This window comes from Lactuca sativa, chromosome 5 (assembly GCF_002870075.4).
Source record: "Lactuca sativa cultivar Salinas chromosome 5, Lsat_Salinas_v11, whole genome shotgun sequence".
NCBI lineage: Eukaryota > Viridiplantae > Streptophyta > Magnoliopsida > Asterales > Asteraceae > Lactuca > Lactuca sativa.
The window spans coordinates 213,854,014-213,998,192 of NC_056627.2; the positions used below are offsets into that span (position 1 = coordinate 213,854,014).

Here is a 144,179-nt window from a genome sequence, read left to right on the forward strand (position 1 = left end):
TCCACATCCTCCGTTCCTCACTCTTGGAAGACACCCTGCTTATTTGGTCAGTTAGGTTAGAATTGGTGACTCGTGTTTCAGTTAAACTGCTATCTAGATTTGCGATTCTCGAATTTAAGCTTTTTAATTCTTTTTCATACGAATTTTGTGGGACTTTGAATGAAACAAAAACGGATTGTACCTTCTTGATCAATTCATCAAGCTCATTGATCTGCACACTGAGAGGTTTTGCTGTGAAGCATAGGTCCTCTTGCTCCTTGGTGTCTTCATTCCCACCATCCGTATTGTATCCCCTCATTTGAGATACATCTGTCACCATCAAACACTTTCTTCACCTCTTGCAACGTATGCCTTTCCATGAGATGGCTTCCTGACCTCATCATCCTCTGAGTCGGTTGACCAGACCTGCACGCCACCGAACTCATCATCCGCTGCCGAACCCTGCACAATTAAAGCATTCATTGAAGGGTTAGCAGTAGCTTTCTTTCTCTTGATGTCTTCCAGCTTTTTCATCAACACAGCCTCTTCATCTTTTTCCTCATCCTTCTCTGCCATTTTCTTTAGAACACAGTCTTTGGCATAGTGGTTCTTTCTTCCACAGTAGTAGCAGTTCACACCTGAATCTCCTTCAACTTTCGCCTCTTTCTTTGGTTCCTCTGTCTTCGGTTCCTCCCAAACGTTTTCAGAACTATAGCTTCCTTGCCAATTTCGGTTCTTATTGGTAGGGAACCTTTTCTTAATGAACCTCTTTGGATTCGACACCATCATTGCATAGTCTTCAGAAGTAAGATCATAGTCTTCTAAGTTGAGATCTTCATCTTCTACCACACTTTGGATTCGACACCATCATTGCATAGTCTTCACAAACGAAACCTCTCTCTATCGAATTCACTCTATCTCTCCCAAATCTCTCTCCGAATGTGAAATCTCTCTAAGTATGTCAAATCTCTCCCAAATCTCTCCAAGAATGTGGAATCTCTCCCAAATCTCTCTAAAATCACTCGAGGCATCCCTACCCTTAATTTCGTCGAAAACCGCTCGAAAATGGAAGTCTACGCGAAAAACAGCCTTAAGGAGCTGAAACCCCTCTTAAGGAGCCGAAACCCTCTTAGAGCCGAACCTCCTGAGAACCAAGACCCTCTCAACCGAAATGACCGAGCCCTCTCTCTATTTCGGTCCCCTGATCATACGAACCGAGACCTGACTTTCGGTCCGAGACTGGAGCTTCTGTCTGAGGAGCGAGCCTGCGCAGCCGAGACCGAGCCTCGCCTTCTGTTCTTCTCCTCGCGCTCTCGGTTCCTCTTCCCCTCCTCTCGGTCCCTTCCCCACTTTCGGTTCTCAACTCCTTAAGAGCCGAGGCCTCGCGACTTCGACCAGGAACTTCGGATTTTGACAGTTTTCACCCAGTTTTTAATATATTTAGTGTTTGAGCCCGTTTTTCGTGATTTTAACGCGGTATTTTCTCCAAAAATCATATTTTTACATATAAGACCATAAATAATCATAATTTAAACATATTTTTATGGAAATATTTATTTAAGAATAAAATCTAGTGGGTGAGGTACAAAGGTTGAGTGTTGACTTTTCTTTGTATTATGACACAAGCAACCACTATCCCCACACTCCTCCCCACCATCCCTATTCACTTCCTTGTACCTTTCCATCAATCAGCAGTCCCTCCCACATTCTAAGAGTTGGGCTCCATTCACGGACTATTTTGGACAACTTAAACATTTTTGTTTTCAAAACTGTTTTAGGTGCATGTAGTTCAAGTTTCTAGCTTTAAAAAGACTACTGGCACATCTTCATACAATTTTTCTAAAATTTATGGTGATTTTTACAAAACTGTTTATCATTTCAAACATCAATCCAGACCAGTCTGTGATTATGGACTTGTCCACACAAGTTAGAGGTCACTAAAAATTATGGAAACATTTATGAACAAACTAGACTCATTTTCCAAACTCTTAGAAGTTACAGAACTTGATTTGGACATTTTATGATTTTTCTACAAATTTTCCAATAACAGTTATAGAAAATGTTATTAACAGAAAAACACTATAAATTTCATTTCACCTTGTAACATGTTGAGCAAGGTATATATCATTATGTGATTATGTGTTGTTGAAATATATGATATTTTTGTATTACTATCTAGATATACACCAATTAACAAATGGATTTTTACTAGATAATGCATAGAAATAACAAAGTGTTATAATTAAAGTACACCCATTACATATAAATGTTGTATTAAACTATGTTAAGTATAGTTTACGTACTTTACTATTTCTACCCTTCTTTTGATAAACTATAATAGGTATAGTTTATGATACATTACAAAATACATATATCTCATAAGGGTACATTTATACAAAAGGGAACTTTCATTACGTTAAGTGTAAATTCGTTAATGACTTTGTGAGACATCCCCTTCGCATTAATCATAAGTCCTGTATTGTAACCAGAGTCTCCTGGAGAAAGAGCGTGATAGTTGTATATAGATCTATATTGGGCATGACAAACCCACACCTGAGTTGCATGCAACAGCTAAACCGGCAGGTCTGAGGTGACAAATGTCATAACAGTTCCGACGCCTGAAGAACGTCGTTTTCAGGCCGTCTAGGTCATAGCATGGTTATAATAGCTCACAGAAAGCATTAACAAACATAAGAATTTACGGGAATTTCATTGACATTATACGCGTTATGTTGAATTAAACTCATATTATTTTCTGTAAATAAGGAAGATTACTTATACGTTGCGGTCTTTGTATATATATAAGACTACAGTACACATTTTTAAGGAAAATTATCGGAATTTTCTGGAACAACCATACATTTACGAGACAAGGTTTTCATAAATTGCATACAAAAGCTTATGAACTCACCAACCATTGTGTGGACACCTTTTCAAACATCTTGTATTCTCAGGAAATCACTAAACAGGAAACCAAGTGCATTTTGAGGATGGGACGTTAAGGCGTCAAACATTTCATATTTTTGTCAACATATTGTAATTGATTTTGAAACATGTAACGCTTACAATGATGTAACTCTTTCAATCATATATATATATATATATATATATATATATATATATATATATATATATATATATATATATATATATGTTGGTTGTGTTTACTTTCATCACTATTGCCATTATTGTTATGATACTATACATGAAGTCCTCCACCCCCGGACGTTTCCGCCATCCTTGGTTTGGGGGTGTGACAGATTGGTATCAGAGCACGGTTTATAGTGAATTAAGTATATAAAACAACATAGGATATACAAACTATAAACACATTTGGGACTAAGAGTCTCTGATTTTAAAACAATCTAACGGGTTATACTTTTAGAAAATGAATAGTTTCTTGTAAAAAAAAAGTATACCTACATGCATTACATACTCGCGTAGTGTCATAACTAGAAGAACATAAACTAAAAGAAGAGTTGAACGCTACGAGTATGCCTTGGTATGAGTAATTAGTTCTAGGAAGGATAAAGCCCGATCAACTATATTTGTCCAAGAAGTGACTTACTCATATTGGGGGATAGTCGTAGGGGGGCAACAAATCTAATAACCTAACTTCACCCTACAAAGAATGCTCTAAGAACCAAATCTAAACATTTAAAATACTATAGGAGTATTTGTATGTTGCTATATCACAATATTATTATTATTAACCGCTATCTGCTTCTTACACCCCTATTCTCGCGCAGACGACATGGCAGGATTCCATTTACCAGGAGACCCATACTTTCCCAATCAGGGAAATGCTGGCTGGATTGAAGAGGATCCCGAAGAGGATCCCGAAGAAGAAGAAGAGGAGGTAGACGAAGAAGAAGAAGAAGAGGAAGACGACGAGGTGGACATGGATGAGGACGTAGGTGAAGAAGAGCCAGAGGAGGAAGTCTTCAACCCTCCTTACATCGCGAGGGTACCCGCAAACCGCTGGGGGCACAACGGGCCTAAACCCCGTTGAGCAACAACAATCGAAAGGTGGAGCTGACAACAGCGCCAGTGGTCACCATATGTCGACCAACGAGGTTACTATGACCTCAGTCACGGGGGACCGGCTGACAGAGCCCTCCTCGTTATGGTCCAACACATCACGAACTTGGGGAACCAGAGTAGGGAAATGGTAGACCGGGTTCGAAATCTCAACGCTATTATGGCAGCCACCGATGCACGCACCCGAGATCTGGAGAGGGACTTCTATCCAGTGGACCAACTCATCGAGGACCTTACCACTGCTCGAGCGGAGGTAAGAGAGTACCAGGAGAGGCACGCAGCTCTCGAGGAGAGAGTGATCACGGCCGAACGCAGGATTGCGGAGCTTTGGGGAGCCTCGACCTCATCTCAGGGCCACCATGGACCAGATACCACCTGTTGCGAGTAGTGTTCGCACTGCTCATGTTTTGTTATAAATCTAGGATTTCGAGTATGCGTTGGTGCTACTCTTTATTGCGAATAGGTTGACCCCGCGACTAAGTGATCACACTAGTCAAAGGGGCTTTTGTACTGCCAAAACTTTATCTTTTATTATGATGTAATGTAGACCCTTGTGAGGTCAAACTATCTCAAAACAATATGTACTAACAAGTTATCAATGAATTTGGCATGTATTTTGCTTTCTAGAATGTTGACATGAACAAACACATGACTTTGCTTGGGTCAACACTATTTAATTCATAAGTTTAATTGCATAAACTTTTCAATGAATTGCCTTCTAAAGTAATAAACTCGGGATAAAGTACAATTGAGATGAAACCAGTAGCACTCGACTCGTTATTAATATTGGAGTCTTACCGACTTGTCATTTTAAACTTATGACAGAACTATGCCACCAAGGAAAAGACCAAGACCTTCCGGTAGCACAGCACCACCTCCTCCGCCACCACCTCCGGAGTTTGATTCTGTGATGTTTCAGGCTGCAGTAACAGCAGCCGTGGCGGCAGCAATGTCGCAAATGGGTACAAATGGTTCCGGATCCGGGAATACTAACTCGAATCAGGGGGACAGCACGGGGCGTACTAAGGAGTGTTCTTACAAAGACTTCACGAATGGCAAACCCGATCCTTTCGACGGAAGTGGGGGCGTCATCGCACTGATGCAATGGTTCGAAAGGACCGAAGCAGTCTTCGAAATCTGTGCTTGTCCCGAAGCAAGCAAGGTCAAGTATGCGGCATTCACTTTCACAAGAAAAGCTCTTACTTGGTGGAACGGCAAAGTTAAGTCGCTTACTCCTGCATTGCCTAACTCTATAAGCTGGGTGGATTTAAAAGCTTTGATGCTAAAGGAATATTGCCCAAGAGGCGAAGTGCAGAAACTGGAAGAGGAACTCTGGAACCTCAAGATGTCAGGGACGGATCTCGAAGCTTATATCGCCCGATTCAATGACCTAGCACTCCTCTGTCCCGCAATGGTCACTCCGGAGGAGAAAAAGGTAGAACGATACCTTTGGGGGCTATCATCCCAGATTCATGATAGTGTACTGGCCTCGAAACCTACTACCTTTGAGAGTGCCAAGGAATTGGCACAACAACTTATCAATCACAGGGCCAGCCGAGGTACCGTGATCACCACCACCGACCAAGCAAAGGGAGGAAACACAAGAGGAAGTTCTGGAACCATAAAAAGAAGCAACTGGCACTGGACCCCGCAAAGAAGCAACAGACCGTTGTTGTCCGTGCTGCCACTACTGCTACCACTCCAGCACCACCGAAGCAATATGCTGGAAATCTCCCCAAGTGCAACAAGTGGAACTACCACCACAATGGTGCTTGTCGGGAAATGCACTGCAAAAACTGCGACAAGAAAGGTCATACTGCTCGTTTCTGTAAAGCGCCAGCACGACCGAACAACCAAGTTGCCAATGCGGGGCAAGCCAAACCTGTTATGGATGCGGTGAAGCAGGACACTTCAGGAGAAACTGCCCCAAGGCACAAGCTCCTAATGTTGGTGGTGTAGGGAGACTCCTGACGATGGGACACGGAGAAGCAGTCAAGGACCCCTCGGTGGTTACCGGTACGTTCCTCCTCAATAACTCTTATGCATGCGTACTTTTTGATAGTGGGGCAGAAAGAAGTTTCGTAAGTCACCAATTCAAACATTTACTTAAGCAAAATTCCCAATCATTAAAAGATTCATTCGTCGTAGAAATGGAAAACGGAAAGGTTGAGTGCGCTAATGATATTTACATGGGGTGTACCCTCACTCTAGACAACCATTCGTTCAAAATCGATCTAATGTCGGTCACAATAAAAAGTTTCGACGTCATCATTAGTATGGATTGGTTGGGTCCTAATCGTGCCGACATTTTATGTTACGAAAGGGCCGTCCGCCTCAATCTGCCGAATGGCAACATCCTCGCCGTTTATGGCGACAAACCTAGTGCGAACCTACAAATCATCTCTTGTGTCAAAACCCGAAAGTATCTCCGAAAGGAATACCATGTCTTCTTAGCCCACGTCGTAGATAAGAATCAAGGGGTAAAGGACATCAAAAACATTCCGGAAGTGTGCAACTTCCCCGATGTATTCCCCGAAGACCTTCCAGGTGTACCTCTCGCACGGCAAGTCGAATTCCGGATCGACATAATTCCAGGAGCTACCCCCGTCGCCAAAGCTCCATACCGCTTAGCACCGGCAGAGATGCAAGAACTGTCCAGCCAGTTGAATGAACTGTTGAGCAAAGGATTCATCAGGCCAAGCTTCTCACCCTGGGGAGCACCGGTCCTATTTGTAAAGAAGAAGGACGGATCTTTTCGCATGTGCATAGACTATCGAGAGCTAAACAGACTCACTATCAAGAACCGATATCCCCTACCCCAAATCGATGACCTATTCGACCAACTCCAAGGAGCAAGCTACTTCTCAAAAATCGACCTGAGATCGGTTTATCATCAACTACGAGTACAAGAAGAGGATATTCCCAAGACTGCGTTCAGAACTCGCTACGGGCACTACGAGTTTGTGGTAATGCCCTTCGGATTAACGAACGCACCAGCGGTATTCATGGACCTGATGAATCGAGTGTGTCGACCCTACTTAGACAAATTTGTGATTGTATTCATCGATGATATCTTAATCTACTCCCGAAGCGAGGAAGAGCACCGTCAACATCTCCGACTAATCTTGGAAACACTGAGGGAGGAGAAGCTTTACGCCAAATTCTCTAAGTGCGAATTCTTAATCAGAGAAGTGAATTTTCTTGGCCATGTGGTCAGCGAGAAGGGGATACACGTGGATCCCTCTAAAATCAAAGCTATCGAAAACTGGTCAGCACCTACAACGCCGACAGACATTCGACAATTTTTAGGGCTCGCCGGCTACTACCGAAGATTCATACAAAACTTCTCCAAGATCGCCAAACCATTCACCACCTTGACTCAGAAAGGTGTGGTATTTAAGTGGGAAGATAAACAAGAAGCCGCTTTTCCAGACGTTAAAACAAGCCCTATGCAGCACACCAGTTTTGTCTCTTCCGGAAGGAACTGATGACTTTGTGGTATATTGCGATGCTTCAAATCAAGGCCTCGGATGCGTGCTCATGCAGAGAGGGAAAGTCATCACCTACGCATCAAGACAACTTAAGACACATGAAGTTAATTACACTACCCATGACCTCGAACTGGGAGCAGTAGTGTTCGCCTTAAAGATCTGGAGGCACTACCTCTACGGCACAAAATGTACCATCTTCACCGATCACAAAAGTCTTCAGCATATCCTCAATCAAAAAGAGCTCAACATGCGGCAACGAAGATGGGTTGAACTGCTGAACGACTACGAGTGTGAAATTCGCTACCACCCGGGCAAGCGCAATGTAGTGGCTGATGCCCTAAGCAGGAAGGAATATTCGGGCCGTCGAGTAAGATCCTTAACCATGACCATCCATTCCCACCTGGCCACGCAAATCAAGGAAGCCCAACTAGAAGCCTTGAAACCATAGAATGTGGCAGGTGAGGCATTAATGGGAATGGATAAAAACTTAGAAGTCAAGGATGATGGAACTCGTTATCTCATGAACCGAATCTGGACCCCGAAGTTTAGTGGGTTCCGAGACGTGGTCATGAATGAAGCACACAAGACTCGATACTCCATCCATCCAGGGTCAGATAAGATGTATCTAGACCTCAAAAAGTTATACTGGTGGCCTAACATGAAAGCCGAGATTGCTACTTATGTGGGCAAGGGTCTGACTTGCGCCAAGGTCAAGGTGGAATACTAGAAACCCTCAGGACTACTACAACAGCCTAATATACCGGAATGGAAGTGGGAGCGGATAACCATGGACTTCATAACCAAGCTGCCTAAGACTTCATGCGGGTTTGACACAATATGGGTAATCGTAGACAGATTGACCAAGTCTGCGCACTTCCTGCCAATAAAGGAAACCGACAAGATGGAGAAGTTAACCAGGACATACATCAAGGAGATTAGTGTACCAATATCCATTATCTCCAATCGAGATAGTAGATTCACTTCGCGATTATGGCAGTCCCTTCAGAAATCCTTGGGAACTAGGCTAGACATAAGTACGGCCTACCATCCACAAACCGACGGGCAAAGCGAGCGCACTATACAAACATTAGAAGACATGTTGAGAGCCTGTGTGATAGACTTTGGTAAGGCATGGGATACCCATTTACCGCTGATTGAATTCTCCTACAATAACAGCTATCACACTAGCATTAAAGTCGCTCCATTCGAAGCTCTTTACGGTCGCAAGTGCAGATCACCCCTGTGTTGGGCTGAAGTGGGGGATACCCAGCTAGCTAGGGGACAAGTCCCTAATAGCGCCCTTACTGGTCCTAGAATCATAAGGGAGACCACAGAAAAGATTGTTCAAATTCGGGAAAGACTTAAGGCGTCTCGCGATCGACAAAAGAGTTACGCAGACAAGCGACGCAAACCCTTAGAATTCCAGGTCGGAGACCGGGTATTACTAAAAGTTTCCCCTTGGAAAGGAATGATACGTTTCGGTAAACGTGGGAAACTAAACCCGAGGTACATCAGACCGTTCGAAATTCTTTCCAGGATTGGTCCTGTGGCGTACAAACTCCGATTACCACAAGAACTTAATAACGTACACCCTACCTTCCACGTATCCAACTTAAAAAAGTGCCTATCTGACAGGACGCTCGTGATACCCCTCGACGAAATTGAAGTGAATGAGAGTCTCCATTTCGTGGAAGAACCAATTGAGATTATGGATCGGGAGGTCAAAAGAACGAAACAAAGTCGTATTCCCATAGTGAAGGTTTGTTGGAACGCGAAACGAGGACCTGAGTTCACCTAGGAACGCGAAGATCAAATGAAACAAAAATACCCGCGTCTCTTCCCACACTCTTGAAGTCCCAGTTAGAATGTAAATTTCGGGACGAAATTCCCTTTAACGGGGGGATCATGTGACAAGAGTCAAATTCGGGTCAAGTCAAAGTCAACGAGTCAAACTGGTCGACTCAATTAAACCTTGTATATTAGGGTTTACGTTATGTAATTACTGTATAGCTCGCTATTTTAATGAGAAAACATCATTTGGAAAATTCGTGTGTTTAATTTTCCTTAGCCTTAGTGCTAAACAATGAACCAAACCGATAAAACAATGTTGCATACTCATCTGGAGTGTGTAAGATCCTAAAAACATGGCTTAATGGGGTTTACGGACCTTGCATTGCGAAGCCGGACACTCAAAAATGTCACAAACGAAACCTCTCTCTATCGAATTCACTCTATCTCTCCCAAATCTCTCTCCGTATGTGAAATTTCTCTAAGTATGTCAAATCTCTCCCAAATCTCTCCAAGAATGTGGAATCTCTCCCAAATCTCTCTAAAATCACTCGGGGCATCCCGACCCTTAATTTGGTCGAAAACCGCTCGAAAATGGAAGTCTACGCGAAAAATAGCCTTAAGGAGCTGAAACCCCTCTTAAGGAGCCGAAACCCTCTTAGAGCCGAACCTCCTGAGAACCGAGACCCTCTCAACCGAAATGGACCAAGCCCTCTCTCTATTTCGGTCCCCTGATCATACGAACCGAGACCTGACTTTCGGTCCGAGACTGGAGCTTCTGTCTGAAGAGCGAGCCTGCGCAGCCGAGACCGAGCCTCGCCTTCTGTTCTTCTCCTCACGCTCTTGGTTCCTCTTCCCCTCCTCTCGGTCCCTTCCCCACTTTCGGTTCTCAACTCCTTAAGAGCCGAGGCCTCGCGACTTCGGCCAGGAACTTCGGATTTTGACAGTTTTCACCCGGTTTTTAATATATTAAGTGTTTGAGCCTATTTTTCGTGATTTTAACGCAGGATTTTCTCCAATAATCATATTTTTACATATAAGACCATAAATAATCATAATTTAAACATATTGTTTTGGAAATCTTTATTTAAGAATAAAATCTAGTGGGTGAAGTACAAAGGTTGAGTGTTGACTTTTCTTTGTATTATGACACAAGCAACCACCATACCCACTCCATGACTAACCCACACTCCTCCCCACCATCCCTATTCACTTCCTTGTACCTTTCCATCAATCATCAGTCCCTCCCACATTCTAAGAGCTGGAACAAATCAACCTCTCTCCTCATTTTCACTCACTTGCTCTCCTTTCACCAAAAATCAAACACAACTTTTCTCTCAAACTTTTTCTCTCTATTTCGAGACTACAAGGCAGATCATCAATCTTTATTATACTCTTGGTAAGTAAAATTCATCCTCCTTGTGATTATTACACTTCATTCTACTCCATTTATCGATTGCTTACACAAACTCCATCACTTTGATGTTAGATTCTCGAAAATCTTCAAGCCATCTTCAAGTGTTCTTGAGTTGAACACTTCCCTTCTCCAACATTCATCTACTGAAATCACATAAGGTGAGTTCATACCCCTACATTTTCATGTTTTCTCAAGTTTTTAGGGGGTGAATACAAGTTAAAACACCAAGAACATAACTAAACTTTTCTAACAGCTTTCATCAGAAAAGTGTGGCTCCATTCACGGACTATTTTGGACAACTTAAACATTTTTGTTTTCAAAACTGTTTTAGTTGCATGTAGTTCAAGTTTTTAGCTTTAAAATGACTACTGGCACATCTCCATACGATTTTTCTACAATTTATGGTGATTTTTACAAAACTGTTTATCATTTCAAACATCAATCCAGACCAGTATGTGATTATAGACGTGTCCACACAAGTTAGAGGTCACTAAAAATTATGGAAACATTTATGAACAAACTAGACTCATTTTCCAAACTCTTAGAAGTTACAGAACTTGATTTGGACATTTTATGATTTTTCTACAAATTTTCCAATAACAGTTACAGAAAATGTTATTAACAGAAAAACATTATAAATTTCATTTCACCTTGTAACATGTTGAGCAAGGTATATATCATTATGTGATTATGTGTTGTTGCAATATATGATATTTTTGTATTACTATCTAGATATACACCAGTTAACAAATGGATTTTTACTAGATAATGCATAGAAATAGCAAAGTGTTATAATTAAAGTACACCCATTACATATAAATGTTGTATTAAACTATGTTAAGTATAGTTTACGTACTTTACTATTTCTACCCTTCTTTTGATAAACTATAATAGGTATAGTTTATGATACATTACAAAATACATATATCTCAGAAGGGTACATTTATACAAAAGGGAACTTTCATTACGTTAAGTGTAAATTCGTTAATGACTTTGTGAGACATCCCCTTCGCATTAATCATAAGTCCTGTATTGTAACCAGAGTCTCCTGGAGAAAGAGCGTGATAGTTGTATATAGATCTATATTGGGCATGACAAACCCACACCTGAGTTGCATGCAACAGCTAAACCGGCAGGTCTGAGGTGACAAATGTCATAACAGTTCTGACGCCTGAAAAACGTCGTTTTCAGGCCGTCTAGGTCATAGCATGGTTATAATAGCTCACAGAAAGCATTAACAAACATAAGAATTTACGGGAATTTCATTGACATCATACGCGTTATGTTGAATTAAACTCATATTATTTTCTGTAAATAAGGAAGATTACTTATACGTTGCGGTCTTTGTATATATATAAGACTACAGTACACATTTTTAAGGAAAATTATCGGAATTTTCTGGAACAACCATACATTTACGAGACAAGGTTTTCATAAATTGCATACAAAAGCTTATGAACTCACCAACCATTGTGTTGACACCTTTTCAAACATCTTGTATTCTCAGGAAATCACTAAACAGGAAACCAAGTGCATTTTGAGGATGGGACGTTAAGGCGTCAAACATTTCATATTTTTGTCAACATATTGTAATTGATTTTGAAACATGTAACGGTTACAATGATGTAACTCTTTCAATTATATATATGTTGGTTGTGTTTACTTTCATCACTATTGCCATTATTGTTATGATACTATACATGAAGTCCTCCACCCCCAGACGTTTCCGCCATCCTTGGTTTGGGGGTGTGACACATGGGAAGCACCAAAGTGGTGCTCCAGATGATAGAGAAGATTCAACAGGTCCGGAGCAGGCTTCATACTGCTCAGAGTCGGCAGAAAAGTTATGCCGACAAGCGTCGTTCAGACTTGGAATTCCAAGTTGGGGATATGGTTCTTCTGAAGGTGTCGCCATGGAAAGGCGTCGTCCGATTCAGAAAGCGAGGAAAGTTAGGCCCAAGATACATGGGGCCATTCAGGGTTGTAGCCCGGGTGGGCAAGGTGGTGTATAGGTTGGACCTGCCAGCCAAACTCAGCCAGATCCACAACACTTTCCACGTCTCTCAGTTGTGGAAGTGTTTGGTGGACGACTCGGCAGTGGTGCCTTTGTAGGATATTCAGGTCGATGATAGCCTGAATTACATCGAGCGGCCTGTGGCAATTCTCGGCAGGAAGTCGAAGGATCTGAGGAACAAAAGGGTGGAACTCGTGAAGGTGCAATGGCAGCACCGGAAGGGATCGGAGTGGAATTGGGAGCCGATGGAAGAGATGATCTGTTTTAGGATCGAGCAACAGACTTCAAGGGCGAAGTCTAAGATAAGTGGGGGAGATTTGTAGCACCTGGTTCCCGGTACGTACTCCTTGTAATTAACATTTTTAAAATAATGCATTTTTTCCTTGGACTCGGCGAGTTGATGGACCAACTCGCCGAGTAGGAGCGGGATAAGACGCGGGGACTAAACTTTGGACTCGGCGAGTCGGTTCTCGGACTCGGCGAGTAGACCCTGTTTGGGCAAAAACCCTAATCCGGGTGTTTGCACCCTATTTAAACGCACTAACTTGGCCTCCTTTGTCCCTAACACTTCCAGAGAGCTGAAGAGCGAAACCCTAGCCCCCATTTTGTTCTTGAGAGTGATTTTGGCTTTGTGAAGAAGGTTTGGAGCTTAGAAGAAGAAGAAAGAGGTTGTGGTGTGCAAGGAGGGGAGGTAGATCCGGAATCTACACTACAAGAGGCTTCCATTCATGTAGAAAAGCCCCTACCTTGATCACTAGTTCTTTAGATACCCTTTTGTCCCTAAAATGGTGGTTTTCAAGCCCTAAAACACCATACTCCTTTTGTTTGTTCTTAATGATCCGAAAGGACTTCAGATCTAGACATTATGGATGTATTAGAAGTATAAAGCTTCTGTGGTTGGAGTTATTGAGGTCCCCATTGAGTGTATGACCTCATAAAAAGCTTGGATTTGCCTTTTGGAGCTTGTATGGCCATGCATGCACGTAAAGTTTACAACTTTACGTGATAAGCATGCCCTAAGAACATAGATCTATGGTTTTGAAGCGTTGCATGTCTCAGATTTGGTCTATATGGGAAATGGGTCAAGGGACTCGGCGAGTCCCAAAGTGGAACTCGGCGAATTCTATGAAGATGGCCTTAGACTCGGCGAGTTGGATGAACAACTCGGCGAGTTGGATGAACAACTCGGCGAGTCCTATGAAGATTTCCTGGTACTCGACGAGTTGTTCTTCAAACTCGGCGAGTCAGATGAACTATTACAGAGTGAGAGGGGTTAAAGTGTTGGAGGTCCAACCCTTCGTATCTGCACACGGAATTAGCAATTTAGTGTGTAGCGATAGTCCTAGAAACCCAAATCCTCAAAAAAGATGCTCTGGTGAGGATTTGGAAGCAAGCAGGAGATCTACTCGTGGGGACTCGACGAGTTGTTTTGGACTCGGCGAGTCGGGTCGCGAGTCAGTTCAATCGTCCCAAGTAGTGAGTTAAGGGTGACTCAGTGAGTGGGAAGAAGGACTTGTCGAGTAGGACCGGGTTAGTAGGAGAAGGACTCGGCGAGTCTATGCCATGAATCGCGCGTTTAGTCAACTGGAAGTTGACTTTGACCAAGGAGTTGACCTTGGACCAGGGGAGGGTCAGTCATTTGACCTAAGGGTATTTATGAGTGTCTAATCTATGTTCATGATTTATAGCCGTAGAATTACCGGTTCCGCAGTCAGGCGCTCAGCAAGCAGATTTTCAGCAACTACTTTCGAGGTGAGTTACCTTCCAGTAGCAGTGGGTCTACGCCCACAATGCCGACCCACCAGTAGGAGTTGTATGATTAGATGATTGTCTCTGTGATATTCATCTAGGGTTGCTACTACCTGTGTTATGTTTATGTGCTAGTATGATATGATGCTATGTGCTAGTGACAGTAGGGGAGATAGTCCCCGATTTACCGGTCGGTAGGGCCGAAGGGGAAGTCATGCCCAGCCATGCTAGATAGATTATGTGATATGTGTTATATGGTGGTTGTAGGGGTGAAATAGTCCCCAGTATCCGGTCGAGAGGACTGAAGGGGAGACCAGCACCCAGATATGCTAGTTAGTATCCGGTCGAGAGGACCGAAGGGGAGGCCAGCACCTAGATATGCTAGCTAATATCCGGTCGAGAGGACCGAAGGGGTAGGTCGGGCACCCAGATATGCCTGACAATATATGTATTATATGTGGTTATATGGTATGTGGTATAGTGGGGGAACTCACTAAGCTTCGTGCTTACGGTTTTTAGTTGTTGTTTCAAGTACCTCTTCAGCCAAGGGGAAGGAGCTGGCGCGGTAGCAGCATATCACACACACACTCTTGTTTTTCCGCACTATGAGACATTCTGGGATTTGTACTCTGATATTATTATGATTTACATTTTGGTTTACAAACACGAGACATGTTTTATTAAATGATATGGTCGAATGATATTTTGTTACAAACGTTTTGCAAATCACTTAATTAAAAATGAAATTTTTGGCCCGTATTTTGGGGCGTTACACAACCACACCATTCAACTACGGTATCCTGGGTGGCGTCAATTCTGAAGCAATTCTGCATTCCTTGAGGTAGTCATGGAATTCAATACTAAGGTACTCACCTCCTCGATCGGATCGGATCATCTTAATTTTCCTGCCTAGCTTATTCTCCACTTCTTGCTTAAACTCTTTGAACTTTTCAAAGGTTTCTGACTTGTTCTTGATTAAGTAGATATACCCATATCTGCTATAATCATCAGTAAAAGTCACATAGAAGCGGTTTGCATCCCTTGTGGTGGAATCTAAAGGGTCCACATACATCCGCATGTATGAGATCCAATAAACCTTCACCCCTTTCACAAGTACCAGTGAAGGGTGACTTGGTCATCTTTCCAACCAAACAAGATTCGCACGTATCATCTGACTTGAGGTTGAATGACACCAACACTCCACGCTTTTGGATTTGGGCTATGCGTTTCTTGTTGACATGTCCAATACGACAATGCCACAAGCATGCTTTGTCCAAACCATTGGAATAATCAATGTGTAACATATTATTTCCTAAGTTATCTACAACATTCACAGTTTCATATACTCCATTACAAGGAAATGCTTCAAAATAGAAAGTACCATTCAATAAAGCATTAATAGAAACAATTTCATTATTAAACGAAAATCTGAAACCTTGTCTGTACAAACCATGAAAAGAAATAATGTTTCTCGCCATTTCTGATGAGTAGCAACATTCATTTAAATCTAAACCTAACCCACTACTAAGAACTAAAGAGTAAACTCCAAACTTGGTGACAGACGACGCTTTCCTATTCCCCGTGATCAGGTTCATCTTCTCATGCTCCACATCCCTACTTCTTCTTAGACCCTGCAAATCAGAACAAATGTGAAAACCACATCCTGTATCAAGGACCCAAGAAATAGCATGTGATGAGTTGTTAGATTGAATAGTATAAATACATGTGAAAGATGGCTTTATCTTCCCATCCTTGATGTCATGCAGATACTTCGGGCAGCTTCATTTTCAATGCCCTTTGTCGTAAAAATAGAAGCACTCTGCTTCTTTTGGGTTGGAAGAGGGGGTAGCAGAACAGCTTTGGTCCCACTAGAAGAGGATCCATCATGGGGTTTACCCTTGTGGATCTTAGAAGGAGCCTTCCTCTTCTTTCCTTTCCCTTGCCCAATAGCCAAGACAGGTGCAACAATAGTAGGAGTAGATGCAGTAGATTTGCCTTTTAGACTACTCTCAGAAGTCCTTAGTAGGCCTTGAAGCTTTCTCAGAGTGACCTCCTCCTTGTTCATATGATAAGTCATACGAAACTGGTCATAACAAGAAGGCAATGAGTGAAGAATGATATCTATGGCCAGCTCCTCATCAAAGTTGACATTCAGCTTCAGCAAGCGGTCCACGAATCTCTTCATTTTCTGCAAGTGGGCCGTGATGGACTCTCCATCCTTCATTTTGGTAGTGATCATCGAGGCGATGATATCATACCTCTCCTGCCTGGCACTTTGATGGCACCGTTCCATTAAATCCTGGTGCATCTCGTAGGGATAGTAGTCCTCGTAGGATTTTTGGAGTTCAGCAGTCATTGTTGCAATCATGATGCAATGAACCTTTGTAGCATCTCGCTTGTGAGTTTCGTAGGCAGCAATTTATTCAGGAGTAGCAGTGTTGACATTGACCTCTTTCAGCTCCTTGTCGAGAACATACTCTTTTTCCTCGTAGCGGGTAACCATGTGAATGTTGCGGATCCAATCATTAAAGTTGGTCCCATCGAATATCACCCTCCCATACAAGTTCATGAATGAGAATGAGCCAGAAGGGTTCGAGCCAGAAGCGTTGTTGTTGTTTTGAGTAGACATCTGAAATAGAAAAGGAACAAAGTTTAGATTAGATAATTATCCCCAATTAAACACCCAAATGAGAAATTAGGGCTAGGACCCAACATGATTATTTACAATTCAGAAGAGGGATGTCGTAATCTAATTGCAAATAATATGAAGGTATGTAAATAATGATTTACCAATTTCCACCATGAAAAATGAAAAACGACTTTAAGTTTTAAATGAATTTAAATTCCTAGATTCTTTTGGGATTCATAGAACTTTTCAATGGCATGTTTAAATCTCGATTATGCCCTTCAAGTTTGTGATTGGGATACCCAGGATCACAAACAAGGTGTGAATAACCATGCAAATGTACTTGGTACTCTCGATGTCATTTACCACCTAATCAATGTGTCGGTTAACCACACACGCTCCATTGATCTATGATAAACATCAAGTTACCCTTTTCCACCATTTCTAGTCCAAATTAGTGTGTCGGTTAACCACACACGCTCCACTAACGACTTGGCAAGGTGCAAAGTGTAATTTCATGGAATAGCATACATTTTCACATTTTTCCTAAAGTAACTTAGATTGGTAACTTTATAAAAACATTTAGTTACTTCATTATAATCATTATACTTATTAATGAGGAATTGGTTGCCCTATCCTACCCGTTCAGCTAACGACCCTCCACCAATCAAGGAAGCGGTGGGTGAGAGTGGACACCCATTAAACTGCTATTTTATGGGCAGCAAACTTATACCCCCCTTATAGATCGGCTTTGTGAATGAGGCCTACTAACGGTAAGACTAGCTTTATCTTTTATATATATATATATATATATATATATATATATATATATATATATATATATATATATATTAATATTATAATAGTATAAGGGTTGAATTTTAACTTTTAAAACTCTAGGGTTTAGAATTTAAATATTTCAAAATTAAAATTATTAATTAAAAATTTAAATTCCAAAATTTGAGGGAAAGTTTTGAAGCTTTTCAAAACATCTTTTAGATCAAATTTGAAAAATAATTAATTAATCATATTGTTAATATTTATCACATAATTTGACCTAATCTATTTTCTTGACTAGATAATTCAAATAAAAAAATACAACTAATCAATTTTATCTTATAAAACAAGTAATTATCTTATTTATGACAATTATCTTTCAATTGAATTAGGATAATCAATACCATATTGAAAAAATCGAGTTTTATCGGTCAAAAACGTTTTTGGTAATTATCCCAATTCAATTTTAGTCAAAATCCTGAAAAATTAGCCACCAGACGAGCCGACTTGCCGAGTCACAGAACTAGACTCATCGAGTAGCCCTACCTCGTCGAGTTCATCTGGTGACTCAACAAGTCCATCAGTCAGAGGCATGATTTTTCGACTTTTGAGCTTCAACAAATTAGTTATCCATCAAATACAAAAGAGAAACAATCTAGGCTCTGATACTACTATTGGGCTATGAGCAAAACAACATTCCTATGGTGTTTATACAAACCCTAATGCTTGGATCTAGTTTTTCTATTTGTACTCGCAACAATTGACCAAGACTTGCAAACCCTAATCTAGCATACAACAAAACAAAATTAACATAAAATAAACAAGTTAGAAAGTTACATTTGATTGTTGCTTGAAGATCTTGAGCTTTTGAGAAACCTAGCACCTCAAATGCGATGCCTCTAATGAATCAAAAACACCAAAAACAATTTGGATGATCTTGGAGAGAGGGGAAGGCTAAAATCAACTCTTGGAATCCTTCTAGGGTTTCTGGTAGTCGAATTCTAGTTCCCTAGGGTCCTTTATATAGTTGCAGAGTTAGGGTTTCAGTCAAAAACCTAATCTGGTTGCTTAGGCCTTAAGCAACACACAAGATCCTTCTAGAATCCCTAGCTTGGATGATTTCTATATGGGCTCCCATATAAAATCGTCCATCCCTTTCCTAAGGGATCCACAGCCCATATTGCAACTATCTTATAATTACAATATCAGTCCCCCGAGTTTAATTAATATCTTTTGACAACAAAATTAATTCTAAATTAATTCTTGACCAATATCAATTAAACAAATATGATTTCTCCTTTAATATATTATTCATATAATATATTAATAAATCATAATAACCTATTTCTCCAATATTCATTCAGTCAAGTTGCTTTGGTGAAGGCAACCCAAAACGACCATGCTACAACCGAGTCAACTATATACCAAATGTAGTTATGGCTTACACACCTAATCCAACACACGTCACTACGCCGATCTTGCCATTATTCCATCATCATCTTGGAGACTCACGACCAGCACCACAGGGTCCTAAAGATACTAAACCATGAATTCACTGACTAGAAGGAACCCTATCAACATCCCCCTAAATTCTAACTGAACAGAACACGGGCCATACCCTATTATTACACCCATTTTCTTTCACAGTACAGGCTGTTACCAAGACAAAATTAGATGAAAACATGGTCGCACACAACCATAGAATAAGATAGGTGATCGTACTCTTGTTCAAATTCAAAAGCTAAGAACCAACTAAGAACCATGACAATAATCTGAATCAAGTGCTCTCATGCCATCACAATCAGTCCACACACACTACCGCATGAACATAATCGAGGCACTACCACAATGGACACCCCAAGGGGAGACACATAACCAACCTTGGATCTACTGCATTCCTTCTTCGACACAACCTTACCCGAAGGGTGAGGTAATAATAGATCTAATGAAAAGACAAACCTCAACTGTTAGCAGAAACATCCTCATGAATGAGCGATACAAGATCCCATACCTCGATTGAAACTGAACAGATCCCACTAATAAGTAACTTGCTCGATAAAACTTCCAAAATTATCCAGATTTGTTGTCAAAACCCTGGTCGGGTCAATCCAAATACCAACCCTGACATGCCCAAAATTGGATTCGACACAGATCTAAAGTTACGCCTGAAAAACTAACAACATTGCCCCGAAATCCAAACCCATACGCATAAACCAAAAGTCACAATGTACCAATTCCGACGATAGGTTCACGTATCCATTGAACTTCAACTGTTAAAGCTCGAAACTCTCGAAGAATCTTCGCTGTTAATGATGAATGAAGAGACCAACTATCGAGAATGAATTGACAACTAATCCAACGACCCAATACACCATTGAACCAAAACTCACGTGGAGCTAAACATACCCAACTCTGAAGTTGATTTACTAATCAACAACTGCCCAACCACTTCCTGCTCTATAAATAGCAATCTATACAACGAACTGACAAATCCCACAACAATCGATACTCAACCTGAGTGACCCTAGTGTCTCCTGATCTATTCATCGACATCCCAAATGGAATCAATGGCTACAACAAGTTCCTCTACCAACCACTTCCTGCTGCGAGACGACTCGTGTATTTCCTAAGCACATACATCAAATAGCAACTTGCTCTACACCCTCGACTTGACCAACACTTGAACCAAAGCCTCGCATACCCGAACTACATATCCCTATGAATCATTCTTCTGACACCATAAACTCGAGAGCATTGATAATCCTCCAAGTAGAGTACTTACTTCTCCGCTACTTTGGGTTCGAACTACCAACAACTAGAATTACAACAATACCAAATCTCAAAACAGACCAACCAAATACATAACATCCCATACCTTTGGAATGTATAATACAACACAAGATGATCTCTTAGATAAAGACCAAGCAAACTCAAAGAGATTCCAAATCTCAAATGGGGACCTCATAAACCTCCCAATCATAACCACATCAAACATCAAGAATCCCATGCAGATGCACAAACAATAATTTTGACAGTCCATTAATAACACCAACTTCCTATCAAGAAAAAAATAGACTATCACACTCCCCGTCTGCAAATCCCCAACCATCAATTCATCGTGAGGATCATTTATAAATACAAGGGGCAACGTTCTCATAGTCGGGATACATAAAAGACAACAAAAGTTGTCACTCTCAATTCACCTTCCTTGATTACCCAATCAACTAGCACCAAATTTAACCAAATTCAAATGAACCAAACCCTTGATCTCGTCTCAAGGCAACCATACCACGAGAATCCTCTTGTGCATTCCCACACTGCTATACTTGCCGCTAACAAACCACAACCATCTAGCCCCATGCTGGGTCAACATCCCAACTATGAAAATATCATGTCTGCTCTCTCTTTCCTCCGAATACTGAAAGTTGGAAGAATATACTCCTATCGAAGATAGGGACATCCAAATCTGTCTACCAATCACTCAGCCTTTGGCTACAATCCTCGAGCCGATCATCACAATCGCTTCCTTCTTGAGTCCTACGACTCACCTGACACTACCTCGAGCAAGGCCTTTGAGACCTCAAAATCAACTAACTCACCTAGGTCTAAACCATTCAATCCCAAAATGACAATGCCACTAAGGACCAACCAAACACAAGGCCCATCCTCAAGTTGAACAACCATAACCGATAAACCGAATAAGATAGAAACACACTGTAATGAACCATGATTCTAAACCATAAAATCTACCCTCAATCAACTCCTTAGAATCCCAGAAATATTTCCTTGATTTGAGTATGGATCCTGTTCTTTCAGTAATATGGTCCCAATACTACCTTCCACACCTATTCGTACTTTCCTTAAGAATCGTTTCGGATCGTCTAAGTGACTATTCATGACCACCATCGTCTGATCCAATCACATATCCCCGCTTTCAAACGAATACACAGTGCTAAACAGCGCACCAACTTCTCTAAGGCACTTCCTAGGCTCTCCTAGGATTCCCACCTCACCCTACCACTAGTTGTTGAAGAACCCCTACTAATATCAGCTAGCTACTTCATGAATACAATTACATGCAACAAAACTTAAATAATCCTTACAATAAAAGACCCAACTCTACAACGTTTAGACTCAAACGAGAGTTGCGCAATAGAGCCAAATCAATCATCCTAGAATTATTTAACCTTTGCAGCATGTAACTTAACATATTCATTTAATAGTTAGCTCACATCAATATGGGTTCCACAAAGCACAAAGCAAGCAACATTCGAACAGTAACACTTTATAGGCCACAAAACATAAAAATGCATCATCTGACTAACTTGCTTCTGCGATGCTAGGAACTTCTACCAACACTTCCAGTTTCCTTATGCATGCAAATTATACACCAAACGGGATCACATAGACTGTCGAATAAATATTCTACCCTAAGCCCACAACTAGACGAGGAACATGAAATAATGCCAAATCAGTCCTTCTATGGCTATATGATCCTAATCGTGTACAATTTTTAAAGCATACACTTAGCAATCAATTCCATTAACATAGTTTCAAAATCTGACATAGGATCCAATTCCACCTATGCTACAAAGTATCACAAATCAAACCATTCTATCCAACATCTAAAATCCATAATAGCATGCAGTTCCAAAAGCTCAATCAATAAGCATATACAAGCATATCTCCTAGCATTCTATCATGCAAATCCTAAGTAGATCCTTAGCCCTAATCTAGCATGCAATTCTCATAAACTCATACCAAAACAATAAGCATAACACAAGTATGGGTATTTTGGGAAATACTTACTTGATCTAGGTTGATTGCATGCATCACACCCTTTTTTCTTAAAAACCTTTTTGTAAAACTCCTCAGTTTGAGTTTAGACACACCCGTGAGTATGCCCGAATCCCTCAAACCAAGGCTCTGATACCAACTTGTAACATCCCAAAAATATCGAGTAAAATTTTCATTTAAATAAGTCAAAATCATTCATACATTATCTCAAAAGACGATTAGAGTACAAGTATTCTCAAAACATCAGAGTAAATTCATAAATAATCACTACAGAATAAATCTATAGGGATGCAGTGCGATCAAGTCGGACTCTTCTTTTTAAAACTAGAAGTACCTAAAAATGTTTCAACCACCAAAACGTAAGCATAAAGCTTGGTGAGTTCCCCAAAATACCACATACAACATATACAAATATAACAACATGTGGCTGTGTCGGTTTCGTATCCACACTGAGTTCATAATGACTCTATGTAATAGCTTGTAGTTGTGTCGGGTCCCTATCAACCCTTGGGTCCGTATCAACCCCGAGTCCATAATGACTCTATACAACAACTTGTAGTACTGTTGGGTTCGTATCAACCTCCGAGTCCGTTTCACCCTACATACATAAGCATACAAACATGTAAGCATGAGTCACAAAGACAACAAGCACATACATGCATATCAACAAATGTCACAAAGACAACCACCATCCTACAAACATAAATCCAGTGGGCCAACATTGGTGCCTTCGACCCATGAGTACAATGAAGAGACTCACCTATTGAGCGATGATCAAATGAAACTCCTACTACTGCTGTGAACACAGATACTACCAACCTCCTATACAGTCATATAAAGTACACCCTTAGCTTCTCATCCAAGACTAGGGGTTTGACCAAGGTCAACATAATTCAAAAGTCAAAGTCAACAGCCAATGTTGACTTGCCACGTCGTGGTGGTCCTTCACCACTTCATGGTCCCTTGAGGACAAAACAGACGATCTGACCCCTAGTCGCCTAGACGTAGTGACCTGACACCACGTCGTGGAAATGGGGTTCCAAACAACTTAATTTATTATGTTGTTTTCTTTAACCTCTCGAGCTACAAATCTCAGATCTCACTTAAAACATGATCTAGAGGGATAAAGTTTCTAGCTTTACCCCTAACTACCATCCAAAAGGTCCAAAACTTAAACCCTAGGTCCAAATAAAGCCAAAACCACAATGTCTTAACCAATAAGTCCTCAATCTAAAAAGTCCTTAACCCAACGACTCCAGAAGAGTTTTATAATACTAAGTCAATCATAAAGGTGGAAGCTTTAACTCATGGAACTATACAATACAAAAAGAATATCATGATTTGGTTAAGTGATGACCGAGTTATGGTCGTTCAAAGTTGAACAAAGTAATCTGGCAGATTGCATGTTTGCTTTGAGTGCCTTCTTAGGATATTTTGACAAGAACATCATGCATGCCTTTGTTAAGGTCCGATTTCTAGCACATGCATGGAGTGAATGAGCATCCAAGATATACTATAAATGGTTTAAATGCTTTTGATCATGTAAGAACACAAAAGAAATGGAGAAGAAGATGTAATACTTGGTTTTGAAGTCACATGAACATATGTGCATCATTTTCACTCCTTGCATGGGTTTGATCCCGGATTTTCACCATTTCAAACACATGCATTGTGTTATGGTGAGAATCTACAAACCACAAGGGAAAATAAGGATTTCTAGCCATGGAAAGGCATAGAATCCAAAAAGAAGAGAAAACTAAGAAGAAGAGGAAGTAGAATCATGAAACTATGGGAGAAGATGTTGTTGTTTACCTTGGTTTTGATCTTGAGGGAAGTAAGAACACTTCAAGGTCTTCTAAATCTCGAAATTTGGCAGAGGAATGGGGGGAATTTCGTGAGTTAGAGAGAGAGAGGAAGAGAGTTTGTGTGTTAGGAGGGTGGAGTGTGAGAGAGTGAAGAGAGAAGAGGTAGTGTGAGGGAGAAGTTCTAATGATTGAGTTTTGGGAAGAGGGAGCATGGGGAGAGGGGAGATGGCTGGTTTTTGAGTGGAATAATAGCCCTCTCTCTCCAAAAATTCAAATTTATAAATTCCCTCTTCATTTTTATAAAACCCAATAATTTTTATAAAAATTCTTCTTTATGTAGTTCTTGATTTATTTAAAAATCCTTGTTTTTAACTTAAAAAAAATTATGATTATTGCATGATAATTTAATTTCTATTTCATTGATTAAAATCCATAATTTGATTAATAAAAATTTGATATTAGAAAGTTTATAGCCAAATTTTATAAGGTTTTTAAGCTTTATGATTTATAAATTTGGATTTTTGGCTCTTTTAGGGTTTTTGGAATATTGTTTGATATTCATCATCATAATGAAGTATAATTAGAATATTTTAATTTATTTTTAGGGTTTTATACCCTTTTTCAATTATAACAAAGCTTGAAAGTTTCATTCAAATTATCGCATTGGCATTTCCTATTGTAGTTAAGCAACTTACTAGAATCGTAAGTGTCAAGTATATTAGTCCTAGATCTTAGTTGGATCCTAGTTTATGCATGATTTTGACCTAATCTATACTACTAGGCCATGGCATGTTGTGCATGAATGGTTGTTCGAGTCAAAGAGTGACCCAAATATGGATAGTCACTATAGCTTAGTAGATGTAGAATTCACATATCAATGTGAAATCTAAGTACACTATCCATTGATTCTAATTGTTTCCAGGTTTCTGGTAGGTTATAACTTAGCTTCCAGTTACTAAGTCTAGTGTGTGTAGTGCCTATATGTGCAACTAAGTCTAGTCAAATCTAGAACCGACTCGAATTTTGACGGTTGTCATAGTCTCCCCCGGTTGAAAGAATTTCGTCCCGAAATTCAATTCGTGACACATTCTATTAGAACTCAGTCGGACAAAATTGTCTAATTTGAGAGGTGGTGACTTGAAGAGCTCTTTGATTATTTTGGGTTAATTCCTCAAGGGAAGAGCCCAAATCTTTAGCTATAATCAAATTAATGTTTCCTTAATTCGAGTTCTACAGTCTAGATTGCAAGAAATTTTGATCATGGAAATCATGATCCGACCATGGCGACCTAGTTGAAAAGATTATCTAGTTAGATATTATCTGAATTAAGAGAGCGGTATAAGTTTCGATGATGCACCAACTGTACTGAACGTTAAATCCGCATTGATCTTTAAGTTGCATTCTAAATTAGCACTAAGTGTAAATTCGCCATCTAATAAAGAAAGGATTAGGAACAATTTGGTCACTTTCGGGTTGGCTATTATATCTGGAAAAGATATATTCCGAAATAAGAAGGGGTATCACGATTGAAAGGGAAGTGATCGAGGTTAAGTTCCTAAAAATACGTTCTAAGGGTAGGCAACGAAGTTTTAGTACATCTCAAATGTAAAGGCTATTTAAGTGTCGTCTACAAAATAAATTACGAAATGATTGAGGATCTCCGAGGCTGTAATTACTACTACGGTTACTCTTACAATAATAGAACTATATTCGAAGAGTATATATAATTAGAGAGTCGTTGTTTCTAATGAAGGCAGTGAAATTTTATGATAAATTAAATCACATTGTGTATATAGCATTTTAAGTGCTTAGAAGTGATAAAAATCTCACTATTATCAAAATGTGTTTTTAGAAATGATAATTAATCTCACTATTATCAAAATATGTAATAATTCTAAGATAATGAAGATACATGTGTGGCGATCCAACAAAGTAGTGAAATAATATAAAGATTAATTAAGGTTAAAGGTTTAAGTCATCAATGAGGGAATTTATATCGAAATATTCATATTAAACTTTTGAGAAATTATCCAATTGTCTAAGTCAGGACAAATTCAAGTTTATGAGGAGTACGAATACTTATGAAAACAAGTTTGAGAGTTTAGGAACTCACTGAAAATTGCAAAGTAAAATGCTATTTTAAGAAATGTGTAAAAATGTTGATCTTTGGAAATAGTGCATTCTTAGTTTAGTGGTTCTACGAAAACAATCATTTAGAGAATAGATAATTGTAAAATTCAAAACTTTTGATGTATTGAAAGAAAAGAAAAACATAAGGAAACATATCCTTCACATATAATTTCCGAATATAGAAAAATGATAAGCATCAGAGTATTCATCTTGTGTATTAATTATAATGAAAAATTCAATGAAAATTGCATTTTAAATCAAGTTTCCGACTTTAAAACGAAAGAGCAAATGTAAATAAGGATTACTTGTTTAAGAGTAGATTTCAAAATATAAATAAAAAGTATATGATAAATGACGTATTTGAATATGTCAAAGCTGACTAAATCAAAGGTATGCCTCATGAATATACACGTATTAATCGCTCAAAATGAAAGGGTAGACTTCTAGTCTTTATATATACGAATATGATACCAGGAGAAGCAAAATAGACAGAAACAAAGTTAGACAATGTATTATGTTAACATTATGGCGTGCGAGATCTAAAATCAGAAGGAGAGCGAGAAATAAAGTTCGGGGGAAAGAAAAGGAAGATTACAGCAATTATTGCTATTGTTAAAATTCAAAGAACAATACCTATATGTAGATTTAAAAACAGGTTGAGATATATTTCAAACTTCAATATTTGATGTATATTGATGGTTAAATGAACATATGCGAGTTTTAAAGTGTTTGCTAAGGATTGCTAAAAATTCACAAGTTATCTATTAAGTTAAACTCCGTTTGTAAAAAGAATAAGCACTACAACTGGTAATTGAAAATCTGACAGTCTTGACCCTTTTAGGCTTGAGTCCAACAATGGTTAAAATAGATGAGGTAAAACTCGGTATATTTAAAACAATAATTTCGCATTGTCGAAAGTGCATCACTGGGAATTTAAAAGTGAACACTTAGTTTTCAAATGCTATAATTTTTTAGGGAGAATTTCGTATATACCCTTATTAAACGTTAAAATATCATATTTGCCCAACCGAATATCTAAATATCATATTTAACCTTTTTAAACTTTAAAATATCATATTTGCCCAAAACCATTTATTAAATATATTAAAATTATTAAAATCGAAAATAATAATTAAATGTACCTCATTACCCCCTAACTTCTAAATCATATAAACTTCATAAACAACTAACTTGAAGTTTACCATCGGAAACAATAAGTGTTACACTGTGTTCATTCTTTAAAATAAAAACTCATGAAACACAAAGAGTCAAATTTTGACCTGTACACACACAAAATATATTATAATACACTCAATTTCTTTATCCATTGTAGCACACACAACCACATATAACAAAAATTGCAATTGGTAACAATCGGCTTATCAATCGGCGATAGCTATTTAAACTTTTTCTTTTTTCACTTTTGAAGAAATACAAAATCAAACAGGAACTCATAGTTTAATCCCCTTTCCTATTGTTAAAGAAGCAAAAATTCAAAATAAAAGAGCAACTAGCAATTGACATTACGCCACCAGAAGTTAACAACATATCTAGAAGATGAACTTCCTGCAATTTAGAAGTTAGGGGTAATATGGTCTATTTGGTTTTTATTTTTTCAATTTTAATGATCTTAATATATAAAAAGAGATTTTAAAATATTAAAAATATATATTTGGGCAAATATGATATTTTATAAGATTAAGGAGGAGAAATATGATATTTAGATATTAGGTTGGATAAATATGATATTTTGACGTTTAATAAGGGTATATATGAAATTCTCCCAATTTTTTAAAAACTTCATAGATTATAAAACTATATTGAAGCAAAGTACACAAATAATGTGTGTTTTGAAATACAAGCATTAGAGATGTCTTATAAATATGTTTGAAGTAGAAATTTGCATAAACATCATGTTGGGTTTCGAGAAACACATTAAAGTAAATTACAATGTCTAAATGAGAAAACTGTTAAAAATGTCAAACAAAAGTGTTTTGAAGATTCAATGAAGCTTTTACACATAAAATGAACTTCAATGTCATAGGTCTATGTTTTGTAGCAAAGATTTTAAACACGATTATAAAAGAAAATGTTTCTAGATTTTCGAAAACGAGTCAAAATGGTAAGCAATGTTTAAAATGGTTTATGTGACCTCAAAAGCACATCTATTCATTGAAATTGATTTGAAATGAGATTGTAATAGCATGATTAAAAACAATATTGGTTAAATTGAGTTTTGAATAAAAGTTTTAAGTTAAAGCAAGTTGTCAAAAGATTTTTAGCGAGAATATGGATTACATTGTTAGGAAAAAACTAATAAGTTGAATGAAGTGGTTATAAAATATTTTATCGATGATAAATAAAACTGATGAAGCGAAATAACTTTTCGATGGAAGATTAAGAAATAAGGAATAAGTATGTTAGTGTAGCCGATCGTACCTAAATACTAAGATGAGTACAAGGTGAGTGCCGATGTCTTTTCCCCGAGGTAAAGGACAAGAAAAATTGTTAGTAAAATGTTTTATGGTGTCAATGCAGTTTATGACCTTTTGTAGAGGTCAAAGGGATATCCTTTGTTAAGTTTTAAGCTCAAGGTGGAAACAACATAGAGTTTAATCGTAGCGTAGTAATAAGGTCTCACGTATGGGTTAAACCTCCGTGTCTCCTCGTGAGTCGAATTTGGAATGTCCACCAATGGTATACAAGTGATTACTTAGTGGCGACTCATCTACCTCCTTACGCGATGCTCCAATTATCATTTGTGTCGATATCGAAACGCTTTTTCCTAGTTGTAACTCTAGTACGAAGACGATGAAGAGGTATTGATGAATAATTGGTATAGGTTTTGACTTATGATTATTACTAGTGTATATCTAGCTACTAACCTTACATCTAAAGTCAATGGCTACCAAGGAATACCCATTCTCAACACTAAGTGTATTGCTCCTAGAGTGGCTAGTGATATAACCTAAGTGGTTAACCTAGCACTTGATAAGGGATAGGAATATTTCTAAATAAAGGCATTATGGTAAAAGCGCACTTAGTTTCTAAGTGTACCTAGATGAATGCCTATAATATGCAATGCCTGTACGCACACCGAAAAATTTTGTTTTTCAAAGTTCAAGCTGAAAATCGTTTTGAACATAATTCTACTATAACCGTTTCAAGCCTCACATTAAGTTTCCTTAATTAAGCATAGTTGGCCAGGCTATACTTAATTAAAGTCCAATAATGCGTACTCAAATTAGTCATACTAGTAGTATGTTCAGTATTTTAAAAACGTTTAGAAAATATTTGGCTATAGTTGTGGTTTTCCAAAGGAAAACCGGTATTCTCTATAACCTTCGGCTCTGATACCATTTCCTGTCACACCCCGCTAAAGCGGAAACACGAGGCGTGGCAGTATAAAGGGTTTCATAGCAAAAGTTAAAAGACAACACCAACCATAGTATTAAAAATCATTACAAATTTACAATGGGTTTGAACAATTTTTACAAGAAATTACAATGAAGATAGAAATACAACACATGCGAATGCTCCTAAAAGTGAAGTGTCCCTAAGTGCCACTTACTCGATGATTCCTGAAAAAGCATGTAAAACGAGCGTCAACTATGAAAATAGTTGGTGAGTACTCACAAGTTTGAAAATAATATTGGTTTCATGAATCGAAATCAAAGTTTTGATAAGAGTTTCCAATAACAAAAGTATATTGTTAAAATGAGTAAATAAGTTTGTATAAACAAAGTTCAGAGTTCTTTGTCACCATGAGAAATAAAGTATGTTGCCCAAAAGAAATGCAACGATCATATCCTCATGGGAAATAAAGTTTGTTACTAAAAGGAGTAATCAAGTTTCATTGCTACAAGGAGCAAACAAGTTTGTTACTATAAGAAGCAACCAATTTTGTTGCTAAACAAGTAAATAAGTATTTAGTAACAAAAGTTCGTTGTTATAATGAGATACCAGGTTTATTGCTATAATGAGCAACAAGTTTCGTTGCTAAAATAAGTATTCAAGTTTCATTGCTAAAATAAGTATACAAGTTTCGTTGCTAACATGGGAATACAAGTTTCGTATGTGGATAAAGATCCGTACGTGCATCAAGTTTCCATTCATGAGTTCACAACCCAAGCCTAATGACTGAATCGTGCCCTATTGACTACTATGAGTATCGCAAACATAGTGTAGAAAATGGTAAAATGCACTCAAGTGAATCGTGCGAGTGAGGAGTTGTCTACCTCCTGATAGCGCTATCCATAATAACCATAGGCTCAAAACAGTTAATGAGTTGTGTCTAGAGATTCCAGGGACTTAACCGCGATACAGTCCTCATGAATTAAAGTAACATACACATACATACGAAATACAGCAACCAAGTTTCATACAAGTCAAAATAAATACAACGAACATAAAAATAGTTTAGGACATGCTTTTCCACCCCAAAACATTTAAAAATCAAAAATAGGGGAGTGCGTGAATACTCACAATATGCATTGAGATGATGCAAATGATGCATTGATCTACGCCCCACTGGTACCACTATCGTTTTCCTACAACGATGTTACACACTAATGAGTCTCTAATCGAAATCTAACACTAGTATACATACTACTACAATAGAATCATATCAATATTGTGTCAAAATTTAATATTGATAAAACATTTTTCTAAAATAACGAAATTCTACAAGTCGTGCGATTAATTACAACTTTGGAATATAAATTTTCCAAATTTTTAAGTCTTTATAACAACATAAATTCACGAAAAATAGCATTCAAAGGATAAAAGTTCTCAAACTTTTTATTTATCTGATATTACACAATACTAAGCTGGGAAAGATATAAAAATGGATTTCCAAGCTCTTTAATTACATTTTATGATTTTTGAGCATTTATTCCAATAAAAATTGAAATAAATAGAAAACAATTTCCAAAAATTACCCAAACTTTTTATTTAACTGATATTATACATAACTAGACTGGGAAAAATATAAAAGATATTTTTCAGTGGGTATTTCTATTTTTCCTTGTTTTATTCCTTTAAATAATTATTAATAGAAGAAATAATATTAAACAGTTAAAATAAATTACCAAAAATTTTTGTAACATCATTTACAGTATAAATAACCTGGAAAAAAATACCAAAAGTGGTTTTCATATTGTATAATCCGGTTTTGGGTATTTATGTGTATTTAAGTGTAATTAACTTTAGAAATTAAGAGAAAAATAGTTTACAGTGGAGAGAAATCCTCAAAATTTTATGTAACCTCCTACTGTACAACATGATGTTATGGTAATTTCCATGAATTTTGGATAATCAGAACTATTTTTCCCATTTTAAAACCATTATAATTACCAAAAATCGGGAAAAATAGCAAGGCATGATGAAAAATGTTGAAATTATTTTTCTGAGTCACCCATCACAGGTAAGGTATTCGAAAATTGTTAGATAAAATTTTAACACTCTCTAAAGTGGTTTTGTGGTTTATTATATCCCAACAAAAAGAAAATCGGAAATCATACCAAACAGCAACAAAAATTGATGAAATTTAGTGAGGGGTCATTATCCATCATAAGGGTCATCCATGAATTTGTTCCGAATTTATTGACCTCTGGAAGTATTTTATGTGATTTATGCCCTTGGTTTCTAGCAATAATTTTAATAAATCAAAGAAATAATAAAATCTTTTGGTATTTTACAGATTATCACATGCATGTGAGGGATTTCAAAAGGAAAATTGTTCGAAATTTATTCAGAAGGGAAATAGAGGTATTGAACCCAAACAAGTTAAGAAATGTTGCATGCAATGGTGCATGAGATGTAAATGTGGCTGAAGTTCATGAATTTGTGTAGCCCATTCAGTGAGGTTTTAAGCCACGAAATTTTAGCCATCATTCACTGGATATGTTAAGTTTCTAAAATATTTTTTCCCAGATTTATGGTTGGGTTTAAGGCCATTGATCATGCAAGGCAAAAATGGTGATCATAGAAAAAGAGCTGTTTGCGCAACCATTTTGTAAACATTGCCAAAAATCGGAAATTTAATATTTTACAGTGAGACCAGTTGGGCTTTAAAGTTAACTCATGGAAATATCCAATACAAAAAGAATATCATGATTTGGTTAAGTAATGACCGAGTTATGGTCGTTCAAAGTTGAACAAAGTAATCTGGCAGATTGCATGTTTGCTTTGAGTGCCTTCTTAGGATATTTTGACAAGAACATCATCCATGCCTTTGTTAAGGTCCGATTTCTAGCACATGCATGGAGTGAATGAGCATCCAAGATGTACTAGAAATGGTTTAAATGCTTTTGATCATGTAAGAACACAAAAGAAATGGAGAAGAAGATGTAATACTTGGTTTTGAAGTCACATGAACATATGTGCATCATTTTCACTCCTTGCATGGGTTTGATCCCGGATTTTCACCATTTCAAACACATGCATTGTGTTATGGTGAGAATCTACAAACCACAAGGGAAAATAAGGATTTCTAGCCATGGAAAGGCATAGAATCCAAAAAGAAGAGAAAAACTAAGAAGAAGAGGAAGTAGAATCATGAAACTATGGGAGAAGATGTTGTTTACCTTGGTTTTGATCTTGAGGGAAGTAAGAACACTTCAAGGTCTTCTAAATCTCAAAATTTGGCAGAGGAATGGGGGGAATTTCGTGAGTTAGAGAGAGAGAGAGAGGAAGAGAGTTTGTGTGTTAGGAGGGTGGAGTGTGAGAGAGTGAAGAGAGAAGAGGTAGTGTGAGGGAGAAGTTCTGATGATTGAGTTTTGGGAAGAGGGAGCATGGGGAGAGGGGAGATGGCTGGTTTTTGAGTGGAATAATAGCCCTCTCTCTCCAAAAATTCAAATTTATAAATTCCCTCTTCATTTTTATAAAACCCAAGAATTTTTATAAAAGTTCTTCTTTATGTAGTTCTTGATTTATTTAAAAATCCTTGTTTTTAACTTAAAAAAATTATGATTATTGCATGATAATTTAATTTCTATTTCATTGATTAAAATCCATAATTTGATTAATAAAAATTTGATATTAGAAAGTTTATAGCCAAATTTTATAAGGTTTTTATGCTTTATGATTTATAAATTTGGATTTTTGGCTCTTTTAGGGTTTTTGGAATATTGTTTGATATTCATCATCATAATGAAGTATAATTAGAATATTTTAATTTATTTTTAGGGTTTTATACCCTTTTTCAATTATAACAAAGCTTGAAAGTTTCATTCAAATTATCACATTGGCATTTCCTATTGTAGTTAAGCAACTTACTAGAATCGTAAGTGTCAAGTATATTAGTCCTAGATCTTAGTTGGATCCTAGTTTATGCATGATTTTGACATAATCTATACTACTAGGCCATGGCATGTTGTGCATGAATGGTTGTTCGAGTCAAAGAGTGACCCAAATATGGATAGTCACTACAGCTCAGTAGATGTAGAATTCACATATCAATGTGAAATCTAAGTACACTATCCATTGATTCTAATTGTTTCCAGGTTTCTAGTAGGTTATAAGTTAGCTTCTAGTTACTAAGTCTATTGTGTGTAGTGCCTATATGTGCAACTAAGTCTAGTCAAATCTAGAACCGACTAGAATTTTGACGGTTGTCACATATGGCCACGTCGTGGGAGGCACTAATGATACGCATGTTTCCTACATGCTGCCACGCCATGGCCAACCCAAAAATAACAATAAAATTGATAATTAGCGTATGAGAAACCGGGCGTTACAATATGACATGTAATGTCATGTATTATGTTATACTAGTCAAAACAAGCAACCACCTATTCCTAGCATGTGGTTAACGGTTCAAAGAGAGAGAAAGGAAGAGAAAGATAGATAGAGAGAGAGAAAGATTTGACTAATTTAACAACTAGTTTAGTTCATGTAATGAGCAAAGTTAGGTTGTAACCAAAGTGACCACAAACTTATACATGACTTATAAAATCATACAATATGATGTAATAACTAGTTTATACTCTCTTGAATTATTATTTCACTAAACTATAATTATTCTCCAGTTAAATACAAGGGTTGATTATATTTAAAAATAATAAATATTAAATATGTGCCAACTTGATAAATGTGTAACCCTATAGGATCATATGGTATTAGAAAATGTCATTCAATTATGTCTCTTGAGCATATAGATCCAACATGTCATTATTTAAACTTTTCATCTCCAATCGTCGTATATATCAAGAGTCGTCCTCAAATTTGGATACAAAGCTTATTCTAGCCGAGGTTTGTGAAACAACCATCGACAGGGCCATAGGAACCAACACCATAAGCTACTACAAAACAACAGATAACTAATGTCGTTGTCGCCGCAAAATAGCGGCTATCATCCGTATGCAACGCTACAACAAAAGCCATAGCCCTAGTCTAATTCAGGACAACCTTGGCTTCATCATGGGAAACCTTGTCCTCTCCTCCTTGGGCCACCTTCCAACAACCACCTTGAGCCTAACAAACTCGAATTGCTGGTCGGCCATTTTTTTTTACCACAACCTCAATACCGACCCATTACCTAAAATACCTTTCCAGCTAACACCTCCTTGGACTTTGTTCAGCCCAAGCAATAGTCACATCACAACATTGCCTCAAAATTTTAGTACAATGAGCCTAAACGAAAAAAAAAGGGAAAACATATAGTTTATGGATACTGATGCCACTACAACTTCACTCTGATGCATGTATACTTTCCTTTATTTTTCATAGGAATTCATGTAATGCAGTTGGGGCACTCTCAGATCCCTAACTATTACCGACCATTACACTTTCATAATATGCTAATCACTCCAAACATTACCAAAAATTTTATATCGGTTCGTCAATCCACTCATACTAATAAATATTTTATAGAGTTTGATGAACTTGATTTTTCATTCAAATGCTATCGGACTCACAAAAGCTCTTGTCAAGCTTGTTAACTAGGAAAAATTACTAGCCTTCCTTTTCACTTATCTAAGATTTAGTTGTTAGGGTCTGATTCAAGGTGAAATAATAATGACAACCAGTTTACGAATAATAAAGAAGTACTCATTAGACTCATAATAAATGATAAGAAGATATAACAAAGTATAAGAAATAATAAATTTTATTGGCATAATATTCTTAAACCTTTAACTAATTTCGGGGGAGAATACATGTTAAATAATATTATTTGTTTATATAAATGTAAATTGTTTGTTATCGGTTATATATAATTTATCTAACTGTTATATTGAGTTGTCACTAAAAACTGTCATTTTTACATAACATATTAAATAAACATTGTTGTTACTCTGCCCGCAATATATGGACAATTGTTGTACCCTATCGTTACTCTGTCTGCATAACTGGGATAGTATTTATGCAATTTCGTTATGCTGTCCCGTATAATTTACAAAATAATTATATGATATGATTATAAAACATTATTATAACTATACGATATAATATTGGCCTGATAACTCGAACTTTTAAAGTTAGGGCTACAACTTTTAGAACTACTCACTTAATGGTTTACATGAGACACATTCATCACCTAAGTATAATACTTAGTAAGATCCCTGACTTATAACCATTAAATCTTAAGTGAGCGGGAGAGTTATGTATAGATATATACGGTTTGACACCCCACCTGCGGTTGCTAGCTACAATCATGATCGTCATGTCATGGGTAATAACTGTCTAAACACTATGACATCCGATGAAGCGTCGTGAGGGGAAAAACTCATCAGTACCTCGATTATAAAAACTCATTGTAACATTGATAATAGCCTAAAGTTAATAATTAATATATAATTTGAAACAATAATTATATAGTAAAACACATACTTTTGGAGAATAAAAGTACAATTATTTAAGTTGAAATAGTATATATACAGTAAAACGCTTAGTTTTCGGGATAAAAGTACACATATAAATATAAGTTAAAAGTACTTATATATGATAAAGAAAAACATATTATATATGATATAAAAAACATACTTTTTGTTTAAAAAATTTGCTTACGATTCAATCGTTACAAACTTATGAACTCACCAACTTTATGTTGACGCTTTTAAAATCACATGTATTCTCAGGGAACTAAAAGTCAGATGTGTATCATCTTTTGGAACAATCATGGATTCGCAGGTGTATTATTTTATCATTATTGTTTATTTGAATTGCCCAACTTTCAAGACATTGCTTGTACTTTATATGTCAGCATTTTGAACTTAATATTTGATGTAATATTATTTCAGTAATACAAAATGTAATTTATATTATTCTATTATGTATTGTTCAATGTAATCAATGGTTGTGTTCTATGATGTCGCCCCACCGCTCGGCGTTTTCGCCGTCGCCTAGGGGTGTGATAGATAACATAACGATTATGCTCTTGATCCTATATAACCACTCCATGATAGCCTTCCAAACTTCACAACGCCTTCCGGACTCTCAAAACCGCAACCCTCTGGTGTACCTACAGTTGATATGATTTGATGGTTTGATTATTAGGTCAAGAGGCAAGGCCTTTATTTATAGACATGTTTGGTCGACGTAAGGTGTGTCATACATTTCTAAAAGACATGTCACCCCTAAGGGGGTTATCCCATAAATTTATCTTCGTCGGCACTTTAGTTCTTATCCTTATCAGCTTGTTAAGTCCTTATCAATGCTTTTATCCTTATCGACTCCATTTCTAGTAGCTTTTTGATTCAGCCCAAGGTCTTCCATTCCAACTCAATTTGTAGCCTATTTTGCTCCATTTGCTTTCCTTCTAGCCCAACAATGTGTTTTCCTGGAAAGTATCAAATATGAACATTTTAAGCACCTTTTATCTTTTCTTGCATCAAAACACAAATGCCTACTGAATTATCTATTTAATGAATTTTATATTCCTGTGTATAAATCTTGTTAATTTAATTTTGTCAATGTAATAAATGGATAAGGAAGGGCATACACAAATGCCTTATTGAATAATATTTATGTGTTTTTTAATTCTAAGTTAGAGGAGGGGATATAGAAGTCTACTATTATATGTCTGGAGTTTATAAGGGAGTACTTGATAAAAAGGTTGAAAACTATACATAAAGCATTTTATAAATGTGAAAGAGCATTGACACCATACGTTTTGAAGAGGTAAAAAGTATGTTGCTCAATACATGTGTATATTTGTTGGGAATGACAAGTATCCGATTAGTGGTCTTTAGATAAATCATTTTGTGGTAAATATAAAGTATATACCTTGCACTTTGTAAGGTCTAGGAGGTCACTGGTATCCCATGCAAGCATGGAGTAGCTATAATTTTTGACATGTGAATAATGGATTGGAAGTTGGAGTTCCTGAAACCTAGGTAAATTCTTGTTATTGGTTAACAACATGGAAAGAAATATATAGCTACATGATTGAACCAACAAATACGAGAAGCATATGGCCAACATCCACCTGCCTTACCACCATAATTGCACCTAACATTGTAGACATGTATAACCCCTTTCAATTTTCTTACAAATTACTTATATAATTTCAAACTTGCTTATATCCATATTAGTTTAGGTTGATAGGTCTAAAAAGAAAAGAAAAAAAGCAGTGGATGAAGGGAGGAACCAAAGTTAAAAGTTGTCAAGAAGGTATGTGACGGTGATCTATAGCAAGTGCAACAACAAGGTCCATAACTGTAAAAGCTGTGAGGGACAAGGGGAGATATCAAGGAAATGAGGAAGACCAATAAGAAGGACAATGTGAAGGGACCAATGGTCTAAGTGTATTGACACATGGACTTTTGTTATGTTTAAGAATGTAAGATAATGTTGTTTTTTATTGGTTTTCTTTGTATTGTGAAAACACTTCTAGGCAATCTTTTGTTGTAGTTCTTTTTAAAGAATCAAAATGTGGATGTGTTTAAAACAATTGTTTGTAACTTTTGTATGTTGTTTCATACCACACTAATATATGTGCATACTATGCTAACAAATTTGCACATTCATTTTAGTTGCATATCTAATGACAATTAAATAGTCAAATATTAAATGTTTTTCCTTCCAAAAGTAGCTATAAATTCACATTAATGTTTTTGCAAACAAAATACCATTGCTTCAACAACAAACACATTTCCATTACAACAACAACCATAACCAAGCTAACATTATAACACCAAGTGCTCATTAATGGACGATTTTACCCTCACATGGTGTGCACGTGAGAGCCTTTTAACGACATTTTTTTCGACTCCGTGTCGTGTGCCAGAGGGTCAAATTATGTAATAACGAAAAAACATAAAAAGCAAGTTTGTCCAATTTTTTAAGTTGGACCATATGTGCATATTTTACCAAACCATAGGGATCATTTATGTAATTTTGTCTATAATATTACTTCAAAATTCAATGTTTGGGTTGAACTTGAGATTTTGAATAGAATACGAAGATTATATCAAAACCTAAGAACAACAATAAGACAATTTTAAATTTTGGATGGAAACTTGTGATTTTGAGTAAAATGAAAAGATCAAAATTGGAATTCATTCTATGAATTATATGGTCAAGACATTAGACATACTAATTACATGTTACATGTGACAACATAACGAGTGTCTCGTGGATTCCGTTAAAAAAGTGTAAAACAAGTTTAGAAAAAAAACACCTTTATATAAAGAGAGATTCATTAAAACTAAACCTCCTTAAACTCTCTCCTGTGTGTGCTTCAAAAGCAAAACCCTTTCGTACTCATCGTACCCAATCCCAATTCTCTCCAATTTTGCATCAGAAATCCTCGAATTCAACCGGAAAAGCTTCCACCTCTTCCTAATTTGCTTCTATTAACAATGTCCACCATGAATCAACCGGCGACGCCTCCGCCGACGATCGGAAAGATGGGCCCTTACACCGTCTTCGTAACCCCTTCTGATTCATCGCATTTCTCAGTTTCCGATTCTGGGAAAAAACATTATATTCCTCCTACGTCCGTTCAACTGACGCCGGTGAAATCCGCTCCTCTGGTTCAGCCTCCGCCAGTTCAGTACGGGAAGTCCACTCCATCGAAACTCGCGCTTTTCTGGGATGCTGTTGCCAAAGTTCAGAATGGTACTTTTTTTTTTTTTATATTTCCCTTTCACTTTTGAATTTCATGATATTTAGAATTGAATTCAAAAACTGTGGCGGATTTCTACTTGTTTCACTAGATTTCAGCAATGTATATGCTTAATTCATCCCAAATTCCTGATCAATTTCACTTGATTTGATTTATAACATCTTACTTCAATATACGCCGGGGGGGGGGGGGGGGGGGGGGGGGGGGGGAATTTGGGTGGAAAATAAGAACTAACAAGATCAAAAAGATGGACAAAAATGTCACATTGATCTGCTATTCCTCATTGTTGTAATTATGGATATTATGCAAGAACGATTGTTATATAGCTTTCCTTTCTACCCTTAAGTCAAAAAGAAACAACATCTTGATTTGCAAAAGTGAATGATCCCTTAAACATGTTATTATTGGGATTTTCATAAGAACTAATGGCATGTTTATATGATAGCACATTCAAGTTTGGATGAGCATGTAGCACATTGGTTTGGATTGAATCAATCAAAATATCAATGGGCTCTTGATGATTACTATGAAAGCAAGGGAATGGTAAGCTTTTATTTTCTCTTTGTTTTGACTTAACACTTAATAGGTAATCCATTAAGCTAGTTGTATCATCATTTTCTCAAATAATTTTTGTGTGTCATTTTCTCAAAATAATTTTTGTATGTCATTTTTCAAATAATTTGTGTATGCCCATACAACATTTAATGAAAAAAAAACGAAATTTGCAATAAAATAAATAAATAAATAAATTGAGGGAAAATTTGAATTCGGGGCACCTTAAGTTGGCTTTCCCTTGGATGTTTGTGGGCCCCACAACACTACGTGGTTAAAAAGTTATGACTGTTTGAAGTTTATCTAATTCCAGGACAAGGTTGACATACGAGCAAAAGATTCATCCACCAAAGCTCAAAGGGTGTAATATATGCTTTGATTTGATAGGTAGGTTTTTGAAAAATTTAGATTCCCTTAATTCTTTGACTTTTATACTGCGTTTGGTATGGATTGTGACTGATGTCAATGGAACAAAAGTTGCAAAGTAATGTCTCATCCAAAAGAGCGGGAGTGTCAGACAAAGAGGAAAAGACATAAATGCCCTCCTTGTCCTTGTTATGGAAAATAACCTTAGAAAACTTATCCAGTCCTGTAACAAACATTATCTTAGATTCTTGTTTCTTGAATTTGTTTTTTTATTTTTATTTTTTTGCAGTGCATCTTGGTGATCTCTTTTGAACATGATATGTTTATAACATGAATTTACTTGTTGGTTGAATCGGATCGATCTACATGGGTTTTGGAATGTGATTGTGAACCTCTTGGTGTTTTTACTAGGGTTAATGTCATGAGTGGGTGATGAACTATTCTTTTTAAATGGTGTTTTGTGAAAAAAAAAAGTTAAACAAAATAATTCGTTATTCATTTATGACATTAACATTTTTAGTAAGGAGCATGAATCGATCATTTTATTGGGTAAACAGCCAAAAGATTAGCAAGAATTGTAGGCGTATGTTTGTTGTTTAATATGTGCTTCTTTTCCAGTTAAAAAAATGTTGTTTGTGAAAATTTACTCTTTAATTTTATTTTTCGTTTAATTTACCTAGAGCAAAGTCATGATAAATCGAATATGGAATTGAATGGAGATTAATGGGAATTAAAAAAGAAAAAAAAAATTGTTTGTTACTACAAAGGAATGGAATAGAAGTGGGGGTAGGTGCGGCAGGGTTTATTAATAAAAGTTTAATTTAATAAAAGTTGATTAAAACATAACTAAGATGTAAAATAGTAATCTCAATCTAATATGAAATGAAACAAAACAAAATCTTATGGACAATAATATAGGTGCCATATTGATAACATAACTCAATTACATTGTTATTTTCGAAAATTAACCATTTTAAACATATAAGAAAACAAAAGGGAAAATGACACAAATGTCCTACAAACTTTTAAGGATTTACCCTTTGAGTCCCTAAAGTTTTTTTCGGGCTTTATGAATCCTTAAACTAGGATATAACTTGCTCTTTTAGTCCCTGTCAACCTGTAATAGTCAGTTTAGTGACCTTTTAGACCAAAAAAAACTCACATTTTGCTCTTATAAAGCAAAAATATATATATATATATATATATATATATATATATATATATATATATATATATATATATTTGGGGATCAATTCGTACAAAAAAACTCTCATTTGGCTTTATAGTGGCATAATGTGAGTGTTTTTGGTCTAATATGTCACTGAACCGGCTATTATAGGTTGACAGGGACTAAAAGAGCAGGTCATATCGTAGTTTAGGGACCCATAAGGTCCGAAAAAAACTTTAGGGACTTAAAGTTCGTAGGACATTTGTGTCATTTTCCCAAAACAAAATTGGATGAAGACAATAGTTTCTTAGTTTACTAACAAACATACCAAAGGAACTTGGACAAAAAGCTATACATCACTACCAATGATTAAAATAAATTCACCTATAGGTAAAAAACACCATGTCTTCCAAACAACTCAATTAACTTATTTCAAACCATCATAAAATAAACACCCAACAAACTTTAGAGAATCTTTGACCAACAATTCCCAAAAAGATAAAAACAAAACCACATCAAAGACATTTTCATGGGGCAGAAGGTTTTTGAATAACAAAAGACATACATTGAGCTTGCTTCACATTATCAAAGGCCAAACACCTTATATATGCATTTGGGTACGCTTTCTTGCATTCTTGTATTTCTATCAAAACTTGTGATGCATCTATGCAACCAAACATGGGCAGCTTCCACATTGTCCAATATCTCCCATCATAGTAATTTGGAATTCGGCTGTTCTCTCGAAATACATATCCCACCTAAATACACAAATTGATTAAAAAAACCCTAATTTTTAGATTATATTAAGATTACCCAAAAAATATTTAGACCCACAAATTGAAAACATTAATTTTCGTTGTTTGTTTCTTGTTGCAATTAACGGGAATATGTTAAACTTGAATCTTGTTTTAATAAAAAAAGTTATTCAGTATCAACAACCCCTAAGTTGTCACGTATTTTTCTAAAGTTCACATGTTAATAAGCGATAATGGGATGTTTGGTTCTTGGAATATTTTTAGAAAGAATGAAATATGTTAGATTGATCGGATATTTGGAATATGAAAGGTAGCATAATTTGTCATGTGTTTAGTTAACAAGAAATATAATGAAATTCAATTATAAAAATTATGAAGTTTTTAAAATTGTGCTTGTATTTAAATTCATTTTGAATGTTGTAACCATATATAACCGGATTTTTTATTTTTATTAATTTCAATATATACGTAACTTTGTGTAATTTGGTGTTTTAAAAAAAGTTCCGTTCATTTGGCAACCAAACACACTAGGGAATGGAATTCTAAATTCCATTCCCACTGGATACCATTTTACCAAAATGCCCCTAGTTAATTGACCTCACCGAATCAAACTCAAGACAGGGTATCCATCCCTTCTTCATCATGTAATCAATCTCCTTTGCAATGGAGTCATCTGTAAGAGGTGGAAGATACGAAAGAGTTTCAAACTTCTTGTTATCGATTGGATTCCAAACCTATATTTATACATTTAATCATTCATACAAGTAAATCATTCAATTCAATATCTAAATCAAAAACTCCAAAGATTTTACAAGTTATTATAAATAATACCTTCATGCAATGAATCCTAGAACCATTTGAAACTGTTTTCTTGATCCATGGAACCGAATTTGTTGTCTGGAAAAGCTTTGATCCATTTGGGTTCAAATTCAAACCCATGTAAATGGTTCCAGTAATTTGAGGTGTTAAGGATGCTACAGACATTTTAAAGATTATTTTACAAATTGAGAATAGAAGTGGTAGCAATTAGCAAACATGCATTTAATAGTTTTAATTCTGTATAGAATGTGAAATGGTCACATAAAACAATGAATTCTTACGTATGATTTATCACACAAGGTGAAGACTCCAATGTTCATGGAGGGTTTTGTTAGGCATTTAAGCATAAGATTCATCACCATGTCATCTTTTTACTTTTACTTTTTTTTTTTTTACTTATTTATGATTTAGTTGTACACGTGGCAAAAAAAAGAATCACCGATCAGCCAATGAATGACGTTGGTTTCTGCAAAAAAGTTATATTTCCCGTTGTTGAATATTGAAATGTTTAACAAGATGAATTTTTAATTTTAACCTTTAAAGTTATTCAGATTTTAAACCTAGGACTATGAATAGTTTAGGTTGTTTCTATTTTTAAAAGAGCCTGATTTTCCACTTCAATTTTCGTTATGATAGACTGAGAAAGTCAAAGTTCATCTTATTTATATGAGGTTTCTTCATTGTAATCAGATCTGATGATCATATTCAGATCTTATGAATAAATAAATATTTCACTGATTTTTGTTTATCTTGTTTATCTGGGATCGATTCATCTATATTCCTTAATTTCTACATTGTCATTTCATATTATGTGAATCTAGGTTCCTACACCAACACACAGTTCAAAATCATGTCAATGTCAATCAGATACACAGTGGCCCATTACTCATTACTGATTCATTGATAACTTATTAAGTACTTGTAGGATTTCACGGAGGTCATTTGCTCGAGGGTGAAATTGATCATGAACAAAAAACTTGTGAACACCACCATCGACCTCGATAAAACTCCAACTAGGGGTATTATCGACTTTTCTCTCCACCATCATATTCCTCAATCTAATCACATTTTCCCACCTTCCAACATCTGCATACATATTAGCAAGACCAACGTATCTTCCACTATGATTAGGATCAAGTTCAATCAACCGTTTTCCAGCTCTTTCTGCTAAACAAATTTCACTATGTGTTAAACACCCATGTAGAAAAGATCCCCAAATAGCTTCATCAGGCTCCATTGGCATCAAATTTATAAGTATTTCAGCTCCTTTCAGTTGTCCAGATCTAGCCAATACATCAACCATGCATCCATAATGCTCAATTCCTGGTTGAATGCCAAAAACTTTGAACATTTTTCCAAGTAAACACCATGCTTTTGTCACTAAAGATTTGTGATTACAAGCAACAAGAACAGAAATGAATGTAATGTCATTAGGAAGAGGCCCTTTCTGTGTCATCTCTTCAAAAAGCTTAATTGCTGATTCATTTCTCCCATTTGTGGCTAACCCCATGATCATGGAACTCCATGTAGCAACATCTTTGTAAGGCATTTTGATGAATATATGTTCAGCTTTCTCTATATCTCCACATTTAGCATAGAAATCTAGAAGTGCAGTATCAATCTCAAGGTCAAAAGTAAAAGATTCTTCAAGTAATTGATGGTGGATGTTTTTACCTATTTCTAGGGCTCCGATTTTACCACATGTAGTGAGGATGGTTAGTAAAAGAGGCCTATTAGGCTTCACTAAGCCACTCTGTTTCAAATGGAGGAACAATTCGAATGCTTTGTTGAAAAGTTCGTTTCTCACAAGCCCAGAAATCATTGCACTATATGAGACATCGTTTCTTTCAGGCATTTCGTCGAACACCTTACATGCCTCATCAACAAGACCATTATTGAAACACCCGGTTATCAAACTCGTACAACAAACCACGTTCTTATACAAGCTTTCTTCGAACACCTGTATAGCTAATTCAACAGATTTGAAATTCGAATACATATAAATAAGCGAGCTAGTCACATAAACATCACAAACATTTCCAAGTTTGACGACATGTCCATGCACTTGAAGCAACGAAGATATACAATCACATGTTTTGATCAAAACAGGAAAAGTACGAGCATTCGGTTCGATGCGATTGTTGCACATTTGATTGTAAAGTAGAATACCCATTTCTTGTTTTGAGGTTTTAGAGTAACCCAATATCATAGAGTTGTAATCGAAGATGGTAGGCGTGTTTGTTTGGTTCAAAATTGTGTGAGCATAATCGATGTTGGACATTGCGGAGAAAGCTAAGAGCTTGCTGGTTATGTAAGTAAATCGAGCAAGTCCGATGGTGATTGTTTGAGCGTGGATTTGTTTGAGTTGATCCATGGTTGAACATTTTTGAAGCAGACGAAGATATTGTGGATTTGAGATTGTATTGACAATGGCCCTGTTCATTCATATAACTATAAGCCCTTTGATCAGCTTTCGCAAGTTATAAGGATTATAGATTTCAAAATATCAAACCCATTTCTAAAAATTGAACACAAAATCAGGGGAATAAAGTTACAAACTTTCCGGAGACGATGGTGGGTCGTGTGCGGCGGCAGATGATGTCGGTCAGCCGGTGGTGAGCGTGAGCAACGTCGAACTCAGGCCGTCAAGCCTCTGTCAGTGCAGCAGCGGCGTTGTGCAGCTGTGCTAAGTTTCCGATGACTGTGGGCGGTGGAAGTGAAGCCCAGCTGCTTCTGGTATGCTAGGTCGAAATTCAAAAAGAAAAAAACGGGAGAGAAGAATCAGAAGAGAGAAGGGAGACGTTGGAATTGGGTGACCAATTTTTTTTCTCAGTGGGGAACAATGGTTAAAATTAAACTTTTATTTTTTTTATTTTTTTTATATATATTACTGGTAGAGGTTCAACAATGATGCAAATCACCACTCCGCAAAATTCCTTCTTAAACGATATAATGATCTATATAAAAATGTTTAGCATGATATTGTTTTTTTAATCGTCTTTTAAATTTTATATGATAATGTTTTGCAAATTTAAAAGTAGTTTATAAACTAAAATATACAATAAAATCCCTACAGCTCATATATATATATATATATATATATATATATATATATATATATATATATATATATATATATATATATATATATATATATATATATATATATATATATATATATATATATATATATATATATATATATATATATATATATATTCTGATTAAGTCCAGAATAACCGAGATTGTATTCAATTAAATCCCAAGTATTAGGAATTTATTCACCTTGACCATTTTTACTTGATCAACAAGTTAATCATTTTCAAAATTTACATTTTTTGTCCAAATTTAAAATTTTATTATAAACTTGAACCAAAATTTATATTTTTTATGTAGTTTTCAAAATCTTCTTACGAAATCATCATAAATTTAGTATTTTTACATATATTTTTTTCAAAATTTAGTTTAGAATATGTTTTTTTTTCTTTTGCTTAAAAAAATCATATTTATACAAAAAAATATTTTCATATAAAAACATTTTCTCTATATTAAAACCTTTTTTAAAAGACCATTTATTAAAAAAAATCTTATATTTGAAAAATATGTTAAAATATTAAGGAAAAACATAAGAAAGAATACGTCCATATAAAAAGATTCTTAGAAATATATTTTTATTTTAGTAAATATCTTGGAAATATATTTTTATATTTCCTTTATTAACACCATTATATTTGTTATTATTTTCGTCAAAACTTATAAAAATCATAACCTCTTCATACAAACTCCATTTTCAACGTTTTTTATATTGACATGTTCGTCTTGACGACTACTACAACTTTCATGTTAACAATGGTACCCAAAAAAGAATATATTAGAGGTGTCGAACGGGTAAAATTTTCGGGTTTCGGGTAGAACGGGTCGGGTAGAAAATGTATTTCCTTAAGAAAATAATACCTGATACCCAACCTATATTGTAATTCGGGTTTTCGGGTTTCGGGTATTCGGGTTTGAGGTCAGGTCGGGTAATTATCGGGTATACCCGAAAATTTCTTAAATGACACTTATTGATCTTTTTTTTTTTTTATTTTTTTTTATTTTTACATGTTGGTTGGTTTAATAAAAAATCGGATAGGAAAATATTCTATACAATTAACAAGTACATATATAATAACAATATAAATCATTATAATATGTTATGTATTTTTTTAATTCAATTCCGTGCGATAGTGAGAATCTGAGAATTGTGATGACGGTTCAGGACTTCAGCTTCAGCGTCGTATTCCATTTGCAAGTTTGTGTCGACTGTCGAGCCGTCGTTCGTAAGAAGGAAACAAAGGGTTTTGATTTATTTCAAGCGTGCGTACTGCATTGTATATTTGGTATTATTTTAAAAAACGAATTCGGGTATACCCAAAAATAAATATTCATACCTAAAACCCGACCTATATTATAAACGGGTTAACCTATTACCCGAATGTTCATACCCGTTACCCGTTCTACCCGACCCATTCTACCCGAATTCAGAACGGGTCGGGTGGGTAGAACAGGTTTCGGGTTTTTTCGATAGGCCTATAATATATTCCCTTTCATTTTTATAAACAAATGTTTGTATTTATTAACTTTTATAAGTGAAAATGAGTGTTACAATTTATTGGTTTATATCAAAAAAAAAAAAGTTGAATTGGTTATGCCTACAAAATTTGTTTAAAAAATAAAAAACGTATTTACCAAGATATTTACTAAAATAAAAATATATTTCTAAGATTCTTTTTATATTGCCGTGTTCTTGCTTATGTTTTTTCTTAATATTTTAACATAGTTTTCACATATAAGATTCTTTTTTAGCAAAAAAGTTTTTATATAGAGAAAAGAAGGTTTTTATGTGAAAATATTTTTTTATATAAATATGATTTTATAAAGTAAAAAAAACATATTCTAAACTAAATTTTAAAAAAAATATATGTAAAAATACTAAATTTAGGATGAATTCGTAAGAAAATTTTGATATATAGGCCAAATGTGTAAATTTTGGATCAAATTTGTAATGAAATTTAAATTCTGGGCCAAAAGTATAAATTTTGAAAGTGGTTGACCTGTTGACCATGTAAAAATGGTCAAAGTGAATAAATTTTCAGGTATTCGGAACTTAATTGAATACAATTTACGGTATTCGGGACTTAATTAGAAATATATATATATATATATATATATATATATATATATATATATATATATATATATATATATATATATATATATATATATATATATATATATATATATATATATATATATATATATATATATAAGGACTTAATCGAATATGAGGTGAAAATGTAGGAACTTTATTCTAGATTTCCTACGCTAAAAGGGTTAATGTTGTTTGTCTATTATAACCTATTATTTTATGTTTTAAAATATCTCTTATTTATTTATTTATGTTCGTCCTAATTAGGGCACGAACTTGATATTTACATGTATTTTTGGGTACATGTAAATGAAATAAAATGAGGTGGGCTTGTTGTTGCCATTATGAACTCCTTATGGCACAGTTACAAACTGACAATACAAACCTTGGTCACCAAGTTTTGGGTTATGGTCCCTAGTATAAATGAAACCATAAAATGGTTCAATAAACAAAACATTTCTTCCATTATAGAACAAATATACTATTCTATAACCCTAGATTTGACATTCACATGGAGCATTCTTTCATATTTTTTTCTTCAAATGGGTGCTCAACAACATGCTTATTGATGATTTAAACTTACCACTATGCAACCGTGAGGATAAAATCATTGAGACACAAATCAAGATTCATAAACTAAAGGATGGAATGGGTCCCGATTACAACTGAACATCCCAAACATATGACCCAAAAATTTCGTTTTCCAACTCATTATTAAGATCATAAACCATTCAAAGTCATAAGAAAATCATAAGTCATGTATCATAAAACAACATAGTATCTTTCCAGATCAAAATCTCATCAAACATCAGAGTAAACTCCCAGGCTATGACTGCGGTATGTGCCATGCGATCATGCTGAGCCCTTCCCTTTGCTAGTGGAAGTACCTGAAACCAAAACTGAAAACTGTAAGCACGAAACATAGTGAGCTCCCCCAAACTACTACATATCATACAATACCACATATAACAATATTGGGCCTTGCCCACTGCATCGGGCCCCGCCCGACATCGGACCGAAGTCCGACATAAATTGGGCCCCGCCCACTGCATCGGGCCCAACCCGACATCGGACCGAAGTCCGGAATAACTTGGGCCCCACCCACTGCATCGGGCCCCGCCCGGCATCAGACTGAAGTCCGGAATAAACTGAACATAACATAAACATGAACACATAATATACTCACATATACTGCATCGGGCTTGCCCGTCATTGGACCAAATTCCGGAATACATAACACATAACACAATCATTGATGAATCACAAAGACATCAAGCATACATAACTACTTCTCGGGACCACCCCGGCATCGGACCGAAGTCCGGATACATATAAACTGCATCGGGCTAACCCCGACATCGGGCTTACCCCGACATGCTACTACCACATAAACGGGTCGGCATTTGTGCCTTAGACCCGTGCCTACTGGAGGAAAACTCACCTCGTAGAGCTATCTATGAAATCTCGCTGTGAGGAATATACAGTAACTGCTTCGGCGTCCCTCCAGCTATCAAAACACTATAATACATAATCAATATATGAAACTCCTTCCTAGGGTAAAATGACCATTTTACCCCTAGTCAAGGTCAACGCTATGGTCAAAGTCAAGTCAAGGTCAGCTCCCAGTCAACCCAACTCGTCGTGTCCTTCTACTAACTTGTCGAGTTATTTCTGTAATAATAATCGGGACATCTCGACTTTACTCGTCGAGTCCTTTATTTCCTGACTCCTAATCTTGTCCAACTCACTGAGTCATCCCCCCCCCCCCCCCACTCAAAGGTTTCACTCATAAACATAAAAGGTTTGGGGGACTTGACCCGGCTCGCCGAGTCATAACAACAACTCGGCGAGTCCCTTGCATGCTAAAACCATTTAGTCGATTCTAAATGATTCAAATGCTTCTAACTCATAGATCTGGGCTCCTAAGGCTAGCATAACACGTAAAGTTGCTAACTTTCCGTGTATGCATGAATATATAAGACCAAAATACTCATTACAAGCTAGAAATGGAGATCTACGTCATTACATAGACTATGGTTGCATAAAGGTGGCAACTTTGAGCTTTTAGAGCTCAATAGAGCCCATATCTAAAGTCTCTACATCCCCAAGAGTTCAAATCTCGGTGTTGCCTTGGAAATGGCTCCAAAACTCACAACATTCAAGCTAGGTGGGAGATCTAATTGAATAACAGCCAAGGTATAAGCTTTATACCTTTATGAAGACAAAAATGAGTCCTTAGCTCTGGATCTCCAACCTTCCTTCTGCAACTCCAAGCTTTTGCTTCCTTCTTCAAGCTTAAGATCACAAAATGGCAAGAACTAGCTCAATATTTCACCAAAACTAAGTAAGGTTTCGAGAATGGGCTGTGGATGTGATGGGGGCTGGGGTGGAGACCCATAATGTTATATAAATAGGGTGCAAACCCTAAGGATTAGGGTTTCTTCCAGATGGACCTACTCGCCGAGTCCATTCAGCGACTCGTCGAGTAGACCACTTAAACGCCACGATCAAGCTGACATCTACTCAACGAGTTAGGGCTACCAACTCATCGAGTAGCTCTTATAAAATGAACAATTTAATGAATTAAATACGTACCAGGCACGAGGCGTTACAACAACATATTAGGATCCAAATATTTGGAGCTTCAAGCTAAGCTTCATGTTGTCAAGAAGAAAATCAAGGCTTAGAACAAGTGTTTTTTTTTCTTAATTAGTTTGTGTATAGTTGTGTCGACCCTTGTGGTCATGGATGTCTAGAAGAATACAATGGCAGGGGTGGGATGCTTGGTATTTAACTTTAGCTCTTGTGTTAGGGTTATAAATTGAATACTTTTAACCATTATTGAGGTATATAAAACTTGATAATGATGTTGACAAAGACCTAAATGAAAGCAGGCACTTTTGTACACTCTTTTGTAGAAACTTCCCCACCTTAAGTAATGGAAAAATGTGTTTATTATGGTTAAACATTGTCTTGATGTTTTTAATTGATGCTCCTGATCTATCAATGAAAGAATGGGAATTGATGGGCTTGTTTAGCAACATTGTCATCATTGTCAGACGAGGATGTAAACCGATCCGGAACCGGATTGGAGCCGAAAGAACCGAAAATCAATTAAGGAGTAAACATGAAACTGAGAACCGAACATAATACCACTAACCTTCCAACCGTTTCTGATTCAGACTGGTTCTACTATGAAATTTTCTATCTAAGAAGGTGTTCGGAACTAGAACCAGCCTGAATTGGACCGAAACTGAAAGAAGTGAAAATAAAAAGTTATAGACCGAGGGAACCCGACTGAATATCATTAACTGGTTCTAGTTCCAGTTTAGTTTCTTTTATGGTTCAATTTTTTGGTTAAAAAGCCCATCCATACTATAACAATATGATACTTTTGCTTCATCCAAATATCCAAATCAAAAGATAAAAGGAAGCATCAGGTTTCATTATAGGTTAGGTCGATTTTTCATATTAATATTTACTTTTTCTCACAATTTCTACAACCATGATGCTTTTGGGGTGTTATAGAAAGAGAGCTAGAGAAATCCTTGAAGACTTCTTGGAATGGGTTATAACAGTTAGGGTTTCGACAACAAATTATGTTAAACTGACTGGATGTCTAATAAACTAGGTTAACTGTTCATGAGCTATAATATCTTGATTAGTGAAGAAAATCATTACCATTTTTTAGGCACTTGACAGATTGATCAATCTTCTTATGTAACCTATTGCAATTTTAGATTTCCCTCTTTGATTTTGATCTTTATGTTTTACTCAATTCACCCCTGAAGACTTGAATAACATGTAGTAACTATGGTTTGATTGTAAGCTCAAAATGTCATCCACTCATTCATCTGTTATTTGGTATCTAATAGGTTGTTGTTGTTATCAAGTCTTGTACTTCAAATGAGCTAGGTGATCTCATAGTAACACTTAAATTAAAGGATATTAATATGCCATATTATGATTATGTAAGTATGTTAAGTTAAATTTTAGTTACTTATTTTTTTGGTTTAAGCTTTAGGATCCTATAGGTGCAGTTTCTGGGACTATTCATCACGAAGTGCTAACAAATGGGGAGGTTGTAAAGGGTATTTTTTTAGGATCTATTTTGATACTTCAAAGGTATGTTATCCTTATAGCTATCCATATCTTCATGTACAAAATCAAATTCTGGTTTTTGGAATCTTCTTAAATTTACACCAGTTTTTTGTTTTCTAGGTTTCTGTGTTTTCTCCTTCACGTTCATCTCATTATCCTAACTTTACAAAGAGGAATTTGGTAAAGGTATGGATTTTTCTCTAGAAGTGAGCATCGACTTCGTTGTTATTCGGAATAGGATCAAATTCATCGTATTGATCCGCTGCATCTTGAAATCCATCCCCATTTGATACAAGAGAGGGATGCCTATTCTCCCCCTTAACCTGAGAAGGTAGAAATGGTTTGGAATCAAATGGAGGAAAAGTACGTGTCAGACCAGAAACATTTTGAGAGATAAGATTCGGAGTCAAGAGCAGTTTCTAAAGGTCCGAACAGGCTTTCAAAGTCAACTTCATAGATGATTTGGGAATTTGAAGATCCTGGAGATGGAGCATCAGACTCCATGATGTGGATTGTGACATGAGTTGGGCCAGAATTCTGAACATAGTTTTTTTTTATCAAAAGTGACATCAAAGCTTTCTTCAAGTACACGAGTTCGACGATTCAGAACTCTATAGGCTTTGGATTTTACTGAGTATCCCAAAAAGATTGCTTCGTCGGCTTTGGGTTGAAACTTGGTGAGTTGATCAATGTGTTTTTGATAAAGCATATGTAACCGAAAACATGTAAGAACGAGATACTCAGCTTTCTACCATTCATGGATTCATACGGTGTCATGTTGAGGCATCAATTAATGATGCTTCGATTTTGAGTGAAGCAGGCAATGGATACAGCTTCAGCCTAGAGATAGAGAGGTAGATTAGCAAAGTTGAGCATTGATTGAGCGGCTTCAACGAGAGTTCATTTTCTTCTTTCAACCACACCGTTTTGTTAAGGAGTGTATGGAGCAGAGAAATTGTGGTCGATGCCTTTGTCGGAGAGGAATTTCTTAATGGTGACATTAGTAAATTCCGAGCCATTATCACTTCAGATTCTTCTTATAGGAAGTTTAACAAGAACTTCAGTTCCCTTGATGAAATTAATAAGTTCTGAGGCTGTTTTAGATTTTAGCCCAAGGAAGAAGACCCATGTGAACCTTGTGTAGTCATGAACAATCACAAGAATGTACTTTTTGTGATGTAGACTTTCTACGGTGGAAGGTCCACAAAGATCAATATGCAGAAGTTCTAATGATTCCGAAATTGACATTTCAATAATAATGGGATGACCTTTCTTGGATTGCTTCCCACATTCACATGTAGCACATAAATGATCATTTTCAAACTTGAGGAGTGGCAGAACTCAGACCATTTCACCAGAAACAAGATCATTAAGATATCGGAAGTTTAGATGAGTAAGCCTCCGATGCGATAACCATCTAACGTCAAGAACGACTGTCACACCCCGCTAAAGCGGAAACACGAGGCGTGACAGTATAAAGGGTTTCATAGCAAAAGTTAAAAGACAACACCAACCATAGTATTAAAAATCATTATATATTTACATGGGTTTGAACAACTTTTAAAAGAAATTACAATGAAAATTGAAATACAACACATGTGAATGCTCCTAAAGGTGATGTGTCCCTAAGTGTCACTTACTCGATGATTCCTAAAAAAGCATGTAAAACGAGCGTCAACTATAGAAATAGTTGGTGAGTACTCACAAGTTTATAATATAGTATAGTTTGAAATTCATGATAATCTGAATATTGATAACAATTTCCATAAGCAAATGTTCATTGCTAAAATAAGTAAATAAGTTTTCATGAATAGAAGTTCATTGCTAAAGCGAGTAATAAAGTTTCCATAAATAGAAATATATTGCAAAAATGAGTAATAAGTTTGCATAAACAAAGTTCGGTGTCATCATGAGAGATAAAGTATGTTGCCCAAATGAGATGCAACGTTCATATTCTCATGGGAAATAAAGTTTGTTGCTAAAACGAGATACAAGTTTCGTTGCTAAAATGAGCAATCAAGTTCGTTGCTACAAGGAGAAAACAATTTCATTGCTAAAACAAGTATATAAGTTTCCAGTAATAAAAGTTCGTTGTTGTAATGAGAAACAAAGTTCATTGCTATAATTAATAAACAAGTTTGTATGTATATGAGCAAACAGTGAGTTCACAACCAAGCCTATGACTGATGTCCTATCAAGATCTATGCTTATCGTTCCATAGATTAGTATGGTATCATGCACTCAAGCAACCGGGCGAGTGAGGAGTTTTCAATTCCTAATAGCGCTATCCATAATGACCATTGGCTCAAAGAGTTAATGGTTGGATTAAAGTATAAAGGGAAGGGACTTAAGACGATAAGGCCTCATGTTTCGTGTTGCATAGACATACATAGAGAAATATAGCAAAATATAGCAATCAAGTTTGATACAAATCAATTTAAATACAACGAACAAATAATAGTTTTTCGGACATGCTTTTCCACCCCAAAACATAAAAACCGAAAATAGGGGAGTCGTGAATACTCAAAATGCATTGAGATGATGCAAATGGTGCCTTGAACTACGTTCCACTTGCACCACTACCGATTCCTACAATAATGGTATTCACTAGTGAGTCTCTAATCGAAATCTAACACTAGTATACTTACTACTACAATAGAATTATGCCAATATTGTGTCAAAATTTAATATTGATAAGTTACAAATATTTTTCTGAAATGGTGAAATTTTATAACTCATGTAATTAAGACAATTTTGGATATTAATTTCCAGAATTTTGTAATATTAATTGAGGGTATTTCAACACATTTAAAAGTGTTTTAAGCTCCTAAGAACCCAAAATATTATCAAATAGTTTCCTAAAATTCTCAAACTTTTCATTTTCATTCTAAACGCAGTAGAGATCTTCCAAAAAATTTCCCTTGAATTTTTGATGTGATTAACTATTTTTCCAAATTTTATGCCTTCATAACAATATAAATTCATGAAAAATAGAATCCAGATGATAAAAATTCCCAAAATTTTTATAATACTGCCATTAGACATACTTAAGCTGGGAAAAATATAAAATGGATTTCTAAAAAGTTTAACCGAATTTTATGATTTTTGTGAATTTATTCTAATAAAAATTGAAATAAATAAAACACAATTTCCAAAATTTCCCAAACCTTTTGTAACATTGTTATTATACATATAGAAGCTTTCAAAAATATAAAATATATTTGTCAATTAGTCTTGCGATTTTTTTGTTGTGTTATCCTCTTAAATACTCAATAATTGTAGAATAATTATTAACAGTTAAAGTAAATTACCAAAAATCTGAAAACTTTATTTACAGTGTAAATAATCTAGGAAAAATACCAAAGGTGGTTTTTATCTAATGAAATCTGATTTTGTGGATTTAAGTGTATTTAATCTTAGAAAATAGAAAAAAAATAGCATACAGGATAGAAAAACCATCAAATTTTTTATTTAGAGTTATAATATACTATAAGGTCTTCTGCTAAATTTTCATGAATTTTGGATGAGCAGAATTATTTTTCCTATTTTTAGTCCATTATAAATACAAAAATCGGGGAAAAATAAGAATACATTATAAAAAATTCTGAAAATATTTTCTGAGTCTTACACATAGGGTAGGAGCTGAGAAAATTATTAGATACCCTTTTCAAGTTTCTAAAGTGGTTTTATGATTTATTGTGGCTAAACAAAAAGAAAATTCAAAACCATACTAAACAGTAACAAAAATCGATGAAACTTACTGAGAGGTCATTATTTACCATAGCGGTCATGCAACAACTTACCTAGGATTTATAGACCTCAGAAAGTATTTTATATGATTTATTGCCCTATTTTATTGCAATAATTATAATAATTCGAGAAAAATGAATTATTTTCTGAAACTTTACAGATCATCTTATTTTATTAGTGGGATTCTAGCAAAAATTGGATTTGATCATAAAAGAGTTTTAGGTATTTATTTGAGAATAAATCATTTATGAACATATTTGAAAGCTTTTAACAACAAACTTTGATCATCTAGCATCTAAGCTTGAAGATAATCACATGCATGTTGGTTTGAAGACCATTCATGAGTTTGAAATGTTCAAAATTCGTTTTTGAAAGAAAACTTTGGATGCATGTGGTGTTTTTCCACCAAAACATGTAGAAAAGTGCATTTCCTTGATTTGGTTTAGGTCATGGGACTTCACCATCAACATGCATGTTGTTTTTGGATGAAATCCTACCACCATCATCATCAAAACCGTGAGTAGGTGCATGTTTTCATGATTTTACAATAGAATGGAGTAGAAGAAGAAGAAATTATAAGAAAAATAGCAAAACTTGAAGGAAAAGTGAAGTAAAAATCGATTTTACCTTCAAGAACACCACAATATGATGAAGATTTCGCGTTTGAGGAGTGTTCTTGGGTTTGTTTGCTGTAAAATTTCGTGGTTCATAGAGGGAGGAAGAGAGAAAATGTGTGTGAGAGAGAAGAAAAATGATTTTATGTTGGGAAGAGGAGAGAGAGGGGAGAGAGAAGAGATCCGAAAACTGAAGAGGAGAGAGGAGATTCTCTCTTATTTTCTTTCATTTAAATTGTTTCTTTTAAATTTTATAAAATTTTTCCAAATTTTTATAAAATTTGCATTTTAAAGAGAATTTGGTTCTTTATTCTTGATTTTTTTGACTTGTGGAATAAGATTAATATCAATCACCTAAATTTTATTTTCCATTGATTATATTTTCCTAAATTAAATTATTTTAAATTGATATTGTAAGGTTCCTAATTATTTTCATATAATTTTGGAGGTTAAAGTTTTTAAAATTGGGTATTTAGGGTTTTTAGGGTTTTGGAGTTTAATAAACTTTGAATATCAAAATAAATTAATTCTGTGACAACCGTCAATTTCTGGTCAAGTCGAAGTTAACTAAAGTCAACAAGTCAAACCAGTCAACTCAATTAACCCTTGTGTACTAGGGTTTACGCTATGTTATTTCCATACAACTTGTTACTCTAATGAGAAATCATAAATTGAAAATTTTGTATATCTAGATTTCATTAACCTAAAACTGTGGTAAATATCGAACCAAACCGATAAAACAATGTTGCATACTCATTGGGAGTGTGTAAGATCCTTAAACATGGCTTAGTGGGGCTTACGGACCTTGCGTTGCGAAGCCGGACACTCACAAATGTCACACATGAAACCTCTGTCAATCGTTTTCACTCTATCTCTCTTTATCGAGAATCTTTCCCAAATCTCTCCAAGAATGAGGAATCTCTCCCAAATCTCTCTCCATATGAGGAATCTCTCCAAGTATGTGAAATCTCTCCTAAATCTCTCCATGTATGTCAAATCTCTCCCAAAACTCTCCAAGAATGAGGAATCTCTCCCAAATCTCTCTCCATATGAGAAATCTCTCCAAGTATGTGAAATCTCTCCCAAATCTCTCCACGTATGTCAAATCTCTCCCAAATCTCTCTTTGTATGAGAAATCTCTCCAAGAATGTGAAATCTCTCCCAAATCTGTCTCAAAAGTTCCTTAAACTTTTTATAGTCTTTCGGGCCATCCCGACCCTTAACCAGGTCAAAAACCGCTTAAAACGGGGTAAAAACGGATAAAATAGACTTAAGGACCCGAAACCCCTCTTAAGGAGCCGAACCCTCTTAGGAAGCGAACTTGTCAGAAGTGAACCCCCTTCGGACCGAAGCTCAGCAGACCGAACCCAAACCTTCCCTTTCGGACCGAGCCTCGCATGATGAACTGAACCTCGCACAAGGAACCGAAGGTACCTTCGGTCCAATTCGCCTCCTACCCTTTTGCTCCATTTCGCCTTCGGCCCAGCAGTAGAAGGGACCGAACCTCGGCCTAGGACCGAGAGGCCTCGCAGGGAGCTCTTTTTCATCTGGTTTTCGACTAGTTTTGCGTTTTAGGCCCGTTTTTAATTGTTTTAACACGGTATTTTCACCAAAAACTTTATTTTAACATATAAGGGCCCATATTTATTAATCACGTTTTTGGGGATAAGCCTTATCCAAGAAGGGTGTGTGAAGTACAAGAGATGGAGTGTTGACTTTTCCTTAATTTATGACACAAACAACCACCATACCCACTCCATGACTAACCCACACTCCTCCCCACCATCCGTAGTCACTTCCTTGTACCTTTCCATCAATCATCAGCCATTTCCCATGTTGTTAGAGATGGAACATCCATCCTCTCTCCTCACACTTCATTCATTCTCTCATTTTCCACCAAAAGATCGAACACTTTTCTCTCAAACTTTTCCTCTCTATTTCGAGACTCCAAGGCTGATCATCAAGCTTCATTATACTCTTGGTAAGTCTAATTCATCCTCCTTGTGGTTATTACACTTCACTCTACTCAAATCACTGATTTCTTACAAACTCCAACACTTTGGTGTTAGATTCTCGAAAATCTTCAAGGCATCTTCAAGTGTTCTTGAGTTGAACACTTCTTTTCTCCAACATCCATGTACTGAAATCACATAAGGTGAGTTCATACCCCTATATTTTCATGTTTTCTTAAGTTTTAAAGGGGGGGGGGGGGGAGGGGGAGGGGGAATACAAGTTAAAACACCAAGAACATAACTAAACTTTTCTAACAGCTTTCATCAAAAAAGTTGGACTCCATTCACGGACTATTTTGGGCAACTTAAACATTTTAGTTTTCAAAACTGTTTTAGGTGCAAGTAGTCCCAGTTATTATCTTTAAAATGACTACTTGCACATCTCCACACGATTTTTCTACGATTTATGGTGATTTTTACAAAACTGCCTATCATTTCAAACATCAATCCGGACCAGTCTGTGATTATGGACTTCTTCACACAAGTTGGAGGTCATTAAAATTCATAATAAAAATTATGAAACAATTAGACTCATTTCCGAAACTCTCAGAATTTACGAATTCAGTTTTCGACTTCGTATGATTTTTCTATAAATTTTCTAAGAACAGTAAATGAAAATGCTAACAACAGAAAAATACCATCAATTTCATTTCACCTTGTAACATGTTGAGCAAGGTGTATATCTTTGTGTGAAAATATGTTCTTAAAAATAGATGACATTTTATCTTAGTATATAGTCATACATCAGAATACAAATGAATTTTTACCTACAAAAGTGTGGTAATTAATTAGTTGTTATAATGCATGTTGCTTCACTTTAGAAAAAGGTATATATACATATCGGTAAACAAAAGGGTTTTTACCTTCACAAATACAGTAGTTAAACATAGTAAACAAAGATTTAACTATTACATTTAAACGTTTTTGATAAACTATAATAGGTATAGTTTATGTTTCCATTAACACAACAAACACATTTCGGAAAGTCTTATTCCCACAGAAAAAAGGTTCTACACTCACGCACACTACACGTAAACTTGTTAACTCAGGTTGTGAGACATTCTCTCCCCGTACGTCCGAGTACGGGATCCAAATTTCTGTAAGTTATAACCAAAATCTCTTGTAGGGAGAGTGTGATAATTGTGTATAGATCTATATTGGGGTTGACATCCCACACCTCGCTGCTAGCTACAGCCGGACCGGCAGGTCTGCGGGTGACAAGAGTCATAGGATCAGGGCGTCTGAAAGACGTTGTGCAGGTTACCTCTAGTCATAGTATGGTTATAGTGACTCACATAGGGAGCTAACAACACATAAAGTTTACGGGACTTTTTATAAATCAAAAGGGGTTTTATGTCGATTTAAAATCACTTTTTATATCAATAAGTACGGATATTACTATACACTTTCGATCTTGGTATTTAAAACTACATATCATTCGTTACGGGACTTTCCTTCAAATCAAAAAGGGTTTTATGCCGATTTAAAACCACTTTTATATCTTTAAGTATGGCAAATACTTGTTATCTCTCGGTCCTGGGATTTAGGACCACATAACTTTTATAAAGAAAATATTGGATTTTCTGGATACATACTCTATCGCTTTTACAAGGAAAACGGTTTACTTCTCTAACGAAATCTCTTATGAAATCACCAACCTTTGTGTTGACACTTTTTTAAACAACTTGTATTCTCAGGAAATTAGTGAAACAAGAAACCAACAACATTTTGAGAATGGGACGTTGAATCGTCAAACAATTCATTTTGTCATCATAATGTAATTGATTTGAAACATGTAAACATATACTTTAGTGTAACTTTTTCAATTATATTTATGATGATTGTATTTACTTTGAGCACTATTATACTCGTTGTTGTGATACTATACATGAAGTCCTCCACCCCCAGACGTTTCCGCCATCCTTGGTTTGGGGGTGTGACAAATTCTTTGATACTTCAAATTATTTTTGTGTTTACTAAATCTTATTCAAATTAGAAATAATGCTTGTAATTTATTTTTACCTGTTTATTGGCTTTCTATGTATTGATTCCGAGATTCAAGCGAAATTGAGGAATCAAGTATACGAGTCCTAGTCTTCAACTTTGACTTAAGATACTAAGAGACTTTGACCTAATTTCTACTTCTAGGTCAAGTGCACTATGTGTGTGTATGATTCATGAAAAGGTGTTCGAGTCAAAGAGTGACCCGAATGTAGATAGTCACTACAGTTAAGTAGTTGTGGAATTCACATATCAATGTGAAATCTAAGTACACTATCCATTGTTTCTAGTTGTTTCCAAGTTTCTAGTAGGTTATAACTTAGCTTCTAGTTACTAAGTCTAGTATGTGTCATGCCTATACGTGAAACTAAGTTTATCAATTCTAGTGCTGACTCGAATTTTGACGGTTGTCACAACGAACTTTGAGAGAAGACAAATTTGAGGCTTTCCAATGATCATGTTGATGTCTAATGGATACATGTTTTTGTTGCAATTGGATTTGATTAGACATTCTTTCTGATCTTCTGTCATGATGTAGCTATGCTTTTTGTAGAACTCAACTCTTCAGTTGGTGTCAGTCAGTTGAGCCATACTAATCAGGTTGTGTTTTAGGTTAGCTACATATGCCACATTAGAGACAAAGAAGTTTCCGTTAATGAGGATGTCATAAACTTGGATCTAAGAATTGGAGTTGTTACCATATGTTATGTAGCCAACGTTTGGAGCGAGTTTGAGATCATACATAAAGTCTTTATGCCCTATCATGTGCATGGAACAAACATTATCAATATACCATATTGTATCTTGTTGCGAAGCATAGAGTGCCTGCCAAATCAGTGAGTTTCGGAGTTTTTACGCTTCGAGTTAGGTTTGGGGACATTGGCATGGGCTTTAGACTTCAATTGTGACTTGGGAACAACTGGTGTCTCGGAGGGTTTGTTCCGAGAAACTTCGGAAAGAATCCAAATGCCATGGTCCTTTCATTATTCCTGAAATCATATTCATCCAAGGGTTGATTGGACACTGCTTTTCTCGGACCTACCGTTTTTTGAGATGTAGGAATCATTGTGTTGACAGTAGTTATAGAAGCTTTTTCAACCCTTTTTACTTTCCACTCAAAATTTTGTTTTGAATCTTTTGAGGATTTTTTAACAACAGTGTTCTTACGAACTCGTTCTTTAGGTGATGCTTTTGATGGTACATTTATTTTCCCTAAAATGTTGTGGTTTGAAAATAGTACCATTAGTTTAGCAATAAATACAAGAGAAACAATCCGAGAAGAGTCGGTTTTAACAGAATGAGTCTCAACAGTAACCTTTTTTAAATTAGGACTGAAAAACATGTTTTGAGCAACTAGACTAGGAGGAATAGATGGCCTTTTGAGAATCTTAACAGGCGAAAAAGAATTATGGTTCCTAGTGGTTGGGCAAACTGTCTGAGATACTTTCTTTTCGGATCTCTCAGTGAATCTGGAATCTTGCCTTGACCTAATTTCTTTCTTAAGGGCATTTTTGGCTTCGATATTAGGGTTGACAACATCTTTATTATTTAACCAAGGTTTCTTCCGAGAGTCAGATGATGAATTGGAAGTTTGTCCAGATGATGGATTGTCAAACTTAGGCTAGATTGGTACTAAAGTTGCTTTTGAGATCACTTCAGAATTAGAGACACACGAGTAAGATGAATCATCACATATAATTTCTTCATCAATGTTAGTATCTAATGATGCCCAAACAAAATATGATCTATCATATTCAAGTCCAGTTGTCTCGGGAATTAATTCCTCAATAACACAATTGTTCGGAGGACCGAAGTTCGTAATTTGAACTCCAGTACGGATAATGTCAAGGAATGAATCCGAGGATTGATTCAGGTACATGTGTATTATAGGCGGAAAAGGCGTGGAATCAGGACATTTGACAACTATGGGTTGGAACTCAGGAATCAGATATTGGAACTGGTCCGATGTCTCAGGAAGGGGCGACAATGGTGAGACAGGGGTATCCAAATGTTTGCAGTTTGGAACGTCTCCCATAAAAGTTAGATTTTGCAACTCCTTCAAGGGACGAGCAATAGGTTTCAGAAACTCGCTTCCGAGGCATGGTGCTTTGGACCATGGATGACGAAAATTATGATTCATCCGTTCGTTTGCTTCAAGAATATCTATTGAATGATTAAAGCATCGATTTTTGCATTGAGATGTTTATTATCAGAAACTAAAACATTTATTTCAGAAAAAGGTGATTTCACAATTTTCTTTTAAAATGATACATTCATCTTGAGACATTACAAGCTCTCTTTCTAGTGATTCTATCTTAAGCTTTCTATCTTCGAATCGTAATCTAAGGTAAGTCAATTCACTTTCCAGCTTTTCACTTACTTCTATGGCATACTCATAAGCTTTATGGATGATGGTCATATCTGATTGAATATGGGTTAGATATGGTTCACAAAGAGATAAATCAATTTTTTTCAATAATCATAGATTTTACATGTTGAACGATGCTTCTGCCTGGTGGATCATTGGTTGCCATGTTGCAAAAGTTTGGCTCAACATCTTCATTGTCTTCTTCTGAACTTAATGACCAGTAGCCTTCATAACATTTGATCGATTGTCTTTCCATCATACATATTCTTTCCAGTACTCACATCATCCTTGTATCCAGAAGACCAGTGCTCTTCAACATCTCTTAACATAGTAGTAACAAAAGCTTTCTCACTTGCTTCCATCTCTTGAGCTTTGAGAGCATAGTATGCAACATCCTTAACCTTCGACTTATGAGAGGTATCAGCTAAAAAATCTTTGGAAAAATGGTTACCATATCCACACTTATGTCAAACTATTTTGGGTTTGTATGACTTTGTAATTTCATGGGATTTTGAGGGGTTTCTTAATGATGAAATGTTGGGTTTGTAAGTAGGTGGGTTCTCTAAAGGTTTAGGAAATGGTTGAGCATTATTTTGGTGAGGGGATTGGAATTGGTTTTGATACGGTTTGTGTTTGGGATTCCATGGACGCTTGTATTTCATGGACAATAGTGCAAAATCCTATTGGAAGCGAAGTTCAGATTCAGCTGTATCGAAATCAAGATTATATGGATGGTTCGGAACAGGTGGATTTGGTGAAGTAGGGAAGGTTGGTTGAACGGATGAAACATGTGGAAGAGTTCTGAAGGTATCTGACACAGATGGGTCAAAATAAGTGGGTTAACATGACTAACCAAGGCAAGAGGACCTCCAGACAGTTCTCTTAACGTGTGTGCAACATTTGATTTGTGTCCTTGTAGTTCGTCAAAAAGTTGATAAAGCTTCAGCTTCTTTAGAGATGCATTACTCTGAAGAAATGATTTGACGTTCCCTTAGCCTTTTCCGAGGCTATTGATACATTTTAGGTTGTACTCAAGAGGAGTTCTGGTTATTCCGTGTGCAACCATGTTGTTTACAACAATCTGATACCTGTTTGAAGTTGAGGCTATGGATTCACCTGGAATAGTGGTGAAGGTATCAAAATCGTTAACAACCGAAGTTAGACATTTATCTTTCATATTCTCGGACTCTTAAAATAGATCTTGAAGAGTGTCCTAAATCTCTTTTTCCGATTTGCACAACCTAATGTGCTCAAAGAGACATGGAAGAAAATTGAACACCATCTCGGAAAATGCAATCTGGTCTGCGTGCAATTTCTCTATGTATATAGCAGCGAGAGGTGTTGGGTGTTGATCTTCTTGGCCCATGAGAGTTGCAGTAGCATCTCTCACCGTTTGTCTGACCAGAACATGTGGACCTTCTTTCACAGATCTCTATATATCTTCACTTTTTTCCTTGCCAAGTAAAAATCTTTCCATTCTAACTTTTTAGTTATCATACTCTTCCACAACTAGCAATGGGGCAAAAGAAGGGAAACCCATGCTATTTTCTATTTGCATCGAATACATTTGTTGAGATTGATTAGGAGCAATCATTCAAGTTAATATATTATAGCAGAAGCGGTATATAGAAGAACTTTTATCATGAACACAGAAATGATTGAGATACCAAGGTAATCTCAGATCAACTATAATCTGTTCTTATGGATTCAAAGGACAACAACTCAAGCTATGATACCAATTATGAGAACAAGAGTCAATGCATGGAAAAGGATTGAAAACTCAAACCTTGTGTTAATCTTTAAGATCAATGTCTTCTTTTAATTAGTTGGTCCAATCAAGTCTCATAAACCAGTCGAGACTTAAAGATTATATTCAACAAAGTATTCAAGTAGAAAAATGAAGTAAGTTAGAGTATAAATAAAGTAAAGACAATTTAGAACAAGTAGAATGTAAGTGAAAGAGAGTGACTTGCAAGAGAGTTTGAATTGATGTTAAGAGAATAGTGATTGCTTCTATTCTTGGTGTTTAATTCATGAAACATTAACTCCTTAAAAAGTAAGGGAGGAACATGGTACAAACATAAGTACAATCTAAGGACTAGTGAATATAACGAGTTTGACATATCTGACACTTAAAAGATTTGTTGAAAAAGTCCTAAGAATTGTTACATCAATAAAAGACAAAAATCATTAAATGCTTGTACACACTCTAACTTCGGATACACTTCATCTTAGATTAAAAAGGAGCTTCGGATGTACTTCACATCTCGGAATGGATTTGACTTTAGATTTGCTTTGGATTGCTAGAGGTTCACTTCTTATTCATTAACAAAGAATGAATCATCATGGAACGAAAAATGTCTAACAAAGTCTGATTGCGCCTCTCAGCCACACCATTTCACTACAGTGTCCTAGGAGGATTCAATTGTGAAACTATTCCACATTCCTTTAGATAGTCGTCGAACTCAATACTAAGACACTCTTTGGCTCTATCGGATCTAAGCATCTTTATCTATTTTCCTAATTGATTCTCAAGTTCATGTTTAAACTCTTTGAATCTTCAAACATTTCTGACTTATGCTTGATTAAGTAGACATAACCATATCTGCTATAATCATCTGTAAAAGTCACATAAAATCGATTAACTTCCCTTGTTGATGATCTAAAGGGTCCACACACGTCTGCATGTATTAGAACCAACAAACCTTTACCTCTTTTACAAGATCCCATGAAAGTTGATTTTGTCATCTTTCCCAAAAGACAAGATTCACATGTATCCTCTAACCTTAGGTCAAATGATTCCAACACTCCATATTTTTGGAGTTGTGCAATGCGTTTCTTGTTAATGTGTCAAAGCCGACAAGGTCACAAGCATGCTTTGTCTACACCATTAGATGAATCAATATGAAATACACTATTTCCTAAATTATCAACACCTGTCATAGTTTCATACACACCATCACAATGTAAATATTCAAACATGAAAACACCATTTTGATAAGTAGAAATAGAACCATTCAAATCATTAAATGAATATCTAAAACCTTGTCTGAATAATTCATGACAAGAAATAATGTTACATGTCATTTCTGATGAGTAGCAACAATTTATTAAATCTAAACAAACACCACTACTAAGCACTAGAATATAAAATCCAATCTTGATAACAGGAGAAGATCGCCTATTCCCCATGATCAGGTTCATTCTTCCGTGCTCCAATCCTCACTTTTTCTTAGACCCTGTAAATTAGAACAAATGTGAAAACCACATCCTGTAACAAGGACCCAAGAACGAGAAGATGATGCGTTATTAGATGAAATAGTGTATATACTTATAGAAGATGGTTTCACCTTGGCATCCTTGATATCTTGCATATACTTTGGGCAGCTTCATTTCCAATTACCTTTGTCATTGCAGTAAGAGCAAGTGGCCTTTTTGAGATTAGAAGAATGAAGAATGTCAGAACTGGGCTTGACCTTTGGGCCACTGCTAGATGACCCAACATGGGCCTTTCCTTTCCAGTTCTGCTTTGGAGGACCTTTTCTCTTCTTCCCCTTTCCATATCCAAAAGCCAAAATGGACCACTAGCAGGATTAGGGTTTGAGTTCTTACCCTTCATTCCGGCCTCAACAGTCTACAGTAGGTTATGCAAATGAGCCAAGGTGGTCTCATTGTTGTTCAAATGATAAGCTAAAATAAACCGATCATAACAACTAGGTAAAGAGTTCAAGACCATGTCAATGGCTAACTCCTCATCAAAATGCAATTTAGCCTAACAATTCATGCCACGTATCGTTGCATTCTTTGCATGTGGCTACATACAGATTCTCCCTACTTCATCTTGCATGCCATGAGGGCTTTGACCACTTCGTACTTTTCTTGACGAGCTTGCTTATGAAAAATTTATATAAGGTCCTTGTTCATCTCATAAGGCCAGTAGTCCTCATAAAATCTCAGCAACTCAGGGTCATAGTGGCGACCATGATGCAAGAAACTTTTGTTGCATCGTCGTAATGCTTTTGGTAGGTGGCGTATTCTTTAGGAGTAGCTTTGGTCTCATCGACTTCAATAAGTTCTTTCTTGAGAACATACTATTTGTTCTAGAATCGAAGGGCCATCTTTATGTTACGCATCCAATCGTTATAGTTGGTGCCATCCAATGCCACTTTTGAGCCGATCGAAAACAATGAGAAGTTATGGTGGTTGTTGGAGAAGGAAGCAGAAGCATCAGCTGGAGTAGACATCTATAAAAAAAAAGGTAGTTTTAGTTAGACAAAAATAATCCTTAATATAGTACCCCAAAATAAAATATTAAGGCTAGGACCCAACTATATAATTCATGACTTAGAAAAAGGGATTCCGTAATCTAATTGTAAATTTTAAAAATGTAAGTTAATGATGACTTACCAATTCCACCAAAAAATGAAATGAAAATAAGTGAAATTCCTAGGTCTTTTGAGATTCATTGAAACTATTCAATGGCATGTTTAATCTCAGACTATGCTACTTTATTTGTGACTGACATACTAAGGATCACAAATAAGATGCAAATAACCATGCAAATGTGCTTGGTAAACTCAGTGTCATTTATCATCTCAATTGATGTGCTGGTAAACCACACACGCTCCATTAATAATGATAATTTATGAGATACCCATTAAAACTCTTTATTAATCCCTATTAGTGATCTGGTTAACCACACACGCTCCACGAACGACTTATAAAGTGGAATGTGCAATTTCATGGGTTATCATACTAATTCACATTTTTCATAAAATAACTTGATTTGGGATTTTAAATAAAAGCTTCTATTACTTTTAGTTACATTATACTTTCAACGAGATTTATTTTTCATATCAAATCCGTTCTGCTAATGACCCACCACCAAACAAGGAAGCGGTGGGTGAGAGTGTACACCCATTCAACTACCATTTTATAGGCAATTTCCTTATACCTCCTTATACTTCGACTTCGTGAATCAGACATACTTGCAATCCGACTAACTCAGTCTTATACATATAGTAATTAACTTTTAATGTTATATATATATATATATATATATATATATATATATATATATATATATAAAAGATGTATTTTTAAAACTTTTCTAAAGTACTAGGTTTATTAAAATTTTGAAATTAAAGAATTAATTTAATTTAAATAAACCAATTAATATTTGACATTAATTATTAGGATCAATTAATATCTAAATTAATTATTTACACACTTAGAAAATTAATCATATTAATCAATAAAATAATTAATCAAGTCAGAGATTTATCTATAACTTATAGGCTTTTATTTTATCATCAAATATTCAATAAATTCAAATTTAGCAGATATTTAAAGCAGATAATTACAAAATAAAAGCATCCAAAACAGATTAGGCAGATAAACTCGAAAAAATCGATATGTTCAGATCTTACGTCGTGAGCATCAATGCTCACGTCGCGAGATGCAAATATTTGAAAAACTTTGTTTGATCGATTCACCAATGTGAAATTACATGAAAGATAGTCGTAGGCTATGATACCAATGATAGATAACTTAGGTTACAAAACAATGCTCTAAGTGGAAAAACATTTAACAGTTAAATGATTAGGGCACATGCAACCTAAGAATGATCTATATCTTTCACATAAAAGAAACATACTATGAACAATCAAACTACAAAAATTTTCTTAATGAAATCCGAATTCATAAGAATGAATACATACCTTGTTGTTATTATAATAAATAACAAGACTTCCTTCATTTGTATATCTCTTGGAAGCAAACACCACAATTGTCGTGACTCTAATGGTTTATACCCAAGCTAGCAAGAAAGAAGACTATAGAGAGAGAGGAGATGGGAGAGTATAATTTTGGCTATCCCTTGTAAAATGGAGTGGCTAAAAATCTAAGGGTTAGGGTTCCTTATATAGTGCAACCTGGAAACCCTGGATAACCCTAAAACCAATATAATGATATTATCTTGAATTGACAATTGTTCAGTTTCTTGATTATCCTCCAAGGATAATTCTAGAACCTTAAGACTCCTCCTAAAACCGTCTAAGGCTCTAGTAAGGTTCTAGAATGCCTCTTGTTCAACTATTGAACAATTACACTTTAACCCCTGTACTTTTAACTAATCCAATTAATCCCAAAATTAATTTTGATTAATTTCTGATTAATTCATAATTAAATATTACTATTTCTCATTAATATACTATTCTCATGATATATTAATAAACTATTTATTTTAATTTATTAGTCACATAATAAATTAATCTCTCTCTATAAAAGTCATCTTGTCCAATTGCTAGGTTTAAGGGCAACCCAAAAAGGACTATGTTACTATTAATTCAAGTATATACCAATTATAATTATGGACTTAGACACCTAATACAACACTAGCATGCATGATTGTATATGTTCTGGTTGTGTGTGGTACTTGGGGAAACTCACTAAGCTTTGGCTTACGGTTTTCGGTTTTATGTTTCAGGTACTTCAGATGATCGGGGGAAAACTAAGACGTGATCGTGCACATCCTTTCGGTTTTATGATTTTGGATTTTAGGATTCTATGATTTATGGTTATTACTTTTAAGAACAATTTTTTGTAAACAATTATGGTTTTTGCTTGAACTTTAAAAATGAAAATTTTACCTATTTTCGGGATGTTACAATAAGTAATTCTAAGATGATAATACCTCTTATTCTTCAAACAAAGATACATGAGGTCTTTGCTTTACAGTTCTGTTATGAATTGGTCTACTCTAATGTTATCCATAACTGAAACTAATATAGAGTATGTCCATGTGTGACATGATCAGTGGACATAAACTATGTGTTCGAAGTTTGTTTGTTACTTCTTCCCTAACATGAGAAGCGATATCTATGGGTCTCTCGATGGTTTGGTGATGACATTTAAGTGTTTGGTCAAGCCCTGACTAAATTGATTTGTTCAATTGAGTAGTTTGATATGGTTGTCACAAATCTTTATCGGGATAAATAATCTTGGATAATAAGATCGACCCTTATCTATTTCTCAGGTGCATACAAATATATTGTAGAACAAAGGAATATTCGTTCTCTTATTTAAGGGATGTCTCTTGATTTGATCAGATATCGACAATTGCATTGGATGACATATTCTTTGTTGATTATTTGAAAGCATTAGACCTTATATAGTTAATCAACGGTCCTAGTACGAGACTTTTGGAACTAGTGTCCAAGATCATAAGTATTATTAATATTTCTAATAATAACATGGTTCTTTTGTGTTACCTTTAAGATATAATTGAGCAAATAAATGACAAAAAGAAATTTGGACAAATTAGTTTATTAAATTTTCATCTTGTGATAAATTAATTAGAATTGATTTTAGAATTAGGAATTAATTAATTACATGGACTGCATGTTAATTAATTAAAAGGCTTAACTAATTAGAACAATTTAAGGGCAACTTCAGCAAAAAGGCGATTGCTTTGGCATTAAGCAAATGTATGCTTATAAATAGGGAGCTTTAGGATCAGTCCCTAATTGCTCAATCCCTTAGCTGGAAATTCGGTCCCTCCCATCTTGTCTCTCCAAATCTAACGCAAGAACAACCCTATTAGGGTTTGTGTTTTGGCAGTTTTCCTCCCCTCTCCAAGGAGTTGTCTTGTTGCTTAGTTCGTGTTCTTATGTGAGATTCCATTAGAGGGATTTTGGTTTGGATCATTGGCATCCAATCAAAGTGGCAAGAACAAGATTGCAAGAAAGGAGATCTTTTGCCTATAAAGAGGTATGTAACCTTAAATGTCATGTCGTTACAATAATAATATGAACATAGGATCCTTGAAGGTTAAGTTTAAAAATTTGACTAGAAAACTATAATATGCTTCCTCTACCATATGTTATGTGTTAGTATGTTCAAAACCTTTCATTTGACCATTTGACATGCTTTTAATCAAATTCCAATCTTTTTTATTAAAAAACCAACCTTTTTATTCAGTTGAAACCATTTTTTTAAAACTAGTCGTTCTTTTTATAAAATTCAAATTGTCAAAATTTCTTCCAACAACTATAAATACACACTTAAACCTTCACATTTCAACATACATAATTCTCATTACATCTCTCCAAACCTCCATCATTTTATAAAAATATCATCGTCATCATCACCATCATCAACTTCCTCATCCAATTCAAAAATTTACATTTGTACTTCATATATTGGCATATGGACCCACCTTGATGCACTAGACGAGATTTGGCAAATACTTGCTAAACCATTAATGTTCCGTGAAGTAGATACTATGACCGAGGTGATGTACGTGTATGATATTACATAATATAATATGATACTAGAAGATGAAGGAAACACTATATATGACTACGACGAGAATCAAGTTGTCCCTAAGACACAACCACTAGTATATGGTGGTCTAGAATTTACACAAAGAATGAGGATTCTTTATCCATTCCGATATTCATCACCATTTGACCAATTATCTTTGGACGATTGACAATCTCGATCTTATTGTGTCATCCACAGATAAATTGGCATACCAATTCTTGAAGAAAGACCATTTGTTTTAGTTATCTTTCATTGTTTTTTTATGTATTAAGTCGGTTTCTAGTTATTAAGTCATGTTTTTTGATTTTATGTTTGAAGTCATGCTTTTATGTTTTAAGTCGTCCTTTAACTTTAGTATTAAGCGATGTTTTGTAATTTATTTTAATATTAAAATGTTTATGTTTTTAATTATTAGTTGTTAAAAAACATAATCAAAATTAATAAAATTAATAACGATTTAAAAGAAAGTCATGCAGCATGCTAAGACACATCACCACTCCCAATGTTATTATTAAGTGACATGCAATAATAATAATAATAATAATAATAATAATAATAATAATAATTGTGGTAAAATGTAACACAACACCGTTCCCTCTAATCTAATGATTATGTGTCATTTGTTGTTGAAATATTCATAAAATTTACGACGTGCTTTAATATTTATAAAAGCTGAAGTAAATTTTAGCCATATAATATCAGACACGATCCTTCAATAAAGTAAAAGTACTTGAATCAAACCCAATGCACGATATATCATATATATAGTGATATAGACAAAAAGATTGAATAAATTCACGAGGCATTTTAATGTATCAACGTGGTGTGTTTTTTCTCTTATGTGGGGCAGCAAACTCTTCTAAAAAGAAAAGAATTTGATAATTTTATTGGTCGAGTCATGTATTAAAACGTGCAAAAAAAAAAAAAAACACTATAAAACAAAGCAAATTTCAATGAGCATAACTTCAATTTAGTTGGAGTTAATTAATCAGTCATCGAGCATGCAGAAAAATTCGTTTGAGGTCGCACATTCAAGTTTTGTAGTATAATATTTTCGATATGTTTTTAACATAAATTGTTTGAAAACAAATAGGATTCAACAACACGTCTCTTGAAAACAAACTCAACATGTACACGTTTATTTTGGGCAAAATATTAATGTCACAATATAAAGGTGAAACTGAAGATGCACTTTTATTATTATGCCAATTTCGTATCCTAACACATGCAACTGCTGAAATTTAATATAGACTACATCATCAAACAAGTTAAACTCAAGGACTGTTTGTTACACTTTGTGTTTTAAGACCTAATAGCCATTAACTGTTTGTACCATATTTTTGTATTTATTGCTCAACACTGTATTATTTATATCTGTACCAAAAATCTCCAATATTTCTTAATATCTTCATCCTTTGAAGTTGCAGCTATCGCCCATGGCTCTCTCCACCCGTTCAGAAACTGAACAGGTACAATTCTCTCGCTCTTTACTTCTTTTTGTCCATAGGTCTCGATTTTGTGTTTTACAACAATACATCATGTAATCGGTCTAATTTATATACTGGAAAGTTGATGAATATTTATATATGTTTACACAATTTGTATAATGATTGTATTACTATTTATGAGCGTTATTATTGTTTAGTGTTTAAGGGGTTAAAATATGCGTTGAGAAGAGCTGTAAACAAACCGAACGAATACGAAGAGGGGCTTATTCCTGCTCGTTCGTTTAAGTTAGTCGATCAAATAAACGAACACGAATGGATAAATGAACGAATTTTATAGTTCATGTTTGTTCGTTTAACAAATGACGTTGTTGATGTTCGTTCGTTTATATTCGTAAACATGCTAAACGAACAAACATAAACAAACGGAGATAAAAAAAATAATAATAATTAAACATATATGAACATAAATGTAATCAAACACAATTGAACATAGATGAACAAAAAAAGGAACTTAAATGAACGAATATAAACGAACGTTAACGAACATAATTGAACGAAAGAGATCACTATTTATGTTCGTTGGTTTAACTAAACGAACAGTAAATATGTTCGTTTCGTGTAATATAAATAGCAATCTAATGTATTTTAATAAACTGATACAAAAGGTTGTATTTGTAATTTGTAAATATCAAGGTCTATAAATTTTGAACTTTGAACTTATTGCTTTTCCGGTAAGTTTTTAAAGTTTATAAAATACAACCTTTCATGTAATTTTATTAAAATACATGCAAATTATCATTTCTATAAGTTTACCAAACATGAGACCTTTCTATAATGTATGAAACATAAGGACTATATTTGTAAAATTCGGATTTTGAAACCACTGAGTTATCTATGACCCTAGTCAACTGTAATAATAAGAAAAATAAATTGTTTAGTTATGACTTTTGAGTTAAATATAAAAAAAAAATATATTGATGAGACGATAGTATCTTGAGTAACAATTAAGTTAAATGTATTTTTTTTTGTGGTTTTCTAATTCCTAAAATAAATGGATTTTATGTTCCATTTTTATTTATTAGTTTTTCAGTTTGCGGTTTGGATTTTGTTCACTAGATTTTGTTCACCTGTAGTTAAATAACTATCAATTAGAAAACAATATTTTGCAAATATATTAAGGCCTTTTTTTTTACTTGGGTATTGAATCTTGATGCCTTCTTGTGTAATTAAAAAAGCAATTATAATACATTAATACATAATGTATGTACGTATTAAAAACAAATAATTAAGACAATGTTATTTTGTTTAATTCTTTTCTTATTTTAATGATAAAACCAATTTGAAATCTGCATTAATAGTTTGGTTTTGGTCTAAACCAATCATAAAATATTACTATCCAGACAATGCACTTCCATGGGGGGTTTAGAGGGGGTAAAGTGGGCAGCTGCATAGGGCCCAATTTTTTTCATTATATATTTTTATTTAAAAATATAAAATTATAATAAAGATAAGGACCTTTTTTTTTCTTGTTCGTCTTAGGCCTTTAAGAATATTTCATTTTTCAGGACCGGCCCTGTGCAGCTCCATCTAAATTATTCAATTTGACAATTTGGTTTTATATGAATAATGAATAATCCTAATGGAAAAACATCGGTCGAAACCGCTACACTTCCATTTCTATGTCTGGAACGCACGTCTCTTTTGCTTATTCTAAAGGCCTATCACAATTTAACCAACTAAGCTAAACATTCAAGTTTATTTAGATTTGTTGTTCATTAACACCAAAATGATGTAAGCAATAGTGTTGGGTATAATTGACACATTGTTTGGTGTAAAAATTTAGTTTTGGTGTTGGGTTGTAAATAACCTTGATAAGTATTAATCAAAAACTTTGTGAAAAATATATGTTTACATAAAGATTATGTGTAGGAAAAACTATAGTATGATAAAGCTAGAAATTTTATGATTTTTGCAGGTGCTATTTGAGGAAATCTTGGGGGCAAGAAAAGTAGTACTTAACAGATCAACAAAACTAAATGTCCTCACCTATAAGATGGTATTGTAAAACCACAATATGGTGAAAGTAATATTCTTCTGAATTGCTTACTTTTATCAAATTGATTGCAGTTGGGAAAAATATCCGAAAAACTGAGAACATACGAGAATGATCCAATGGTTAAGCTTATTGTTCTAAAGGTACTAAAAATAATTTCGGGATTTTAAAGATCTACGAAACCTAGAGATGGCAAATTGTCGCATAAGATACGTTGGATAATATGCATTCAATTTATGTATGATTAAATTGCTTTTTGAAAGTTCATTGCTTGAATGTAATTTTTATTAAATGCATTTCTATGCAATTTCCCAATGATCAACAATTATGTTAAAGTATTGCAGAAAAACTTGTTGCTAAAATAATAACCTAATTAGTTTTTTTTTGAACGACGGAATTTTATTGAAAAACCAACTAGACGTTAGAAAATACTCATTACAAAAAAAATATCATCTAACCACAACAACTTAGTTTTTCTACACCTATTAGAAAGAAATTTAGTAATGTAAGTTGTTTAATAAAGTGATAATGTGATCATTTAGACCCTTTCAACCCATTCAACCCTTTATTTAACAAAAAAGTGTAAGATATTTTTATTATGTAGTACTATTAATTACTTGATGAGTGTTTAATTTTTCAACTCATCATCTTCATGTGCAGGCAAATGGTAAAGTATTTTGTGTTGGTGGTGATCTCGTATCTGCCTCTAAATTTGTAGCTTATGGTAAGGGACGTATATTAATGCTTACGAACAAGAATAAATGTAACTAAGACCATGTCGTTAATTTTATTTTGAAAAAAGGACATTGGAGTTTCGGAACGAGCTACTATAGGAAAGAATTTTGTTTGGACTACCTACTTGCAACATATAAGAAGCCAATGGTTGCAATTCTAGATGGAAGTGTTATGGGAGGAGGTGTTGGAATATCGATACATTCAACATTTAGAATTGTTACTGAGAATACGGTATTTATCTTCTTCTTTTTTTGGTAGCTACGGGCTTGTTTTGCACTGAGTTTTTGGAAGCGTTTGGAAGCTTCTAGTTTTTACCTTTTGATAAAACGCTACAGTTTAAACAAAAAACTTTGTTTGACAGTACGATCGTTTTGCTTTTTGTTTTAACAAAACGCTCCGATTCTAAAAGCTACTTCATGTAGCGTTTAACAAAACGCTCTGAGCTTTTGAAATTAATTTCCATAATTACCCTTAAAAATATATTTATATATTTATTTATTTTAATTAATTGTCTTTTTATATAATTTTATATCTTTTAAAAGCTTTCAGCTACTTTTGCCAAATATTCATATGACAAATAAAAGCTACAACTTTTCACTACCAGCTACCTGCTACACGCTACTAGCTACCCGCTACCCGTTTCCTACTAACAACTACTTTTGCCAAACACGCCCTACATGTTTTTTTTTTTTTTTTTGATAAGTTGGATGTTTATCATGTAAGTTGCGGTTTTTATAACATTGATGTAGATATTCGCCATGCCCGAAGCATCAATTGGATTGTTTCCTGATGTTGGTGCATCTTATTTTCTATCGCGACTTCCTGGATCTTTTGGTAAACTCATCTTAATGGTACATTGTCATTTACTTATATAGAGGACGACCCCATATTAGTGGTCCCTCTCTAAAGAAGTAGTTAAAAATATCCTTTAAAAATATTTTTAACATGGCATACAAAAAACTTATTTAATAGAACACTATAGATAAATAGTAAAACCTATTCGGTTTATATATGTAAAACAATGGACAGTTTATTTTATGATTTGTTCCACTACCATAAACGAGCATGAATGATCAAGGGTATGTGTGTAGGAGAATATATTGGATTAACAGGCGCTCGATTAGATGGAGCTGAGATGGTTGCCATGGGGCTTGCAACTCATTTTGTCCCATCTCAGGTACTCCCCTCTCTTAAATGTGTTGAATGGCATTTTTATACAAATGGGCACACTTAATTAACACAAATGTGTTCTCGATTATTACATATACTTACCAATTTTTGCAGAATATACAATCAATGGAGAAGGCTCTCGAAAAAATGGTTGCTTCATCAGATGCAACAAGTGTAACAACAATTTCCATGATTATTAACAAGTTTGCACAAGAAGTAAAGGTCAAGCCAGAGAGTGTTATTACTAGGTACACAAATATTTCTTCATCAAAATGTGCCAATTGGGACTAATTTACTTAATATTTATGGATTTGATTATGCTATACATGGATAAATGCAAGAGATATATAACAACCTATTTTTATTTTATTATTTCTTATGATAATTTAATTTAATATATTTTTAATTACAATACTATATTAGTTTTCAACATTATTTCTGTAAAAACTTGAAATATGAAAGTTTGCGAAATTATAGGGCTTATTCTCATTTTTTATTAAAACATGTATTTAAAAAATTTACTCATGTATAACAGTGAATGCAGCTTCGCTTATTGATTATATTGTTATAATTGGGTCGATATTTGGAAGTATAATCTTATTATCCGAATAAATGAAAAAACATGTTATATATAATAACAATTAAATGAAAGAACTTTGTCAATACTACATTTAACCATTATTTTGTGCTAACGTGTCAAATGGGTATACAAAATTATCAGCTAAAAGAAACTTGATTACATGGGTAAATGAATAAAAAGTTGGAAAATTGACTTATGAGAGTAATTATATTTTTTATTTGTTCAAATCTGAGTAACTTTGTTTTTTTTAAACATCTAACTAACGAACTTGTTGGAAATGTATACACGTGATCATTATGACTTGACGTAGAAAACTACAGCAAGTCATAATGGTTGTATGTGAACATTTCCAACAATAAGTTCGTTACCTAAATATGTAAAAAAAATCACCTAAATGTTAACAAAACGAAAAAATGATTAACTTAATAATTCATTTTTCCTTCTTTTTTATTTTACCTTCTAATTTTGATTTAGTATAAAATTTAACCTAAAAGGTTAACATATTTACAACCATACCATTTTGGTAAATATCTTTTTAAAATATACTACTTTGATAAAAAAAAAAAAAACTCCAGATTTGACAGGGAAAAAACACATCATCATTTTATAAAATTTTACTATTTAAGATATTAAATATAAAAATTAAAATTTACTAGAGACTAAAAGTATAAGAAATTGAAACCAATAACATAAAATAAAATACCATCTTCAATGAAGTTTGCTCTATATATTATAGAAATTTAAAATATAAAAAATAAAAAAAATTATTATCTACATCGATATCGTTGCTCTTGTCTTATATATAAAGTTATTTAATAATTATGTTACCCAAACAACTCTCAACATGTCATGGCCAATTTAGATGTTCATAAATGGTCATAAATATTGTTTTAAGGAAATTTAATTGGATCTATTAATATTGCAAAGATTATGATCGACAACCTTAATAAAAAAGCAAATTAGAGTAATTAGCTTTTCATTTTGTTCACATATGGGTAACTTTTTTATTTTATTTTATAAATATCCAAGTAACAAACTTTTTGGATGTATATAAAAAAAGTTATCCATATGTAATTACCTAGATGTTTATAAAAAAGAAGTTATCCAGATGTGTCATTGCCCTGATAAGTCAATATCTATAAAAAGTTGGATATTCAAATGTTGTCAACTTTATTTTTATAAAAAGAATATTTACTTTTACGATATAAATTTCATAATCACATTTAATATATTAAATGTTTTATAAAATTCAACAAAGTAGAGAAAAAGTTTGGATAACTTAACACAACATGAACCTGTCATCATGTTTTGATCAACATAAAAATATACCGTTCGCCTAAATGCATTATGGCGTTTAACCAACCCCTCAGACCAAGTCATGATTTTTCCACATATATTGATGATCATTAAAAATCAATAACCATATTATATCCGGATCTCTTTCTTTTTCTTTTGATTAAATTTGATGTGACCAGACTCGACATGATCAATCAATGCTTCTCGAGAAAATCATGTGAAGAAATATTATACTCACTGGTAAGTTTCTTTAGGGTTAAAAGCCTATTTTTGTAATCATTTTTCATATGTTTACCAATTTATAAAACATAAATAAATTTTTTGACATGGATTATGAAAACACATTTCAATTTGTTACTAAACATTCATCAGTTTAAGCATAATTTGGTAAGATATGAACAATATAGAATAAACGTATAACAAATTAAAATATTATTACATAAATTGGTAAAAAGTATATATATATATATATATATATATATATATATATATATATATATATATATATATATATATATATATATATATATATATATAGTGTTGCATAAATTGGTAATAGGATGAAAAATGGTTGCATAGATTCGCATTTAGCCCTTTATATTTCAAAAACGTAACATCTTGATGTATGGATACATTCAATTCTAGGAGCACTTGGCTATCCAAGTACAAGAGAAGTGGATTCACAATGCAATAAGATCGATGAGATTCGCATCTCCACTGTGTCTCAAGATTTTCTTACGAATAGTAAGTAATGTAAAGATTACAACAATTTCATTATGAATTCTAAATTTACGATATAAATATTTAATTTCCATGACAGATTAGACAAGGTCGATCCCAAAACATCGAGCAATGTCTAGACACCGAATACATTGCTATCTCACATATTTTACGTCGAACAGTTAGCAATGACTTCTATGAGGTTGCTTTATATTTCACACATAATTTTGAATGATCACATGCTTGATATCAATTAAACTCATGTGCTTAGAATGTTCTTTATATAGGGATCAAGAGCTATTTTGATTGAGAAAGATAAGAAACCACAGGTAAACGTTGCTATAAAGTGAAGTCGATCAGTCTACTCTACTAAATTTTGATGCGATTGATATTTATCTGAACATTGTGGTTGTTAATACAAAACTTCATGCTAACAATCATGTTGAACTCATGGTGAAAATTTATTAATTAAAGACATCACTAACATTTAGTTTATGTTGATAGTGGGTACCCTCAAAACTAGAGGAAGTTAGTGACGAAATGGTGGCCAAGTGTTTTTTAAGATCTTTCACCGAAGACGATGATTGGTTTCCTTTACGACTTCCACTTCGATATGATAAAGCCAAAGCCATGACATCAAAACTCTAGAACAAAGGACTCGTTTTCTGTATGATTTATTTGTTGTTGCTTTAGAGCTTAATATGGTTGGCTTATCACAAACTATAATAAATAATATCTCATTAGTCTCATCGTTAATAATGCATTCTGCAAGTGGTTTCAAGTTATTGAAATAATATTAGGTTATGAGAGACCATTCAAACTTTGAAATGTAAATGGTCTTATTTTATCGATTGGTATTTGATTTTTAGGTTGTCATATAAAGAATTTGAAAGAAACAAACATGTGTTTTAATTTGACATTCTTTTTGTTTTGCATTGAAATTCTGCTGAGCATGCTCAAAGCGGGGTTCCAAACTTTGCATTTGGTTTGACCAATATTTTGTAGACATTTGATATGTAGCCAATGCTTTAGTATGAAAACATATCAAATATGTTTTAGTATACACTTAACTACCTCTTTAGAGCAAAACAATTTATTTCTTGTTCCTAATTTTTCCGATAATCTCATTTTGTTTTAATAATGATTAAACCAAAATGTGAATCATATTTTATTATAAGAATCTCATTGTGTTTTGTGTGATTATAAAATCGTAAAGGGGATGATCAAGAAGATGATGAAAATTCACCAAATGATGCCATTGTTCTAGAAAGGTTGCCTATAATTAAGAAACATGCGTTTTTGGTCTAGAAAGTATTATTTCAGCTCCATAAAGTGTTGCTTAATCCTGGATACTTTGCCTAACCAAATTAAATGCGTCAAAATCTAGAATTTATACCTGACTAAATATTTTAAATATTTAAGAGGATACTTAAAACAAAATAATTTGTTTACGGCAACACAATTTTTTTTTCCTTAATGTTAAAATTCTGTGTTTTATGAAAATGACTTTTATATATATATATATATATATATATATATATATATATATATATATATATATATATATATATATATATATATATATATATATATATATATAGTGGCGGAGCTAGATGGGGCGTTGGGGGTACTACAGCACCCCCAACAAATTGTTTTATGTATATAAAAAAAATTATTTGTAAACATGTTCTATGTTATTATACCCCTAGATAAAGAGATTATATTATGTTTTTTAATGCCCAAAATATGATAACTATATATAATATTTATTGATAAAATTTGTATCCCCGTATAAAAATTTCTAGCTTCGCCACTGTATATATATATATATATATATATATATATATATATATATATATATATATATATATATATATAGAGAGAGAGAGAGAGAGAGAGAGAGGAGGGTTCAATTGAGAAAAAAAAAGTTGAGAATGGAGGAATCATTCTCAGCCACTTATTTATTTTTGCCGCAAAAGCCTCCGTCGTACCAGCAGAAATGGGAAATGAATAAACATGTGTTTTTCAACAAAACATGTTTCCTTAAACTATGCTAATCATTATCTTAATATATACAAAAACATAGTTTTTTCGTTTTTTTTTTAATTTTTAAAAAGCTATTTTTATCGAAAAATGATTTTAAATATACCAAAATTCATGATTTTTTTATTCTTTACAGATAGACATCCATATTGATATAGTTTTAAGATAAAATAAAAAATTTATTTTTTTTATATTTTCAGCTATCGTTATTCATAAGTGAATAAAAATGAATCAGGTTTTTACTACAGTACATTCGTTATTCAGTTATGAATAAAAACTATGATTAATTTTTTTTTTTTTTACAATTTAAGTATCATTCATATATGAATATAACATATAATAAACATAGTATATTCATATTTAATATTAGACGATACATTCACTTATGAATATTACATAGTATATTCACTTGTGAATATTAGATGGTATATTCACTTATGAATATTAGATAATATTTTCATATCTGAATATTACATAGTATTACATGGTATATCACAAGTGAATATTACATAGTATATTCATTTGTGAATATTAGATGATATATTCACTTATGAATATTACAGAGTACATTCACATATGAATATTACACAATATATTCACATATGAATATTACAATGTATTTTCACAAATATATATAATTTTTATATGTTATTCACATATGAATAACATACAGACTTGCATATTTGTTTTTTTGTTTTAATAATCATATACTGAGAAAACATATTCATATATGAATATAACGTGGTAATTTAGTTCATGCATTTCATCAAACAGTTGGAGTGCATATAATTTAACTTTTTTTAAAAATGTTAAAAACATGATATTTTGACTATTTAAATCTTACAAAAGAGTAGATTGATAGAGAATTATATGAAATTTTTCAAAAAAAAAAAAACGATTTGATATTTTTCTAACCTCAATTTTCAAGTTTTATTTGATAATCGATGTTAAATAAATGATATGAAGTGGATTTTTGTTGATTATTGATGATGTTGATCTAATAACGCTGGGAGTATAATTAATCATAGATGTTGAAGATCTGATCGTATTCAAGCACAATTGAAGGTTGAATTAAAAGAACCAAAAATGAATTTTTGTTGTTAACTATTGAATCGTGTTGATTATTGACGAAGATCGATGATTGATTAGCACTGGATGATGTTGATGATAGTTTAATTGAAGAAATCTGGATGATTGTTGAAAGTTGGAGAAGAAATTTGGATGATGAACAATGAATGGGTTTGAACTACAGATACGTATTTGAGATTGAAGTTTGTTCTTATATTTACAAGTTTGCCACCGTGTCTTTTTATGCTTGAATAAAATGAGTGGCTGAGAATTATTCCCCCATTCTCAACCTTTTTTATTTTCTCAATTGAACACACCTATATATATATATATATATATATATATATATATATATATATATATATATATATATATATATATATATATATATATATATATATATATATATATATATATATATATTGTTAACGTATGGTTCATTAGCATGGCCCGGATGTCAAGACTTGGCACGCCAACCTTGCCCGACGCTCTCCTGCTAGCCTTGTATAGCCACTACGACCCTCACCTGGCAACCCCAGCTCCTTGCTAGCTGGGCTTGAGTTAGGCCGGCCCAAGGCTTGACTTAACTCTCCATTAACCTAATTGTCCCCCATAAATAGAACATAATCTCCTCGAGAAAGAGGGAGCTTCCTTTAGACATTTCCTGGGACCTAAACCATAGAGCCTCCATGGCCAAACACACACCAAAAACACCAAGATGCTTCTCTCCGGCTAGGGAGAACCATCTTATCTCTACCAACCGATCTAAGTTAATCGTCAGAGCTTGCTCCCGGGGTATAGTCCCTGGGGCAATTCTAATGACTTTGTTGTGACTGCAACTTAGGTATCTCGTTGGAAACTTGCTCACGGCACCACTTCTAGAACTTTGATATGGATTCAACATAGAAGACCCGACGGGCGGTGCTCTTGTTGCAACATTTGGTACTATCTGTGGGACCAAGGACGAATAACTATCGTCTCTTGGTCTCAACCTCGTTTTTGCCACTGATTTGTTCAGATATGTTGTTCTCCGCCTCGGAGAAGCTCAAATCGGTTCATTTCTATGATTATCTGTTCAGATCCGCTCAGCTTTCGATAAGATCTGTCCAGATCAGCTTACCGGACTTTCAGATCTCTAGATCTGCTTCGTTCTTTCTCTCAAATCTCTAGATTTATTCTGTTTTTGCCTATATGTCAAGATCGGCTTCACTATTTTCGCTTAGATCTCCAAAATTTTTATGTTCTTGTTTATTGGAACACTTCTGAAGCTTGCAAAAACATTTTCAGATCGGTTTTCGTTCGTATTTTGGTGATTTGTTTAGAAAGTTGGGGAAGAAAGGGAGTTTTATGAGTTCGTACATTATTACCGGTTCATATCACAAGAAAATCCCCTTTTTAGTTGGTGATATTCGATGAACAACCTCATTATTAAAAAAGAATGCTTGTACATACAACCGCAAAAGCTTGTACATATCATGAATCTCAGGAAAACCCCAAGAACCATTTTCATATTTATCACTTTCACCAAAACACATGTTATTTCTCAAAAAGAAACAAAACGTGAAACTTACAGCTCATAAGTTTTACAAAATTTATTAAGAATACAAGAAAAATGTATGCTTTGTCTCATTTCAAAGGACAAAACCAAAAACAAGAGAGAGCAACTAGTCTCATTCTTTGAAGTTGTTGCTTGTACACATAGATGTGGTGTTTGTACATTTGGAAAACCCATCAATTAAAACCTCTCGAAAATTACACCTATATTTCACACATATCTATACAATTGGGTAAAAAGATAAACGTCATCAATTTATCATTTTAGAAAATGATTCTCAATATATATATATATATATATATATATATATATATATATATATATATATATATATATATATATATATATATATATATGGCTAGGTTATAATATGGATGAACAATTATTGTGAGGACGTGTGGACAGTGCTATTCTATGAGTATTACTAAGAGAATAAGTTGTTTATTAATGCGAATACGTTCAACCTTACAAAAATTCGTCATTTTCATGCATTCTCACTAATTCTTATTCATTTTTGTTCTCACACATCGTTTTTCACTCATTTTCATTTTAACAAAATACGACTCAATAAATATTTTAATAGAATGAGAATAATAATAAAAAGTCTATAATAACCTTATAGACGGTTTAATTAGTAAAAATGCGTGATAATGACACTAGTTATGTAAGATTGAACATATTCATATTATTGAACAACATATTTTCTTTGTCATTCTCACAGAATAGCACTGCCCACACGTCCGCACAATAGATGTCAGTCCACATTTGAACCTAACTCTCTCTCTCTCTCTCTCTCTCTCTCTATATATATATATATATATATATATATATATATATATATATATATATATACACACACATACACACACATAGTACAAGAGTGGTTCTGTCACATTTGCCCATCTAACAACAAAAAAAGGAGAAATCAGGGAGGGGGGGGGGGTGTTCTATATGCACCCGATTAAATACCATCTTTAAAAGTAAAAATGGTTTTGACTTGTATTAACCCAATTTGACGAGACAAATGGTGGTTAATTCACATAATAAAGATGGGCAATAGATGTTGCCATTAATAAAGTAAATAAGTAAATAAATAAAATATTTTTAACTTACATACATTTCTATGAAGTTATTAAAATTTATATTTATGACCCTTTAACATATATTTAACTTTTAATTTACACCTTCAACCATTGAATATTGAAATTGTTATATAATATATCAATTTTATTTTGTATACTTACGTAATCCAATTTATTTTTTATCATTACATAATCAATTTTATTTTGTATAGTATCTCAATTTTATTATAGGGATTTTCATATAATATTTCTAATTTTAAAATTTTCTTTAAGTTTTAATATTAGTAATATCAACCGGGCAACGAACCTAACGAACATGAATATAGATTTGTTCATATTAGTTCATCAAACCTTAAACGATAAAATAACGATCACGAACAATTAAACGAACAAGAAAAAACATAATATAATATTTTTTTCACAACTATAATAAAATAAAATTATCATTTTCATTTACCACCGTTTTGTCAAACACAGTCATATCTTGATTTTAATAATTATCAGGAACATCAACAACATTAATATTACAACTATTACGTGGTGCATTCGGTAGAATATATGCATTAGTCGAGCATTATACAATATTTCTCATCTAGCAGAACGTTCTGATCTATGGTGACACCAAAGTGACAAAACTGTAGGCATTTGATGTGATTCTTGTAAATTAACTTTTACGTAATGGCCATTATAAACAAAGGCGATAACAATAGATCTATGATGTGAGATGTCTTGCAGGCCATGCCAAAGCAGAAAACAGGTCGACGGGTCATGTTTGTCTAAAAAATAGACGATTACACCATACTTGTTAGCAAAAGAGGAATCCAGTATCCGACATAATCAATCAATATTCACTTTGTGCATAACTTAATCTAGTGAAACTCAACGAGTGATGTACATTGTTTATATCATCATAAAAAATCATTGCATATCGTCCCCAATTTTCTAATAACTCGTTGCAAAATTCTAAGAGGATTTGACGCCAATAGTTTTGACTATACCCAAGGGAGACAGCTATTGCCTGAACTCCACAACTTCCATGTACCTCCACATTGTCAATGTTTGTAACATATGGGTGAAAATTCATTTGGAATTTCAATCATAAGTGAATTTGAATAAAATGTTGAAGGGCCATAAATGTAGATAATATATCATTTAGTTTCATATTTTTTCTTATCAAATCTTCCACTAAACGAGTTTCATCCTCAGAAAGACGTCTTGGATATAGGTGACCTTCTAAATATAAGGCAGGCTCGTGATTATGTATTTCACATATGGCTTTTAATGACCAACAATTATCTTTTGATGAATATTTGTCTTTTAGTGCAAATGGATAGTTAATTTCTTTGGTACAAATATTTTTTGTGGATGTTTTTTTTACTTTTGTATGTATTGCTGCAATCATATTGAAAAAAAAATATTTAAGTTAGCAGTGGATCTTTTTATTAAAATAACCTAACCAAGTCTGTGGCCCGTATTTTGCACCCAGTCTATTAGCTGTCGATGAGAATTAAATATCTAAAAAAATATTTTTTTTGATTAGATACAAGTAAATTTATTGATTAATATCCATATTAATAAATCTAAAACTTAATACCATGTTTGTTTTAAATTCTGATGTGTCACTGATGAAGTAAGTATTTTCATTCTCGTTATCTTCAGAAGCATTGTTTGTGTAAATATCATTTGCCTAATCAATACTTACAAATATAAATATCTGATATATAAAAACAATAAATATATGAATAATAATAAACGAACATACCTCGTAATTTAACACATCAAACAATGGCAAATATACTGGCCAACTCATTTTCTTTTGCTTAGCATATCGTTTTTCAAAATATCGTATAATGAAAATGAAATTTGGGACTCATTCATTTATAGTAAAAACTTTAAGCATGAAAAGGAATACTATATAAATTATAGGGTAAGTTAAAGAAACATAAATGTAAATATAGTTATATTATTTTGATTTGATCGTAGTGGTATTCATTTACACCGCACTAAAATAAAGATAGGATATTTATTATAAATGTAGGGTAAGTTAAAGGACGATAAATGTAAATATAGTTATATTGTTTTGATTTGATTGTAGTGGTATCCATTACACAACACTAGAATAAAGATAAGGTATTTGTTGAAAATGCACGATAAGTTAAAGGACCATAAATATAAATATAGTTATATTATTTTGATTTGATCGGAATTGGTATTAATTTACACCGAACGAAAATAAAGATAGGGTATTTATTCTAAATGTAGGGTAAGTTAAAGGACCATAAATGTAAATATAGTTATATTATTTATGATTTGATTGTAGTGGTATTCATTTACACCGCATTAAAATAAAGATAGGGTATTTATTGTAAATGCAGGATAAGTTAAAGGACCATAAATGTAATTATAGTTATATAATTTTGATTTGATTGTAGTGGTACTCATTTACACCGCACTAAAATAAAGATAAGGTATTTATTGTAAATGCATGATAAGTTAAAGGATCATAAATATAAATATAGTTATATTATTTTGATTTGACCGTAACTCATCACCCGCATTAAAATAAAGATAGGGTATTTATTTTAAATGCATGATAAGTTAAAGGACCATAAATGTAAATATTTTTATATTATTTTGATTTGATTGTAGTGACATTCAATTTCACCGCACTAAAATAAAGATAGTGTATTTATTGTAAATGCGGGATAAATTAAAGGACCACAAATGTAAATATAGTTATTAGTTTTGCCTAATACGAAAAATATCATATTTTGTTTGTTTATATTTAAAAAATATGAAAAGACATTAAAGAAAATGGTTGGGTCAATTACACACTGATGAAGATAAATGAAAGGGGTGACGAGTTTTATTATCTTTTAATTTATAAATAATTTGTAAATAAAAAATTAATTGAAATAGTTAATAAATGCATCACAATCTTTTTAGGTCGGACAAAACGCACAACAAAAAGATGTTATAGGGACCGTCCGAGTTAAGAAAAAAAAGTTAGGGGTCAAGCTCGTAAATTACCCAAAACCACATGGACCATTCGTGTGTATATGTGTGTGTGAAAAAATTGAAATATCAATATATTAATAAGGATTGAAAGTAATTTTTTTTAAAATAGAGAAGGGTATAAACTGGAAATATGTTTTATGTATAAGGGGTAAAAGTGTTAAATAAGAAAAATGCTAAATACCATAATTCCAAAAGTATTAGTTAATCGAAGAAAATAGGATTATAGAAACATTAATATCAATAATTGTAGAAGGTAATTATGTTATAATTTCCAAATATAAAAAGATGCTTGAAGTAAATGGGAAGGTCATGGGGTAATACCATAGTTATTTCAAATTGGGACCGAAACCAAGTCAAAACCGCTTTTGACTTTGTAAAATGGTTTCCATAAGAGAAATCGGGTGCCAATAACAACACCCAGGGGGAATCTATATGCTCCCGATTAAATATCATCTTTAAAAATTTAAAATGATTTAGACTTATATTAACCCAATTTGATGGGACAAATGGTGATTAATTCACATAATAAAGATGGGAAATAGATGTTACTATTAGTTAATAAAGTAAATGAACAAATTAATAAAATATCTTTAACTTACTTACACGTTTATGAATTTATTAAAATTTATATTTATGACCCTTAAACATATATTTAACTTTTAATTTATACCTTCAACATTAATATTGAAATTGTCATATAATATATCAGTTTTATTTTGTATATTCATATCATAATCAATTTTATTTTGTCGTTACATAATCAATTTTATTTTGTATAATATCTCAATATTATTTTAGGGATTTTCATTATTTCTAACTTTAAAATAAAGATGTGCAATAGATGTTGCCCTTAGTTAATAAATTATATCTATTGCCCTTAGTTAATAAAGTAAATAAATAAATAAAATATCTTTAACTTACATACATTTTGTTTATGAATTTGTTAAAATTTATATTTATGACCCTTTAACATATATATTTAACTTTTCATTTACATCTTCAACTATTGAATATTGAAATTGTCATATAATATATCAATTTTATTTTGTATACTTACATACTGCAATTTATTTTTTATCATTACATAATCAATTTTTTTTTGTATAATATCTCAATTTTATTATAGGGATTTTCATATAATATTTATTACTTTAAAGTTTTCTTTACATTTTAATATTAGCGTTATCAACCGGGCAACAAACCTAAAGAACATGAATATAGATTTGTTCATATTTGATTCATCAAACCTTAAATGATTAATAACGATCACGAACAATTAAACGAACAAAAAAAATATAATATGATATTTTTTTCACAAATATAATAAGTAAAATTATCATTTTCATTTACCACCGTTTTGTCAAACACTGTCATATCTTAATTTCATTAATTATTAGGAACACCAACTATATAAATATTAAAATTATTACGCGCTTCATTCGGTGGAATATATGCATTAAGTCGACCATTATACAATATTTTCCATCCAGCAGAACGTTCTGATATGTGGTGACACCCTAAACTGTAGGCATTGGATGTGATTCTCGTAAATCAAGTTTTACGTAATGGCCATTATAAACGAAGGCGATAACAATAGATCTATGATGTGAGATGTCTTGCGGTCCATGCCAAAGCAGAAATTCTGAGGGAGATAGTTATTATGAGACTGAAATTCTATGGGTCATGCTAAAGCTGAAATTCTAAAGGATTTGACGCCAATAATTTTTTACTATACCCGAGGGAGACAGCTATTGCCTGAAATCCACAACTTCCATATACCTCCACATCTTCCAAGTTTGTAACATATGGATGAAATTCATTTGAAATTTCAATCATAAGTGAATTTGAATAAAATGCTGAAGGGCCATAAATGTAGATAATATATCATTTGGTTTCACTTTTTTTCTTATCAAATCTTCCACTAAACGGGTTTCATCTTTAGAAAGACGCCTTGGATATAGGTGACCTTCTAAATATAAGGAGGGCTCGTGATTATGTATTTCACATATGGCTTTAAATGACCAACAATTATCTTTTGATGAATATTTGCCTTTTAGTGCAAATTTACAGTTAAGTTTTTTTGGTACAAATATTTTTGTGGATGTTTTTTTTTTACTTTTGTATGTACCGCTGCGATCACATTGAAAAAAATATTTAAGTTAGCAGTGGATATTTTTATTAAAATGACCTAACCAAATCCGCGGCCCGTATTTTGCACCCAATCTATTAGCTGTTGACGAGAATTAAATATCTAAAAAAATATCTTTTTACTAGATACAAGTAACTTATTGATTAATATCCATATTAATAAATCAAAAACTTAATACCATGCTAGTTTCAAATTCTGATATGTCACTGATGAAGTAAGTATTTTCATTCTCGTCATCTTCAGAAGCATTGTTTGTGTAAATATCATTAGCCTAATCAATACTTATAAATATAAATATGTGATATATAAAAACATAAATATATGAATAATAATAAATGAACATACCTCGTAATTTAACTCATCAAACGATGACAAATATACTGGCCAACTCATTTTCTTTTACTTAGCCTATCGTTTTTCAAAATATCGTACAATGAAAATGAAGTTTGGGACACATTCATTTATAGTAAAAACTTTAAGCATGAAAAGGAATACTATATAAATTATAAGGTAAGTTAGAAACATAAATGTAAATATAGTTATATTATTTTGATTTGATCATAGTGGTATTTATTTACATCGCACTAAAATAAAGATAGGTTATTTATTATAAATGTTGGGTAAGTTAAAGGACCATAAATGTAAATATAGTAATATTATTTTGATTTGATTGTAGTGCTATCCATTTACTCCACACTAAAATAAAGATAAGGTATTTGTTGTAAATGCATGATAAGTCAAAGGACCATAAATATAAATATAGTTATATTATTTTGATTAGATCGTAATCCGTTACAATTTACACCGTACTAAAATAAAGATAGAGTATTTATTGTAAATGTAGGGTAAGTTAAAGGACCATAAATGTAAATATAGTTATATTATTTTGATTTGATCGTAGTGGTATTTATTTATAACGCACTAAAATAAAGATAGGGTATTTATTGTAAATTCAGGATAAGTTAAAGGACCATAAATGTAAATATAATTATATTATTTTGATTTGATTGTAGTGGTATCCATTTAAACTAAACTAAAATAAATATATGGTATTTGTTGTAAATGCAGGATAAGTTAAAGGACCATAAATATAAATATAGTTATATTATTTTGATTTTGACACTGCACTAAAATAAAGAAAGGGTATTTATTTTAAATGTAGGGTAAGTTAAAGGACCATAAATGTAAATATAGTTATATTATTTTGATTTTATCATAGTGGTATTAATTTACACCGTACTAAAATAAAGATAATGTATTTATTGTAAATGCAGGATAAGTTAAAGCACCATAAATGTAAATATAGTTATATTATTTTGATTTGATTGTAGCGGTACTCAATTACACCACACTAAAATAAAGATAATGTATTTATTGTAAATGTAGGGCAAGTTAAAAGATCATAAATATAAATATAGTTATATTATTTTGATTTAGATATTAATCACCCACATTAAAATAAAGATAAGGTGTTTATTGTAAATGCAGGATAAGTTAAAGGACCATAAATGTAAATATAGGTATATTATTTTGATTTGATTGTAGTGACATTCAATTTCACCGCACTAAAATAAAGATAGTGTATTATTGTAAATGGGGGATAAATTAAAGGACCATAAATGTAAATATAATTATTAGTTTTGCCTAATATGAAAAATATCATATTTCGTTTGTTTATATTTAAAAAATAAGAAAAGACATTAAATAAAATGGTTGGGTCAATTACACACTGATGAAGATAAATGAAAGGGGTGAGGAGTCTTATTATCTTTTAATTTATAAATAATTTGTAAATAAAAAATTAATTAAAAAGTTAATAAAGGCATCACAATCTTTTTAGATCGGAGTAACCGCACAATAAAAAGATGTTATAGGGACCGTTTGAGTTAAGAAAAAAAGTTAGGGGCCAAACTCGTAAATTATCCAAAACCACATGGACAATTCGTGTGTATATGTGTGTGTGAAAAAGTTGAAATATCCATATATTAATAATATACTAATAAGGAATGAAAGTAATTTTTTTAAAATAGAGAAGGGTATAAATTGGAAATATGTTTTAAGTATAAAGGGTAAAAGTGTTAAAGTATGAAAATGCTAAATACCAGATTTCCAAAAAGTATTAGTTAATCGATGAAAATAGGATTATAGAAAAATTAATATTAATAATTGTAGAAGGCAATTATGTTATAATTTCCAAATATAAAAAGGTGCTTGAAGTAAATGGGAAGGTGTGGGGTAATATTAGATGTCACTTCAATTTGGGGTTGAAATCAAGTCAAAACTGCTTTTGACTTTGTAAAATGGTTTCTATAAGAGAAATCTGGTGCAAATAACAACACCCAGGGGGAATCTAGGGAATCTATATGCACCCGATTAAATACCATCTTTAAAAGTCAAAATGGTTTTGACTTGTATTAACCCAATTTGATTGGACAAATGGTGATTAATTCATAAAATAAAGATGTGCAATAGATGTTTCCCTTAGTTAATAAAGTAAATAAATAAATAAAATATGTTTAACTTATTCGTTTATGAATTTATTAAAATTTATATTTATGACCCTTTAATATATATATATATATATATATATATATATATATATATATATATATATATATATATATATATATATATATATTTAACTTTTCATTTACATCTTCAACTATTGAATATTAACATATATATTTAATTTTTCATTTACATCTTCAACTATTGAATATTGAAATTGTCATATAATATATCAAATTTATTTTGTATACTTACATAATCCAATTTATTTTTTTTATCATTACATAATCAATTTTATTTTGTATAATATCTCAATTTTATTATAGGGATTTTCAAATAATATTTCTTACTTTAAAATATTCTTTAAGTTTTAATATTAGCGATATCAACCGGGCAACGAACCTAACGAACATGAATATAGATTTGTTCATATTAATTCAACAAACCTTAAACGGTTAGTAACGATCACACACAATTAAACGAACAAAAAATCATAATATGTATTTTTTTCACAAATATAATAAGTAAAATTATCATTTTCATTTACCACCATTTTGTCAAACATTGTCATATCTTAATTTTATTAACTACTAGGAACATCAACTACATAAATATTACAATTATTACGTGGTGCATTCAGTGGAATATATGCATTAAGTCGACCATCATACAATATTTCCCATCCAGCAGAACGTTCTGATATGTGGTGACACCCAAAACTGTAAGCAATTGATGGGATTCTTGTAAATCAACTTTTACGTAATGGCCGTTATAAACGAAGGCGATAACAATAGATCTATGATGTGATATGTTTTGTGGGCTATGCCAAAGCAGAAAACAGGTCGATGGATCATGTTTGTGATCTAAAAAATAGACGATTACACCATACTTATTAGCAATGAGGAATCTAATATCCGACATAATCAACCAATATTCACTTTGTGCATAACCTAATCTAGTGAAAATCAGCGAGTGATGTACGTTGTTTATATCATCCTGAAAAATCATTGCATATCGTCCCTAATTTTCTAATAACTCGTTGCGAAATTCTGAGAAGATTTGATGCCAATAATTTTGACTATACCCGAGAAAGACAGTTATTGCCTGAAATCCACAACTTCCATCTACCTCCACATCTTCAATGTTTGTAACATATGGGTGAAATTCATTTGGAATTTCAATCATAACTGAATTTGAATAAAATGTAGAAAGGACCATAAATGTAGTTAATATATCATTTGATTTCACATTTTTTATTATCAAATCCTCCACTAATCGGGTTTAATCTTCAGAAAGACGCCTGGGATATGAGTGGCTTTCTAAATATAAAGCGGGCTCGTGATTATGTATTTCACATATGGCTTTTAATGACCAACAATTATCTTTTGATGAATATTTGCCTTTTAGTGCAAACGGACGGTTAATTTTCTTGGTACAAGTATTTTTTGTGGATGTTTTTTTACTTTTATATGTACCGCTGCGATCACATTGAAAAAAAATATTTAAGTTAGCAGTGGATCTTTTTATTAAAATAAGCTAACCAAGTCCGCGGCCCATATTTTGCACCCAATCTATTAGCTGTTGACGAGAATTAAATATCTAAAAAAATATTTTTTTGATTACATACAAGTAAACTTATTGATTAATATCCATATTAATAAATCTAAAACTTAATACCATGCTAGTTTCAAATTCTGATGTGTCACTGATGAAGTAAGTATTTTCATTCTCGTCATCTTCAGAAGCATTGTTTGTGTAAATATCATTAGCCTAATCATTACTTACAAATATAAATATGTGATATATAAAAACATAAATATATGAATAATAATAAACGAACATACGGCGTAATTTAACTCATCAAACAATGACAAATATTCTGGCCAACTCATTTTCTTTTACTTAGCCTATCGTTTTTCAAAATATCGTACAATGAAAATGAAGTTTGGGACACATTTATTTATAGTAAAAACTTTAAGCATGAAAAGGAATACTATATAAATTATAGGGTAAGTTAAAGGACCATAAATGTAAATATAGTTATATTATTTTGATATGATCGTAGTGGTATTCATTTACACTGCACTAAAATAAAGATAGGGTATTCGTTATAAATGTAGGGTAAGTTAAAGGACCATAAATGTAAATATAGTTATATTATTTTGATTTGATTGTAGTGGAATCCATTTACACCACACTAAAATAACGATAATGTATTTGTTGTAAATGGAGGATAAGTTAAAGGACCATAAATATAAATATAGTTATATTATTTTGATTTGATCGTAATCGGCCGCACTAAAATAAAGATAGGGTATTTATTGTAAATGTAAGGTAAATTAAAGGACCATAAATGTAATATAGTTATATTATTTTGATTTGATCTTAGTGGTATTCAATTATACCGCACTAAAATAAAGATAGGGTATTTTTTGTAAATACAGGATAAGTTAAAGGACCATAAATATAAATATAGTTATATTATTTTGATTTGATTGTAGTGGTACTCATTTACACCCACTAAAATAAAGATAAGATATTTATTGTAAATGCAGAATAAGTTAAGGATCATAAATATAAATATAGTTATATCATTTTTATTTGATCGTAATCGGTATTCATCACAGGCATTAAAATAAAATTAGGGCATTTATTGTAAATGCATGATAAGTTAAAGGACCATAAATATAAATATATTTATATTATTTTGATTTTATTGTAGTGACATTCAATTTCCCCACACTAAAATAAAGATAATATATTTATTGTAAATGCAGGATAAGTTAAAGGATCATAAATGTAAATATAGTTATTCGTTTTGACTAATACCAAAAATATCATATTTTGTTTTTTTATATTTAAAAAATAAGAAAAGACATTAAATAAAATGGTTGGGTCAATTACACACTCATGAAGATAAATGAAAGGGGTGAGGAGTCTTATTATCTTTTAATTTATAAATAATTTCTAAATAAAAAATTAATTAAAATAGTTAATAAAGGCATCACAATCTTTTTGGTTGGACTAACTGCGCAAGAAAAAGATGTTATAGAGACCGTTTGAGTTAAGAAAAAAAGTTAGGGGCCAAACTCGTAAATTACCCCAAATCACATGGACCATTCGTGTGTATATGTGTGTGTGAAAAAGTTGAAATATCAATATATTAATAATATATTAATAAGGATTGAAAGTAATTTTTTTAAAATAGAAAAGAGTATAAACTGAAAATATGTTTTAACTATATGGAGTAAAAGTGTTAAATAAGAAAATGCTAAATACGAGATTTCCAAAAAGTATTAGTTAATCGAAGAAAATAGGATTATAGGAACATTAATATCAATAATTGTAGAAGGTAAGAATGTTGTAATTTCCAAATATAAAAATATGCTTCAAGTAAATGGGAAGGTCGTGGTGTAATACCAGACGTCACTTTAATTTGGGGTTTAAATCAAGCAAAAACTGCTTTTGACTTTGTAAAATGGTTTCCATAAGGGAAATCGGACGCCAACAACAACATCCGGTATTTAAAAATGGTTTTGACTTGTATTAACCCAATTTGATTGAACAAATGGTGATTAATTCATAAAATAAAGATGTGCAATAGATATTGCCCTTAGTTAATATAGTAAATAGAAAAATAAATAAAATATCTTTAACTTACATACATTTCGTTTATGAATTTATTAAAATTTATATTTATGACCCTTTAATATATATATTTAACTTTTCATTTATATCTTCGACTATTGAATATTGAAATTGTCATATAATATATCAATTTTATTTTGTATACTTACACATTACATAATCAATTTTATTTTGTATAATATCTCAATTTTATTATAGGGATTTTCATATAATATTTCTTACTTTAAAATTTTCTTTGAGTTTTAATATTAGTGATATCAACGGGGCAACGAACCTAACAAACATGAATATAGATTTTTTCATATTAATTCATCAAACCTTAAACGATTCATAACGATCATGAACAACTAAACGAACAAAAAAAAACATACTATGATATTTTTTCACAAATATAATAAGTAAAATTATCATTTTTTTACCACCGTTTTTGTAACGACTAAAATTTCAAAACAATTAAAACTTTTCAAAAACCACTCATTTTAATAACGTTGTTACAAAAAGGTTTTCAATACATTATTTAACAGAGTATTTTCCCAGGTTCATATCATAAAACATCAACGCGAGGAACGGTACGATCACGCCTTTGCCTTGTCACAGACTCCTGAGAACCTGAAAACATAAAACCACAATTGTAAGCCCGAAAGCTTAGTGAGATACCCCCAAAATACCAACCACATATACGCCTTTCGAGGCCACGACCTTCCGGTCCAAAACATGTCGCCTTTCGGCCCATAACGCAATGCCTTCCGGCCCATAACATATTGCCTTCCGGCCCACAGCATAATAAGCATACATATCAGCATAAAGGCATACATAACCTAACAGGACATAGAACGACCCTGCATACCGGGTCACACCCCAGGTCTAGCAATCATACGCATAACACATAATCATATAACAGTTCACAGTCAGCAATCGATCAACAGACCACATAACATAGCATTACTCTATTCAAGATACCGGCCTAGCCGGTCACTAGCATAACATCACCGTACGAATCAGTCAACTTACTAAATGCACACATACGCCTTTCCAGGCCATGACCTTCCGGTCCACATAGCAATGCCTTCCGGCCCACAACATGTAATGCCTTCCGGCCTGCAACATATAACGCCTTCCGGCCCATATCATAACAACTGACAACCACCCGAATTTCCATCCGATAAAAAGGTTAGCCTTGGTGCCATAAACCCTAGCGAGATAGTGAGGATAACTCACCTCGAAACTGCCGACTGAACAGATAGCTCAAGCTGCTCCGATCACTGATACGATCTCCACCTCTGGATAGCCACCAATGCACTGAACTCAAACAATAAACAACAATTACCAAAATACCCCTGGAACCACTGGTCAACCCTTGGTCAAAGACAAGGTCAAAGTCAACCCCTGACTGACCCTACTCGTCGAGTCAACCCTATGACTCGCCGAGTCCCCATAATCAGAACTTCACTTAATCCGCGATCTAACTCGCCGAGTCACCCCGAGACTCGCCGAGTTCAACAACTCTGAGTCCACTCGCCCTCAACTCACCGATTCTCTAAGATTCCCTTTCTACACGTCGAGTATCCCCCTTGACTCGACGAGTTCCTCCTGGAAGAATCGCGGGGCCACCCCGACTCAACTCGCCGAGTCTGAAGAACAACTCGGTGAGTCCCAGTTAATCTTCAAGCTACTCGCCGAGTCTGTTCATCGGACTCGGCGAGTCCATGCCATGCAACCTCTCAAACCGCTTTCTAAGGTCAGATCTGCTCCGACAATTCATAGGTCTGGCCTTCCTAGACTGGTTCATCACGTAAAGTCCTCATTTCGGTGCTCATAATACACCCCATGACTCATAATTCACATTTTGACCTAAGGCATAAGGATTCCAATCCAAAACCTCCATTTATTCCCGAAAAGCTCAGGCATGGGACATTCTGGACTTCCAAGGGTCCCAATATAGGGTTCCAATCGCTTGGGGGACTAAGGAAACACTCAATCTAGCCACAAAAGGGTTCAATAAACCCTAAATCCATATGCACATCAACATAGAAGGGAACAACTCGGAATATTACCTGAATAACGTTGCTCTGTGTCCCCAACCCTCAGAATATGGCTTCTCCTGTTGTTCTCTTAACCAAGCCTCCTCCTCCTTGCACAATAACACTTCCAAGATCAATAATGGTCTTCTACCTTGCTCCAGATGCTCACAATCGAATTAGGGTTTCTCTCAAAGGACTAGGGTGAACAATGACGGCCATAAGGCCCCTGATATATGTCCCAAACCTGGACGGTTAGGGTTTCGCTAAACAGCGCGGACTCGCCGAGTCCATATCCGGACTCGTCGAGTCCAGTCGCGAACCCGCGACCAGATCTGCGATCCTACTCGGCGAGTCTAAGCTCCAACTCGCCGAGTCCCCTCTTAAAACACCCAAAATCATAAATATACAATACCTGAAATTCCGGGCTGTTACAGTTTTGTCAAACACTGTAATATCTTAATTTTATTAATTATTAGGAACATCAACTACATAAATATTACAATTATTACATGGTGCATTTGGTGGAATATATGTATTAAGTCGACCATTATACGGTATTTCCCATCCAACAGAACGTTCTGATATGTGGTGACACCCAAAACTGTAGGCATTAGATGTGATTCTCGTAAATCAACTTTTACGTAATGACCATTATAAACGAAGGCGATAACAATAAATCTACGATGTGAGATTTCTTGCAGGCCATGCCAAAGTAGAAAACAGGTCGACAGACTTTGTTTGTCTAAATAATAGACGATTACACCATACTTATTAGCAATGAGGAATCCAATATCCGATATAATCAACCAATATTCACTTTGCGCATAACCTAATCTAGTGAAAATCAGCGAGTGATGTACGTTGTTTATATCATCCTGAAAAATCATTGCATATCGTCCCCAATTTTCTAATAACTTGTTGCGTAATACTGAGGGGATTTGACGTCAATAATTTTGACTATACCCGAGGGAGACAACTATTCCCTGAATTCCAAAATTTCCATCTACCGCCACTTCTTCAATGTTTGTAACATATGGGTGAAATTCATTTGGAATTTCAATCATAAGTGAATTTGAATAAAATGTAGAAAGGACCATAAATGTAGATAATATATCATTTGATTTCACATTTTTTTTATTATCAAATCCTTCAGTAATCGGGTTTAATCTTCAGAAAGACGCCTGGGATATGGGTGACTTTCTAAATATAAGGCGGGCTCGTGATTATGTATTTCACATATGACTTTTAATGACCAACAATTATCTTTTGATGAATATTTGCCTTTTAGAGCAAATGGACACTTAATTTCATTGGTACTTGTACTTTTTGTGGATTTTTTTTTTTACTTTTCTATGTACCGCTGCGATCACATTGAAAACAATATTTAAGTTAATAGACCCGTATTTTGCACCCAGTCTATTAGCTGTTGACGAGAATTAAATACCTAAAAAATATTTTTTTTGATTAGATAGAAGTAAACTTTTTGATTAATATCCTTACTAATATATCTAAAACTTAATACCATGCCAGTTTCAAATTCTGATGTGTCACTGATGAAGTAAGTATTTTTATTATGGTCATCTTGAGAAGCATTGTTTGTGTAAATATCATTAGCCTGATCAATACTTACAAATATAAATATGTGATATATAAAAACATAAATATATGAATAATAATAAACGAACATACGTCGTAATTTAACTCATCAAACAATGGCAAATATTCTGGCAAACTGATTTTCTTTTACTTAGCCTATCGTTTTTCAAAATATCGTACAATGAAAATGAAGTTTGGGACACATTCATTTATAGTAAAAACTTTAAGCATGAAAAGGAATACTATATAAATTATAGGGTAAGTTAAAGGACCATAAATGTAAATATAGTTATATTATTTAGATATGATCGTAGTGGTATTCATTTACACCGCACTAAAATAAAGATAGGGTATTCATTATAAATGTAGGGTAAGTTAAAGGATCATAAATGTAAATATAGTTATATTATTTTGATTTGATTGTAGTGGTATCCATTTACACCACACTAAAATAAAGATAAGGTATTTGTTGTTAATGGAGGATAAGTTAAAGGACCATAAATATAAATATAGTTATATTATTTTGATTTGAACGTAATTGGCCGCACTAAAGTAAAGATAGGGTATTTATTGTAAATGTAAGGTAAATTAAAGGACCATAAATGTAATATAGTTATATTAGTTTGATTTGATCTTAGTGGTATTCAATTACACCGTACTAAAATAAAGATAGAGTATTTATTGTAAATACCTGATAAGATAAAGGACCATAAATGTAAATATAGTTATATTATTTTGATTTGATTGTAGTGGTACTCATTTACACCCACTAAAATAAAGATAAGATATTTATTGTAAATACATAATAAGTTAAGGATCATAAATATAAATATAGTTATATTATTTTTAGTTGATCGTAATCGGTATTCATCACACGCATTAAAATAAAGATAGGACATTTATTGTAAATGCAAGATAAGTTAAAGGACCATAAATATAAATATAGTTATATTATTTTGATTTGATTGTAGTGACATTCAATTTCCCCCACTAAAATAAAGATAATATATTTATTGTAAATGCGGGATAAGTTAAAGGACCATAAATGTAAATAAAGATATGGTGTTTATTGTAAATGTAGAAAAAGTTAAAGGACCATAAATGTAAATATAGTTATATTATTATGATTTGATCGTAGTGGTATTCATTTATACCGCACTAAGATAAAAATAGAATATTTATTGTAAATGTAGGATAAATTAAAGGACCATAAATGTAAATATAGTTATATTATTTTGATTTGATTGTAGTGGTATTTATTTACACCACACCAAATTAAAGATAAGGTATTTATTGTAAATGTAGGATAAGTTAAAGGATCATAAATATAAATATAGTTATATTATTTTGATTTGATCTTAATCGGTATTCATTTACACCGCACTAAAATAAAGATATGGTGTTTATTGTAAATGTAGGAAAAGTTAAAAGACCATAAATGTAAATATAGTTATATTATTTTGATTTGATCGTAGTGGTATTCATTTACACCGTACTAAAATAAAAATAGAATATTTATTGTAAATGTAGGATAAGTTAAAGGAGCATAAATGTAAATATAGTTATATTATTTTGATTTGATTGTAGTGGTATTCATTTACACCATAAGGTATTTATTGTAAATGCAGGATAAGTTAAAGGATCATAAATATAAATATAGTTATATTATTTTGATTTGATCTTAATCGGTATTCATCACCGCTCTAAAATAAAGATAGAATATTTATTATAAATGCAGGATAAGTTAAAGGACCAAAAATATAAATATAGTTATTAGTTTTGTCTAGTATGAAAAATATCATATCTCGTTTGTTTACATTAAAAAAAATGAGAAAATACATGAAATAAAATGGTGGGGTCAATTGCACACTGATGAAAATAAATGAAAGGGGTGTGGTGTGTTATTATTTTTTAATTTTATAAATAATTTGTAAATAAAAAATTAGTTGAAATAGTTAATAAAGGCATAACAATCTTTTTAGGTCGGACTAACAACGCAACAAAAAGATGTTATATGGACTGTCTGAGTTAAGAAAAAAAAAAGTTAGGGATCAAACTCGTAAATTACCCCAAACCACATGGACCGTTCGTATGTATATGTGTGTATGAAAAAGTTGTAATATCAATATATTAATAAGGATTGAAAATAACTTTTTTTTTTAAATAGAGAAGGGTCTAAACTGAAAATATGTTTTAACTACAAGGGATAAAAGTGTTAAATAACAAAATGCGAAATAAGAGATTTCCAAACAATATTAGTTAATCGAAGAAAATAGGATTATAGGATCATTAATATCAATAGTTGTAGAAGGTAGGTCCGTTATAATTTTCAAATATAAAAAGGTAGTTGAAGAAAATGGGAAGGTCGTGGGCTAGACAACATTTCAATTTGGGGTTGAAATCAAGTTAAAACTGTTTTGGACTTTGTAAAATGGTTTCCATAAGGAAAATCGGGTACCAATAATAACACCCAGGAGATTCTATATGCACCCAGGTAAAAACCATCTTTAAAAGTCAAAATGGTTTTGACTTGTATTAACCCAATTTGATGGTACAAATGGTGATTAATTCACATAATAAAGATGGGTAATAAATGTTGCTGTTAATAAAGTAAATAAGTAAATAAATAAAATATTTTCAACTTACATACGTTTCCTTTATGAAATTATTAAAATTTATATTTATGACCCTTTGACGTATATTTAACTTTTAATTTACATCTTTAACTATTGAATATTGAAATTGTCATATAATATATCAATTTTATTTGTATACTTACATAATCCAATTTATTTTTTATAATTACGTAACAAATTTAATTTGTATAATATCTCAATTTTATTATAGGGATTTTCATATAATATTTCTTACTTTAAAATTTTCTTTAAGTTTTAATATAAGCGATATCAAACGAGCAACGAACCTAACGAGCATGAATATAGATTTGTTCATATTAATTCATCAAACCTTAAACGATAAATAACAATCACGAACAATTAAATGAACAAGAAAAAACATAATATGATATTTTTTTTCAAATTGTAACGACCCAAATTTTCAAAAGAAAATTTTTATTTTTAATTATCCAAAACACGATTTCATCATTCACTAAAACCAGTTACAATTGTTTTCAAAACCTTATCAATTACAACTTTATTTTAAAATATCAGAGTGTCTTATAAAACGCCCAAGTGAGAGTGCACGCCGTGCCATCAAGCCTTGCTCTTGCCCTTGGGCTCAGATGTACCTGAAACAAATCTACAAACTGTAAGTTAACGCTTAGTGAGTTCCCAGAGCATACCGAACATACAATCCACATATCACATATCATATTAGCTATAAAGATACATGTACCACATAAGCTATGCATACAACATATATGGATGCCCTAGAAACCCTCTAGGGTCTTACTCTGGGTGCCTCGGGAACCCCCTGAGGTCTTAGCCCAAGGATGCCCTGGAAACCCTCCAGGGTCTTACTCCGGGTGCCTCGGGAAACCCTCAAGGTCTTATCCCATGTGCCTCGGGAACCCCCCGAGGTCTTTACTGAGGATGCCTCGGAAACCCTCCAAGGTCTTACACCTAGGTGCCTCGGGAACCCCTCGAGGTCTTTCATGCAAGTGTCAAAAATAACTAGGTATCACATATTCCATAACCAACTAGCACATCACATGAAAATTAATGGGCCGGCCTTAGTGCCTTAGACCCATTGGTACGGTGAGGAGAATCACCTTTGTCTTAGAATCCGAAGGCTGCTCTCCTAACAGTCCGTAGACACCTGTGCTGAATAATAATAATATTACTCAATGTTAGGATCAAACACCATCTAAGTGGGGAACCGAAATCCCCAAGTCCTTTCAAAATAGCCCAAAAGGTCTTCCTTAGTTAATGGGCCCAAGGTCCATATCCAAAATCAGTAATGGGTCTCATGGCCCAATAAGGCCCAATGATAACATCCGTGGTCCAAAACAGATAAACTAGTCCACTAACCCCCTAAACATGACCAGGTCCGATGACTAATTGAGGCCCAAAAGCTTAAGGGCCCAAAACAAATTCAAGTCCTTTTGCTATGCGTACACCTACCGTACCACCTTGGTACACGTATCGTATTGAGTCCTTGGGCCGTACATGCTGCGTATGCTATGTTACACCCAGCGTACTAACAGATTAAACACTTTCTTCCAATAAGTGCTTAATACCCGATTTCCTCACGTCCAATAGTCAGATCTAAGCTCTTCGGGAAAGACATCCCGAAATTCATGTACAACTGGCACACTGCCCACATCCGTCGTGGTCTCAACCCTTGTATTTGAGATATAAGCCAGAAATCCCGTACATCCTTGCTGCAGAAATCTCCTAGCCCTCGCAACTGAACAGAGAGTTGGCCGCTACGAGGCCCTCTCATCCTGTATAACCAGTTCTCCCCCACTTGGGGTTTGAACCCTCACCAACTGGCACTCTCAATCAATCATGGCCCCATTGGCCCCCAACCAGTTCATCCCGACAATCAGCTTTAGTCCCCGAAACGGTATCGGAACTAGATCTACACGAAACCTCTCTCCAAGCATATTCAGGACACAGTCTTGATACACCCTCGCAACACTCACTATATGGTCATCTATGATCTCCACCTTGAGCGGGGAATCCAAGGTTCCCGGCGCGTCCTGGAGCTTCTTTCTAAGCGGAAGAGACACAGACGATCGGGTAGCTCCTAAATCGAACAAAACGTGAGCAGGCATACCATTGACCAAAAAGGTCCTTATACATAAGCATGATATACACATAAGCAATGCAAATAAATAAATAAAGAGCAGGTAAATAAATAGATACCAACCATGACGTCTGGCTCTGCCCGAGCTTCCTCGGTGGTCAATTGAAACGCGTGGCTCTTCACTGTTGGAACATCCGCCTTAGCAGGGCGGCCATCAGAAATCCTCAGTGTGGTAGGTGCATGCGCCACCACCGCTCCTCCCCCTCCCTGCAACCTCGGACAATCGACATTTTTCTGGCCAGTCTGGTTACAGTGGAAACAAATTAAGCCCTTTTGGGGGCAATCTTTGCTCACATGGCCCTGCTGATTACATGTATAACATGTCAGACCCATCCCCTGACACCATAAGATCTCCCACACTTGGCACACCGGTCACGTCCCTACTGGCCCCTACTTGATGAATCCGAGGTCTTAGGCGTTTTAGCCTGAACCACTGCTGTTTGAACCTGATCAGGCTTCCGCTTGCTGCGGAAGTCCAACTCCATCTCCCGCTCACGGGCCTTCTCCACCATCTCATTCATGGTTTTGCACCCTGTGAAACTCACAAACTCCCGGATATCATCCTTCAGCATGGAATGATACCTCGTCCTCCTCATGTCCTCATCAGTAGCATACCGTGGAATCAACAATGTTCGTTCCTGGAACTTGGCAGTGATCTCCGCCACAGTCTCGGTGGTCTGCTAAAGGTCATTAAACTCCCTCACAAGCCGTTGCACCTCAATCGGTGGTGCAAACTCCAAATCAAACCGCCTAACAAACTTGGCCCACAACATCTCAGCCAAACCGGCTGCTCCCACCTTGCTAGTAACCTCGCCCCACCAGTCTCGGGCTCTATCTCTCAGCATACAAGAAGCAAAACCCACCTTTGCCGCATCCAGGGAAGAACTCATGCGTTGGGCGTTCTCGGTATTCACCACCCAGCGTCGGCTAACAATAGGGTCCCTGACCCCGAAAAACTCTGGCGCTCCACACGCCTTAACACACCCAGAACGAGGGAGTTCGGGCCCCGACCTGGCCCGCAGCAATCTCGGCTCTGAATGCCCTGAGCCTCTCCTCCATAATCTCCATCATACCCTCCTTGACCGTCCCAAAGATAACTGGGGTAGCGTTAAGAATGCCCCTCGTAACTGCTGCTGCGATCAGCTAACACAACCTCTCATCAATGGGCTCGGTACCATCGCTCGACCCAGATCCAGATCCCGATCCTGATCCACCAGCTCCATGTCCTGTCATCACCATACTAAACTGCAATACCATAAAACATAATGATCAGGATGTCCATAACAGGGATCTTCCCACACCGGTCCTCCTTAGAGCTACCAGGTCTAACATTGGTTCGAGTACAGGTCCTGTGCTTTCAGTAGTACAGACCCAATACTACCTTCCACACCTACATGTACCTTTCCCCAAGGCTCTACCTGATAACTCAAATTCGTCCTAAAATAAACCATAACCCACAAACTATCTCGTATCTCAAATCCTAGGTTGTCCTAAGATTTTCCCTATTCACATGAATCATACTAATCATAACAGGTTGCCTTTACGCATGCAAATTATACACAGAAAAGGATCAAATAGACTTTTGAATAATAGATTCAACCCTAGGACCACAACCAAACAAGGAACAAGAAATAAGGCCAAATCAATCATTCTAAGGCTATAAGCTCCCGACTGTATACAATTTTAAAAGCATACACATAGCAAGTTCCATACGATCATCAAAGCTCAAATATCAGTATAACATGGCTAACACATTGGGGAACTACTTACTTGGCTCGGATGATCACGCGAGTTGCACTCTCATCTTTTCCTTTCTTTAAAAGCCTTAACTTTTATTTTATTTTTGAAAACAATTTTACCATTTCCTTAGTTTGAGTCCTGACACACCCGGGAGTGTGCCCGAATCCCTCAAACCAAGGCTCTAATACCAACTTGTAACAACCCAAATTTTCAAAAGAATTTTTTCATTTTTAATTATCCAAAACACGACTCTATCATTCAAAAAAAACAGTTACAATTGTTATCAAAACCATATCAATTATAACTTTATTTTAAAATATCAGAGTGTCCCATAAAACGCCCGAGTGAGAGTGCACGCCATGCCATCAAGCCTTTGCCTTGCCTTTGGACTCAAATGTACCTGAGAAAATCGACAAACTGTAAGCCAATGCTTAGTGAGTTCCCTAGAGTATACCGCACATACAATCCACATATCATACTAGCCATAAAGCTACATATACCACATAAGCCATGCATACAACATATATGGATGCCCTGGAAACCCTCCAGGGTCTTACTCTGGGTGCCTCGGGATCCCCTCGAGGTCTTAGCCCAAGGATACCCTAGAAACCCTCCAGGGTCTTACTTTGGGTGCCTCGGAAACCCCCCGAGGTCTTAGCCCATGTGCCTTGGGAACCCCCGAAGGTCTTTACCAAGGATGCCTTGGAAACCCTCCAAGTTCTTACACCTAGGTGCCTCGGGAACCCCCCGAGGTCTTTCATGCAAGTGTCACAAATAACTAGCATATCACATATTCCATAACCCACTAGCAAATCACATAAAAATTAATGGTTCGGCCTTGATGCCTTAGACCCATTGGTATGGTAAGGAGACTCACCTCTGTCTGTAGAATCCGAAGGCTGCTCTCCTAACAGTCCGTAGACACCCGTGCTGAACAATAATAATATTACTCAATGTTAGGATCAAACACCATCTAATTGGGGAACCCAAATCCTTTCACAAAGCCCTAAAGGTCTTCCTTAGTTAATGGGCCCACGGTCCATGTCCAAAATCATTATTGGGCCTCATGGCCCGATAAGGACCAATCATAAAATCCGTGGTCCAAAACATATAAACCGGTCCACTAACCCCCAAACATGACTAGGCCCAATGACTAATTGAGACCCAAAACAAATTGTAGTCCTTCTGTTGTGCGTACGCCTAGTGTACCACCTTGGTACGTGCAGCGTACTGAGTCCCTGGGTCGTACGCACTGCGTACGCTATGTTACGCCCAACGTACTAACAGATTAAACGCTTTCTTCCATTAAGTTATTAATACTCGATTTCCTCACGTCCAATAGTCAGATCTAAGCTCATTAAGACGACCTATGGCATAAAGTCGGCAACTTTATGCCTTTGCATTTCTCATATGTTCCCAACACCCCATTAAGACTTTTCCAAGGGTCTTAATCCATGCATGAGGTCAAAAAACCCATCAAGACTTCATTTTTACGCTATGAATGGACCAAAGGACCTCAAATCTAACATTTCCAGCCTTTGGAGTTGCTCAACTTATAAGAGGATATCTAAAACCAACAAAAGGGACAAAACTAGAAAACGCTAGCTAGGTCTAAAGAATAAGATGGAAAGATCAAAGATTTATACCTCCAAAACCTCCTCAAGGTGAACTAGATGCAGATTCTTGAATCCCAATGCCACTCCAAGCTTGCCTGACAATTTCTCCTGCTTGAATGGATACTAAATAGGCGACAAATGCACTCCTTAAGCTCAAAACACACTCTCAAATGGTATTAGGGTTTTAGAGATGTTTGAATGTGAAAGAGGTTGATTAGGGTGAGGCTCAAATAAGATAAGGGTGCTTATATAGGTCTCCAGTCCGGAAATTAGGGTTTTGACATCCATCATGTACGCTCGGCGTACTTTTCGTATGCCCAGCGTACGTGCTGTCCCTCCGCGATCAATCATACATAGTACACTAAGCGTACCCATAAGTACGCCCAACGTACTTAAGGGACTTATTATGAAAATTTTAAAATCTTCAAGGGCTTCAAAGGCAATACATGATTTGGAGTTTTACACCACTATAATAAATAAAATTATCATTTTCATTTACCACTGTTTTGTCAAACACTGTCATATCTTAATTTTATTAATTATCAAGAACATCAACTACATGAATATTACAATTATTACGTGGTGCATTTGGTGGAATATATGCATTAAGTCGACCATTATAAAATATTTCCCATCCAGAAGAACGTTCTGATCTGTGGTGACACCAAAGTGACAAAACTGTAGGCATTGGATGTGATTCTTGTAAATTAACTTTTACGCAATGGTCATTATAAACAAAGGCGATAACAATAGATCTATGATGTGAGATGTCTTGCAGGCCATGCCAAAGCAGAAAACAGGTCGACGGGTCATGTTTGTCTAAAAAATAGACAAGTACACCATACTTATTAGCAATGAGGAATCCAGTATCCGACATAATCAACCAATATTAACTTTGTGCAAAACTCAACGAGTGATGTACGTTGTTTATATCATCCTGAAAAATCATTGCATATCGTCCCCAATTTCAATTAACTCGTTACGTAATTCTTAGAGGATTTGACGCCAATAATTTTGACTATACCCAAGGGAACATCTGTTGCTTGAAATCCACAACTTCCATCTACCTCCACATCTTCAATGTTTATAACATATGGTTGAAATTCTTTTGAAATTTCAATCAAAAGTTAATTCGAATAAAATGTTGAAGGACCATAAATGTAGATAAAAGTTAATTCAGAAAGACGCCTTGGACATGGGTGACCTTCTAAATATAAGGCGGGCTCGTAATTATGTATTTCACATATGGCTTTTAATGACTAACAATTATCTTATGATGAATATTTTGCCTTTTAGTGCAAATGGACAGTTAATTTTTTTGGTACCGGTATTTTTTGTGGATGTTTTTTACTTTTGTATGTACCGCTGTGTTCACATTGAATAATATATTTAAGTTAGCAGCGAATCTTTTTATCACAATAACGTAACCTAGTCCGCGACCCGTATTTATTAGCTGTTGACGAGAACTAAATACCTCAAAAAATATTTTTTTGATTAGATACAAGTAAACTTATTGATTAATAACATTATTAATTAATCTAAAATTAATACCATGCTAGTTTCAATTTCTGATGTGTCACTGATGAAGTTAATATTTTCATTCTCGTCATCATGAGAAGCATTATTTGTGTAAATATCATTACACTAATCAATACTTACAAATATAAATATGTGATGTATAAAAACATAAATATATGAATAATAATAAACGAACATACCTCGTAATTTAACTCATCAAACGATGGCAAATATTCTGGCCAAGTCATTTTCATTTACTTAGCCTATCGTTTTTCAAAATATCGTACAATGAAAATGAAGTTCGGGACACATTCATTTATAGTAAAAACTTTAAGCATGAAAAGGAATACTATATAAATTATAGGGTAAGTTAAAGGACCATAAATGTAAATATAGTTATATTATTTTGATTGATGGTGGTGATATTCATTTACACCGCACTAAAATAAAGGTATGGTATTTATTATAAATGTAGGGTAAGTTAAAGGACCATAAATGTAAATATAGTTATATTATTTTAATTTGATTGTAGTGATATTGATTTACACCACACTAAAATAAAGATAAGGTATTTGTTGTAAATGCATGATAAGTTAAAATCCATAAATATAAATATAGTTATATTAGTTTGATTTGATCGTAATCGGTATTCATTTACACCGCAATAAAATAAAGATAGTGTATTTTTTGTAAACGTAGGGTAAGTTAAAGGATCATAAATGTAAATATAATTATATTACTTTGATTTGATTTGAACGTAATGGTATTAAATGTAAATATAATTATATTACTTTGATTTGATTTGAACGTAATGGTATTCATTTACACCGCACTAAAATAAAGATAAGATATTTATTGTAAACGCAGGATAAGTTAAAGGACCATAAATGTAAATATAGTTATATTATTTTGATTTGATTCTAGTGGTATTCATTTACACCACATTAGACGATGAAGGAAGGCATATTCCATTCCGGAATTTGACTCTAAGAGACCTGAGTCTAAGCATTGCTACATACGATGATAGGTCATTAGAATATGACACATCGATCAATTGTAGTAATCAAATTAACTTATCCTAAGTTTGTTAAGAAGAAGAAGGAGTCTCTAATAAAGAATGAGGTTGTGACACGAAGGTCATGATTGAAAGTCTAACGAGCAGGTGCAAGACCGAGCACCGCCTGCTGTCAAGGAGTCCAAGAGTTAGATACTTGTTCGAAGCAACATAGAAGTTACAGTTATTATCTAGGATGAACAGATAACGTATGGAGTCATTATACAATCCTATTTCGTTGATGATTCCAGGAGGTAATCATCATAAGGGGGAGATAATTGTAACGCCTGTAGATCCGAACTAGTCAATTTAGAGGCAATAGGGGTCGAAAATGAATTTTCGACTAAAGATTATTAAGAATAAAAAATCTCAACCAAGTTTTAGTATATGTTACAAGGTTGTTGTACGTATAAAGAGCGTCGAAATCCGAGTTATAACGAAGAAGTTATGACCCGTCGAAGTTTTACCGCAAAACTGACACAGCACCGGGAGACGTAAATAGTGAATTTACGAATGAGGACTTTTTAGCCTTAGTGATCTAACCTAAAGTTGTATTATATGTTAAATCGAGAACATCCATAAAAAGAACGCCCAAATCCGACTTCGTATGAGGAAGTTATGATTTTTCTAAGATTCGGCTTAGCAGTGCACGACCCGAAACTCGAATTTTAGTTCGAGCGGTTTTTGACTTACGTGACCTAAATAAGAGTTGAAGATCTCATTAATAGGAACTGAACGGCAAAAAGACAGAAGAAAACAGAGTCCGGATGTAGAAGTTATGAATTTTACGCGGACGTTTTATAGTATAATCTCCTTGTACTGTTAAATTTAAGATCGGTCGAGAATTAGCCGACGGAGTAAAATTGAAAGTTGTAGATATTATTTTTACCTACACGTGGATATAAAGAACGTCAAAAATGGAGGTCGTATGTGAAAGTTACGGATTTTAGAAGTCGGAAGTGTGTTGTGCGAAAATGGGTGATGTGGCACAATCTCGACCATTGCTTTCTCCCCAAGTCTTACCACTAGATGGTGACATGTGGCACCAAGTTAAGCCAATTTTCACCCTATAAATATAACCTTTCCCACCCTCATTTTCTTCACACCTTTCTCATTCTTTCTTCTCTTTACTCTCTCTCTACAACCTCTCTCTAGCCCCGAAACCCCCCCCCCCCCCCCCCCCGCCCCCGAAAAGCCTAGGGAACCTCCCTAGCACGAGGCGGAAGCCTCGGAGTGCTCGAAGGCTCCAAGAAGAAGAGATTTTCAGCTCGGGAACGCTGCTCCAAGCAAAGCCCGATTTTCTATAAAACCCGCTATAAGTGAGCTACGTCTACGCTATTTTTAATATATCGTTTATTTAATTATAGTAACGTTATTAGGAACTTATAATAAGTACTTGGGCTATTATTATGGGCTATATAAGTATTGTTTGACGCTTATATAATAGTAATAATAGCTAGACTATTAATTAGTCTCGGCGAATAATAGAGTAAACTCTAGTGGTAATAATACTAGGTTTCGTCGAAGGAAATTATTTTTAAGAAGTGAAGCGCTGTCCGAGTTCGGATTCACCACTTTTTCAAATGAGTGCATAGTTACTTTCAGCTTACACATAGATATGAACTATTTTATATAAATTACGTGCTATGTGTGCGTATTACCTGAATACTTGCTATCTATGCTGGATGAACATTTTTATACATGTTTTCAATGATTTAAACTATATATTTATTTTATATCTATGAAAATGTTGGGGTAAAACATGGGTAGATGTATTAGTTGCTGTGTGATAAAATGAAATAATGAGAGGCCTCGTTATAGATGTTATTGATGATCCAGTCATCTAGTGGAGTATAGATGACGACCACAGACTATTCTAGACAGTCCAGTGGAACACTAGCAGACTCGCAACTTGTAGGTGTTTATTTGAACTGTGTGCTCACCAGATGTACTCCATCCCCCACATGGTTGCCTTAAAGACATTTATTGCTGAGGAATCCCCTTAGCAGTAGTGTCCGTCTCGAAGATAATCCTTAGGATAGGTCCCTTATGATAGATGGTTAGGGACGTAATGTGAGGATAACGGGAACGGGTAATCGGGTTATTGTTGGTTGAGGAAATTAATAAACTTATTTATTTTGGGTTGAAAACCCTATGTGCTCACCCGGCTCCCAAGCCTGACCCACTCAGTTTTTTGTATTACAGGTAGTGGCGCATGATCATAGATGTGATATCTTGGGATGAGAGATTAATGGATTTTAGGCCTGTAAATACGGAATAATGTAGTAAGGCCTATGTTGTATTGTTTATGCTTATGATCTGTATCGAACATGACATCCCGAGTCTTTTTAATGAAATACATTTCTACGGAAATGCTTTTGATAATTCTCTATCATATTTTGTTTGGGAGAAATTCCGCAACACTTTTATTTAAAATATTACTCTGATTTTTAAACAAAGCATAAACAAAATCGGTCTTTTCTGACTGTGAAAATGGGGATGTCACAGTTGGTAGCAGAGCATTAGTTTAATCGAACTAGGAATTTGTAGGATTTCTAGACTTAAACTTAGAATGCTAAGCGATGATTGTGAGGTGTGAGCACTAGCTTATTTTAGGAATTATGTCTAAAATGCTTTTATGTGCTAAATGCTTTGTGCCTGACATGCTATTATTTGTTCGGATCTATGGTCTGTTGCCGACCGGATCTGGAAATGTTATGTGTTTAGGATTCTAAACGTTTAACTACGATATCAGAACTAGCATATAAACGTTTCGGAGTGATAAGGATGATTTAAACGTCGATCCTAAATAAAGATCTAGATTCACCTTATTCGGTGTATAGATCAAGATGGCAAGGACCCGTAGCGGAAACGTGAATGCAAATGGGAATCGAGATCAACCCCCAGTGATACAACAAATACCAGTCATAGTAGAAGTTGCACCTGAGCCAATCACGATGGCCGAAGTGCAAGCATTGATCCAGATGATGTTGGATCGTCAAATGGAGGAAACAAGGCGTTTACTTCAACAAGCTCGAGAGGAAATTACGATGCCTATTGAACAGCTCGAGCTGAATGGCGGGCAGTCTGAGGAAGGGAACGACAGCAGGACCGTTGGTCAAGCTGATCCCCCGGTGATTAGGAGGAACAATCATGATGAAGGAGTCGAGAGAAATGGATGCAAGTACAAAGATTTTCTAACTTGCAAGTACAATCATGATGAAGGAGTTGAGAGAAATGGATGCAAGTACAAAGATTTTCTAACTTGCAAGCCATCGACTTTCACTGGGAAGGAAGATGTGACAACCCGAAATTTCCATTCTTTACAAACCATATGAAGTCAATAGAAGTTAGAACAGTTACAAAGAATTTCTAGACTTTTGGGTATAAGTTTGACAGTTTTTCAGGATTTACACTTAAGGAGATATCAGGAGAGTGGATGCACTAGGGTTTTGTGCAACACTGTTATTCCAAAACTCTAGGATATTAGGGTTCACTTCCGGAATAAAAATATTTTCTACCAAAAAAAAATCCCAGGACTATATATAGAAATCTGAACCATATTCATTCATTAGTTACATTTCCAACTAGAGAAAATCCAAATTCTCTCTCACGGATCTTCGGGTTTTCATCCCAAATCGTGAGTACTTCTACATAGTTGTATTATATAGCTTAGATTGTGTTTGATAGCATCAAAATCGGATCAAAACCCCAAGATTTGAGAGTTTACCGCCCAAGAACACTTGGAGAGTAAACTCTTTTATAAGGGCCAAAATGTGCCCAATGTCCCTCCAAACCTTGGAAATGAACCTTGAGACTACTCATAGCTAGTTTAGACATCCAAAACATTAAGAATCAAGGCTAGAAGTGAGTTCATGGCCAAGGAAGTTCTTGGGCCGTGAACTCCATTTTTATGTGCCAAAATGCCCTAAAAGCCTTCTTTAAGCCAAGAGACTAATTTAGACAAGTACCCTAATGTATTTAGGACTAGAAAACACCTTTAGAACACCAAGAAAAAGGTGTTCACGACCCAAGAAGTTCTAGGGCCGTGAACTCCAAATAATAGTGCCAAATGGTGCTATAAACTCTTCTAAAGCCTTGTACACTAGCATAAGTTTAGTTCCTGGTAAAATTAGGGACTTGAAAACACCACAAACACCCTCCCAAGGGAGATTACAGCCGTAATCTCCAAGGGATATGGCCCCAAGGCCGTGAACTCCTAAAAGGAGTTATATAATGCCCTGAACTCTTCCATGGACCAAGCCATTAAGTAGAAATGCTTCTTAGGACCTTGTAGAGAAACAAACATCAAATGGACACATAAGTATGAGCTCACAGCCGTAAACTCATGAGTTTACGACCATGAACTCATTTAGTAGTGTCATTAGGGCCGTAAACTCCCTTATGGAGTTTTCCTTGAGCCCTACACACAATAACTTTCCCCTACAAACATTTAGATGTAATCCTAGAGGCTAATAACACTTGATAAATGTGTTTAGCATGTCCTAGGGTGTCTTGACTTGTTTATTAGTTGTTTTTAGACTAATTTGTTACATATATGTGATATTATATGTTAACTAGGATCATAGAGTGTGTTCAAGACTTCACTTGACACCTAGCAGTCCTACCTCTTCAGTTCATCCGTACCACCCACAACAGGTGAGTTCATACCCCTTAATCAATGTTTTTAACTATTTTTAAATGTTTTATGGGGGGGGGATACAAGTAGAATTATGCTAATTATTATATCAATCACATGTGATTAATAAGCAGCATTCAAATGATTGGCTACTCATTAGCCATTTTACCAAACAGTTTCCTTCAAATGTTTTTCATAAACACTTTATATGTTTAAAACTCTTTATTACACTGTACATTACTCTGTATGTTACATTTCAAACTTATTTACAATTATGTTTCAAACAAATGTTTCTTTATACTAAACTATTTTATCAAACCCATGCCTTCAAACAGTTTTATAGATTGACATCAAGTCGATCTTTTCTTAGATAATAATTATGTTCAAAAGTTTTACAAAACTTATTTTATGCTTTTATATTATCAATTGCATGCCTATATATGTATAGATATATAAGAAATGTTTAAAAGACTTAGGAAGGCTATCCACCCTATTTCCTTTTCCTCGATTTGGATGTGGTCTGGTGGGATACCGGGTATCCGTCCGAAGGTTGTTTAAATATTAATTATATATCATATGTACATATATAGTCATAAAGGCCCTTCCAGTTCATCCAATGCCCTTGGGTAGCAAGGGTATACATCCATGTCCATACGTACCAGTTAGATTACTAGTAAACTACCATATGGGTAGTTTAGGAAGATACTAGAACTATTACTAGAACGCAATATCATACAATGAGTCAGTTCATTCATGAGTCAATACTTGCTAGATAGAGAGAGAACACACATTACAGCTAGTACACACAGTACATTACTATACATGCTAGATAGAGAGAGAACACAAATTACAGCTAGCACACGTAGAGCATTATAGTACATTACTATATTATTACATAGATATGTTTACATGATTACACTTACATGAGTACAATTACATGATTACACTTACATGGGTACGCTTACATATACATAGAACAGACGTCACTAGGTGCTATAGCATGGAACACGTTCAGGATCTAACTATACCGATGAATCACAACGCAATTGTGATAGTTATATCGGGTATACATGATTATAGTAATGTGGATGTTCACGGCTTGCATACATGCAGGGGTCGTGTGTAGGTCCCAAAATCCCTTTGATAGGAGAGCGTTTTGCCTGGGATCTAGCCACCACATTATACCTTATCCCTCAAATAAGGCAATAAGAGTACCGATGTAGTTATTTATTGCAAATACTACAGTACTCACAAGATTACCCTAGACTTGAGGTAATTGGTACGGTTGTAGTTCGACACTACACCATAGTACTATTTCATTTTCCCCTTTACATTCACTTCGTGAACATTCACACGACGCACGGTAATGTAGAAGCTATATTTTGGTTAATGATAGTCAGACTTGGGAAAATACACACTCTTACAAGAGACACACATAGACACTAGATGCCTTGGTAGAAGGCTACATTCAGAACATTTGGGTCTTGGTAGAAGACTACATTCAGAGCAGTTAGGTCTTGGTAGAAGGCTACATTCAGAGCAGTTAGGTCTTGGTAGAAGACTCTCTTTTATAATAGTAGGAATCATAGGGATTTCTAGGGTTTTTCAAACGTTTACAGTTGTTTTACAAACATTTTCATACTTACAATTCATATACATTTTTAATACTTACAATTTGTATTCATACAAATACTTACAATTCGTATTCATACAAATACTTACATACAAATTAAGACACTAAAATACTTATGATCTCACCAGCTTTAAAGCTGATACTCTCTTTCAAAATAACTTGTATCCTCAGGTCATCCATAGACAGGTACCGATGCAAGGGTAGAGAAGATGGAGCTCATTCAAGACTCATCTTTCATTTTGTTTATACTTTAGTGTCTATTATAATTTGATAGAACACACTTGTATAAAAATTATATTATTAATGCAATGGATGATGTTGTTGCTTGTTTACTACTTTTCATTGTTGTGATACTGTACATGACGTCCTCCGCCCCAGAACATTTCCGCCGTTCTTAGTTTTGGGGTGTGATAGAAGATCCGATCGGGGTCATGGATTAGATCTCAGAGATGGAATTGGCCTTCATGACATGTGGTTGCAAAGGCAAGCTACAAACTACGTTTGCAATACGTCAATTCAGAGGAGGCGCTGTTCGCTGGTGGAATACCCTAGGGAAGACTTTGAGCCCCAATGAGCCCCTGTAACTGGCATGGGCAGAGTTTCTAGTACAATTTAAACGAAAGTACTGCTCAGCTTAAAACTTACTCGAGCTAGAGAACTAGTTCCTGACCTTGAAGAAAGGAACCATGTCAATTGATGAATACACCAACAACTTCACAGAGAAGATGGAGTTCGCCTTGCGCCTTGTTCCGGATGAGCTGACGAAAATCGACAAGTACACAAAGGGACTTCCATGGGAGTACGCGGTGCCAGTGCGTCTGGCACTTACTCTGGAGGCAGCTATCTGGGCTGCCAAGTCTGTGGAAGATATGATTAAGGGAAGAGCTGCCAACAAGATTGAGGTTGGCGAAAAGAGGAAGTTTGAGGGGTCTACGAGGCCCAATAAGAAGATCAAGTCTGGTTCAAAGGAGTTTAGCGGAGGAGGAAACAAAGTGAAATGGTGCGAGAAGTGCAAGAAGAATCACTTTGGGAAATGTAGCGAAGAAGTGACTTGCTACAAGTGTGGGAAGATCGGACATTACGCCAACGAGTGCACCGCCAACAAAAGGGTGTGTTATGAATGCCGTGAAGAAGGGCATGTTGCTAAGGATTGCCCAAAAAAGAAAGAGGCGGCAAGACCAGACATTCCGCCAAAACCAAAGGCAAGAGATTCCATATGATCCTAGACGAAGCAGCTGACGATGCAAGGAATCGGGAGTGAGGATGGATACATGGAGATCAAGTTATGAAGAAGCCATGTAGATAGTGTCAAATGGTGTAGCCTATTAGAGGCATAATCTAGGGTGAACTTGAACACCCATGTAATCGTTTCAAGGAATAATATAAAACCTTCGTTTTGATATTTTATGTGTTAAGTTTTTATGTGATTTTCTTGTATGGTGACTTGGAAAACTACGGGACAATACTTGGGACGAGTATGAGTAGGTGTGAAAGGTAGTAAAGGCCTATACTACCGGAAGCACATGACTCACACTTGGATCAGGGAAAGTCACAAGGTTACCAAGAAACTAGTAATTGATTTTGTTTTATTCAAGTATGTCGTTACCATTGTTTCAGTAATGACTAAGAAGATTGTTGTTATCTCGACCCTAGTGGTCATATCACATCGAGTCCGACTACGATGAGTAGGTTACGTGGTTCAGAGAACCAAGTTTGATGTAGCGTCCGACTTAAACCAAACGATTGGAATCAAAGCAATCAATAGAAGTATCACGCTCGTTGTTAAAGAAGTTGGTAGCTAGAAATGCTACATGTTAAAATGTGATTATATCACATTAGACGATGAAGGAAGGCATATTCCATTCCGGAATTTGACTCTAAGAGACCTGAGTCTAAGCATTGCTACATACGATGATAGGTCATTAGAATATGACACATCGATCAATTGTAGTAATGAAATTAACTTATCCTAAGTTTGTTAAGAAGAAGAAGGAGTCTCTGATAAAGAATGAGGTTGTGACATGAAGGTCATGATTGAAAGTCTAACGAGCAGGTGCAAGACCGAGCACCGCCTGCAGTCAAGGAGTCCAAGAGTTAGATACTCGTTCGAAGCAACATAGAAGTTACAGTTATTACCTAGGATGAACAGATAACGTATGGAGTCATTATACAATCCTATTTCGTTGATGATTCCAGGACGTAATCATCATAAGGGGGAGATAATTGTAACGCCTGTAGATCCGAACTAGTCAATTTAGAGGCAATAGGGGTCGAAAATGAATTTTCGACTAAAGATTATTAAGAATAAAAAATCTCAACCAAGTTTTAGTATATGTTACAAGGTTGTTGTACGTATAAAGAGCGTCGAAATCCGAGTTATAACGAAGAAGTTATGACCCGTCGAAGTTTTACGGCAAAACCGACACAGCACCGGGAGACGTAAATAGTGAATTTACGAGTGAGGACTTTTTAGCCTTAGTGATCTAACCTAAAGTTGTATTATATGTTAAATCGAGAACATCCATAAAAAGAACGCCCAAATCCGACTTCGTATGAGGAAGTTATGATTTTTCTAAGATTCGGCTTAGCAGTGCACGACCCGAAACTCGAATTTTAGTTCGAGCAGTTTTTGACTTACGTGACCTAAATAAGAGTTGAAGATCTCATTAATAGGAACTGAACGGCAAAAAGACAGAAGAAAACAGAGTCCGGATGTAGAAGTTATGAATTTTACGCGGACGTTTAATAGTATAATCTCCTTGTACTGTTAAATTTAAGATCGGTCGAGAATTAGCCAACGGAGTAAAATTGAAAGTTGTAGATATTATTTTTACCTACACGTGGATATAAAGAACGTCAAAAATGGAGGTCGTATGTGAAAGTTACGGATTTTAGAAGTCGGAAGTGTGTTGTGCGAAAATGGGTGATGTGGCACAATCTCGACCATTGCTTTCTCCCCAAGTCTTACCACTAGATGGTGACATGTGGCACACCCTATAAATATAACCTCTCCCACCCTCATTTTCTTCACACCTTTCTCATTCTTTCTTCTCTTTACTCTCTCTCTACAACCTCTCTCTAGCCCCGAACCCCCCCCCCCCCCGCCCCCGAAAAGCCTAGGGAACCTCCCTAGCACGAGGCGGAAGCCTCGGAGTGCTCGAAGGCTCCAAGAAGAAGAGATTTTCAGCTCGGGAACGCTGCTCCAAGCAAAGCCCGATTTTCTATAAAACCCGCTATAAGTGAGCTACGTCTACGCTATTTTTAATATATCGTTTATTTAATTATAGTAACGTTATTAGGAACTTATAATAAGTACTTGGGCTATTATTATGGGCTATATAAGTATTGTTTGACGATTATATAATAGTAATAATAGCTAGACTATTAATTAGTCTCGGCGAATAATAGAGTAAACTCTAGTGGTAATAATACTAGGTTTCGTCGAAGGAAATTACTTTTAAGAAGCGAAGCGCTGTCCGAGTTCGGATTCACCACTTTTTCAAGTGAGTGCATAGTTACTTTCAGCTTACACATAGATATGGAGTATTTTATATAAATTACGTCCTATGTGTGCATATTACCTGAATACTTGCTATCTATGCTGGATGAACATTTTTATACATGTTTTCAATGATTTAAACTGTATATTTATTTTATATCTACGAAAATGTTGGGGTAAAACATGGGTAGATGTATTAGTTGCTGTGTGATAAAATGAAATAATGAGAGGCCTCGTTATAGATTTTATTGATGATCCAGTCATCTAGCGGAGTATAGATGACGACCACGGACTATTCTAGACAGTCCAGTGGAACACTAGCAGGCTCGCAACCTGTAGGTGTTTATTTGAACTGTGTGCTCACCAGATGTACTCCATCCTCCACATGGTTGCCTTAAAGACATTTATTGCTGAGGAATCCCCATAGCAGTAGTTTCCGTCCCGAAGATAATCCTTAGGATAGGTCCCTTATGATAGATGGTTAGGGACGTAATGTGAGGATAACGAGAACGGGTAATCGGGTTATTGTTGGTTGAGAAAATTAATAAACTTATTTATTGTGGATTGAAAACCCTATGTGCTCACCAGGCTCCCAAGCCTGACCCACTCAGTTTCTTGTATTACAGGTAGTGGCGCATGAGCATAGATGTGATATCTTGGGATGAGAGATTAATGGATTTTAGGCCTGTAAATACGGAATAATGTAGTAAGGCCTATGTTGTATTGTTTATGCTTATGATCTGTATCGAACATGATATCCCGAGTCTTTTTAATGAAATACATTTCTACGGAAATGCTTTTGATAAATCTCTATCATATTTTGTTTTGGGACAAATTCCGCAACACTTTTATTTTAAACATTACTCTGATTTTTAAACAAAACATAAATAAAATCGGTCTTTTCTGACCGTGAAAATGGGGATGTCACATTTGACCTGTGATAGCCGGTCAAAGGGTTATGGTGAACACAAACAACAAGTTCGATGGTATATTGAGTACAAAAAAAAGGAAAGGGACTAAATGAGAACAAACTCAACAGTTGGTTACCCTCCTGAGTCATTTTCTCTTTACTCCTTTACAACAAATCCCACGTCATCTCCTACTGATATTAATGACTTTATGAGATTCATTCTTGCTTCTCTTCAAACATAACCCACGAAAGAACACTATTCATACATGTACAACATTGTAATGCATTTGAATATTTATTAGGGGAATCTTGACTAAGCAGACGCATTTCATGACTACATCTACTGTAACATACATGTTTTGAAATCATATTTTAAGTAAATAATATTATGAAATATTATGTGAATTTGAATGTTGAGTTCTAACAGATAGTTTTTACTATAATTGGAGTTAAACTATGTTTAGAATCACTCAGAAAATATTGGAAGTCTTATGAGATTCCAATTAAAATTCAAATAGTAAAATTTAGCGAAAATATAAAATTTTAAATAAGTAAAATTTTATTATTGAAAGTTTTAAATAATCTCGTTAGAAACTTGTAGGCGAAAACCTCGTCGAAATCCGAGTTATAACGAATAAGTTATGACCAATCGAAGATTCGCGACAAAATCGGCACGATGCCGAATGACGTAAAAAGTGAGTTTTTGATAAACTAATTTTTTAGCCTTAGTGATCTAAATAAAAGTGTTAGTATTCATTAAACCGAGAAGTTCGATAAAAAGAACGCCAAAATCTGACTTCGTATGAGGAATTTATGATTTTTCTATGTTTCGGATTAGCAGTAGACAACTAAAAACTCGAATTTTATATCGAGCGATATTTAACCGATACAACCTAAACGAGAATTGAATATCTCGTCATTTGTAGTACAACGGTAAAAAGTCTGACGAAAATGGACGTCGGATGAAGAAGTTATGAATTTTTAACAAATTTTTCTGTCCCGGTCTGTTAAAAATAATAATATTAAAAATACAGTCAAAATTAGCCAATAAATTCTAAATCAAAGTTGTAGAGTATATTCTCACCTATGCGTGCATATATAAAGAACGTCAAAAATGGAGTTCGTACGCAAATGATATGAATTTTTGAATTTATTAAATAAAAATAAATGAAAAATCAAAATCTTATCCGAGGCCATACGCCCCGCGTACACGAGGCTACGCCCAGCGTACCTCGCATGTATCCGGTCCAGAGTCAGCCACGTCTACCGTCTTCGCATGCTCGCCACATAGAAGCCACGTCCGAGGCCCAAATTCCGAGCTGGTGACACCTCGCGTATGCCCAGGGTACTCTGAGGCTTCGGCATACTATAAATAGTAAGCGAGATTCTCCGGAAATGTTTGCTTATTTTCACTCTTTTACACCCTCTTTCACCCATTTAAACCACTTTTAACCCCTCGAAGTCCCGGTATCATCCCCGACATCTGAAGCAAGCCCAGACACCCCGAAGTTCCCGAGAAAATCTTATTTTCAAGTCAAAACTCTACCCGAGTAAAGTCCAGTTTTCAACTAAAACCCCGGTTTCGCCCCAGAAAGTCATATTTGGAGCCGAAGTGCTGCCCAAATTATTATTTTAACCCCGGTTATTTCAAGGTGAGTTTAATATATAGGAATTGTATGTTATGTTTTATATGTGCTATGTGCTTTTCAGTGTTATTATTCCGAGTTATTTTTCCGTGTTATTTTATTCGCTATTTTTATAGCAAAAGTAATACATTTGACCATGTGATCAGTAAAAGGACTTAGATTCAAATTGGTACTGGTACGTAGCCTCTGGCCATGTAGAGCATGTCTCCATAAGAGAATGACTTCTATTCTATGGCATTGGCAAATGGTTAGACAGGGCTATAAGCCTGAAATCCACCAAGATATTAATCAGAAATCTTATGTCTTTTGTGCCATTTGGGCCGAAGTTTTATTGATGTATATCAAGTATGGAAATTGTTATGTCTCATTGATTATATACCTTTGAATCAAGTCATTGTTTGATATGGAAAGCTTAACACATGATTCACATATGCCTTTGTTGCTCCTTGATTCTCTTTACTTCTGCCATATTGAAGTATATATATGACATAACATTATATTGTATCTATTATTGAACTCACTAAGCGTCACCGCTTACCCTATCAATGTTTAACAATTGCAGATGATAAGTAACCAGTATAATCATATATTGTTGAAAGAATTAGAATAGTTTGTAATAATACTTTCGTACTTCAATTTATGTTTGTATAAATTACAATATCCTGGGTAGTTATGTAATATATAACACTTTGTAATAATCGGTTTGTATCCAATAGGTTGTAACCTCTTTATCAATATAAAATATTGCTTTTATGAATATGCAAGTAGCATGTTTTGGAGTAATAATATTGTGAAGTATGAAAGTTTGGGTCTTTCAGAAATACGAAAGTTGGGGTCTTTCACTTACACTTCCAGTCAAATGATTTATCGTATCATGGATTTTAGACAAGTCTACAAACGAGTGGAATCACAAGTGCTGTGATTTTTGATTTTACTTAGCTTTAAGATCGAATTCATGGGATGAGATACAACATCAATATGTACAATATCATGCTGCTTTTGTAGACACATCACCATAATATACCTTGAGGTAAACGTTTATGCTGATAAATATACCTCTCATATCCTTTTGAAGAGAGGTGTTGACAGTTAACCACAGTAAGCATAACATAGACCATGTTTTAACGAAGTTACCCCTCTGAAATGCTCTTTATATACGTTATAGCCAAAGAAGGTTGCAGTCTTTGATAATTTAGCAACTTTAATTTCATTTAACTTTTCGGGGAAAATAACTCAGGAGGGTAACCAACTTTCGAGTTTGTTCTCATTTGGTCCCTTTCCTTTTTTTTTGTACTCAATATACCATCAAATTTGTTGTTTATGTTCACCATAACCCTTTCACCGGCTATCACAGGTCAAAAGCCGGTCAAAAGGGTTATGGTGAACACAAACAACAAGTTCAATGGTATATTAAATACAGAAAAAAGGAAAAGGACCAAATGAGTACAAACGTAAAAGTTAATCACCTTTAAGAGTCATTTTCCCTTATGTATGCACCAGATTAAATATCATCTTTAAAAGTCAAAATGATTTTGACTTGTATTAACCCAATTTAATGGGACAAATGGCGATTAATTCACATAATAAAGATGGACAATTGATGTTGCCGTTAGTTAATAAAGTAAATAAATAAATAAATAAAATATCTTTAACGTTTCCTTTATGAATTTATTAAAATATATATTTATAACCCTTTAACATATATTTAACTTTTAATTTACACCTTCAACTATTGAATATTGAAATTGTCATATAATATATCAATTTTATTTTGTATACTTACATAATCCAATTTATTTTTTATCATTACAAAATAAATTTTATTTTGTATAATATCTCAATTTTATTATAGGGATTTTCATATAATATTTCTAACTTTAAATTTTTCTTTAAGTTTTAATATTAGTCATATCAATAGGGCAACGAACCTAACAAACATGAATATAGATTTGTTCATATTAATTCATCAAACCTTAAACGATAAATAACGACCACAAACAATTAAACGAACAAGAAAAAACATAATATGATATTTTTTCACAACTATAATAAATAAAATTATCATTTTCATTTACTTTCGTTTTGTCAATGTAATATCTTAATTTTATATTTATCAGGAAAATCAACTACATGAATATTACAATTATTACGTGGTGCATTCGGTGGAATATATGCATTAAGTCGACCTTTATACAATATTTCTCATCTAGTAGAAGGTTCTGATCTGTGGTGACACCAAAGTGACAAACCTGTCATTGGATGTGATTCTCGTAAATCAACTTTTACATAATGGCCTTTATAAACGAAGGCGATAACAATAGATCTATGATGTAAGATGTCTTGCGGGCCATGCCAAAGCAGAAAACAGGTCGATGGGCCTTGTTTGTCTAAAAAATAGATGGTTACACCATACTTATTAGCAATGTGGAATCCAGTATGCGACATAATCAACCAATATTCACTTTGTGCAGAACCCAATCCAGTGAAACTTAACGAGTGATGTATACTGTTTATATCATCCTGAAAATCATTGCATATTGTCCCTAATTTTCTAATAACTCGTCGAGTAATTCTGAACAGATTTGACGCCAATAATTTTGACTATACCCGAGGGCGACTGCTATTTCCCGAAATCCATAATTTCCATCTCCCTCCACATCTTCATTGTTTGTAATGTATGGATGAAATTCATTTGGAATTTCACTTATAACTGAATTTGAATAAAATGTTGAAGGACCATAAATGTCTAATATATCTCTTGGTTTCACATTTTTTTCTTATCAAATCTTCCACTAATCGGGTTTCATCTTCAGAAAGACGCCGTGGATATTGGTGACCTTCTAAATATAAGGCGGACTCGTGATTATGTATTTCACATATGGCTTTTAGTGACCAACAATTATATTTTGATGAATATTTTTTACTTTTGTATGTACCGCTGCGATCACATTAAAAAAAATATCTAAGTTAGTAATGGATCTTTTTATTACAATAACATAACCTAGTCCGCAACCCATATTTTGCACCCAGTTTATTAGTTGTTGACGAGAATTAAATACCTAAAAAATATTTTTTTTTTAGTTACAAGTAAACTTATTGATTAAGAACCATATTAATAAATCTAAACTTTATACCATGCTAGTTTCAAATTCTGATCTATCACTGATGAAGTAAGTACTTTCATTCTCGTCATCTTGAGAAACATTGTTTGTGTAAATATCATTAGCCTAATCAATACATACAAATATAAATATGCGATATATAAAAACATAAATATATGAATAATAATAAACGAACATACCTCATAATTTAACTCATCACATGATGGGAAATATTATGGACAACTCATTTTCTTTTACTTAGCCTATCGTTTTACAAAATATCATACAATGAAAATAAAGTTTGGGAAACATTCATTTATAGAAAAACTTTAGGCATGAAAAAGAATACTATATAAACTATATGGTAAGTGAAAGGACTATAAATGTAAATATAATTATATTATTTTGATTTGATTGTAGTGATATTTATTTATACCGCTCTAAAATAAAGATAAAGTATTTATTATAAATGTAGGGCTAGTTAAAGGACCATAAATGTAAATATAGTTATATTATTTTGATTTGATTGAAGTGATATTCATTTACACCACACTAAAATAAAGATAGGGTATTTATTGTATATGCATGATAAGTTAAAAGACCATAAATATAAATATAGTTATATTATTTTGATTTGATCGTAATCAGTATTCATTTACACCGCACTAAAATAAAGATACGATACTTATTGTAAATGTAGGGTAAGGTAAAGGTCCTTCAATATAAATATAGTTATATTATTTTGATTTGATCGTAATCAGTATTCATTTACACCGCACTAAAATAAAGATACGATACTTATTGTAAATGTAGGGTAAGGTAAAGGTCCTTCAATATAAATATAGTTATATTATTTTGATTTGATGAGTAGTGGTATTCATTTACACCTCACTAAAATAAAGATAGAGTATTTATTATAAATGCCGGATAAGTTAAAGGACCATAAATGTAAATATAGTTGTATTATTTTGATTTGATTGTAGTGGTATTCATTTACACCACACTAAATGCAAGATAAGTTAAAGGATTATATATATATATATATATATATATATATATATATATATATATATATATATATATATATATATATATATATATATATAAATATAATTATATTATTTTGATTTGATGGTAATCAGTATTCATCACCACACTAAAATAAAGATAGAGTATTTATTGTAAATACATGATAAGTTAAAGGACCATCAATGCAAATATTGTTATATTATTTGGATTTGATTGAAGTATTCATTTACATTGCATTAATAAAGGTAGTGTATTTATCGTAAATGCAAGATTAGTTAAAGGATCATAAATTTAAATATAGTTATTAGTTTTGCCTTATACGAAAAATATCATATTTCGTTTGTTTGTATTCAAAAAATGAGAAAAGACGTTAAATAAAATGGTGGGGTCAATTCCATACTGATAAAGATAAATAAAAGGGGTGGGGAGTGTTATTATCTTTTAATTTTATAAATAATTTGTAAATAAAAAATTAATTAATATATTTAATAAGGGCTTAACAATCTTTTTAGGTCGGACTAACCACGCAAAAAAAAATGTTATATGGACCGTCCGAGTTAAGAAAAAAAGTTAGGGGCCAAACTCGTAAATTACCCCAAACCACATAGATCATTCGTGTGTGAGAAAAAATTGAAATATCAATATATAAATAGTATATTAATAAGGATTGAAAGTAATTTTTTAAAATAAAGAAGGGTATAAACTGAAAATATGTTTGAATTATAAGGGGTAAAAGTGTTAAATAAGAAAATGCTAAGGGGGTGTTTGACTTAACTTTTCACAGCCAAAAGTACTTTTTGTAAAAGAAAAAAAACAAAAAGATGTTTGGCAAACTAGTAACTTTTGAAGATTTAATAGAAGGAAAAACATCTTTTTGGAAAAGTCAGGATTTCCTGACTTTTTGTAACTTTTTGGAAAAGAATTTTTGAGCTTTTAAAAGCCAAGCCAAACACGCCTAAGTAAGAGATTTCTAAAAAGTGTTATTTAATCGAAGAAAATAAGATTATAAGAACATTAATATCAATAATTGTAAAAGGTGAGTACGTCATAATTTTAAATTATAAAAAGGCGTGTGAAGAAAATGGGAAGGCAGTGGGGTAATAGTAGACGTCACTTTAATTTGGGTTAATTTGGGGTTGAATTGCTTTTGACTTTGTAAAATGGTTTTCATAAGGAGATCTGGTGCCAATAACAACACCTAAGGGATTCTATACAACCGATTAAATATCATTTTTAAAAGTCAAAATGATTTTGACTTGTATTAACCCAATTTGATTGTACAATGGTGATTAATTTACATAATAAAGATGGGAAATAGATGTTGCTGTTAGTTAATAAAGTAAACCAATAAATTAATAAAATATCTTTAACTTACTTAGCTTTAACTTACTTACGTTTATGAATTTATTAAAATTTATATTTATGATCCTTAAACATACATTTAACTTTTAATTTATACCTTCAACTTGAATATTGAAATTGTCATATAATATATCAATTTTATTTTGTATGTTTACATCATCCAAATTTTATTTTGTCATTACATAATCAATTTTATTTTATATAATATCTCAATATTATTTTAGGTATTTTCATTATTTCTAACTTTAAAATTTTCTTTAAGTTTTAATATTAGCGATATCAACCGGGCAACGAACCTAACGTTTTGAATATAAATTTGTTCATATTAATTCATCAAACCTTAAACGATAAATAACGATCACGAACAATTAAACGAAGAAGAAAAAACATAATCTGATATTTTTTTCACAACTATAAGGCTATGGGGAGTGGTCACACTCACCCCCACCGGAAAAGTGCTGCCACCTATGCACCATGTCAGCTTCACACCCAACCCACCACCAACCCACTAAACCTTGGAAATGGTTACCATTACACAAATTCCTTTTTTTATTTTTTAACATTATATTAAATAAAAAACAAATTACAAACCATAATTTAAAATAAAACCATAATTAATATAAAAAACACAAATTAAAAAACAAAAACACACATTACATTAAAATTAAAAACACATTACATTAATATAAAAAACACAAATTAAAATTCTAAAATTTTTAAAAAAACATTAAAAAATTAAAATCCTAAATTACTTAAAACCATAAATAAAATCCTAAATTTCTTAAAACCATTAAGATTAAAACCTAAAGTCCATATTTTTCTCGGACTTGTCGTTGAATTTTAAGAAATGTCGCAAGATTTTCCGGGTCGAGATCCGGTTGGGGCTTCGTGTTTATGATTTGAAGATCGGTAAGAGCTATTTTTTGGCGGTTAGCGGCCTTCGACGATTCGTATTTTTTTTTCTAGGAAAACTAGAGCTTTATCTATGGATGTCGCAAGCTCGCTGTCGCTAGTTGCCGGTGCTTTTCCACTTGAAGACGCTTCTTTTCTTGCTTTGTCCCGTCCCGGTGGTCGACGAAGTTGGACGTTCGGTGGGCCCTCCCCCTCGGTGGCGTCGAAGTCATCGTTGAGGCCGAGTCCAAAACCCACGTCCGACTCGGACGTTCCTGCCCTTTTGTTGGAACCGGTTGTAGATCCCGAATGCGCCATTTCCGGATATAGAACCCATTTGGACCGTTACGACAAACTTCCCACGCTTTTTGGTGGCCGAACGGTTTACCGTTGGTGGTAACTTTGTATTCGTAGGACGCGGTCGCTAAAATGTTGAAGTCGTTGCTACCACTTCTATGCATATTTTTTAGCTTGTCAAATATGCCATTGAATTTGGTGCAAGCCGCTCGTAAGTCATGCCATTTTGCGTTGATCGAGTTGTACGTCCGCTCCGTTTTTTTTTCCTAATAACGCGTGGAAATGATCTAGAATACGACACCAAAAACTTTGACCCGATTGTGCGTTGGCGACATCCCCGTCTTGGGATATGAAAATCCAAGCTTTTAATAAAGCTTCCTCCTCGTCTTCGTTCCATGCGGTAGTCTTTTTTTTTCTTGGATCTTTGTTTTTTTTTTTGCTTTCGACGAGTTGGTTGTTGTCTTTCTTGGACCCGTTCGTTATCGTCGTCATTGTCGAGATTTATAGGTTGAGATTGAGATGGTTGAAATTGTTGAGAAGGTTGTTGAAATTGTTTGGAAGGTTGTTGTTGAAAGGCTTGAAATTGGGGTTGATTGAATTGTTGTGGTTGTTGATAGAAAGTTTGTGGGTATGAAGTGGTGAATAAAGTTTGTTGTTGGATTGGGAAGGTTAGCAATTGCATGTAACTAACATTTGCATTTGGAGTGTTTGGAGTGTTGGGGGTGTTTGGATTCGAATCCATGTTGAGAGAAAAAAAATAAGAGATGAGGTTTTTTTGTAGAAGATAATAAAATATAGAGAATGTTTTTTGAAATGTAAAATGTAAGTAGAATAGTGGATAATTTATAGGTGTAAATATTTGTGTTTAAATGGTAAAAAGTAATTTTTTTTATGTTAGAAACGGCTATATAGCCGTTAGTTTACAAGTTCCGACCGTTACAAGCTTAAACGAATTGTGATTGGGCGTCCTCTTGCGTCTTTGGCACCACGTCACATGCACCCCACCGGCTATGGAGGCGGTGTTCACGCGTGGGAGAGGTTGCCACCTCAGCCCAAGACGCGTGAAACTACCTCCATACCGGGTAGCCTAATAAATAAAATTGTCATTTTCGTTTACCATCGTTTTGTCAAACACTATTATATCTTAATTTTATTAATTATCAGCAACATCAACTATATGAATATTACAATTATCATGTGGTGCATTCAGTGAAATATATACATTAAGTCGACTATTATACAATATTTCCCATCCAGCGGGACGTTTTGATCTGTGGTAAACTGTAGGCACTGGATGTGATTCTCGTAAATCAACTTTACATAATGGCTATTATAAACGAAGACGATAAAAATAGATCTATGATGTGAGATGTCTTGCGGGCCATTGTAGTGTTATTTATTTACTATGCACTAAAATAAAGATAGTGTATTTATTGTAAATGTAGGATAATTTAAACGACCATAAATTTAAATATAGTTATTAGTTTTGCCTAATACGAAAAATATCATATTGGTTTGTTTATATTCAAAAAATGGGAAAAGACATTAAATAAAATGGTGGGGTCAATTGCACACGGATAAAGATAAATGAAAGGAGTGAGGAGTGTTATTATCTTTTAATTTTATAAATATTTGTAAATAAAAAATTAATTAAAATAGTTAGGGATTAAACTCGTAAATTACCCCAAACTACATGGACCATTCTTGTGTGAGAAAATTTTGAAATATCAATATATTAATAATATATTAATAAGGATTGAAAGTAATTTTTTTAAATAAAAAAGAGTGTAAACTCAAAATATGTTTTAACTATAAGGGGTAAAAGTGTTAAACAAGAAAAATGTTAAATAAGAGATTTCCAAAACATATTAGTGAATCGAAGAAAATAGGATTATAGGAACATTAATATCAATAACTGCAGAAGGTAGGTCCGTCATAATTTCCAAATATAAAAAGGTGTTGAAGAAAATGGAAAGGTACTGGGTAATAGCAACGTCACTTCGATTTGGGGTTGAAATCAAGTTAAAACTGCTTTTGAGTTTGTAAAATAATTTTCATAAGGAAAATCGGATGCCAATAACAACAAATAGTTTTGATTTGTATTAACCCAATTTGATGGGATAAATGGTGATTAATTCACGTAATAAAGACGGGCAATATCTTAGTTAATAAATTAAATAAATAAATAATTTAAATGTCTTTAACTTACTTATGTTTCCTTTATGAATTTATTAAAATTTATATTTATGACCCTTTAATATATATTTAACTTTTAGTTTAAATATTGAAATTGTCATAATATATCAATTTTATTTTGTATACTTAAATAATCCAATTTATTTTTGATCATTACATAATCAATTTTATTTTGTATAATATCTCAATTTTATTATAAGGATTTTCATATAATATTTCTAACTTTAAAATTTTCTTTATGTTTTAATATTAGCGATATCAATAGGGCAACGAACTTAATAAACATGAATATAGATTTGTTCATATTAGTTCATCAAACCTTAAACGATAAATAACGATCACAAACAATTAAACGAACAAGAAAAACATAATATGATATTTTTTCACAACTACAATAAATAAAATTATCATTTTCATTTACCACCGTTTCGTTAAACACTGTCATATCTTAATCTTATTAAATATCAGGGACATCAACTACATGAAGATTACAATTATTACGTGGAGCATTCGGTGAAACATATGCGTTAAGTCGAACATTATATAATATTTCCCATCTAGCTGAACGTTCTTATCCGTGGTGACACCAAAGTGACAACACTGTAGGCATTGTATGTGATTCTTATAAATCAACATTTACGTAATGACCATTATAAACGTAGTAGATAAGAATAGATCTATGATGTGAGATGTATTGCGGGCCATGCCAAAGCGGAAAACAGGTCGACAGACCTTGTTTGTCTAAAAAATAGATGATTACACCATACTTTTTAGCAATGAGAAATCAAGTATCTGAGATAATCACCCAATATTCACTTTGTGCAGAACCCAATCTAGTGAAACTCAACGAGCGATGTACGTTGTTTATATCATCCTGAAAAATCATTGCATATCGTCCGTAATTTTCTAATAACTCGTTGCGTAATTATGAGCGGATTTGACGCCAATAATTTTGCCTGCACCAGAGGGAGACAGCTAATGCCCAAAATCTACAATTTTCATCTCACTCCACATCTTCAATGTTTGTAACGTATGGATGAAATTCATTTAAAATTTCAATCATAAGTGAATTTGAATAAAATTTTGAAGGACCATAAATGTAGATAATATATTGTTTTTCTTTCAAATTTTTTTTTATCAAATCTTCCATTTATCGGGTTTCATCTTCAGAAAGACGCCTTGGATATTTGCCTTCTATTGCAAATGGACAGTTAATTTTGTTGGTACCCGTATTTTTTGTGGATGTTTTTTTTTTGTTTTTTTTTTTTACTTTTGTACATATCATTGTGATTACATTGCAAAAAATATTTAAGTTAGAAGTGAATCTTTTTATTACAATAACGTAACCAAGTCTGCGGCCCGTATTTTGCACCTAGTCTATTAGTTATTGACGTGAATTAAATACCTTAAAAAAATATTTGTTTTGATTAGATACAAGTAAACTTATTGATTAATAACCATATTAATAAATCTAAAACTTTATACCATGCTAGTTTCAAATTCTGATGTGTCACTAATGAAGTAAGTATTTTCATTCTCGTCATCTTGAGATACACATCTTGAGATTCATTGTTTGTGTAAATATCATTAGCTTAATCAATACAAACAAATATAAATATGTAACACCGTAAATTTTCAAATATAATTTTCATTTAAAATCGCATAATTCTCATAACACATTTCACAAAAATCTCGTTTATTTAATTTACAAATCGCAACTTCATAATTTTTTTTTATTTAAAATCCAGGATCTTCAAAAAATAACTCTTTCACTGGTGTGTACAATCAAGTCGATGCCTTTCCACGATCCTGAGAAAACCTGAAACACATAACACATAACACGGTAATCACGAAGCTTAGTGCGTTCCCCAAAATACCACATACAACACATTAGCCACTCGAGGCTATAACTTTGTAAGACCCTCTAGTCTATGTGTCTCAGTGGGACCCCCCAGTCCCACGGATCGTTGGATCCTCTGGCCCGGTCTCAGTGAGGACCCTTCGGTCTCACAGCTCGTTGGACCCTCCGGTCTCACAGCTCGTTGGACCCTCTAGTCCGGTCTCAGTGAGGACCCTCCGGTCTCACAACTCGTTAGACCCTCCGGTCTAGTCTCGATAACACATAACATAACATATATATCACACAGACAAAATGCATAACTCAAGTAAGCACATAATACCCTCTGGTCACACATAAGTACCACTCAAGGTAAAGTATAGTGAGAAGACTCACCTCGTAAGCTAGCAAGTAACAATCTCGTACTCGGAAATCTCGAACTAGCCTTCGCCTAACACATAGGATAATATCTCTAGTTAATACTCTATTCATACTCAAATACACCAAAGGCTATTCTTTTTCTCTATCTAACTCTTGAAGTGGATAAAAGACCATTTTACCCATCCATGGTCTTCATTACTCATGATTGACCCAACCCTAAGGTCAACAAAAGTCAAACTCGAGTCATCAATCCATGTTTTACCCAATTAGTCGAGTGCACTCTTGCGACTCGTCGAGTCCCCTCGTTTCCTCAGAAGTCTCAAGAAATACCAGCTCAATACGTCGAGTTGACCCCCAACTCGCCGAGTTATCGCACAATCAAACCCATTGGCACAAACCCTCACTGACTCGTCGACTCAAGCCATGGACTCAGCGAGTCCCTTCGATCAGATTCCTCATTCAGATGATTTAAGGCAGATCTATCAATCCAAACACTAGATCTACCGTCCTAAGGGTCGATTGTCACGTAAAGCTGCAAGCTTTACGTTCAAACATGGCATATAAGGCTCATAATGCCAATACATGCTCCAACAAGGCACCAAAACACAATAACTCTTTAAGAGACTGAATAAAGCTTGAGCCATTGGACCCTCTGGACCTCACAAGGTCCAGATCTAAAGTCTAGACCTAGAAAGGGACTTCATGTATTCACGTCTCAACCAAAAAGGTGATAGAAAGCCCTATTCATCAAACATGAGATCTAATCAGTAATCACCACAAGGAAAAAGATGGGAACTTTGTACCTTCTCCAGAAGCTCTTGGACGAAATAACATTGATCCACTGGCCCCCTTCCTGATCCTTGATGACTCCTTCCCTCCTCTTCAAAAGAAATGTACCGAAAGACCCCAAAATTAGCTCCTTTCACACTCTTTAGCTCAAAAGGACGTTGGGGTTTTCTCTCAGTGAAGGTGAGATGCAAATGAGGCTATAAGTTCCTTTATCTAAACCCCAACCCCCGAGAAATTAGGGTTTCTCTGCCCAGCACCTACTCGGTGAGTCAGCGCTCTGACTTGTCGAGTCCACACAGTAAATCCACGCTGGCAACTCGGACCTACTCGGCGAGTCATACTCATGACTCGTCGATTCACTCTATAAGGATCAAGGTTAAACACACATTAAGGTATCCGAAAGTCTGGATGTTACCATTGTCCCCCACTTGAATTAGATTTCGCCCTCGAAATCGCTTCTCCACGTCACATAGATCGAACCCAACAACCCAAAAAGTACCATCGAAAGGATCTCATACCGCACAACTAACTTCCTACATAGACACCTGAAGCCAAACAAGAACTACCAAACCCGGAAGAGGACATACCCTCCTGATGCTACGATACCCCTTCTGACTCTCTAGAATCTAAAAACTCTAATGGCCTTTCTCACAGCCAGACCGCCCTCTCAAGCTATCACCATGTTATTCGCTCCTCGAATAACAAACCCTGATAACTCACTGCCCCTCTGATTCTCTCGTTGCGACTGATAGAAACAAGTCAAAGCCCAAAATTTCGCAACCGATCATTTATACCAGACATACTAAACGATCCATATCATACTCCAAGGAACGAAAGGGTCAACTTACACCAAAGACCCATCCACTCTACTGCAATTGAAATCCCATCCGAATAAAGAACTCTCGACACCCTGCCCTCAAACACAAGAAAATGATCATGCTTGCTCAGAAGCATCCTCTGACATCTAACAATCATAAGCCTTAGCTCCCTCCTAGATATCATTTTCAACACTGAGCACCCGGTTAACTCTTGACCCCATAGTTGAACCTCCAAAGGTTACCCATAGCATGCCCCAAAATAACTCACTAACTTCCTTCTCACAACAACTATATCGGCCCATTGTGACACACAAGTCACGAAGTTCGCTTTACCCCAAGCGAATACTACAATCCCAACTAAAATCGTCTCACCCTCGTCCTCTGTCTTCTACTACTCGTTAGTTCCATGCATCTCGCGGTCCTTCCCATACAAACGAACTGACCCACTCAGGTCTAAGACATCAGATGACACACAATATCCCTTACAATGAAACCCATCTCTGAATTCGAAATCTCATTCTCCTACTCAATACATCACCAAAGCCAAGCTCGAACTCGAGAGTCTGGTCCGGCACCGAATTGGAACCACTCGTCCAATTGAAGCACTCAACTCATGACCCATGACCCGCAACCTACGCGTACATCACTTCTCCAATTCCTTTCGATTGCGAAAACCAGAACTTAACTCAGAATATAACGATTCTCGACACATATGGAGACCCCAGTCTCGCCCCTCCTCCGACCACCAGGTTCCCGAAACTCAAAGAATAAGGCAACCCAATCCTAAAAACTGTTCTGTGTCATGCTCTGAATAGCGAATAATACGGCTCCCCGTAGGCCTACGACACTCTCTCACTGACTCATGAATACTACGGCTCCCCACACTATCACTACACTCTCTCGTTGACTGGTGAACACTACGGCTCCCCGTAGTATCACAACACTCTCTTGCAGACCGGTGAACACTACGACTCCCCGTTGTATCTTTGTCTCACTGACTCACCATGGGCTCACTCCGTGGTTTTCCCCTGATAATCCAAAGTGATTGTTGGATTAGTGTCTAAGTCCATAAGTATAATTGATATGTACGTGACCCGATTGGCATGGTCCATTTGGGTTGCATGGCATCAGAACAATTTGGATAGACTTTTGTGAGAAAAGGATAATTATGATTTGTTAATATATTATAAGTTCTAATATATTAATATGAAATCATATTATTTAATTAGTATTGATTAAGAATTAATTTGGAATTAATATAGTGATCAAAAGGAGACTAATTAAATATATGAGGATTGATTGTGTAAATCATTCATTTATATATATATGTGGGCTTATGATACATAGTTCTTCATGTTGGGCTAAACCCATGGAGTAACCCATAGATATTCCATGGAGCTTTTAACCCATTGAGCATGAAGAATTTGGAAAGACATGAGTTACATGGTGTAACCCTAATAGCCACCATATATAAGGACCCCAGGGCTCAAGAAATTTTCACTAGTGTGTGTACACATGAGGGCTAGCCGATTTGAGCATAGGAATCTTTTCTCTCAAGTTATTCCAAGATGTTGGTGATGTTGTGTGAACCATTTGACATGCCACATTTGAGGCACTAGTCTCTTAAGCTCCATGGAAACAAGCTACAACAAAGAGGTCTGTAATTTTACTAGAATTTATATTATATGTACTTCATATTAAGCTAGTTAGAACAATACCTTGGAAAATTGATATTTGCATGTATAATAGAGAAAAATATATCCAAGGTATTTAGGGTTGCATGTACACCTTAGGTATGTTAGAATGCTCAATACCCTTTAGTGGTATCAGAGCCTAGGCTTGTTTTCTTTTATACATGAGGAAACTTGCTGAAAAAAGCTAAAAAAATCGAATTTTTTGTTGTCTGGACAGGGGACTCGACGAGTCCATTGAGGAACTCGACGAGTCCATGTGTAAAATCAACCAACTCGTCGAGTTGGTTCGTGCACTCGACGAGTTGGACCCCCAGACAACATATTTTCGAGGTTTTCGGCTTGAATTGGACTAGGAAGATTACCTTAAGCTGTTTTTTAACTTGTAAACCTGTTTTTGATGTGGTAATGTTCATGCTAATGCAATTTCATTGATAATTTTTAATAGATTCATGTTTTGAATTAGTTTAATGGTTAGGCTAATTACATGAAAAGTGTTTGATTTGAATTATCTTGTTCTTATGAGTTGATTTAGATTAATAGAAAAGTTATGTGATAATATGTTTTCAATCCAAATTAATCTAAAAGTTGTTCATAATTTGTGTTTTTGTAACTTGTCCTCAAGTTATATGAAAAGTCACATTTATGATTATTAAAACTCATAAGATTTTCATAAGTTATGAAAAATGGAGAGTCTCATTTTTTAAATGTTTTAAAGTCTTCCATAACTTGTTCTCAAGTTATCGAACTTGAAGAGTTTTTCATTAAAAACTACTTTAAACACATAAGTTATTGAATTGAAAAGTTTTTTAATAGTTCAAAACTTGCCCTCAAGTTTTGGAATTTGTAAAGTTTCCCCCCATGAATACTTTAATTCCAAGTTAATCCCTAGAATTTTAAAATTTAAACTTCCACCCATATACTTTATAGTATTATAAGTTAATATATATATATATATATATATATATATATATATATATATATATATATTTATGTATAAGAACAAAGTCAGTCATACCGTTAGTAGGCCTCATTCACGAAGCCGGTCTATAAGGGGGGTATAAGGTTACTGCTTATAAAATGGCAGTTTAATGGGTGTGCACTCTCACCCACCGCTTCCTTGACTGGTGGAGGGTTATTAGCCGAGCGGGTAGGACAAGGACTAGAATTTTCCCTTCATTAAAAGTATTAATGATAAATATAAAGTAACTAAACCTTTTATAAATTCACAATCTTAGTTACTCTAGGAAAATGTGAATTTGGTGCTAACCCATGAAATTACACTTTGCACTTTGCTTAAGTCAGTTAGTGGAACACGTGTGGTTAACCGGCACACTAGCTTGATTTAACAAGGTAGGCAAAAGGTAACTTAATGTTTATCATAGTATCGGTGGAGCGCATGTGGTTAACCGGCACATCGATTGAGGGGGTAAATATTAAGGGTACCAAATATATTTGCATGGTTATTCACACCTTGTTTTGTGATCCTCGGCATCCCAGTCACAAAATTTGAGAGGGCACAATCGAGATTGAAAAATGCCATTGAAAAGTTCAATAAATCTCAAAAGATATAGGAGTTTCAAATCCAATTAAAACCTAATAAATTATTTCGTTTTTCATGGTGGAAATTGGTGAAACGTCATTCGCCTACCTTCAAATATTTTATAGCTTGGATTACGGCATCCCTCTTCCAAGTTATAAAAAATTGTGTTGGGCCCTAGCCTTAATATTTCATATTGGGTGTTATGTTAAGGACTTAAATAAGCTGACTTGAATATCTCCCATATTAGATGTATGGTTTAAACATCTATGATCATCCCAAAAACTCTTGGGACAAGCTTTCCTAATGAAGATGATGTCCCTGAAGTCATTCTTCACTTCCTTCACCTCCTCCAGTTATTCTCCCTAACTCACAAGTTCAAGGTCACTCAAGCCCTATTGGAAAGCAAGGTCTATGTGTGCTCACATCTTGGAGATGAAGTCAAATATTGACAAGCCGGGAGAGTTGGGTGTCAAAGTCTTGAGGAAGTTGGATGTTGAATAAGTTCTTCAATCACTTCCTAAGTCCCATAGTGAGTTCTTTAAGGACTACTATGTAAAAGACTATGACATGACGCTTAATGATCTTATCTATTTGCTTGGTGCTGCTGAGTCAACAATGATTTGGTGCACTGGTAGAGCAAATTTGATTAAGAAGATCAACTTCCCAGACTTCCATGGAAATTGACAATGGTAACATTGAATATCCAAAAAATCTTTCTCTTCCCAATGGAAAGGGATCGGCCATAGTCAACTCGGTTGACCAAATGGTAAAGAGAATGGATAAGTCTGAGATAGTCCCATGTACCATTCCCAGAGAGTCCAAATGTGTCTATTGCCAAAGGAAGGGGCATTGGTTACGAAGCTGGCCTAACTACCTGAAAGAACTGAGAGAAGGTCTAGTCAAAAAGCTTGACTCTGCTTCCGGTAAGTCCACTATCTAACTCAATTAAGTTCCCATTTGGAGATTCTTAATACATTTTGATGTATGGCAGGATCAAGCAAAGGGAAGGGAACTTAAAGAAAGAGTATGTTGAATCTGATCGCGAAGATGGATTTCAATCGCATGGTTCGAAGATCGGATTCTTGAGCTACTACTTAGAGAGTTATGATAGATTACTAGGAAATATGTAATAACATAGTTTCCATTTAAAGTTGCATTGTAAGGAAAAAGATTTTTTACGCATCTTATATATAAATAAAAATTTTGTTTTATTTTATTTTATCTCCTTGCAATGGAATTTATGGAAAATTAATGTTTATATGTTTCTAGAAATAATGGAAATATGAATTGGATTCTTTCATTTGTGGTAGTGTCTAAATTTACCAAATAAGGAAAGATTCTCATCACTCAAGTTTCAATTGGACTAAAACTTGGAATCATGCAAGTTGGATAGTATGATGAATGAAAATCTTCATCTTTGGAAAATTAAGACTAATTCCTTGTTCACATATACATGTGAATCAAGTGAAGGACTAAGGGATCGAGTATACATTCTTGTGCACTGGTCAAGTTCACCACAAAAGATCGATAAGACTATTCGTCATGATTTACTAAAGTTTAGTAAATATGGTTATACTTACAAGTTTAAGTACAATTCTGAAACATTGGAAAAGTTTCGATGTATGGCAGAACAAATGAGAAGAATCAAATTAGGCAGAAAGATAAAAGTTTCTCAAATCTGAAAAGATGGGAGAGTAATTTAGTATCATGTTTTATGATCATCTTAATGATTTAAAAACCATATCACAATTAGTCTTCTAAGGACATCTTAGTGCATTCTTATGGCTAAGAAGAGGAGTCATGAATTGTTGAAGTGGTTAAATCAAGAAGATGAGTCATAGTTCATTCCAAAACAAGTCTTAAAGTCATACTCCAAGATTGTAATTTGAGTGATATATCTTAAAGAAGGTTTACTAACACTTCTCAAATCTAAGAGTAGAATGTGTCCTACTCTTGTACATTTGAAGTTGGTAAGTTGTGAGGTTTTGAATAAAACAAAGACCAACTAAGGCCAATGATGTGAAGTGTTTGTCTTGATAAAGAATCCGCACTATCTCTTGAATATTTGGCAAGGAAGTCTTATATGTCAAGAGGACAGTGGGAGTCTTAAAGATCCTGAAAGTATTTCAAGATCTAATCAAGAATAAAACCTATAGTTTCTCACAAGCTCACGACTTGAGGTTTATAACCTATCGTGTTGACATATTCCTGATGGGTTTTGAGCATTTTAACACTTCCTAAGTGTACATGCAACCCTAATAACCTTGGATCTATGTTTGTCTAATTATCATGAAAAGCCGATTTCCAAGGTTATGTTCCTATCTAGAATATATGGGGAATAATTTTTCTTTGAATGAAAGATAGAACTACATACCTTGTTGTTGAAAGTGTTCCTTAAAACCTTGTGAGTCTAGCACCTCAAGTGTTATGCCTCAAATGCTTCACACAACACCAAATGCAATGAACAAACTTGAGAGAAAACTCTAACACTTGCAAAATCGGCCAAGCCCTCTTCTTCTAGTTAGTGTGTAGCCGATTTTGGGGAGAAACACATTGCTTATATACTGTGTTGCATTAGGTAAACCCTAATGTAACATGACTCTTCATTTCTTGATCCATGGGTTAACTCCATGGAGCATCCTATGGGTGGAACCCAACTTGACAATCCATGGAGCCTCTTAGCCCACTATATAAGATATGGAAGATTTACATAATCTACCCATATATCTAATTAGTTATCTTTTGATCACTTAATTAATTCTAAATTAATTCTTGATCAAACTAATTAAATAATATTATTAATATATTAGAACTTATAATATATTAATAAACCATAAGTGTTATTTCTCTCATTTAGTTTATTCAGTTGCATGATGCCATGCAACCCAAATGGACCATGCCGGGTCGGGTCAAGTACATACCAGAAATAGTTATGGACTTAGACACCTTATCCAACAGTCTCCCACTTGGATAAGTCTAATAACTATAACTGTAATACTTCAAGAACCGATCAACAATCGTAGCTCTTTCAAGGTTTCTCGGAATTGAGAAAAATATTGATACGCCATTTAAGATAAGTGATCACATAATCCTCTGTTCTAGATATCAGCCGGAAAAATACATGGAACAATGTCTTACTTATTGTCCAGCAGTTTGTTTCCCGATTTCCGATTTGTTTGACAAAGAACTTAATTGAACACATCAAATTAGTTCTGGCCGGGCCCAGTACATAGGTCAAAAGAAAATCATCGAGGGGCCCAGATATCGGCTTCTAATCCAAGAAGGAACATATAAACTTCGACTCATATGTTTGTTCTACTACTCATTGAATTATACACAAAAGCACATTTTCTAACATCGAGTTACCAATGCGTTTACGTACAATCAATGCATAACCAACTCATAAGTAACAAATCATATCTCTAGGTTTGAAGACTTATGTGATATTACCGTCTCACGATCACTCGAGATAAATTCCATGAAGTGATTCCAGTGAGCGTGGGTTAATTCCAGTACTTAGAACTTATGAGTACTCATGAAGTGTTGTCCTTAACCTTGACACCTACAACCAACTTCATGACAGTCTTAATTCATATCTACTTCCAACATATGACTGACTGTGGAGATTTGAATAATATGTAGAACCATAACATAATATTCTGGAAGTCAAAACATGCAAAAGAAATTATAGTAAATGATTGACAAAAGATAGTAACACTTTACTCATAAATAAACAACCAACTATTATTTATCATCAAATGTCAATTACACTTTACAAATTTCATAATTTGTCTAACTACTAAAACTTATATCATCCTTTATCCCTATGCTCCGAGCATGCTAAAGATGCTTAGCCCTACTTAGTCCCTTTGTGAGGGGATCTGCTGGGTTCTCATCTGATGATACCCTCTTTGCAACGAGGATTCCTTCTTCTATGCGATGTCTGATAAAATGATATTTTCTGTCGATGTGTTTGGATCTCCCGTGATCCCTTGGTTCCTTAGATAAGGCAACAACATCACAGAAAATTTCCATAGGCTCCTTTATAGCTGGTACAACTCCAAGGTCTCCAATGAAGTTCTTCAGCCATATTGCCTCCTTTGTTGCTTCGCTCGCTGCTATATACTCTGATTCACAAGTGGAATCAGCCACTGTCTCCTGCTTGGAACTCTTCCAAGTGATTGCTCTTCCATTTAGGGTAAAGACCCAGCCCAACTGAGAGTGGAAATTATCCCTATCAGTTTGGAAGCCAGCATCACTATACCCTACAACTCTCAATTCATCACTCCCGCCGAGGGTAAGGACCCAATCCTTAGTCCTCCGTAGGTACTTGAGGATATTCTTTACCACAGTCGAGTGTGCCTTGCCAGGGTTCCCATGATACCTGCTAACCATGCTCAAGGAAAAGGCTACATCAGGTCGAGTACATGTCATAGCATACATGATCGATCCTACAGCCGAAGCATAAGGTACTTGACTCATTTCTGCTATCTCAGCCTCGGTACTTGGGCTCTGAGCTTTACTCAATCTGGCATTACTCTGGATAGGTAACTCTCCTTTCTTGGAGTTCTACATGCTGAATCTCTTCAGCACCTTGTCCAAGTAGGTACTTTGACTAAGTCCAATTAGTCTTTTACTCCGGTTTCTCAAAATCCTTATCCTTAGAATATAGGCAGCTTCTCCTAGGTCCTTCATAGAGAAACACTTCCCAAGCCAGGACTTGACTTCCTATATAGTTGGGATGTCATTTCCTATGAGTAGTATGTCATCCACATACAATACCAAAAAGCTAACTATACTCCCACTAGCCTTGACATACACACAAGA

The 144,179-nt window shown here is 34.4% G+C and overlaps 4 protein-coding genes across 7 annotated transcripts; 2 read left to right on the forward strand and 2 right to left on the reverse strand.

Moving 5' to 3' along the window:
- The first annotated feature begins 39,263 nt into the window (after window positions 1–39,263).
- On the forward strand, window positions 39,264–41,155 carry LOC111913869 (uncharacterized). 2 transcript variants are annotated; one of them, XM_023909582.3, is made up of 4 exons: window positions 39,264–39,676; window positions 40,129–40,226; window positions 40,549–40,622; window positions 40,713–40,980. In XM_023909582.3, exons 1-3 carry the CDS (start codon window positions 39,418–39,420, stop codon window positions 40,600–40,602), a joined length of 411 nt encoding a protein of 136 aa, XP_023765350.1. In that variant the 5' UTR covers window positions 39,264–39,417; the 3' UTR covers window positions 40,603–40,622; window positions 40,713–40,980. The 2 variants fall into 2 exon arrangements, with proteins under 2 accessions (XP_023765350.1, XP_023765349.1); XM_023909581.3 differs by having other exon boundaries at window positions 39,265–39,676; window positions 40,891–41,155.
- Window positions 41,156–42,179: 1,024 nt separating this feature from the next.
- On the reverse strand, window positions 42,180–43,528 carry LOC111913872 (ribulose bisphosphate carboxylase small subunit, chloroplastic 3). The gene is made up of 3 exons (XM_023909585.3): window positions 43,356–43,528; window positions 43,127–43,258; window positions 42,180–42,527 (listed from the first exon to the last, which is right to left on the reverse strand). The coding sequence occupies exons 1-3, from the start codon at window positions 43,506–43,508 to the stop codon at window positions 42,297–42,299; spliced, it is 516 nt and encodes a 171-aa protein (XP_023765353.1). The 5' UTR covers window positions 43,509–43,528; the 3' UTR covers window positions 42,180–42,296.
- Window positions 43,529–44,086: 558 nt separating this feature from the next.
- LOC111913870 (pentatricopeptide repeat-containing protein At5g06540) lies at window positions 44,087–46,169 on the reverse strand. Of its 3 annotated transcripts, none has more exons than XM_023909584.3 (2): window positions 45,903–46,169; window positions 44,087–45,778 (listed from the first exon to the last, which is right to left on the reverse strand). In XM_023909584.3, exon 2 carries the CDS (start codon window positions 45,715–45,717, stop codon window positions 44,233–44,235), a length of 1,485 nt encoding a protein of 494 aa, XP_023765352.1. In that variant the 5' UTR covers window positions 45,718–45,778; window positions 45,903–46,169; the 3' UTR covers window positions 44,087–44,232. The 3 variants fall into 3 exon arrangements, with proteins under 3 accessions (XP_023765352.1, XP_042758648.1, XP_023765351.1); XM_042902714.2 differs by having other exon boundaries at window positions 45,899–46,169; XM_023909583.3 differs by having other exon boundaries at window positions 44,087–46,169.
- A 24,764-nt stretch (window positions 46,170–70,933) lies between these two features.
- Window positions 70,934–80,572, forward strand: LOC111913846 (3-hydroxyisobutyryl-CoA hydrolase 1). Its single transcript, XM_023909557.3, has 14 exons — window positions 70,934–71,147; window positions 73,130–73,171; window positions 75,126–75,206; window positions 75,278–75,346; window positions 75,864–75,927; window positions 76,006–76,169; window positions 76,688–76,772; window positions 77,030–77,115; window positions 77,223–77,356; window positions 79,164–79,224; window positions 79,630–79,728; window positions 79,805–79,906; window positions 79,992–80,033; window positions 80,209–80,572. Exons 2-14 carry the CDS (start codon window positions 73,139–73,141, stop codon window positions 80,350–80,352), a joined length of 1,164 nt encoding a protein of 387 aa, XP_023765325.1. The 5' UTR covers window positions 70,934–71,147; window positions 73,130–73,138; the 3' UTR covers window positions 80,353–80,572.
- The last annotated feature ends 63,607 nt before the right edge of the window (window positions 80,573–144,179 follow it).

What these genes read in the sequence shown, in the direction of transcription:
- LOC111913869 (XM_023909582.3), top strand. Translation starts at nt 39,418, where the DNA reads ATGTCCACCATGAATCAACCGGCGACGCCTCCGCCGACGATCGGAAAG. An exon ending in TGTTGCCAAAGTTCAGAATG is followed by an intron (nt 39,677 to 40,128) that starts GTACTTTTTTTT and finishes TTTATATGATAG; the next exon opens with CACATTCAAGTTTGGATGAG. An exon ending in ACTATGAAAGCAAGGGAATG is followed by an intron (nt 40,227 to 40,548) that starts GTAAGCTTTTAT and finishes ATCTAATTCCAG; the next exon opens with GACAAGGTTGACATACGAGC.
- LOC111913872 (XM_023909585.3), bottom strand. Translation starts at nt 43,508, where the DNA reads ATGTCTGTAGCATCCTTAACACCTCAAATTACTGGAACCATTTACATG. An exon ending in CTAGGATTCATTGCATGAAG is followed by an intron (nt 43,259 to 43,355) that starts GTATTATTTATA and finishes GTATAAATATAG; the next exon opens with GTTTGGAATCCAATCGATAA. An exon ending in CCTGTCTTGAGTTTGATTCG is followed by an intron (nt 42,528 to 43,126) that starts GTGAGGTCAATT and finishes TTGTGTATTTAG; the next exon opens with GTGGGATATGTATTTCGAGA.
- LOC111913870 (XM_023909583.3), bottom strand. Translation starts at nt 45,786, where the DNA reads ATGAACAGGGCCATTGTCAATACAATCTCAAATCCACAATATCTTCGT.
- LOC111913846 (XM_023909557.3), top strand. Translation starts at nt 73,139, where the DNA reads ATGGCTCTCTCCACCCGTTCAGAAACTGAACAG. An exon ending in CCAGAGAGTGTTATTACTAG is followed by an intron (nt 77,357 to 79,163) that starts GTACACAAATAT and finishes TGATGTGACCAG; the next exon opens with ACTCGACATGATCAATCAAT. An exon ending in TCAAGATTTTCTTACGAATA is followed by an intron (nt 79,729 to 79,804) that starts GTAAGTAATGTA and finishes TTTCCATGACAG; the next exon opens with ATTAGACAAGGTCGATCCCA.